Source organism: Pelobates fuscus, chromosome 3 (assembly GCF_036172605.1).
Source record: "Pelobates fuscus isolate aPelFus1 chromosome 3, aPelFus1.pri, whole genome shotgun sequence".
Taxonomy (NCBI): Eukaryota; Metazoa; Chordata; class Amphibia; order Anura; family Pelobatidae; genus Pelobates; species Pelobates fuscus.
The window spans coordinates 186,202,821-186,346,999 of record NC_086319.1 but is presented as its reverse complement, the minus strand read 5'-3'; the positions used below and the strand labels follow the sequence as shown (position 1 = coordinate 186,346,999).

General features: G+C 38.7%; 1 protein-coding gene across 6 annotated transcripts; it reads right to left on the bottom strand.

The window, feature by feature from the left end:
• Window positions 1–24,101: 24,101 nt before the first annotated feature.
• NTF3 (neurotrophin 3) lies at window positions 24,102–96,140 on the bottom strand. Of its 6 annotated transcripts, none has more exons than XM_063447811.1 (3): window positions 95,306–96,140; window positions 59,519–59,623; window positions 24,102–26,818 (listed from the first exon to the last, which is right to left on the bottom strand). In XM_063447811.1, exons 2-3 carry the CDS (start codon window positions 59,537–59,539, stop codon window positions 26,021–26,023), a joined length of 819 nt encoding a protein of 272 aa, XP_063303881.1. In that variant the 5' UTR covers window positions 59,540–59,623; window positions 95,306–96,140; the 3' UTR covers window positions 24,102–26,020. The 6 variants fall into 6 exon arrangements, with proteins under 6 accessions (XP_063303881.1, XP_063303884.1, XP_063303882.1 ...); XM_063447814.1 differs by lacking the exon at window positions 95,306–96,140 and adding an exon at window positions 95,156–95,298; XM_063447812.1 differs by lacking the exon at window positions 95,306–96,140 and adding an exon at window positions 94,293–94,505.
• Window positions 96,141–144,179: the final 48,039 nt, after the last annotated feature.

The following is a 144,179-nucleotide window of genomic DNA, read 5'->3' as shown; positions in this document are numbered from 1 at the left end:
TAAAGTACTCTAGAGTTTTAACATTAAAAAGATGTTTTAACATTAATAAGAACCATACTGTCTTAGATACTAATCATACCTTACTGAGAAATAAATAAAATTTTTATCCAAGAACTTACCGTACAAGTGCAATAGATATGTTTGAAAAAACAGTAACCAGTGATCTTGAAAAATTGGAAAATAAAAATTACAAAAGGTATTTTAACTTAAATTATAATGAAAAAACTGCTTTAGATGGATTGAGAAATAATAATAAGATCATTATTAAGCCAGCCGATAAAGGGGGGAGTATCGTCATTCAGGATACAGAGCAATATCTACAAGAATGTTATAGACAACTTGAAGATAAGAATGTGTATACAATATTATCAAAAGACCCCACGGAAGATATAAAGCAGTCACTTTATGCACTTTTGGAAAAGGGAAAAGATTTGGATATATTAAATGATAATGAATATAAGTAATTTTAAAAAATGAGTTTCCCCGTATACCCACCTTTTATGTTTTACCAAAGGTACACAAGGATATTCACAACCCGCCGGGTAGGCCCATAGTCTCCGGCATAGGCTCTCCGGCATAGGCTCTATCAATTTGTCCAAATTTGTGGATATTTATTTACAAGAATTTGCTAAGATTATGCCCTCATACATTAAACACAGATAATTAATGCACATGGGAAGCGAAGGCTATTTAATGTTGTGGTTGATCAGTGTACATTAAATTGCTTTGTTATGATATGTTTATATGCTAACTTTGCATCCCTTGCTTAAAATATATGTGATGCTAATATTTTTTCAATCAAAAAGTAACAAGACAGTAACAAATCATTTTTGAAAATAAGGTGATAGGAAAGTTTTTTTTAAGATTAATGGAAAATATTCCATTTAGTACAGCCTGCGTGACATTTCAGAATGATCAAACTCTTCATACGACATGTGAATGAACAACAGTGCCTACAGCATTTAAGATATTATTGAGTGGTATCCGGACTGATTATAGTACACCTCGGGCTTATCAGGGTGTGACATCCTGTAAAAAGAAACAGAAGTGTAAATATATTTTTATAATATAATATATTCATTCAAACTACAGGTGGTAGTACAAACCAGGTGATCAGTAAAGACTTTTTTGGAAAATATAAATTTTTTAGATATTTGGGGAATTTTGATTTGCTTTGCATTTGATAAGGGAGGGAAATCTATTAGATGAGGACCCCAAACTTATATTGTGCACCAGGAGGAGTTTGAAATAGTGAAGAGCAGATGTGTCTTGGATATACATTATATTGCATTAATGTACTTAATTTTTCATTTTAAGATAAGATTCATGTTTTTTATTTTCATACCATAAAAAGGGTAATGTGTTTCACATGTATTATTTTCCATAGACCATTAACTAGAAAGTTGTTCTGCTTTTAACTGAGCTTGTGTTCATTATGTATCCGACTTTGCCATACTGGCTGTGAAGTGGAGTTTTTCTTAATATTGTATTTATTCTATGAATTTTAAAGATCCCATGCATGTGATTAACCCCTTAAGGACACATGACATGTGTGACATGTCATGATTCCCTTTTATTACAGAAGTTTGGTCCTTAAGTTAAAGGAGTCTTAATATTTTAACTGGAGTCCCCCAATGTTCTGTAGGTTGTGAGTTATTTTGATGGTGTTGCAGAGCCTTGGTGGGGGGTGGGCATTTTTATTATTATTATTTTTTTAATTATTCTTTTTTTTTTGTTAAATTATTATTTTGTATTTTATTATTATTATTTTATTTTATTATTATTTATATTTTTTTTTCGTCTCCCCTCCCTGCTTGATACATGGCAGGGAGGGGGGCTCTCACTCCCTGGTGGTCCAGTGGAATTGGCAGTTCAGTGGAGGGGGCTGGCAGAAAGCATTTACTTACCTTTCCTGCAGCTCCTGTCAGCTCCCTTCTCCTCCGCACCGGTCCGGTCAGTAAACGCTCTCTGCCAGCCCCCTCCTACACAGCTCCATTGTCTGTATTATGGCAATGTAAGTTGCCATAATAAAGACATTGACTCGAGTATAAGTCGAGTTGGGGTTTTTCTGCGCAAAAAATGTGCTGAAAAACTCGACTTATACTCGAATATATACGGTAAACGTTTTCCCTTATTCTCAAATTTGGCCATACAAAGCCTAACATTGAAAAAAACTCTAAACTCTAAACTCTAAAAACTCTAAAACCGAACTAAAAAATGCTAAAAGTTACCAAACTGTTACTTTTAACCATACTCTTAACCTAAACCCAATAATCCTAAAAACTACTTAAGCCACATCTTGGACTCCCCTCAAGCTTTTAATACTCTTAACACTAAACACCCTATGTAAAACACTCTCTGACCTTTCCCCCCTTTACCCTAACCACTAAAATTTTCTTTAACCCTTCATTAGTGATGTCGCGAACATGAAATTTTCTGATTTACATATATTACTAATATGTTTCTGAACATATATATTATATTATTCACTCACTCACTCACTCTCTGGGCCGGCCTAAGACATCATGCTGCCTAGGTCCAACGATAAATGACTATGGGGGATAATGTATAATAAACACAGGTTACTGGCTATGGGGAGGATAATGTATTATGAACTCAGGTTACTGGATATGGAGGATAATGTATAATAAACACAAACACAAAAAAATAATAAAAAAAAATAAAAAAAAATGAAGGCAGCTTCAGAATTAATCTAAATTGTATGCTGTCTAGGAGGTGGGCGGGTCTGGGAGGGAGGGTCTGATGCTGATTGGCTGGAATGTGTCTGCTGACTGTGAGCTACAGGGTCAAAGTTTACTCAATGATGACGAATAGGGGGCGGACCGAACATCACATATGTTCGCCAGGAACTATTCGCCAGCGAACCTTTCGGGACATCACTACCCTTCATTCTATTACCCAGCTACATTCACTCACTATATGCAATCACACACACAGTTATCATAAACATGTAAAGGCAGTATACCTAGAATTGTGGGAGGAGTTTTGTGAAGCCTATATCTACCCCCTCCCAGCTACCTCCTGATATTTTGCCGACTATTGGAACCTGGTTTCTAAGTTACCACACAAAACTTACAGTTTGCGGGCTTCCCAACTTAGGAATGTGTTCCAGAATTGGTAGAGGTGAATCTGTTCCGTGAGTAGGGAATCTGACCCCAGTTCTCTTCTCTATGGCATTGTACATTCAGCCTACATTCAGGTGCGCTAAATATTCGCTTTGTTACTTGAGCCCCAATATTACTACACAGCAAAATATTACTACCAATAATAATACTATAAAAAAATATATTTGTTTTCATCCCTCCTGAGTGATATGTTTATTCCTTATTCTCGAGTCCTTTACCAGAAGCCTGGGAGTCCAAGGGCTCGGCACAATATCTTAGCTGTTCCTAGAACTGCACTCTTCTGGGCAGCAATCTCAGATGTCCCATCTAGAATCTGTTGAAGCCACTCCCCTAAATTAGTAGTCACAATCCCAAGTGCTCCTATTACAACTGGGACTACTACTGCCTTCACTTTCCACATCCGTTCTAGCTCTTCTTTCAGTCCTTGTTATTTGTCCACCTTCTCATGTTCATTCTCCCTGATGTTATAGTCACTGGGTATTGCCACATCCACCACGACTGCAGTCTTCCGATCCATGTCTACTACTACAATGTCGGGTTGGTTGGCCAGCACTTGCTTGTCTGTCTGGATCTTAAAATCCCACAGGATTCTAGCTCTGTTGTTCTCAACTACCCTTTGTGGTATCTCTAATCTGGATTTAAGTCCAATCCATATTCTGTGCAGATGTTTTGGTACACAATCCCAGCAACTTGGTTGTATCTCTCCATGTATGCTGTTCCTGCTAACATTTTGCATCCGACTACTAGGTGCTGAACTGTCTCAGAGGCCTCTTTGCACAGTCTGCACCTTACCTGGTGTGGTAAACTCCAGCTTCTATTGATCTGGTGCTGAGTGCCTGACCCTGTGCTGCTAGGATAAGTGCCTCAGTGCTGTCTTTCAGTCCTGTTTCTTCTAACCATATTCATGATGTACTTGTGGATGCTCGGTGATTCATCCAGGACTGTGACCTTGACACTCATCAGGCCCGATCTCCTTCCTTCGGCCTGGTGTACAGTCTCTGGGTGGTAAATAAATATATATTTATGTGTGTGTGGGTGTCTAATTTTGGAGATAAATATAAAGTAAACATTTACTTTAGCTTTATCTCCCGAATCAGACAGTATACTTGGCCAGTATGATATATATTGTATTATTATTGGTCTTAATAGTATACTGTTCTATGCCAATGATTTTATGACACCTTATCGGTACACAGTACTATGTAGTACTATAAAGGGATGGTTTGCGTTTAGTAAAATATACTATTACTGTTTTGTTAGAAGTAAGGGTGTTATGGAAACCCCCTTCATCCACAGTAATGTGTACACTTAAAGTTTCTACTATTCAATTTGTTATGTTTATTTGAAGTGGCAGCATAGATTGCTTAGGGGTATGAAGTATGCACACCTTACTACTTAACCAGTATATCAGGTTTTGTTTGGGGCATGTCATTCACTCCTTAATATGATGTTATATGATGTTAAATGTTAAATTCAGTCACTCCACACATCCTCACTGTTTTGTTTTATACTATGCCTCACTGTGACAATGCCAAGTTGCTCCAAACATGTGTCTGGTTATCAACAAGCCAATATTTTGTGTTATGTACCCTTATTGGTGCATAAGTTACAGGGTTCATGATATTCATGTATACTGGCCAACTACTCACTTCATCAGCTTTCCAGTTCTATATCTATTTAGGCAAATTAAGTTTTCCTTTTTTTTTTCATTCACATTGTTCAGGTCACTATGCAAGTGACTCGGTTTCCCAATTCTACCTTCCTCCTTACAGCAGTAACTTGATCTACAGGACTTTACATTTAGTTTGGTCGGGCTGTTAGGATACCTTAGTTGGCCCTAGGTAGTATTTTGGCTTCTGGTGCCACTAGTTAGTTGTCCTGCGAGGCCAACACGCATCCGCAACTACAGAGGTATTTCGCTCCTGGCCTATATCTTTCCCCACTCCCAGCTACCTCGTGACGTTCTGCCAACCATTGCAACCCCACACACCTCTCCCTATAATACTTTTTCAGTTGGTGGGCCCTTTTTTTTCAGGCCTCCCTGTTCGGCGGTCACACTACAACCATATTTCACTTAGAATGTTTTATGCCTGCAATTTCCAGTGAATATGTTTGTGAAAAAGGGACTCTGTGCCGCATAGCACAAGAGGCAGTGCCTCTCTCCTCCAGCTGGGACCAAAAAGATATTGTGATACAGACTGTCATGCTCAGATATCTGCCCGGCTGATTTAGAGAGCTATTTGTTGTCAGAGTGGATATGCACAAAGGGGGAAGGGTACTGGAACAAAAAATATAGTTGTATATTGTGTTGTGAGTGTTTAAAAATCCTGGTTTCTATAAAATAAAGCCAGTTGCTATTGTTTGCACCAAGAAGGAGCTTGTTTTTCTCTTTCTTGAGGTCTCACAGGTATATTGCTATTTATTGTCCTCTTTAGAGTACTCATAGAGTATTGCCAGATAGATAGAATATCCTGTAGTAACTGGAGATATTAGGGCAGTATATCCTGCATTGCAGGAAGATAAAGCGACTCAAAGACCGAGTCATAGCACTTAATATAGTGATCAACTGTAGAGATGCCCCGAATAGTTCGCTGGGGAACAGTTCCCGGCGAACATAGCTTGTTCGCGTTCGTCACGGCGGGCGAACATATGCGATGTTCGGTCCGCCCCCTATTCGTCATCATTGAGTAAACTTTGACCCTGTACCTCACAGTCAGCAGACCCATTCTAGCCAATCAGCAGCAGACCCTCCCTCCCAGACTCTCCCACCTCCTGGACAGCATCCATTTTAGATTCATTCGGAAGCTGCATTCTTAGTGAGAGGAGGGACAGTGTAGCTGCTGCTGATTTAATAGGGAAATCGATAGCTAGGCTAGTGTATTCAGTGTCCACTACAGTCCTGAAGGACTCATCTGATCTCTGCTGTAAGGACAGCACCCCAAAAAGCCCTTTTTAGGGCTAGAACATCAGTCTGCTTTTTTTATTTCCTGTGTAATCTAATTGCAGTTGCCTGCCTGCCAGCATGTGTGTCAGGCTCACAGCGTATACTGTGCCCACTTGCCCAGTGCCACCACTCATATCTGGTGTCACAATAGCTTGCATTTAAAAAAAGCTAAACTTTTTTGACTGTAATATAATAGCAGTCAGTTTCCTTCACACGTGTGCATTTCAGGGGGCTTTTTGTCACCTTTCGGGGACCTTGGGTGTTATACGTGGCTGGGTGGAGGAAGAGACCTTCAATGACATCAGTGAGGACAAGGAACGGGACATGGCTAGCTTGGTATCCAACCTTGTGCAAATGGGGAGTTTGCGGTTGTGGAAATGGACTGTTTAATGGTTGTGCAAATGGACTGTTTGCGGTTGTTTGCGGTGCGTTAAGAAGGGAGTTTGGTCTGTCACTGTGAAGCGGGCGTAACCCTTACACTACCTGATCGATACAACATCATACCTGATGTTTTAAAGCACATTATTCCAAACAATTTAGGAATGTTAGGTGATTTATGCCCTTTATGGATTAAAACCAGACTCTGCATCAACTATGTAATTTTCCATGGGAGTTTTGCCATGGATCCCCCTCTGGCATGCCACAGTCCAGGTGTTAGTCCCCTTGAAACAACTTTTCCATCACTATTGTGGCCAGAAAGAGTCCCTGTGGGTTTTAAAATTTGCCTGCCTATTGAAGTCTATGGCTGTTCGCCGGGTTCGCCCGTTCGCGAACATTTGCGGAACTTTGCGTTCGCGAACAGAAAATTTCATGTTCGCAACATCACTAATGAAGGGTTAAAGAAAATGTTAGTGAAATAAATTTGACTGTGAAATAATAGCAGTCAGTTTCCTTCACACGTGTGCGTTTCAGGGCCTGCCAGGGCACAGTGTCACACCAGTGCAACACATATCTGGTGTAACAGTAGTGTACATTTAAAAAAAAAACAACACTTTTTTGACTGTGAAATAATAGCAGTCAGTTTCCTTCACACGTGTGCGTTTCAGGGCCTGCCAGGGCACAGTGTCACACCAGTGCAACTCATATCTGGTGTAACAGTAGTGTACATTTAAAAAAAACAACACTTTTTTGACTGTGAAATAATAGCAGACAGTCTCCTTCACGCGTGTGCGTTTCAGGGCCTGCCAGGGCACAGTGTCACACCAGTGCAACTCATATCTGGTGTAACAGTAGTGTACATAAAAAAAAAATAAAAAAATAGAAATTTGACTGTGAAATAATAGCAGTCAGTTTCCTTCACACGTGTGCGTTTCAGGGCCTGCCAGGGCACAGTGTCACACCAGTGCAACTCATATCTGGTGTAACAGTAGTGTACATTTAAAAAAACAACACTTTTTTGACTGTGAAATAATAGCAGACAGTCTCCTTCACGCGTGTGCGTTTCAGGGCCTGCCAGGGCACAGTGTCACACCAGTGCAACTCATATCTGGTGTAACAGTAGTGTACATAAAAAAAAAAAAAAAACTAGAAATTTGACTTTGAAATAATAGCAGTCAGTTTCCTTCACACGTGTGCGTTTCAGGGCCTGCCACAGTAGTGTACATTAGTGAACATTTTTAAAAAAAAATAAAATTTTGACCGTAATAGATTGAATAGCAGTTAGTTGTCTGCAAGCGTGTGTGTCAGGCCTACAGCGTCTACTCTGCCAACTTCTGCCAGTGCACAGTGCCACTCATATCTGTTGTCACAGTAGCTTGCATGCATAGTACCACTAATCGAAAAAAAAATTCAGGCAGAGGCAGGCCACCCCGCAGGGGCCGTTGTGGTCGTGGTGCTGTGATTCCCTTTGGCCCTAGAATAATGCCCAGTGTTCAGAGGCCACGTACCCTGAACTCGAAAAGTTCTGAGGACATAGTTGACTGGCTAACACAGGACACCCAATCTTCTACAGCTTCCGCTCGGAACCTTGACGCACCATCCTCCTCCAGCTTAGCTGCGGGCACCTCTCAAGTTACCACTCGCCCGCATGCCGCCACCACCAACACTAGCACCACAGCCGCTTCACTTGATCTGTCAGAGGAGTTATTTCCACATCAGTTGGAAGAAATGAGTGATGCGCAACCATTATTGCCAGAGGATGTAGATAACAGGGATATGTCTCAGGCAGGCAGCATTACACACATGGACGTACGGTGTAATGATGATGATGTTGTACCCGCTGCTGCTTCCTTTGCTGAGTTGTCAGATACAAGTGAAGCAGTTGATGATGACGATGCGTCCGTGGATGTCACGTGGGTGCCCGCTAGAAGAAAAGAAGAACATGGGGAAAGTTCAGATGGGGAGACAGAGAGGAGGAGGAGACAAGTTGGAAGCAGGGGGAGGTCGTCGCAAGGAGCTAGTGGCACAGTCAGACAGCATGCATCGGCACCCGGGGTCAGCCAGACAGCACGCCAATCAACGCATGCTGTTGCCACCACCAGAATGCCGTCATTGCAGAGATCAGCAGTGTGGCATATTTTTTGTGTCTGCCTCTGACAACAGTGATGCCATTTGCAACCTGTGCCAAAAGAAACTGAGTCGCGGGAAGTCCAACCCCCACCTAGGTACAACTGCTTTGCGAAGGCACATGATCGCACATCACAAACACCTATGGGATCCACACATGAGTACAAGCAGCACACAAACTCAAAGCCACCATCCTCCTCCTGGTCCAGCATCTTCAGCCACGTCAACCACTGCTGTCCTCCTTGCCCCCTCAACCCTCCGCCACTCCGTCTCTCGCCTTGAGCAGTTCCTGCTCATCTGCCCACAGTCAGGTGTCTGTCAAGGACATGTTTGAGCGTAAGACGCCAATGTCACAAAGTCACCCCCTTGCCCTGCATCTGACAGCTGGTTTGGCTGAACTCTTAGCCCGCCAGCTTTTACCATACAAGCTGGTGGAGTCTGAGGCGTTCCAAAAATTTGTAGCTATTGGGACACCGCAGTGGAAGGTACCCGGCCAAAATTTCTTTGCACAAAAGGCAATCCCCAACCTTACTCGATTGTGCAAAAGGAAGTAATGGCATGTCTGGCACACAGTGTTGGGGCAAGGGTCCATCTGACCACTGATACCTGGTCTGCAAAGCATGGTCAGGGCAGGTATATCACCTACACTGCACATTGGGTAAACCTGCTGATGGCTGCCAAGCATGGAATGCGTGGCTCTGCAGAGGAGTTGGTGACACCGCCACGACTTGCAGGCAGGCCTGCTGCCACCTCCTCTCCTCCTTCTACTCCATCCTCTTCCATAACCTCCTCGGCTGAGTCCTCTTCTGCTGCTGCATCTTGCTCCACATCAACGGCACCTCCCCAGGTCCCCAGGTACTATTCCACATCCCGGATACGGCAGTGTCACGCCGTCTTGGGGTTGACTTGCCTGAAAGCAGAGAGTCACACCGGACCAGCACTCCTGTCCACCCTGAATACACTGGTGGATCAGTGGCTGACTCCGCACCAACTGGAGATCGGCAAAGTTGTTTGTGACAACGGAAGAAATTTGTTGGTGGCATTGAATTTGGGCAAGTTGACACATGTGCCGTGCATGGCACATGTGTGTAATCTGATCATACAACGCTTTGTGCATAAGTACCCAGGCTTACAGGACGTCCTAAAGCAGGCCAGGAAGGTGTGTGGCCATTTCAGGCGTTCCTACATGGCCATGGCGCACTTTTCAGATATCCAGCGGCGAAACAACATGCCAGTGAGGCGCTTGATTTGCGACAGCCCGACACGTTGGAATTCAACACTCCTAATGTTCGACCGCCTGCTCCACCAAGAAAAAGCCGTTAACTACTAATTGTATGACCGGGGTGCTAGGACAGCCTCTGCGGAGCTGGGAATTTTTTTGCCACGTTACTGGACGCTCATGCGCAATGCCTGTAGGCTCATGCGTCCTTTTGAGGAGGTGACAAACCTATTCAGTCGCACCGAAGGCACCATCAGCGACATCATACCATTTGTTTTCTTCCTGGAGCGTGCCCTGCGAAGAGTGCTGGATCAGGCCGTAGATGAGCGTGAAGAGGAAGAGGAAGAGTTGTGGTCACCATCACCACCAGAAGCAGCCTTATCAGCATTGCTTGCTGGACCTGCGACAACGCTGGAAGAGGATTGTGAGGAAGAGGAGTCAGAGGAGGAATGTGGCTTTGAGGAGGAGGAGGAAGACCAACCACAACAGGCATTCCAGGGTGCTCGTTGACACCTATCTGGTACCTGTGGTGTTGTACGTGGCTGGGGGGAAGAACAAACCTTCAGTGAGATCACTGAGAACGAGGAATGGGACATGAGTAGCTCGGCATCCAACCTTGTGCAAATGGGGTCTTTCATGCTGTTGTGCCTGTTGAGGGACCCTTGTATAAAAAGGCTGAAGGAGAACAACCTGTACTGCGTGTCCACGCTACCAGACCCCCGGTAAAAGTAGAAAGTGCCTGAAATGTTAAAATTTACTGCAAGTCGGAAAGGATGCAGCAGTTCCAAAATAAATTAAAAAGTATGCTTTACACAGCGTATACACAGCACTACCGGAATCTAACAGGGGAAGAGGTGAAAGTAATCCTCCTCCTCCCATGACCACGCCGGCAAGGACAGGACGCTTTATTGAAGTGTTGTTGATGGAGGACATGCAAAGCTTTTTAAGTCCTACGCATCGCCACAGCCCTCTGGGGTCCACCCTCAGAGAACGACTCGACCGACAGGTAGCAGACTGCCTTGCCTTAACTGCAGATATCGACACTCTGAGGAGCGATGAACCCCTTGACTACTGGGTGTGCAGGCTTGACCTGTGGCCTGAGTTATCCCAATTTGCGATAGAACTTCTGGCCTTCCCCGCTTCAAGTGTCCTGTCAGAAAGGACCTTCAGTGCAGCAGGAGGTATTGTCACTGAGAATAGAAGTCTCCTTGGTCCAAAAAGTCTAGATTACCTCACCTTTATTAAGATGAATGAGGGATGGATCCCGAAGGGACTGACAGTGGGCGATACATTCGACTAAAAAAGGCCTGATGAGGGGGACGTAACAGGGATTAAACTGGTAAGAATAGTACTACTTAACACACCACTCCTATCTGGTGGCACATTAGAGTACACGTGCAGTGCCCCAAATTTGAAGTAGGAGGACCAACCAAGCATCTTTTTCCATCTCCCGATTCCTAAAATCAATGCCATATACACGTCCCCTGATAGCAGGGATTAAACTGATAAGAATAGTACTACTTAACACACCACTCCTATCTGGTGGCACATTAGATTACACGTGCAGTGCCCCAAATTTGAAGTAGGAGGACCAACCAAGCACCTTTTTCCATCTCCCGGTTCCTAAAATCGATGCCATATACACGTCCCCTGATAGGGGACATAACAGGGATTAAACTGATAAGAATAGTACTACTTAACACACCACTCCTATCTGGTGGCAAATTAGATTGCACGCGCAGTGCCCCAAATTTGAAGTAGAAGGACCGACCAAGCATCTTTTTCCATCTCCCGGTGGCTAAAATCGATGCCATATACACGTCCCCTGCAAATGGACTGTTTGCGGTTGTTTGCGGTGCGTTAAACGGGGAGTTTGTTCTGTCACTGTGAAGCGGGCGTAACCCTTACACTACCTGATCGATACAACATCATACCTGATGTTTTAAAGCATGTTATTCCAAACAATTTAGGAATGTTAGGTGATTTATGCCCTTTATGGATTAAAACCAAACTCTGCATCAACTATGTAATTTTCCATGGGAGTTTTGCCATGGATCCCCCTCCGGCATGCCACAGTCCCGGTGTTAGTCCCCTTGAAACAACTTTTCCATCACTATTGTGGCCAGAAAGAGTCCCTGTGGGTTTTAAAATTTGCCTGCCTATTGAAGTCTATGGCGGTTCACCCAGTTCGCCCGTTCGCAAACATTTGCGGAAATTCGTGTTCGCCGTTCGCGAACGGAAAATTTTATGTTCGCGACATCTCTAATCGGCTGTGCATATTAACGCAAGTACCCACGGACTTATTAAGTCTGAACTGTTGCACCTTTGGTAACAGAGACGCCAGTGTCATATCGTCACAAAGTTCATTATTCTCATTTTATCTATATTTTAATTTTCAGGCCCTGCACACATCCACTTGTAAAATCATACTCACCATACATGCTCATCATAGTCTGGCAGCCTGGTAAACACCAAATATTGCAATTTCAGACATATTCAAGAGGAACAGTCCAGGCTAAGAAAGCCTTGAGATCCTGGGCCACTATCCAAAGAACAAGCCCACAGAGAACTGTACAAATCCTGCCTGCTGCCTCACTCCTACAGTGCCAACCAACATCACAACTCACATCCTATTGCTTTTAATCAGCAGAAGAACAATGATGTGAATCTGCAGCCCGTAAACCCTCTATGTTGAAGGCCAAAGAGGAAATTGCCCCACTGTAAGCCTTTATCAATCTGTACACATCTTTAAAACATATGTCTTGAGTGTCAGATGGTTACAGTGGACGGTTCTCTCCTTGTAGGATAACAGAGTAGCAGTTTAAATCCTAGTATGTTAACTTAACATTTCCTACTTTCCTAAGGTCAATAAAACAAGTATCATTGTATTAGATAATATCTAGACCCCAACACAATCAAAGAAACTAGCAAAGTCTCAATGTGTATATCTTGGTATTCTAAAATCTGTGTACTGAAAAGAAAGCATGCAAATAAGGTCACAACACATGATGCACATCTGGATGACATTTCAGGACAAAGAAAACTTGGAATCATAATTAAAGCATTAATAACAGGATAATTAACTTGGAAGTATATTATGATTTCCCTCATAATAAACTTGGCCAACAAGTAGATTATATATTTTTTTCTCAATCTAGTTGTTGCCAATCAGGAAAGCTTAGTTTTTCATTGACTGATTTTTGTGGTGGTGACAGAAATTAATGTATAAGAATTTGTGATGCATTTTTTCAATAATTAGGTCAAATTGCAACCTTTCTCTGTTTTAAACCTATTTTGATGGCATGTCAACAACTGATCTAAGTGCTGAATACTGTAACAGCACAGGTGGAAAGAGCAATGTGTTTTTTGCAAATGACCTTTAAGAGATATTCCTACAGGCTACTTGCATTCTTAAACTCACTAATCATTGAAAAAAAAAATGTTGACATCTCAAACTAAACAGAAGAAATTGTTAAATGCTTAATTCCCTGCCTGCTATTTACCATTAACTCACAGTTCAATTTTGTCTCCCAGTGTCAGTTTGGCATATTCAATAACACACACCAGGGATGTCCTCTCTCCCCATATTTGTTTGCCCTGTCTATCAAGCTGTTCCCTTCCACTTTTCCAACTGCATCTCAAAATAAAAGGCATAACACAATTCACAGAGTTGTCTATGCAGATGACATGCCCTTAACTATAGCAAACTATTTAAATAATTGGCATTTTTATTTGGCCTTATCCATGAATATTTAACCAAACCAGGATATTAAATTATTTTGAGTAAATCACTTCCATTCCTGGTCCACATATCCCCTCTGCTTTCAAAATTTTCCATATTAATGTTCAGTTACTTATATCTAATAAACCACCAGCATAGTTTTATAAAAGTCACCTTCACTCTCCTTTACTGCAGGCTCAATGATTGCAAAGACTCGCTATTTTCCTGGAAAGGGGTTTTTCATTTTGTCTATATCTTTAATGTATGCCTCCATTTTATTATGTTTTTTTTTTTTTTTTTTTACAATATTATAAAATGTTATAATATAACAACAATATGCTATCTGATGCTCTAACTTCGTATTTGTCTTCCAAGAGCATTGCACCTCAGATAATGGACTAAGTCGTGAGATCATTAATTTATTTTGGTTTTAATTTGACATTTATTTATTTCTAAAGTCTCCCTGAATTTGATCACATTACCTATGATACATTTCCCCTAATCTAGCTTTCCCTGCAGGTATGTTCTTACATTTAAGTTGTTACTTTTAAACTCAGTAATTTTTCTCCAAAATATATCAGTATGCTTCACTCATATGTAACTTTTGAATTTAAACTCTAATTAGGTGGTATCCTACACATCTACACCTATGCTAAATGGAAATTATCCCATCAAATAAATGCTGTGCCGGTGCAATAAGACTGCCTCCTATTTTCCCTGTTTCATATTAATATCTCCATTTAAAAAAAAAAAAAAATGCCTTTAAGGCTTTCTCTAGCTTTTGCTACCATTCACCATTCACACCCCTACAATTAAAATGTCCCCTTTGTTCATTTGAAATGTTGTGAGGTGTGTAACTCTATAAAAGGTAGCTCAAATAATTTTACTAAAGGACAAATATTAACATATATCTTTACATTGTTAGTATTATTAAAAGCAATGTAGCAAGGTAGCAATACCTGAGAAGTCCCCCAATTGCAGATGATTGCTGGTTCTTTGGGTAACTGTCTCCTTGGGTGGCATGGAGTGGCATTAATTATTGACCCTTCTTACCTGATGCCAATCATTAACTTTCCATAATTCACAAACGGAGGATACCGCACTCACACTTGGGAATCCAGGTGATCAGGGCCAGGGTTGGCAAAACCCAGTGTAGTAGATAAAATAAATTAGGTCCAGGCACTCAGGATTGCTGAGTGCAGCAATAGCCCCATAGTCACATGCACCACATACATTCAGGTGTATGTAACTATGGGACTATTGCTGCACTTATCCTTATTTAGCTATATTGATTATTTTCCTTTTTTCTTTTCTTGTTTCTTTCTCATGAATTAACTTTTTAATGTATTAAAAAGTAATAATGTAATAAAATGTAATAATTATAAATGCACTGTTTTTACACTGGAATATGTATATTTATGAATTTGATATATAATTGACTGACTGAATTGATTAATTTTGCACATATTTTGTTAATTGTGGTTATGGTTGACGTCCTTTAAATAGGGTACTGTGACACTGAGGTGATAGTTTGATAAAGGCCTCTGTGTAGGCCAAAACGTTGCACTTTTTGTTCCAATAAAACTGCCTTCCTGCAGCAATCCTGAGTGCCTGGACCTAATTTATTTAATCATTAACTTTCCAGCATGACTTTGATTGTTTCTTGATTCAGATCAAAAGTCTGTAGGACTGCCCAATTTATCTCAACATCACTGTTTATTTGCACACTTAGAAAGGTGTCCACACTTGGAAAGTTGTCCCGGTTATTGACCTACCTGTTTACTCAGGTATGAGACTGCAGTGAGAAATGCTTAGTTATTTCATATGACGTCCTTGCAAACCATATTGACAGATAGAACATTGGTTATGCAAGTTTTAAGGGTTGTTTGCCGTAAAGCATATACTAGCATATATTGTCATGTTTCTTGTTTTAATACCCATTATTCAGTGTCCCAGATGTTTGAGATGAGGGAAAGTAGATCTGTGAAATTTAAAATGGGTCTATTGATTTATGTCTTGTGTTGAACATGCAATAAATGTGTGCACTTATTGGGATTTTCCATGAAGACTTTGTAAGCATGAGCTTGCTCAAGGTGCAGATTATCACCATGTGCTTTAATATTGTGTACTGTGAAGTATGTGATGCCAAACAAAAATATTTGAGATGATATCACTACATGTTCTGCAGGGGGTGTAATTTTTTTTGTTTATTCTATATAGAATTGTCCATTAAATGCTGGACTGTCCACCTTAGAATCAGCTGTTTGAGAGAGAGAGAGAGAGAGAGAGAGAGCGTATATCCAAATTTCCTCCTATTGTTACTACTGGTAATCACAGCAATTTTTATTTTATAGTTAAACTCCATTCATGGTTAAACAGCACTGCATGTAACATATAGGTAACACATACCAAAGCTTAATTCCTGCAGTCAAAGGATATCTGGTGAAAAATGGAGGTCATTTGTCTGAGGCACCTGGTTTCTTAAGGGTTAATGATACCCTTCATACTTTTCGTAATATAATACCAGGAACAAAAAGGAGACTGGAGTCTGACAAAAGATTGTTGGAAACCAATAATACCACATTGCCTTCCTATAAACAGTTCTAACAAAGCCTAGTGCTTGCCATCTGTTTTGTATCATTCGGATTAATGTTTGCAATTCATATAAGAACAATGGTCTTTCTAAACTACACGCTTTGTAGTTTTTTTTTGCCATCAGAGACTTGTAAAAATTGACATTGTTTGGAAAAATGTTTGAGACTATTATTGTAAACATCACACAGATTTTCTTTTATTTTTCCAATTGAACAATCATAAGGATTTCATACTGCATATCAGCATTTAGCTCTGCAGGGAAAGCTGGATGACATTAGTGGCGCAAATATAAAATGATTTAAAAAAAACGAGAAAAGGTAACAAACAACATTAATATAATTTAACAAAACAAGCCTTTTTCGATCTGTGGTTGCATTTTTATTAAGAAATGTCTGTGATGTGACCCAGATGGTCATGAACTGCAAAAAAAAAAAAAAAAATGTGACTGCTCAAATTATGTTGTCACTCGATAATACGAGTCAAAGAAAATTAAGAAGGAACCATTTTTATATTTTTGTTATATTTTACATTTTTGTTGTTGTTGTTGTTTTACCAGTGGGCAAATAGTTTCAATTAAATTGCACTTCTTCACAACAAAAACACAATGTCTCCAAGCACGCTGCGTAGAAAATTATAAACATATAATGATCTGGAGTTTATTTGAGAACTTCTTTTCGGTAAATTCAGCTAAACCAGAAATGTTTCAAACTTGGAAACGTATTGTTGATATAATTACAGTGAATGCATGATCTTGCCTTAAAATGGTCCTGCTGTGGAAAGATAGATTTTACATTCCACTAAAAATTAAGATTAGAAGAACTAAAACTGCAACTGCACACAATGTGTTCTACACTCTGCTAACAAAGAGGCTGCAGTAAAAAAAAATCTCCTTTCCATTCCCAAACCCACACACTATTTTAAGGCACTGTCTAACGCATGACAAATGGTAACTTTAAAACAAAGGTCTATTGTATAACTTGAGCATCACTTGTTGCATTTGTGACCTTTTTGTGAAAGTGTGGTACCAATTACATACACATCATTGAGATTGAGAAACGTATGGATGACATTTCCAATACTGTGCATTGAATGCAGCTACTGTTTATTTAAAAGACATTTAACATATTGCACTTGTTTTCCGTACACCCTCAAATTTCAAGATGTTTAACACAATATATTTATTTAGGAAGCTGTTAAATCGTTTTATGTTCCACAGTTAAAATAATATGCTAAATTATACGCAAGAAATAATTCTCAGGTAGAGCATAAAAGACAAGACCAAGCGGTTTAAGTGCCTTCTGTTCTCACGTAGAAGCAGCGGATATTAGAATAAACTTTTGACATGGAATACAACTTATGTAAAAATGAATACAGTCTAATTCAGATAACGAGTAGCACAAAAATGTTAACTGGACCAAGAATAACATCCATGATGATGCTTCTCTTGGAATTACTTTTAAAATATCACATGTAAGTATGGAAGCGTCAAGCACACAAGGCTAGCAGCCTGTCTCGCCGGCCCCCAACCTACAGGACCATGCAGACAGCGGGGCTGAATTCACTCTCTGCATGGTCCTAGTGCCTGTTCACAGCGCAAGCATGCCTAATGGTGCGCCCATGCTGTGCTCCCCGAGGATATCAACTAAATTGGGGAGGCAGGACAGACCCCAGAACCGGGCTTGGAAATATAATTTATAATTACGTACTTCATTATTACTGTACCTACCTGGTGCTATAATGGCCTAGACTACAGAAGTGTACCTTGTGATACAGTTTTAGGAACAGGTTGTGTATTTAGGGTGGCTCTGTGTTATAAGGACTTACCTGAAGGTGTCGTGCACTGTAACAGCCACCTTGAACCTTTATTACTGCAGATAGACAGACAGATTTGCAAACAGAAGTTGAGAAATGCAAGCCAACTTTAGGTAGTGTCTGTAATTTCAGCAGTCTAGCCATGTGCTTTGTGTTTTTCAAAGTAAAAGCCACAAGATTAAGGCCCAGACCAAGTTGCAAGTTATGCAAACAGTTAATATTTTTCTCCTCAGACACCCTCCCCTCCCCCTCATCACAAACCAAGTGTGCCTAGGCATAAACAGCTGCATTGTTCCTATAGCTTGGCAGAAATGTAACCAAATATAGGCTTTTATGATACTTAATGCATCAGTCAGTTCTTTTTTATGCTATGCAGTAAATATACTGTGATAAATACACATAAAGTACAGTTTTCATTTTAACAACTTGAAAATAGCAATACACAATGTTTCATTAAAGGAATAAACAAGAAACATAACCAATGAATAACCAGCAGATTCTAACTCTTTAAAGAATTTTTATAAATATATATATATTTTTTAATGCTGGTGTGTTAGTCAATCCCCTGCCTGCACCCCTCCTCCCCCCCCCCCCCCCACCCCCCTTCTTCCTTGCAAAAACTGTTAAATAAATGGTTACTTTACATCTAATCCATTAGTGAGAATGTCCCACACTGCAGCTCCACTCTGCCAGCCAGGAGATCATAGCTATTTATCATCTTCTGACCAGTAGAATGCCTCTCATAGAGAGGTTTTGGGAGACAGGTAATCGCCATGCTCTGTCGGCAGTGCTTCTCATTAAATCCATCGCTTGCCTGTGAGAAGCATATTTTATCGGCACAGAGCACTGAGAAAAAGCAGCCTCCCAGCTGTTACAAAAACAGTTTTTTCAAACTTGGTGTTGGAAGGGTTAAAATGGTATTCTAAAACCTATAACCACTGCAGCCTTTAATCTGATAATTTGGAGCTGAATTTTGGGCATAGGGAAGAATAAGGGTGCAAGGAGAGCACATTGTTTCTAAAACTACTTGAAAATGATTTGACAGAGAATGGGAAAATGACTCCCCAAAGTATGATGAGCTGTAGAGTTTATAGTGCTTAGAGAGCCAAATAACTCCTGGAAACTGGAACCTTAACCCTTACCATAGCCCTTTAACTTCTGGAACCATGCCTAGTTTAAACTGAGGTGGTACATTTTTTTATATTTCACAACCTTTAAAATATAACATACGGTACTAATAAATCAATAAGCAGTCATTGGAAACTATTTCAGCAATGTTGGTTTGAGGGAACACTCCAGCCTTTATTTATAATGCTGTAGTGTTGGTGAATCTCCTGGCTTCCCTATTGTCCACCTTTCCTTTAAAGAAAATAATGGTTAATTTACATCTAATCCAGTGGTGAGAGGGTCCCTTGCCACAGCTGCTGGGATATCACCAGTAGTGATCATATCCTGGCCAATTCAAAGTTTTTCATAGAGAAGCACTAGGAGACAGAGCTCATGCATGACAATTACCACACTGCTCTTACAATGATTCTCATGGAATCATTCATCATTCTCATGGAATCATTGACAGCTGGTAGAGTACAACTGAGCTTCTTTATAAAAGTACTGATTTATCTCAAAATTGTCAGTTTTACAAAGAGTGAAAAGGGAACACACAGTTAACTCCTAAGGCTCTTCAGCATCAGCAAGCTGAAGTGCACTAAGATTATGGTGGTTCTAATAATACTTCCAAGACTAAAGTTAGGTAGTTCACTATGATGATAGTCCTGCTGCTACAATTAAACCAAAACATTAAAACATTTATTTTATCCTTTTGTATAATTATTATGGAGAAATTAAGAACTAAGGGCTGGAACATATAAATGTACCATAATGATTAACATTAAGCATAAATAAAACTCAGTTTTTCAAGCACTTTTAAAAGTATGAAATGTTTAAGAATGATGGCACATTTACTTTAGAGTATTACCAAAAAATATAAAATATCAGTCACATTACCATTTTGAAATGTTTCAAATTGTGGTTACCTTTCTGTTCTAGAAGGATGGTATACACCAGGCATAGTCAAGCCTCGGCACTCCAGGTGTTTTGGACTACACCTTACATGTTTTGCCAGCATTATGTGTATAAGAGTATTATGGGGGGTGTAGTCCACAACATCTAGAGTGCCAAAGATTGCCTATCCCTGGTATAGACAATCAATCAAGAAGATTTTACTGCACTTCTCTTGCTGGTGAGAAGAATCTCTTGACCACAAGAAACCCATTCTAGTTGGTGGGATGGATTGCTAGCCTGAGAGATAGAACATCTGCATGCCGTAAAAAACTCGGCACTAACTTTCTTACTAGAAAGCACTTTCACAGTGTCAACAATGGGAAGTACATATTGTTCTGTTATGTTTATTATTGTTTTGTGCACTTTAATTGGTTGTTTTAAGGCAATTTAATTGGCTATTTAACATTTGTCCTCAATATAAATGTAATATTGCATAACTATCTAGTTTATGTTTATATGGAACAGCATAATTTCAGAAAAGTCAGAGGAGCATATGTATGAAGTACTAAAATAGACTGTGCGTCTTCATTAAAATAAAAAAAATATGTGATTTGATGTTCATGCACCCATTACACATTTCAATAAGTCAGCCTGTGACTTGAATGGCTACAGTGTTAGATGTACTCAGGTGTTCTACTCGATGTCACTGTGGTTATTCAAAGACCTCTTCCATTGAGAGTTCTGATCACCAGAGGTGTAGATTTTTTAGGTATCTTACAATTAATTGGAATAGTTTCAGCTGTACCGTTGGTAATGCCTTTTATTATGCTTTCTTAATTTTAAATTAATAGAAAATGTAATTAATTGTTCAGGAAAGGCTGAATAAATCTAACATGAGTTTAATATATTTTTATACAAAGCTTGTTCAGTGCATTACATATACTAAGCAGCATGTACAAAAAAATTCCTCTCAAAATCATGTGTACCTGTGCTAGTGTGTTCTGTACAAAAGCACACTCAGTCCTTAAAGACCAAATTATCTTCTCCTATGCTTCAAAGCAGGTTTAAACCCTAAAAAAAGGAAATGTTCTGCCTTGGCTCGAGTTGTTTCCTCTACATCTCTGCAAATAAACTTTAAATGGCAACCCCTTCCTCCTTTCACTCTCTACAGAAATTTTGTAGGTCAAACTTCATTGCTCTACTCTGTCAGCATGGGATCTTTTAAAAACACACTGAATGCACTGCAGGAATTAATGCACGCTCCTACACAGGCATGCAGAGACCCATATAGGATGCTAAATGCTGAGCAATGGCAATAATAATCCTTTCAAATGTTCCTGAGGAGCATATTGGACCATTTTTAAATACCGTTTTTTATACTTACCTAAAGTGTATTTAAGAAAATATGTATGTAAAATTGTATTCTTTTTTTTTAACGATAAAATATTTAGAAAGTTTTGGAAATATTGTAAGATCAGATGTAGCACAAATCAAAAACATTTACTTCATTTCATATAAAAAAAGTATGCTAGAAAAATTGAAACATAAATATACTTCTGACCAAATGCATACAAACGGAAGCATGATGAATTTATTGCCATGACTGTAACTTACTATACAACCAGATTAATTTTCATAGCCTTACCAAATTTCTCATCAGTTAAATATGGAGAAGACGATGACATAGCTACATACCTACTCTGGATACACAAATTCTGTTTCATTACAATATTCTCAACCTGTTTGAATACAATAGGTATCTGAACTAGATAAACATACAGACTACGTCACGTGAACAGTTACAGGTTTACTACTAAAGTGTGAAAATGTTCTTCCAGTTCAGCTACTTTGGCCTGAAATTCCCTAAACCCCCTCAGCCACTTACCTTAATCCAGCGCCGGGCTCCCTCGGCGCTGGTGACCTCACCTCCCACGCCAACGTCAGCTCTCGAGTGGAGCGAAATGCGCATGCGCGTCAAGAGCCGCGCGCACATTCAATCTGTCAATGCTTTCTTATGGACGTTCTGCACGCTGGATGCGAATTTCGCATCCAGCGTTGCAGAAGCGCCTCTAGCTGCTATGTTTACATCTGAAGGGTTAAAACCTGGGGGATTCGGCACCCAAACCACTTCATTGAGCTGAAGTAGTCTGGGTGACTATAGTGTCCCTTTAACACCATAATACATGTCTAATCTAAATATAGAATGTATTTCTGAGGAAATAGAAGACTGTAGAGAAATCTGTTGGTTTACCAAAGACCATTCACTAAATATTATTGCAATCAAACAGATCTGCAGCTATGCTTCAAATTTTTAGAGCCAAATAAGAAGAATCAAAAATATCCAGGTTACAATTATCAGGTTATGTAAAGTAAAATATTTATGGCTAATACATTATTATAGGGGTGTGAAGTCCCCTTTATTGGACAAATTAGTTTACATACCTTTAATTTATATTATTTATTAAACATGTTTGATATTCTAGAAGTGTTACTGGGATGTGTTTACTAAAATATTGACTATACTGAATTTACAGGAGAATTCCATAATATGTCAAACAAAATAGCCAAATTGGGAGTATAGCAAACGTCAAATATAATAAGTTAATTTTTCCCCAAATTTTGAAGATTTGGTTTTCAACAAACGACAATGCACTGTTTAAATATTACCCACCTTGTGTTGCATTACAAATCTTTGATGCTTTTATTTATTCTGAAGGATATATTAACTAAAAGGGTACAGTGGTTACCGAGAACTGACAAAGTTTAACAATGAGCTGAGGTCACATTTCAAAATGTATTCTGTACCAGTTCTCTTATTTTGGCCTACTTTACATTTAATTTCTTTGATCAGAACAATTTACTGTTAATGAAGAGATGTAAATGTATAACAAATAGACACGAACATTTGTTTCTGCAAGATTGGGAATAAAGTGATGGGTGAGACTTTAAGAAAGTACATAAACGATTAATATTGACTCTTGTATTGTAATTATTTTGTGTTAAAAAAAATAGATTCAGTGTGTTTTGTGCATTTTAAACACAGCTGACCGGCGATTGATTTATGCACAATAGTTCATATAACCCATTGGTGTAGCATTGTAAGCTATCACAACACACATTTATTTCATACAGACTGTAATGCAAAACATATTGTATAAAGCTACTTAAAGGACCTATCAAGTTTTTCTTCAGCTCTGAACTGCTGTGTACCATCTGTCAAAAGAAACAAAACTGTAAATCATAATAGTTCTGTATTATGTTCACGCTGTTTTCCAACAGCCAATTTGGAGTAAACATTTGATACATTCCTCTCCCATCTAAAATGTGTTGTAAAGATTTTCAACACTATACCCTTTTTAAACAATTTTGTAAATAACCATTAAAATAGGACTGTAATTTTATTTTCTTGTAATTTATTTATCTATCAGCATAATAGGTATGGAATATGCACAGAACTGCCCTCCGGAAAAAGCATGTTCTATGCTATTTTTCACCTTCAGAAAGAAACCTCACGTAATATTAGATTTTATTTTTCTCTCACTGCAAAATAAAGTTAGGTCAAGAAAATGAAAAAAAAAAAAAAAAAACACCCTGATTTCTTTATACTTAAGCCCAAAATCTAGAGTTACCAGATCCACCATGTTTTCAGGGACACATATCATGTATACATATTGATGGGCAGCACGTAGAGTGTGTTAGAAGAAGTAATTAGGAAATTAAGAATCCTGCAGACTATGCATTATACATTATGCAGAGCAACCTTTTTCATGCATTTTTATAAATATGACAAAATGGCGTCCCCTTGAAAACATGGTGGATCTGGTAACTTCTATCTAAAGCCAAGCTGGAAAAAAACTCTAACTCATCTATTTTCCCAGCTCAGCTACTTTGGCTTAAATTTGTAATTCCTTCGTCAATTCTCAACAGCTCCCTCCAAGTTTATACCTTAACTGTAGACTGTTGTTTTTGTTTTTTTTTGCTTTTTAAACGCGTTAATAAAACATCTAGAGTGTTATAGTTAGTCTTACATAAAAAAATCATATGGGTCTAGATATTCATAAAATTAAATAAAAAACAACTAGATAAATATTTTATTTGGGTCTGAAATGTTTATAATACTTTGTAGACGAGCTGAATAATTTGAGATCAAATGTGAAATACAACAAACAGATTTTATTCAGCAACTGACATTGATAAACTTGAGGAAACTGATATTATTTGAAAATGTATGCTTAATTTGTAAGTAAACAGCAGGTGGCAAATTCAGGCCTAATATATTCTGAATATCTAGGGGTCTATTCACTAAAATTTTAAAGAAATGTGATTAAAAAATATTGTTTTGGGTTGAATCATGATAGATATTTGAAAGAGCTTTATAAGTGCCCCATTCATAAAAATGTAATTACATTAAAAACAATTATTACCCACTTATGCAGACATATGGTATCTTGAAGCCAACTCTATTGATTATGATTGACTGTTCAATATTGTTCATTGTTAGATAACTTTTAAAAAAATTCTGTTATTCAGGTTAGGACATCATTGGCTGAACAACTAATCTATTTTTCTGGTAATACAACAAATTGGCTACTATTCAAGCCATACCCATCCAAACATACCCAGGCAGTGTCAGTTGCACTATATGACTTTGCTCGCCATACCTCTAGTAAATAGCCAACTTGGAAACTTTTGAAACAGGCTATTTAATCCATAATTTCAAATGTAGTGCAAAGTCAGTGCTAAACAACCTTTGGTGAATAGACCCCTAAAATAAAAATGTAAACTACATAAGATTAAGATTAAACAGTTACCTTTGTTGCACGCAATTCAAAACCATCTACTTGAATTATGCCCTTTGTTAGGTTGTTCTCACATACAAGGTGTGCCTCAAGTCTACAGTGTTGCAGTGTCTGATAAGTATCATTAATGGAAACCTTGATGAGTTTGTGATCTGAAGTCCTTTCTAAAATCTTTAGGCTGATGATCACAGTCATATTTTAATGTCTGGGCTAAGAAATGTGGGTCTGATTTAGATTGATATTGGATTAAAAAGTACAGTTAGAGCTACAAAGACTTTAAACATCTAGCAAACATTAGACCAGCACAAAGGTCCAGGAAAACAGTATCGTGCTCAGATCTTCATGGTAATGTTTGAGAGCTTCCAAGTATACTAATTTCTAGCTGTACAACCACTGAGTGAAGATGAATTACAGCTGCCTAATCTACAAAGTTGCATGATGTACTTTAGTTGCCAATGTTTTGCTGAAATTCGAGAACCTTTTCTTATTTTGTTTAGGTTTTAAAAATGTAAGAAATGTGTGTTTTGCTTTTACTATTACAGTAGGTAAACCGATGTTGGTAGTAATACAACCAATTGCAAAGCAATTTTGTTTAAAAATCATTTCTAATCTAAAACCACTGGACCAATAAAAAAGTGCTTTAGAAAACACTGAGATAAAAAGCTATGTTGATAAAACTAATCTTATATATACAAAAGAAAAAATGTATAACATCATTGGGATCTTATATTTTAACATTTGTTTGCAACTGAACATTTTGTTTTTAATATTGCTATTTTAATTATTGAGGTAAAATATATTGAAGTTGAATATAATGTGCATACAATTTATACATCTCTCCTATAATCAGATTTAATAGACTTAGTTAAAACCAGTCACTGGCATGAAAAACACTGAAAGAGAAATACTGACACACATAAATTTGGTTTCATGGTGAAGGTTATGCATATTGCTCAATCCTGGGGCAAAAGTCTAAAATTAAGTAATCATCATTATAATGAACAATGAAATATTCCTGTCAATTGCAGCAGGTTTAGATATTTTCCCCAGATCGTTTCTTGATATATATATATAACCTCCATTGTTTGAAATTTGTAAATGCCCAACAGAAGGCACAGATTTCTTCTTATCTTTATTTGGTTGGGGGATAAAGCTTATATACGTGTGCTGAATTTTAATAAATAAGAACATCTTATTATATATAAAACAATATAAACATTTATATGCTACATGCATATCATTTAACTTAATAATAATTTATATATTGAAAAGACACAGTTATGATCTTCCTATTTTTCTTGATAATGCACACACACATGATGTGTCTATCCTTATCCATCGCCAGCCCACCAACTTATTGTTTTCTGAAGTCAATGCTCTCACGTGAGTTTGGGATGTTTTACATTGGGAGTTCCAGTGTTTATCATCAATGCCACGGCAACCATTTTTTACAGGTCTTGCTTCCTTGCATCTCGTTTCATAAAAATATTGTTTCACAAGAGAATTACCTGTCTTAATTTCCCCTAGCACAGTTACTTGATGGCCCCGAATGTCAATTGCATTCGATTTGTCTGTGACCCACAAACTTTCACTGTCACAAACAGAATATTCCCCTCTGTGGCCTTTGTGTTCTGCAAATCTTTTTCTCCTTGATGTTCTGTTTACCACCGCTGTATGCCCAACATAATCATCCATTAAGTACAGAGGTGGAGGTTCCAATGGAAGACTATCACTCAAAAGGACACGTGGTGAGTTGTAACGTCTCTGCTTCTGTTGCTTAATGAGTTCAGCTTCTAATGAGATGATTGGTTGGAAGTCTGATTTCACATTATCGACCACATCCAAGTCGAGAAATATTTCGGCTTTTGGTATTGTACTTTGCTGACTTTCTTTTGTATCCACTTGATTGGAAATTTTATTTTTCATAAGGTCTTTTTGCATCAGTTTAATAAAGAGAGAATTCATTGAGTTTTCCGGTAAATTCCTTTTATCCATGCTGGTAGCGTGAATGCCACAAAGATAAGGAAGAAACATCAGACAAAACAGGATGGACATTACCCTATTCACCTGTAAGATCTAGAGAGGAAAAAAAAAGAGACACAAGTTAAAAGTAGATATTAACAAATTGAAAACTATTCATAGTAGTTGTGAACAGATACAAACATTTTTTACCGTATATTTTCTATTGCTATATCCAATTATAATCCATATATAAATTCTGTCAGCTTCTAGATTGTAACTATAGACAATACTATATAATTGTTGATTATAATTATCTAAAAACTACTGACTACTTTTTCTTTTTGATCTGGATTGTGTAAACCTTTAATGTCAGCAATTATTTGTGTATAGAGTCTTTCCACTGCATAATATAGTTTGTGATAAGGTGGAAGTTTATATATCAACTATTAAAAATATCAGTTGATGGGTTTCTTGGCTTCATGCAGCAAATCTATTATTTTTCTGCCGTTTAAGTGATGTCATGCTATGGTAAATGAAACCATCTTTGGCATTAGCTTTAAAGTATGTGATATGTAAAAGTAAGTTTTTCATCCAATAAATTATGAATTCTGTTATCAGACATGTTCAGGTATTTCTTATTTTTTTATTTTTATTGAGGATTACTTAAAGTTCTCCAAATAAAAGTTGAGTTATCACAAAACGCACTTGGGTTACCACTATTTCCTGCATTGTCCTGCCCTATATCTTACTATCTTTTTCATTTTCTACACAGTCTGAAACAACACATTTAATCTGTTTTCAGCATACTCATTCTGCTAATTCTTCTCCAATTACATTGATTGTACTTCTTATTGCAAATGATTATGATTACATAACACTTCCATCATTTTATCCTTGTTACCTAACTGGCTAAATTTAGTTAGTCTAAAATGAACACAACCTATCATTGAATTGATTTTTTCAATGTTTTCTATCCACTACTTCACTCCCAGAGTGGAGTGTAAACATTTTTACTTTCATGTACTCTGCTGATTCAAGTTTAGTACATGAAATGCTAACTTACCCTCGTTTATATTTAAAGGAATGATTAAGGAATGATTACCAGCCTGTAGAGGAATGAATTTCTCTACCAGAAGCCACTGGTCATTGATTTATTGTGTGCAAGTGTGCTGTAAATGTCTGTTCACCTCCTGCTTTCAAACAATAAAGGGAGTTTAAATGGATCATATAATTCCTACAGACATGGAAGGGTAGAGCGAAAGGACTCCTCGCTAGCATTAACATTTAGCATTCCAGAGATTGATGAGAATTGAAATACAGTACTTATATTTTAGAAATATGTGATTTAACTGCATATACTGCATAAAGGCATTTTACTCAAATCAAGTATTATTTTTACATTTTGTTGCCATTTTCAATAAGCTGTACCACAAGTAATTACATTAGGGCTCTTACAAATGTTTACAATGTAGTAACAATATTCATATTTTCTGGTATAATATGTCTGACAACAGGTAGGTAGGTTGAGCATTTTTAATCAATTTTGTCACACTCACTGTATGTAAGAAACATTTTATTTTTGCTTTTATGCTACCATTTCAGAGCCTCTGTCAAATATTGCAAGATTAAAGGGACGCTATAGTCACCAGAACAACTACAGCTTATTGCATTAGTTCTGGTGAGTAGAATCATTAAAATGCAGTGTTTACATTACATTGTTTCTGTTTATTTACATTACAGCCTAGTGAAAAACTTCACTGGCCACTCCTCAGATGGCTATTAGAGATCCTTCCTGTGTCATGGCTGCCTAAAATGCATCCAAACATTCAGTGTCTCCTCCCTCTGCATGCAGACACTGAACTATCCTCATAGAGATTCATTGATTCAATTCATCTCTATGAGGAGATGCTGATTGGCCAGGGTTGTGTTTGAATCATGCTGGCTCTGCCCCTGATCTGCCTCTTTGTCAGTCTCAGCCAATGCTATGGGGAAGCACTGTGATTGGATCAGGCTACCACTTCTGATGATGTCAGCAGACTGCTTGTTTTTTTTTAGGCAAACAGCATGCAGAGTTACAGCTTCTGGCTTGAATACAGTAAGATTTCGCTATATTTATGGAGGCATGAGGGGCCCAGGGGGGGCTAGATGGTGGTTTTAACACTATAGGGTCAGGAATACATGTTTGTGTTCCTGACCCTATAGTGATCCTTTAAGAACACTGTACACTGTCTAAAGCTTTTAATTTCCCAAATATATTTATAAAGGATAAACAAAAAAGTGAAAAATACATTTTTCCAAATGTACATCATTTTAATTTTGGCTGAAAGTTTACATGCTAGCTATGTATCCCTTGCTGCAAATAATTGTTTTGCTAATATTGTTTTAAGTCAATAAACACACTGTCTGTCTATAATTGTTCTAAACAATATGAAATAAGGATTACGATTCACAGGAGCAATAGACATTCTGTACAATGTACAAACGTCCTACCCCACATGTTTTTAAAGAATAGGGACACCATACTGTAATACCCCACCATTTGACAGAGGATCTAAAGAACATGCACATATATATTTAGAAACTCATCTAATCACTAATCATTAACCCTTACACCACGGCATTGGTGTTTAGTCTTTTATTAGTACTTCCAAATAAATAGACATATGACTCCATTAATGAATATATAAACAAACACATCTCTCTCTCTCTCTCTCTCTATATATATATATATATATACATCAAAATATATATATACACACACACACACACACACAGCATATATATGCACAAGCACACACGTACACACATCAAAATACTCATGGGTAACAGTTCACAGCCACAAAATACAAGCTGTAAATGAAAAAAAAAATGTATCACTATCTTTTAAATGTATTTAGGTTGATGACCCCTCCCCCATGCACAGCTTTCCTATTAGAGGTAGCCAAAGAAGACTATAAATGGACAGAGCTCTCCATATTTGTAAAGCAGGAAGGATTTAAGTCTCATGAGAGTAATACAGATTAAGCGCTTGATCTCCAGTGTAAACAATAAATCTAGGTTACAACCTGACAAAAGTAAGGTATTCTAATGCAGTGACATGCTGAGTGATATGACCAGATCATTTAATTAAACTATTTTTTCCTCAACTTAGGTGTGGGTTTTAATGCAACTTTTACATTATCTACAGTTTGTGTTATGTGGAAATGTGCGTTGTACATGCTTAAATGTCATTTCAGGAGAACAGTATATCAACAAATGGTCTGCATTAAGAAAATAATTAAAATAAATATCTCTATCTGCCTTTCTATCTATCAATATATACAGTACACTAAGGCAACACGTGGATGTTTTGATACCAAGCAACAGAATAAATTTCTGAAAAGCTACCATGTAGTCCTTATTAGAGGTATACAAAAGGTTCCCATATAACCTCAGCATTACTTTTGCCCAATATCCTATCCTTAACTGGAGAAAACCAAGCAAAAGCCATGTAAGACTTGGGCACAACAGAAATTATTGGTTCGTGTGCAAATAAATTTAAATTCATCTGAACCAAATGTTGTCTATTTGGCTTTTTGGTTCAAATAAAATTCAGACAATATTTTCAGATTTGAATTCCATTCGGACTACTACAGTTCCATGATCAATGGCTGCATCATGCAACTGTTAACCCCTTAAGGACAGAGCTTCAGAAGCTTGACTTACGCTTAATGACACAAGCAATTTTTGCATTTTCTTGCTGTTTGCGTTCAACTGCAATTTGCATCTCTCTCATTTATTGCACCGACACATATTATATACTGTTTTTTAAAGGACAGAAAGGGCTTTAATTTGATATAACATATAAATATATAAATGCTTACTTATTATAAAAAAAATACAGAAAAATGCAAAAAAAATGAAAAATATTGTTTTTTTTTACAGTTTTTGCAATCATAATGTGTGCATAATTAGTGCAGGTTAAGGAAAGTAATTAAAAATAAATTCATTTATTTGTTCTGATTTACAGAATATATAATGTGTCTGGGATTTTAAGTTTTTTTTGGTAGTTACAGGTCACAAAGCACAAGGAGTAAAATAAAATTTTAATATGGAGCGATTTTAGAATTTGGTATGTTTGTCTTGTAAGCCTAATAGCCATAAAATAAAACAAAATTGCCACACAAAAGTATATATTTATATAAAGTAGACATCACAGGCTATTTACCTAAGGTTGTTTTGACACTTTCTACGTAGCCATTTTACCGCCAACCTCTGCTAAATATTGGAGTAAAATTCTGTTTCTGGGGGGTTTTCGCACACAAACGTATAACAAAGAACTTCTCATGTGTATTTTGTAAAGTTGTTGTGTGCTATTCCTGTACAAAGTTTTATTATGTGTTCAGTTACTTCTGCTGAGTACAACGGTACCCCCATTGTATGTCTTTGGCACTATTTTGTGAAGCTACAGTGCCATATAGGAGACCTGTCCTTTTCAGTATTCACAGTAGAATTTTGAGAGACGGATATAATGAGCCTATGCTTCCATTTGGGGTATTATAACAGTTTGACTGTTCAAAAACCCCCACAAAGGCCTACCATTTGTAAAAGTAGACACTCCAGGGTATCTCATAAGGTGCATATTGTGCCTTAACATGCCCCCATTTTTTTACCATTACATGCCAAAGTATGTGGTAAAAAATAATTGTGTGCATTTTTTACATACGGATTGCATTTTTGCTGGGCATTTTGTATATTTCATATGTGCCACTAAGTTCAAACCCCCCAAATTATGCTCAGCTAAGTCTTCTGAGTAAAAGGACACCCCCATTGTATGTCTATGGCACTATTTCGTGAAGCTACAGTGCCATACAGGAGACCTGTCCTTTTCAGTATTCACAGTAGAATTTTGAGAGACGGATTTAATGAGCCTATGCTTCCATTTGGGGTATTATAACAGTTTGACTGTTCAAAAACCCCCACAAAGGCCTACCATTTGTAAAAGTAGACACTCCAGGGTATCTCATAAGGTGCATATTGTGCCTTAACATGCCCCCATTTTTTTACCATTACATGCCAAAGTATGTGGTAAAAAATAATTTTGTGCATTTTTTACATACGGATTGCATTTTTGCTGGGCATTTTGTATATTTCATATGTGCCACTAAGTTCAAACCCCCCAAATTATGCTCAGCTAAGTCTTCTGAGTAAAAGGACACCCCCATTGTATGTCTATGGCACTATTTCGTGAAGCTACAGTGCCATACAGGAGACCTGTCCTTTTCAGTATTCACAGTTGAATTTTGAGAGACGGATTTAATGAGCCTATGCTTCCATTTGGGGTATTATAACAGTTTGACTGTTCAAAAAAAAAACCACAAAGGCCTACCATTTGTAAAAGTAGACACTCCAGGGTATATCATAAGGTGCATATTGTGCCTTAGCATGCCCCCATTTATTCACCAATATATGCCAAAGTATGTGGTAAAAAATAATTTTGTGCATTTTTTGACATACGGATTGCATTTTTGCTGGGCATTTTGTATATTTCATATGTGCCACTAAGTTCAAAACCTTCAAATTATGCTCAGCTAAGTCTTCTGAGTAAAAAGACATCCCCAATGAATGTCTTTGGCACTATTTTGTGAAGCTACAGTGGCATATTGGAGACCAAGCCATATCAGTTTTTACAGAACTTTGAATTTTGACGCTGGACCTATGTGCAATTTCCAAGCATCTTCGTAAGTTTTAAATTCAAACTACCCCACAAAGGCCTACCATTTCTTAAAGTAGACACCCCAGGGTATTTCAAAAGGCATATTTTGAACCTTAGCGTGGGATAATTTTTCCGCTAGCTTGTACCAGGTGTAGTGGTAATAAGCGTTTTTTCTGCCTTTTTGACACACAAAGTGAGTTTGCACAGTATATTTTGCAAACCTTATGTGTACCACCACTCTATAATACTTTATATGTTGCTCAGCTATGTCGGCTGAGTACAAAAATACCCCCGTATGTACCTTTGCCAGGTATATGTGGACATCGGAGGGGCACATTTGGGACACAGCCATTCCATTTTTTTTCAAACTTTACATTTTTACGCTGTGCCCATGTCCCATTTTAGAGTATTTTACCAGGCTATATAATCCAAATACTCCATAAAGCCATACCATTTCTTAAAGAAGACATCCCAGGGTATTTCAAAAGGCATATTTTGAAAATTAGTGTGGGATAATTTTTCCGCTAGCTTGTACCAGGTGTAGTGGTAATAAGCGTTTTTTCTGCCTTTTTGACACACAAAGTGAGTTTGCACAGTATATTTTGCAAACATTTTGTGTACCACCACTCTATAATACTTTATATGTTGCTCAGCTATGTCGGCTGAGTACAAAAATACCCCCGTATGTACCTTTGCCAGGTATATGTGGACATCGGAGGGGCACATTTGGGACACAGCCATTCCATTTTTTTCAAACTTTACATTTTTACGCTGTGCCCATGTCCCATTTTAGAGTATTTTACCAGGCTATATAATCCAAATACCCCATAAAGCCATACCATTTCTTAAAGAAGACATCCCAGGGTATTTCAAAAGGCATATTTTGAACCTTAGCGTGGGATCATTTTTCCGCTAGCTTGTACCAGGTGTAGTGGTAATGAGCGTTATTAAATGTATTTTTTTACTTTTTAAAACTTTTTTTACTTTTTAAAACTATTTTTTAAACTTTTGTTTTGCTTATTCATTTTTTTAAAGTTTCCTAAACTTTCGTAAAACTTTTTTTTACAGATTTAACATTTTTCTAAGCTTTTTCTTTTACCGTTAACCCCTAACTAGCAGTAAGCAGCACTAACAGTAAATTCCCCATTTTCCCATAACTCCCACCCACCCCAGCTAGCAAAATATTTAATTATACAATATTTAAATTAGTTAATTAAATTAATTTAACCCCTGAGGGTTAAAAAATAAATAAAAGTTAATCGTCAGGGGTTAAAAAAAAATTAGATCACAGTATAATACTGTGATCTGCATTTTGATCACTGTAGGCAGTGATAGACTGGCAGGCAAGGGGTTAATTTTTATTTGGACTGGGTAAAGGGTTTTTTTTTTTTACTTAAACGTTATTAAAACTTTTTTTTTACTTAATTTTTTAACTTTTTAAAGCTTATTTTAAAACTTTTTTTAACGTTAACCCCTAGTTAGCCTAACACTAAATCCCCCAATTCCCCACTAACTTCCACCCTCCCCAGCTAGCTAAATTTATAATTTTAAAATATTTAAATTAATTAATAAAATAAATTTAACCCCTGAGGGTTAAAAAAAAAAAGAATTAACCCTCAGGGGTTAAAAAAAAATCAGATCATATTAAAATGTAATCCCTGCCAATTGATCACTGTAGTCAGTGATCAATTGGCAGGGAAGGGGTTAATTTTTTATTAATATGGGTAAAGGGGGGGTGGGATTTTAATTTAACTTTTTTTTTTAACACCAGGGGGCAGGATCACTGCAGATCCGGCTCCCTGCACTTCACACTGAACCCGGAAGTGCAGGGAGGCGGAGGTGAGTATAGAGAGCACATGTGCCCGCTCTGGCATGCTGTCAGAGCGGGCACATGTACTCTGACAGCCCGATCCGGTGCTCCCGGTCTGCCTCTAATGCAGAGGCAGACCGGAGCACCATTAACCCCGCGATCGCCGCGATTGCGGCGATCTGGGGTTAATTTTACCGCGTGACGGACGAGGTCCGTCACCCGTCGTTAAGGCCATCCCCAGGATGACGGACCTCGTCCGTCACCCGTCGTGAAGGGGTTAAGAAAATTACTGCCTAAATTGGTACCCTTATGTTGGATTGCCATAATTAAGAATACCAAATAAGAGAGCTGTTTAGCAAATAGCTTTCTTATTTGGTATTCTTATGACAATCCCATCAAATTAGAAAGCAGCTCGGCAGCAATAACCAGACACTGGCTGTTTGCTGTTTAGTAGAATAGCCCCTAGCCATGACATGGCAGGTGAGGACAAGAGATAGGATTTAAATATTTTTTATATGGAAGGAAGCAGGAAGCTGCTTTTATTTTTAGTTAATAAAATTGCAAAAAGGGAGCTCCTTGCAATTAAGCAAATGTGTGAATGAAATTTTGTCTAACAAGAAATTTGTTGTGATGTGCCATTCATCTAAAGAACCGCACATCCAGGACCCTAGACCCCCAAGTCCCACCATAAATGCCTATGCTATTGCTACATAGTTAAAGAAACACTATAGGGCCAGAAATACAAATGTATATCCCTGGCCCTATAATGTTAAAAACACTATTTATGTGCCAGCCCCCCTTTGCCTCCATTAAATAGAGAAAAAAACTCACATTTATTCCGGTACCGCCCTGGTCTACAGGTGCTGGCTTTGCCCCAACCTCCTTGGCTGAGATCATCAGGATTGACAATCTCACCAAATCCAATACCTTCCTGGAAAAGCATTGGATTGGCTGAGATTGTCTTCCGAGTGCTGGTACCAGAATTGTCCACGCAAGACCTCCTGCTCGATAGAATCCACCAACTTCCAAGGCCAAGAAATCTACCCACATCTCTCCCACGTGATGTAATAACAAAGTGCTACCTCCAAGGAAAAAAATATGAAAGCCTCTAGACTCCTAAAGACCTTTCCAGACAAATTCTTAGAGATCAAGATATATGCTGACCTCTCCGAAATTGAAGCACTGAGAAAGAAAAAGTCATTCAGGACCTACCCAAACAAAAAGCACCAGGCCCAGATAGCTTCACTAGCATTTATTACCAGACCTATGTGAGCACCCTCTCACCTTATCTGACACCTATACAACTCATGCTACACCACGGGACAGATGCCAAGCGACATGCTCCTAGCACATATATTGACCTTACCCAAACCAGGCAAACCCCTGACACAATGTCAAAACGTTTAACCAATTTCCCTTTGAAATCTTGATGTAAAAATGTACGCCAAACTCCTAGCCAACAGACTCTCTATGATCTTACCAAGACTGATCCATAACAACTAATCTGAGTTCATCAAGGGTAGACAAGGCTCGGACAATACCCGGAAAATCTTGAACATATTGACGCATGTGCACACGACACAAACCCAAGGCCTTCTCCTTGCCTTAGATGCAGAGAAGGCCTTTGACAGACTCAACTGGAATTACATGACACAAATACTCCACAAATTTGGCTTCCCCAACCATCTCATCTCGGGAATCATGACCCTCTACAATGATCCACAACGAGAGTATCCAGATTCCTCTCCAGATCATTCCACATCACAAACAGTACCAGGCAGGGATGCCCCCTGTCTCCACTACTGTTCATTTTGTCACTGGAGCCGCTAGCACACAAAGTAAGACAACACTAAACTATCTCGGGTATCACCATAGGGAAACAACAGTTTTGCCTTTCCATGTTTGCAGACGACATTCTGCTCTCAATGAGAGACCCAGCTGTTTCAATACCGACTCTGTTAATACTGCTAAATCAATACAGACATATCTCTTATTATAAGTTCAATCAAAGCAAAACAAAGCCTTGCCAATAAATCTGCCTACTCAATTCAAATGACAATTTGAATGACAAGACTATAATTTTGACTGGAGAACATCAGACATCACATACTTAGGTGTCAATATAGGATCCTTACCCGTCGCCGCATTCGATCATAACTTTAAACCACTCATACAAATGTGCAAAACACACACCCAACAATGGAAAATGGTGAAAATCTCTTGCTCGGCAGACTAAACACTGTTAAAATTATACTTCTCCCAAAAATCCTCTTTAAAATTAGAATGATGCTGATCTATCTTAAACCAGTGTTTCACAACCACCTTCAATCTACCCTCACATCCTTTATATGGGAATCCTGTAGACCATGACTCTCCCTTGCACTTCTCCAGAGGCACACTGACCAAGGCAGGGTAGGATTATCTAACATACTGACTTATTATAAAACCTCTCTACTTGAAGCAACAATAAAATGACATGCACACAGTGAAATCTTCCAATGGGTGGACATGGTGCATGCTTGCTGCCTGCCTTATTGACACCCAAACCACTCAGGTCAGACATGTCCAATCTTTTTCCCACTACTACCCTAACAATATACCACTGGGACGAACTACACCAAAACCAGAACAAACACAACAAATTTCACCCTCATGCCTCTCTATTCGCTCTGACCACACTTTCCCCATGGTTAACTTGAAAGACCTGGACAAAATGGGGCATCTCCTGTATTACAGATGCATTCCACCAACACCAAATTTTACCCTTTCCAGACCTCCAGACCACAAATGGCCTACCTAACTCCTCTGTTTTCCAATATCTCCAAGTAAAAAGCATCATATATACAAGAGTACTAAAGCAAACAGAAATTGCTAATTATGATTCATGACAGATTCATGACAGATAGACCCTATCTCTGAACCCCAAATCACTATCTCTATGTTATCGCTCCCTTCTAAGCAACAAACCTGAAAAAACATTTCCCTTTTGAACTCTGTTTTCCAATATCTCCAAGTAAAAAGCATCATATATACAAGAGTACTAAAGCAAACAGAAATTGCTAATTATGATTCATGACAGATTCATGACAGATAGACCCTATCTCTGAACCCCAAATCACTATCTCTATGTTATCGCTCCCTTCTAAGCAACAAACCTGAAAAAACATTTCCCTTTTGAACAACAATGGCAATTGTAATACAGCTCCTCCCCCTCTGGGCAAACCTGGCTACTCTCGATCACTGCTCTTCGGGGCATCATGTTGCAAGAGTCATTAGTACAGAGACGCGGCCGCTGGGCGCAAATACCGCAAGGTGAGGAATATGTTACAATACCAGACATAAGGTTTACTGTTTATGTTACGCTTCCCCCCCTTCTTTGAATTCCAACTCCTTCCCTCATCCCTCCCTGCTCCCACATGCAAGAGCCTAATACGGAAGCCCATACCATACAGGCTGATGTTAGTACACTCTGATGTTGGGTACTTGGACCGTAGACCTGATGTCCGCCCAAATTTCCCTCTGCCAATGGTCTGCGTTCCTACCCGACAGAAATGTGTGGTTTTGTCACCATAAAGGATCCGGGTCGACAAAGTCAGGATTAGGGAATTAAACACATTTTGTATTAATCACCCTGACAAAATTGTATAAGTTTCATGCACAATTAATGTAAACTATTTTAGATGTATGGATGCCTATAATGACTTTAATGTCCCCATACCCTTTCCCTCCCCTTTTTTTATTTCTGTATCCCAATACCGTTATTTTAGAAAACATATCAATAAAACATTAAGTATAAAAAAAAATACACAGTATAGGTAAGAGTCTGGTTACACATTTTAAATAAAATTAATTTCATATACAACAGTGATACATTTGCAACATTATCGGGTCAGTTCCCCACATTTTAATGGAGAAGAAAAAGTCACATCTTTACAATGCATTGGTAGCTTTCAAAAACACTTACTTTTAAAAGTTTTCACAATACATTAGCATTGCACTTTTTTTGGAATTGTGTGTCTCAATAGTTTAGTTACCCTAATAGTTGCTAAATTGATATTTAATAGTACTTGTAGTGAGTATATACATTCCCTTACAGCTAACGTTTCTTTTTATTGGTGATATTTTCTTTACCTTATACAACCTTTGTTAGAAATAATGTATTTGTTTTTGTAAATCACATAGTAATCTCTCTATAGGAGCCACATCTGATCACCAAGAATCTAACTACAAATATTTGTAGTTAGATTTCTTAAGTCCTTCAACCAGAGTCGTAACTAGAAACCACGGGGCCCCAGTGCGAAAATGGTCCTGCCCCCCCCCCATATGTCCCTGCTACCCCCTCTACATGCAGACAAACAGATACACATGCACACACACACATATAGGCAGGAACACACATACATACAGACAGACACACACATACATACACACATATATACAAACACATACATAGACACACATACAGTACACACAGACATATACATAGAGACTAATACATAAAGACACACACATACACACATACACAAATGCATACACACATGCAGAGCAACATACAGACACACACAGATACATACAAACACACACACATATATAGAGACACATAAATACAGACAAACATACACTAACACACACACATGCAAAATGTTTTATTCATCCTCCTGTTTCCTACCTTTAAAGTGCAGAAGGGTGACTTTCCCTGGGGCCCAGTAGCTCAGGGTGGTGGAAATCAGAGTTCCCACTCTGACTCCCTCCTCTTTTCTCCCGCACGACTCTCTGTGATTGCTGGGAGAAGGTGACCGAGGAAGTCACTTCCTCCCAGCGTCTGACATCATCAAAGTGGGCCCGCAGCACTGCCCAGGCCCCCGGGAAATTCATTTCCATCAGGTGGCCCTAGCAGCATGGACCCCCCAATGGGCCCCTGAATGCGAGGCCCCGGCGGTTTTACCGCACGGGCCAGGGCCGCCTTACTTATCCAGCGGACACCTCGGTCACAGGGGTCCACGGGCCCGGTGGCAGCTGCGACCCCTGCAACCACGGTAGTTCAACCACTGCCTTCAACATTTTATACATATAAACCTACAGAACATAATGCTCAGAGAGATGTAGGTCTATTTTCAAGAAAAAATTATGAATAATAATTTAATTTTACGAAATCAAGTCTAATTCTCATCACATCGAGGAAGCCTCGATTCAGAAGTATCTCACAATTAGCTCTTATGTTGTAGAGAGAAATTCTAGCTGTGAGAGATAGGTACAGTATGTTAAAACTCTGCTTCATGCCACAATTGGGAAGTCAGTCACTAGAGTGCAGACCCCTCAACATTTGTGTCATGGAATATAAACTTAATATCCCCCCCCATAATAAAAAATGTTCTCAACACACCTATTACTAATAGAAACATATGTGTAAATGTGTTTGTTTATCAACATTTAAGCACACTAAACAATGTACAGAACAGCTAAGAATATATCTGTGTATATTCCTTATCGAATAATAAGAATAATAAGTACATCAGAATAACAACAATTATGTCTAAAAGTAATCTGCATTACTCAATTCGACAGAGATTATTATTATTATGAGATTAACAGATTTTGATGGTAGATATGCGGTGGTAACTGACATTGCACAAAATAATCCTTTGTTTTCATGTCATAATTATATATTCCTAATGGTTCTAGACAGATATTTCTTAAAAATGCATATCAAGTTATTAAATAGTTTAAGAATCATGAAATTGCCCCTTGGTGAAATGAACGTTTGTTTTCAAGAACTTCAAAGTTCAACAGCCCCGGTAAAACTAATTATTTGAATTTGCCATCCAACAACAGACTGCAGTGGTTGTGATGGTTGGAATAACCCTTTACATTTAACAGACCAAGTAAATCTGTTGAAAATTGTGGCTTTGTCTCCATGACTTTATATAATGCAGATCCAAACATTCTCAGAGTGGATCTGACATGATTTAATAGATGTTCATGGTAAAATGTCAATCATAACTTTCCTTTAACTCACACAGAAGCATACTGGTATTATTATTTATAAAGTGGCAACACAGTCCACAATTATGTATAATAGGTGGACTAACAGACAAGTATTTGCCATAAGACAAGTTGGATGCAAACAGAAACAGAGGGTGTTTAGGGCTATGCTACATTCGACCAATAATGTTATACAAGCGATCTCATTGCCAATGCCATTCTAGATTTTTTTGTGGAAGAATATCAACCACACATTTATGTATTTGGGATATACATGATATACAGAAGAACAGAATGGGGAAAATAAATGGTAATTGTAAGCAGCTGTGGGCAGCATTTTTATTATTGGAATAATTTTAATATGGTTTAGAATCATATTTATTTGAATATATTTTCAATGTCATTTAATATCAAGACATGAGAACCCAAATGAAAATATCAAGACGTCACTGCTTATTTTGCGGGTGCAAGAAAATAATTTTTACTTGCTGGAATAGTACTGATTAAAATCAGAATGCAAAAGAATTGTCCTTAAAACAAGCATATTCTATAAAAAAAATAATCTGTGAAGCAGACAAGTATGAGATGTTTGAAGGAGCTGCCATGAACTGCAACTAGTTTTTTTTAGCAATAATTTCTCAGCTTTATGGAGATGCAAAACTTCCACCCTCTAAGTAAAAGGGTGCACATCTGTCGAATCCATGGTTCTCATGTCTACCATGTGTTGGCAAGTGCAAAAAAGTAATGTTATGCAAAAACAAACGCACTTAAACTGCTAAAATGTGAATATTTGTTTCCTCCCACTGAGCAGGCTCAGCAATGAAAGCCACTACTCACTAATGCTGCTGGCAAGCCACCTGAATGCTCGTTGTTGCTTTCCAATCCGTGCTATTTATTTAATTGGTTTGTTAAGACAAAGATGACCACAATTCTGAAAAAGAACATTAAAAATCTGCAGGAAAGCATCATGCTATGTAGCAGCAGATGCCCTACAATTTTCTTTAAAATCTATTATAGAATGCACAGAATTCAGTGTGTAGAAAAACTCACAGCATTGTGAATGTATTTTTTTTCTCTCTCCCTGTAGTTAGGTACACATTATATAGGCACACACCTGGGACTTTAGCCTAATCATCTAACCAATATATTAAAGGACCACTATAGTGCCAGGAAAACATACTCGTTTTCCTGGCACTATAGGTTCTCTAGGTCCCCCCCACCCTTAGGGTCCCCCTCCCGCCGGGCTCTAGGGGGAGGAAGGGGTTAAACACTCACATTTCTCCACCGCCAGGCTCCCTCGGTGGTGAGGACTCTCTGCCTCCTTTCCCCGTCATCGGGTGAATGCGCATGCACAGCACAAGCCACGCGCGCATTCAGCCAGTCTCATAGGAAAGCATTCTCAGTGCTTTCCTATGGATGCTGGAGTCTTCTTACAGTGAGAAGCGCGGAAGCGCCTCTAGCGGCTGTCAATGAGACAGCCACTAGAGGCTGGATTAACCGATAGGTAAGCATGTTTACAGCAGAAAGGGTTAATCCTAGATGGACCTGGCACCCAGACCACTTCATTAAGCTGAAGTGGTCTGGGTGCCTATAGTGGTCCTGTAAACAAATGGCTTGATGAAGAATGTTGGATTAGTTGGTTTAAATAATACCAACAAACATTTATTAACCTTTTTCAGGCCGGAGTCAATAGTGCACGTTCTGATCAAAACAAAACATAAACAAAAACTGGAATTTGCGCTATATGTCTGTTCAACCGTAATTCACTGCTGTCACATTAAGTGCACCCACACTTATTATATATCATTTTGTTCAAGAGAAACAGGGCTTTAATTTATCATTAACTATTCATATATGGAACATAATTTATTATGAATAAAATTAAAAAAAATGTGAGAAAATACGATTATTTTTTTACATTTGTATTTCCATCTGACATTTTAGCTGTGAATGTCATAATACTGTACTTTTACTTTTACTGCAAAAAAATGAACAAATTTGTAATCAGCGATGTCTCACAAGTACAACAGTACCCCCCATTTACAGGTTTTATGGTGTTTTGGAAAGTTACAGGGTCAAATATAGTACGTTCCATTTTCAAATTGAAATTTGCCAGATTAGTAATGTTACCTTTGAGACGGTGTGGTAGCCCAGGAATGAGAATTAACCCCATGATGGCATACCATTTGAAAAAGTAGACAACCCAAGGTATTGAAAGTGGGTTATGTTTAGTCTTTTTTAGTAGCCACTTAGTCACAAACACTGGCCAAAGTTAGCGTTCATATTTGTTTTTGTGTGAAAAAAGCAAAAAACTAATATTTGGCCAGCATTTGTGACTAAGTGGCTACTAAGAAAGACTGGACATACCCCACTTGCAATACCTTGGGTTGTCTACTTTTGCGAATGGTATGCCATCATGGGGGTAATTCTCATTCCTGGGCTACCATATGCTCTCAAAGGCAACATAACCAATCTGGCAAATTCCAATGTCAAAAAAATGAAATGCAAGCCTTATATGTGACTCTCTAACTTTCCAAAACACCATAAAACCTGTACATGGGGGGTACTGTAATTCTCAGGAGACTTCACTAAACACAAATATTAGTGTTTTAAAACAGTAAAACATATTACAACAATAATATAGTCCATAAAAATGCTGTTAGTTTGTAATAAATGCGAAAAACGTAACTTTTACTTACAATATCATCGTTGTAATACAATTTATCATTTTGAAACACTAATATTTGAGTTCAGCGAAGTCTCCCGAGTAAAACAGTACCCCCTATGTACATTTTTTATGGTGTCTTGGAGAGTTACAGGGTCAAATATAGTGCTTGCAAATAAAATTCTGTGCACTTTCTCCCTGTGTTGTCAGGCATGTCAATCAAATTTTAATTAATCAAATCGCATAATTATGTTAAAAGATTACTTAAATATACATGTAGAATTTTAATATATATGCATTTATAGGTATTTAAATTCTACGTGTATACTAATGTAATCTTTTATGTTTTTATATGTATTTATCTATATATATATACATATATATATATATATATATATATATTTGTGGTTATTTGCATTTTATATATAGATAGATATATATAGAATGGCATTCTAAGTGCATTTTGTTACCAATATATATATTAAGTACAAAATAAAGTTAGAATGAAATTACATATGAATATATAATTTATATTACATTTTGTTTCAATATTTTTATTTATTTTATTATTTTATTTATTTATTATTGTAATTATACGTATATATAATATATGTGTATATATCTATTATATATATATATATATAATATATATATGTATATATATATATTATATATATGTAACGTCATTCTAAGTGTATTTTAATACTAATATATATACTTATATTAATATTAAAATACACTTTGTATGACGTTACATATATATAATATGTTTACCGTATATACTCGAGTATAAGCCGACCCGAATATAAGCCGAGGCCCCTAATTTTACCCCAAAAAACTGGGTAAACTTATTGACTCGAGTATAAGACTAGGGTGAGAAATGCAGCAGCTACTGGTAAATTTCTAAATAAAATTAGATCCTAAAAAAAATATATTAATTGAATATTTATTTACAGTGTGTGTATAATGAATGCAGTGTGTGTGTATGAATGCAGTGTGTGTGTATGAATGCAGTGTGTGTATGAGTGCAGCGTGTGTATGAATGCAGCGTGTGTGTATGAATGCAGTGTGTGTGTATGAATGCAGTGTGTGTATGAGTGCAGTGTGTGTATGAGTGCAGTGTGAGTGTATGAATGCAGTGTGAGTGTATGAATGCAGTGTGAGTGTATGAATGCAGTGTGTGTATGAATGCAGTGTGTGTGTATGAATGCAGTCTGTGTGTATGAGTGTAGTGTGTGTGTGTGTGTGTGTGTGTGTGTGTGTGTTGCAGAGCCTTGCTGGGGGGATGGGCATTTTTTTTATTATTTTAATTTTTTTTATTATTATTTATTATTTTTATTCATTTCATTTAATTATTATTATTATTGTATTATTATTTATTTATTATTATTTTTTTATTATTACTAATTATTATTTTTTTGTCCCCCCTCCCTGCTTGCTACATGGCAGGGAGGGGGGCTCCTTCCCTGGTGGTCCAGCATTGGTAGTTCAGTGGGGGGGGAGAGGGGGCTGGCAGAGCTGTAACTTACCTCTCCTGCAGCTCCTGTCAGCTCTCTCCTCCTCCGCGCCGTCCGTTCAGCTCCCTCTGTCAGCTCACACTGTAAGTCTCGCGAGAGCCGCGGCTCTCGCGAGACTTACACTGGGAGCTGACCGAGGTGCTGAACGGACGGCGCGGAGGAGGAAAGAGCTGACAGGAGCTGCAGGAGAGGTAAGTAACATCTCTGCAGCCCCCAGTCTGTATTATGGCAATGCAAATTGCCATAATACAGACTCTGACTCGAGTATAAGCCGAGTTAGGGTTTTTTAGCACAAAAAATGTGCTAAAAAACTCGGCTTATACTCGAGTATATACGGTATATATTATATATATATAGATATAATAGATATACATATAGCATATATATATATATATATAAATATATTTATTTTATTTTACACATGTTTAAATTTTTTTTTTTTACACTACCCACCAGCAGACAGCCCCCCTGCTGGCAGATCCACAGCCAGCTATAGGGGGCCATGTGATCGCTCTTTGAGAGCGATCACATGGCCCCCGGGAGCTTATTTTGCCGTGGGAGGGCTGCCTGGACTTTGAGGCAATCCTCCCGAAGGGGAGCGCCGGTAAGGTGAGTATCCCGGGCGCTCCAGGGCTCAAAGCCGTTACGGCGTTCTATGCCGCCACAACGGCTTTAAAGCCCAATTATAGAATGCCGTAATGGCGTTAAGGGGTTAAGCTTTCAATTTTTTGATTCATGAAAGGATAAATCATACATCCTTACAAAATGCATCAGCCAAGTAAATCTAATATAGTATATTATATTGCATCTTTATGTAGTTATTGACTGTACAGTAATAGTGGTGACTTACAGGTGTCTTGAGCAATTTTGATGTCTGTGAAATAACAGCTCTGTCTCAGGTATATCAGTGTTGGGCCGTAAAGCTTGAGACACATACCTAAAAAAAATCCCCTCTTCTACTCATGTAAAGTCATGGAGGAGGCATGGCCTGCTCCAGCGATGGTCCAATCCAATGCTGCTATGGGTGTGTTTATCCAAGCTTCTCCATAGGGAAGGATTGAATCAGTGCTTTCCTATTGGGGCTTTTGCATCACATGGTCAGTGCCATGGAAATGCCTCTAGTTACTGCCAGGAAGACAACCTCTAGACATGGATTTAACCCTGCAATGTTTTACATTACCATTGCACCCAGACCACTTCAATAAGAAAACATGGCCTTGGTGACTCTGCAGAGGATTTTCATAGATGCCACTTAGAATATAGTGAGGATACTTCACTATCAGGTGAGTGACATGGGCGATTTGGCTTACCTCATGTCTTAAAGTGTTATTGCATGTATTGTTGTACTATTTCTGCACAAGTAATAACCAAATGATATTTTATTGTTTGTTGGAGAAAATTAACTACAAAAAGAAATGGCTGTCTTCCATGATGGTCTGGATGACCCATTAGAGCCAAAACTATATTTGACACCTTACCCATAACACTCCTCTGTGTACATAGGGATTAAGGAGAGAGCGCAGGTTTTTTCTTTGGTTTTTACTATATGTATTAGCTGATGTGTACTGTAGGTGTTGCTGCCGCCCAGGAGTGATGGGAGTGAGCGCAGGATTTTTCTTTTTGTATTTCCATAACAATTCAAGACAGAGGGTCAGTATTTCTTGAGATTTCTCTTTACTAGTTACTGTTTTCTACAACAATGTATTTTACATACAAAAAAAGAAAGTGGAAAAGAGACCAAAAGCTATTAAACCTAAGAGTGGAGCATTAAATAATTTGGATTAGACACCTACTCTAAATGGGGATTTACCAGTCTCAATGAATATACAAAAGAAAAAACGGGGGGAACACATAGAATAAATCTGTGGTATTGAAATATAATGTGAAGAAACGTTGAAGTGTCAACTCACATGCCTATCCTCTTTTGCATGTGAGTTGATACTTCAAAGTTTCTTCACATTATATTTCAATACCACAGATTTATTCTGTGTTCCCCCCTTCTTTTTTCTTTTGTATATGCATTGAGATCAACTGGACTACATTACTATCCCAATTCTATGATAAGACCGGTAGTTCCCCATTTAGGGTAAGTGTCTAATCCAAATTATTTAGTGCTCCACTCTTGAGGTTAATAGCTTTTGGGCTCTTTTCCACTTTCTTTTTTGCATGTATTTGGTGGGTGAGAGGGATCCCCACTAGAGTGTTACAGCAAAACTTTATTTGATACTATTAACATTTGAAGCACCTCTATCACACAGACTTTTCTATGTATTTTTAGAAAAGGTATTTAACATAGCTGAGGTTTTCCTAAGCTAAGAATAAAGCTTCACAAATCTCAGGTCACATCATCCAGAAAGCATTCTAAGGATTTACAAGCTCTAAGCAATGTAGATCATTTTGAGGCTTGGTTAGTACAGTAGTATTCATATTATTAACAATACATATTTTGGGAAATACACCTGAATCGCCTATTTTATACAAGCCTATATTGAATGAGTCACACTATATGAAGTCTATATACTTTAATACTTCCTGTCAGGCCCCCTACCCGTTTGCCGCTCATGGCGGCTTTCGGTGCTGTGGATCCCACCGAAAGACTTTATGACGCTGCACACTTGTGTGCAGCGTGCTTAAATATGCGCTTAAGCCAGCCACCTGACACAATGCATACGGATGACCTCAGGGGTCAAAGTGGAAGTGTCAAATAGATTCAACGTGTAGTGGTTAATTCCAAAGGGAAATTATCCAATCAGAAATGAATCATGCCTATTTAAGCATCTTTTGTTTCCTTGTTGTGATCTTTTGATAGCCCAATAGCGCATTTTGCTCTATCTTATTGTTAGTTACCGAATTTTGGCTTTGTCTCATCATTTATCCTGTTTTCCCTGATCCTTGACCTTGGCTTGTTTCATCGATTTTTCATATCTCTATACTACTCTGACAACGGCTTGTACTCTGACCACTCTCTATTTGCATAGCCCAGCCACGCTAAGGACCGGTATTGCAATTCCTTCACCCGTGATCTGTCAGTGTGTTTGGTTCCGGAGACTGTGACACTTTCTATGAAGCATTTGCTATGTTTATTTAAATTACCATATTCAAAAAGTTAGATTGCTCATCTCCTCTTAACAACCAATATTCTTTTTGAACAAAAAAACAAAAACCTTGCTTTAAATGAACACTATAGCATAAGGAATACAAACCTAAATTTGCAAAGGAAAATATGAAATAACACTAAAAATAACAAATTGCAAGAAACAAATGAATAAAGGTGATTAAATGTTTTGTTAACATGTTTCTTTCAAAGCTGCTTTTTGTTATTTTTGACCTCTATTATTTTTTATAAACGGTAATTCCAAACTCAGACTGACATGCATGGCTCATCACTAAATTTAATGCTGATACATAAACTTTAGAATTTATGTTTTTTATTATCACTGCTAACTCATTTCTAATGCAAATGTTCCTTTTTAATGAATGCCTTGACCTATTCCATTTATAACTCTTACAGTTTTCTGGATGATTAACAAAAACACAAATCAACATTACTGGAAATTGCACTTGAATAAGTGGCTCACTCAAAGGCAGTAAAATCTTACCTTTATAAGGAAAAAAAAGACAAGTTTTAAACTTCCAAGAAGAAAAACACAGGCAGCACTCCGGGATATAGAAGGTGAATTTATTCGTTGGGTTCACCACCTCACCAAAATAAGTGCGACGTTTCGGCTCCTAAGAGCCTTAATCATGCATAAGGGATACAGCATAACAGGAGTGTTTAAATAACCCCAAAACCAATTAAGTTAATTAACGATTGCAATCACATGTTAAAACATAAGTATCAGTGACATTTAAAAACATGGAATCTACTCAAGTATAGGCCCATCCATATTAAGCTCCATATTTGCGCTGTAATTGCGCGTTAACTTCCAGTTCCGGTCTATGCTACCGGTGCCAAGTTCTAAACTTCCATCCATCCATCTATCCACTATATAGTTTAGAGGAGTAGCATGCAAATGGTCATAAGGATTGGATAATCCCTATTAAAACAAAGAACTTTGATAATAGTTATTAAATCAAACAAAAAAGGCAATTGTATTCCAATGTACAATGTCCAATGACATTGAGGCCACCTTCAGTGGAGTTCCTCTAAGTTATTACCCTAATTTTCCATGCATCTTATTAGTGAGCATGAAGACGAATCCAAGAATTTAAACCTTGATTTAATATGTGTGGAGAAACTTTTAAAATGATTTTTTTTAAATATTCTGCACAAAGATATGTAATTTTTATTTATAAATATATTCATATATATAAATAAATGAATATATTAAAAAATCCAAAATGTTTAAATATTTTTCAAAATATTAAAGTGGCTCTGTCACAGGGAATTTGTATTTATTTATTTTTTATATAATATTCCAAACCTGTTTGTCCTCCTATTCCCCAAACAATTTTTTTTTGCACAGGCACTACATTTAGAAACCAGGCAGTGACTAGTCCCTATTTTGTTTTATATATTTTAAGTGAAAAAGTAAAAACATTAAGAAAATAAGAAGATATTCAGAGGAAGAAAAATTGGAGAACGGTAAGTTTAGTGTGACAAAGCCACCTAAAATCCTTTCAAAAGTTTATCCAAAAAGATTAAATAATTTGAAAAGCTTATTGAAAAATATTAAATGGAGGCCTAAGTTCGGAGGAAATATAGGACAATTAATTGTTTTGCTTTTACTAATATTTTTCTCTATTATTAATTAGGACATTCTGCCCATCTGCCCATACCCCACCTGAACCTTAAAGTTGCCCTGAAAATAATCATAAACAATATATTTACTTTTACATTTGTGGATTTGAAAATCAATGATTTTTTTGTATCAACGGGGTGTTGTTATCTTGCAGAATTCTCATAATCTTATTGTTGATAAATATTTTTAAATGGTGCCTTTAAATTTATTCCCAAAGTTCACTTCTCACCTTGAACCACATTTTATTTTTAGTCCAAATGACTGAAAGAATATTGGCAGACACTTCACTTGGAAGCTAGATTGTACATGTTTAAAATGATGTCATTACTGAGTGATTGTGCTCTCAGGAAGCGATTAGAGATGAAATGTATGAAACATTTACAGATAAAGCAGAAATGAAGTCAAAACTTAGAGATCTGGATTAAGTTGCTGCCTAAAAGAACCATGTCTTTTCAAAGCTGGTGACGTGTAGCTTTTTACATGAATAGTTTGATTTTTTTGCCCATCATTCCTACGAGATAGGTCTTACTACTTGTGGCAATGGTGCCAATAAAATTAAAGTAAGCACCTGGAGCAAACTAGAGAAAGCAAATTGTGTATTCTATTTGCAGGAAGTCTTCTTACTTTTATGAATTTGATTCTTAGAATTACAGAGTGGTAAGACCTTCTCGCAAGACAAAACCTTTGTTATATACAGTATATATAAGGAATGCACTGTCTGGAATGCTGTTAGAATTACTTAAAAGAACACTTTAACTTTAAAAATAAATATATCTCTAATGTTAGTGTTCCTATGGTTTTTATTGTTGTCCTGTTCCGCGTAAAACAAAGAAAAAAGTAGCATTCTTACTCACTAGTAATCTAGCACTATGCAGTCTCCGATGGGCAGCTGCTTCTCCTCTTCTGAGGTCATATATTACCTCTCGTTCAACCCAACGATTCCAATGCATTGGGGACCTACAGGCCATGCATTGAAAGCACCACATTTAGCCAATCAGATGTAACTCTAAAAAGAAACACTGAATCCAGTGCTTCTTTATGAGAAGCATTGAAAGTGTTTAGTGATGATGAATGTAAAGACTTTCAAGTCTTCATGAGAAAGTGCTTTGATTGACAGCCACTAGAAGCATTCTGAATGACAAGTGTTAACATTGCGCTTTCTCAAAAGACATGTTTACATTTGTCAGTCTTCAGGGACAGGGTGTATGCAACAAAACTACTACATTAAAATATAGTGGTTTTGGTGTTTAGATTGTCCCTTTAAAGTACACCAACCCAAAACCACCTTTGTTTATGCTTTTAGTGATAGGAAAGTCATTTTCTTCTGATACCACATTGCTTAAAATTGTTAAGTAAATATAACATATATTTCATTATTATAAGACATCATGTACCCTAGAAAGACCTAATGACACCAGAACACCACCACCACCCCAAACTCCAAAAACAAAGATATTGCTCAAGGGACACAACAATTAATTGTGATACCTTGAGCTCCCAGATTTGCATAGGATGACTAATGTAAAATAGCATCCCTAAAATCGTAGAACAAATCACAAATCCAAGTTTTTATATATATATATATATATATATATATATACACACACACATGATTAAGGCTTGAGGCCAAAATGTTGTATATATGATTTTGTTCTTCTGATCCCAATCACCTTCATTGCACCACACCGTGATGCCTTTGGATTATTGATTTTGATCATTCCAATTCAGTTAAAGGTAAGTGTCTATGTGAGATATTTTTGTAATTTGTTATAATAAAATCATGTATGTCTAGTTTACTCTTCATAATTTTTAGGACATCTCATGTTAAAATCTTTTTTTCCTAACCCTAGGCATGAATAGGTTAAACATAGTCAGTAAAACTGAATCCCAGAAGTACTCAGTATATTCTTGGCTGAATAACTTTTTTCCAGAATGATTGTATATTGTTCTAAGTGCTATAATCCCATGAAGTGGTTTACATAGAATTACCACTGTTTTGTAAACTAATACAACTATGAGAATATCCGTATAAATTATAATAAAGTTACGATTTTTAGGTTGATTTAACTTAGAACTTTCTCATTTATATATGCATTATGTATGTTATTTATTAAAGAAAACAATTTATAAAATGAATTAACTAATATATGATATGTAAGTGGATGAGAAGCTTATTTGTATATATAAATAATAGTTGAGAAACAGATCTATATTTCCAACCAGGGCCTCAACTTCAAAAAACTTTCCAAATTATTCAAAACTGTTAGGGATGTATTCAAGTGACTTATCTACAGAAGTCACTATTGAAGTATATGGTCATTTTGGAAAATATATATACAAAAAAAGTCCTCTCAGACTGAAACGTTGATATACGTTTTGTGCTGACTAAAAGCATTTTTAGTGGGAGACACAGCTGGGGTAAGTGCTTTAAGGGACACTGTAGACACTATACCCATTTAAGCTCAATGAATTGGTTGTAGCGCCTAGGCCAGACATAGGCAACCTTCGGCACTCCAGATTTTGTGGACTAAATCCCCATAATGCTCTTACATCCATAATGCTGGCAAAGCATTATGGGAAGTGTAGTCCAAAACATCTGGAGTGACGAAGGTTGCCTACGTCTGGCCTAGAGTTCCTTTCACTGCCCCTCCATCCAGTGTTAAACATTTTTCACGCAGTTTAACACTGAATGAGGGTCTCTGTCCATCCACTGCCCCACCCCCACTGGAGGATGACTAATTATTCATACCTACACTCAGCTGGCACTCTAAGCCAATCGCAGCAACCCATTGCTACTCGACCCAATGCGTCCTAATTATTTAAAGCAGGACAAATGATGTACTGCTGACTGCTGAGCACTATGAATAAAAATGGTTTAATGCTGAATGGAAAGACATTTGCAGGGGACTCCTGGCACTTTAACCACTGCAATAAGATGAAGCAGTTATAGGTCCTACAGTATCACTTTAAATATAATTCAGGATGATTTTTGTTCGACTCTTGACTAGTTGCAAATTTTACAACTATAGAACATGAGTTACTCTGTAAAAGCACACACCAACATTATAAATACATATATGTAACATTAGAGTGTTCACGCTGCTTTTAGATATAGGACCCCCTATAGAAAGCTAAAAACAAATTATTAAAATTCACCACAGCCTATGTGACAATATCAGGAAAAATATGCACTAACACCTATGCCTTCTGCTCCCTCTATGCACCCCCCACACCTGACCCCCCATTCTGGAAAACTTTCTTCCTGCACCTAGCAATGCTACGCAACACCAGACTGATACTAGGAGGCGATTGCAACGCGATCCACTCCCCAACACTAGACAGAACCACCACAACTCAAGGTCAGCCACGACCCTTCAAAAACGATGCCCTCTTCACACAGTTCCTCACATCACACAACCTCATCGACATCTGGAAAGCCCAGCACCCCTCCATGAAAGATTTCTTTTTTTATTCCCACCCACATACGACATATTCACGGATAGACCAGTTCTGAATCTCCCCCAACGTCATGTCACAGGTCTCAAAGACCAAAATCGGCTTAACAGCGTGGTCGGATCACGCGGACGTAATGCTAACCTTAACCATTTAAAGCCTCACGCGACAGTGGACATGGAAGCTGAACCCCCTATTGCTACACAACACGGAAGTGGTCAACAATCACCAAAAACCTAAAGGAGTATCTTATTTATTCAGCTTAGCTATTTTAGCTCTCAATTTGCTATACCCTGTCTTATTTGAACAACTCTAAATGAGGTTTTCTCGTGAGATCCTATGGAAGGAGAGCAGTGACAATTTTGTCCTGTTCTTATGATGGGTAAGAGATTTTGCCACCCTCAAAAAAATCAATATGCGTTGTCCACAAATTACACCTTTTATGATTCAACTAGGATTCAATATGAACAAAAAAGCAATATTAATAAAAACATAATGAGCTAATGAAGCATTTTGCAACATAAACCATGTTAAATTTAAGTGTAGAAAATTACAATATTTTTTAATATCAGGCATTATGCAAATTAAAGATTGCCAATGACTCCTAGGTTTAAACTATATAATTGAATTACTACCTTTTTTAAAAAATCTATTTGTATTTACAACATGTTCTGACTTAAAAATATGCATTGTCGTAGAATTCTACCAAATATACTGATTCCATATTACAACACAAATTAAAGGAACATTAAGCTTTTTTAAAATACATTCTCTACTTTTTCTCTATTATATTTTACACATTGAGTGCAGGACGATCTTCCAAATATGAAAATGATTTACCAGAATGGACAATAAATTGTATGCTATGTGTGTGATTGCAAGACGCCAAACATCCTTAAAGTTCCCTTGTGTGCTGAAACTTGGCTAACATCTTCCACTAAAAAAGGCACATTGAACTGAAAGAGCTACTATCTGTGCTGAAAGTTTTCTGTTTGCAACACATGGTAGAACAATACATCACACATTACAGCAAGTGACAGTTTGTAGAGAATACCTTTAATAACATAGTAAAAACTTAGTTCACAGTTCAGCAAGAATTTTCTGGTAATTCTATTCGTTTGCGGAAATTAGAGAAATAATGAACCTGTGTTACAGCCTGCCAACTATAGAAATTATTTGACTGCAGATTTATGGCTTGTCAGGGTCACATATGTCCAAGCTACAGACACCTTCCTGGAGGTCAGCTAAAAACACACTAATAGAGATAAAATGCAGAACTTTCTCAAATCTTGTTTTTATTTCTATTGGAAACAAAGTTGAACTCTTATTGAGGTAAACAGATATATTTGGGGGGGGGGGGGTAATTATTCCACTACATGTCATTAGATAGACGTATCCAACATATCAAAGGTAGTTAAAGTTAAAGAAACTTGTATTCCTAACTCTATAGTGTTATACTAACTAATTAGATATAAGAGCCTCCCAGAAGTAGTAACAAAAGCAGTTTTAACTTACTTTATTTCCCCTGTCATGCCTCACTCGATGCAGCCTCCCACTTCTCTGGCTGAGATCCCCAATCCTGATGATCTCAGCTAATCCAATGCATCCCTACAGGGAAGCACTGGTAGGCTAGTGCACATTTTTGGCAAACTGCCATACTACACCATACAGCATCTTCTCATTGAGTTGCACGGACTCAAAGCATACCTATGGAGAGTGTTCAGCATGTCCATGGAAAGCGTGGAGACACTGTATCTTTGGTTGGAGTAATCCTTTAACTACTTTGCAGGACCAAAACCAGGAAGTATATCTATTAGCTGTCCAAGTGACAGCCACTAGTTGCGGGCCTTAGCAGCAGTGTAAACTCTGTCTCAGAAAAGTTAGTGTTTACACTACTGAGACTTTAGGGGCAGGCTGTTTGCCCCAGCACCACTATGTTAAGCTGTAGTAGTTCTGTTGCCTATAATATCGCTTTAAAGTGGTTATGAAGAAAAACACAGGGTAAGCTTATAGTTAAACAGCACATTGTCAGTTGCTAATCTTCTATTTATGTTCCTGTATTACCTGCCTGTTATACTCACAAATGACACCCATAAGACCTCCAAAATTATATAAATAACCTACAATAAGAAGCACATACAAATGTATCATTGTATCATGGGACATTGGTATATGAGGTCTTAGTGGTAGAGTGATAAAAGGACTTCTCCAACTAAAAGCCAGTGTTTAATAAAACACTGTTTTTTATTATGGTAATCCTTGAGCTGACCCCCCCCAACCAAAAACCAAATAAAGAATAAAGATAAAACTGAAATCAATCAACCTTCCTGCAGGGGGATGATGGTCAGGGAGGGTTTGCTAAGGTGAGGACATACCGCTATTGGCTGCCTAGTATTAGCATGCACAATATGTCAAATTTGCACATGATTTATGTTAGCTACCTGGAACTCTTGTTCCAGACTGGCAAATGACACCCCTATCATGTAGCCATAGGTGAAGTTACACCTTTGGGCAGCACAGGAGCACTAAACTCTGCATGTGCAGTGTTTGACACATAAAGACTTTAAACACCATGACCACTTCAAATCAGTGAAGCAGTCAAGCACTTAAGTAAGTATGCTTTTTTTTGTTTTTGTTTGCTTTTTTTTTTATTTGTTTTACCTGTGCTTGTGTTTATATAAACTACATTGTGTACCAAAGAAATTAACAGTGAGGTAAATTTTTAATGCTTTTAGAGTAAAAAAAACATGTAAGAATAAAATATATTTCTGAAAGCTTAACAAAGCAATAATTACAGTATACTGAAATTACTTGAACATATGATTTTAAATTAGTTTAGAGGATTGTGAATTATTTGAAATGTGAAAACCAGTCTTTGTAGAGTCCATTGTCTGAGAGAACTGTATGAATAATTACAAGGCTTTGGGAGTTGAATAGGAGTTTAGAAGACATTAAGTAGGAAGAAAAGCACTTTTAAGCCAGATACTGTAAGCTATTAGAGATGTAAACCCATTGTGCTGTTATATCTTGGTTAGAAACCATCAGTTATTTAATGGGTTTCAACCTTGCTGTGGTTGTCAGTGGAAATTTAAATAAATAGAATTTTGCCTGTGCTGAGGCAAAATGCTCCCTGCCTCCAGATCCTCCATGGCTGAGTGAGGACAGGGAAGGAGGCTGAGGGGAGGACATGAGCAGCATAGAGGCGGGGGTATGATACCATTGGCTTTCTAGCACCAGCATGCTATATGCAGTATTCTCATTAGCCTCCCTGAGCTAATGTGGCCATAATGACAACGTTGGAAGTGGAGTTACACCTCCAAAAAAACAGAGGGTTAAACTCTGAATCGCTGCACATACTCACTCTAGGCACCATGATCACTTCAAATAACTGAATAGGTCATGGTGCTCGGAGTAACCCTTTAACGCTTGTGAAACTGTTATTTGTATTCTAATTTGTATTATGAGAAGTTCATAAATAGACAGATTAACCCCTTAAGGAACAAACTTCTGAAATAAAAGGGAATCATGACATGTCACACATGTCATGTGTCCTTAAGGGGTTAATATAAATGCCTTTACCTATTCCACACTTATTAGTAGGGCATAATTGGAGATTTGATGCTGAATTTGGTTTGTTAGATACTACACAGTAAGGGTTAATTTAAAATCTTGCTGCTATTTGTTACTGGTCAATCACTACTTTCCGAAAATACCTGTCCCTACATTTAGAGAGTAGCTGTTGCTTACTGACTTACAGATTTCAGAAGTAGCGACAGGAATCTCTGGCTGCCACTACTGGAAGTCACTAAGTAGCAGCCAATGGCTAATTTTGTTCTCTGTGGGAGCCTCTACACTCTACTTAACATCCCCCCCCCACGCTCAGGGCCCTCCTCCCGCTGGGCTAAAGGGGTTAAAACCCCTTTGGCCACTTACCTTTCTCCATCGCCGGGCTCCCTCTGTGCTGGAGAAATCTCTACCCCCTGCCGACATCAGATCTGAATGCACATGCGCAGCAAGAGCCGCGCGCGCATTCAAACAGCCCATATAAAAGCATTACTCAATGCTTTCCTATGGACGTCCAGCGTCTTCTAACTTATTATTATTATTATCAGTGAGACAGCCACTAGGGGCTGGATTAACCCTCAGTGAAAAATAGCAGTTTCTCTGAAACTGGCCAGACATTACTTTACTGGCCGGTCATTACTTTCAACATTGAATGAAATATGCATGGTAATGTGTGCCATTATTAGCGACAGGCTACAAAAATTTTGCCAAGAGCTTGGAAAGCTGGTAGTAATTTACTGCCACTACAAGCTACCTTCTGTTGTTTATGTAAAATGATATTCTCGGGATGAGAATATAATTTTGCCTCTTTATAAGTCACTGGTAAGACCACGTCTTGAATATGTTGTGCACTTTTGGGCACCTGTTCTAAAGAAGGATATTATGGCACTAGAAAAAAATGCAGAAGCGGGCTACAAGATTAATAAAAAGAAAAGAAAGGTTAACAAATTTAAACCTATTTAGTTTAGAAAAACATTGCCCTTAGAGGGGATATGATAACATTATACAAATATATCCGGGGCCAATACAAACCATGGTCTGGAAATCTATTCACAAACCGGACTTTACATAGGATACGAGGTCATGCGTTTAGACTGGAAGAAAGGAGATTTTGCCTAAGACAAAGAAAAGTGTTTTTTTTTTTACAGTAAGAACAATAAGGATGTGGAATTCTCTGCTTGAAGAAGTGGTTTTATAAGAGTCCGTACAGATGTTTAAACAGAAACTAGATGCATACTTACATAAGAAGAATATTAAATTATATAATTTTTCGACTCTAGGGTAATAGCTTCTTGATCCAAGGATAAATCTGACTGCCATTCTGGGGTCAAGGGGGAATTTTTGTCCTAGTGTGTTGCAAGATTGGAACTGCTTTAATTTTTCTTTTTTTTTTTTTTTGCTTTCTTTTGGATCAACAGCAAAAAACTAATGTGAGGAAAGCTGAACATGATGGACACATGTCTCTTTTCATGTAACTATATCACTATGTAACAGCTTGCAATTGTTATTTACCAACAAGATTGTATATAGGCCCAGTGTATGCTTCATGAACTTTATTACAATAAGAGAAAAAGAAGGGGCGTACAATCACTGATGAAGAAGAACATAGCATACAGTTTTAGTTCTAATAGAACTATGGACTTTCATAAACCTGAGAGAACATCCAATCATGAGAAGCATCTTACATCGTGTTATATTAGTTGCTACTTTATAAACAACCATTCTCAGACTGCATTTTCAAGCAAATTACTAGACATTGGAATGTTTTGTGTCCTACACCATTATGGATACATAAGTCATAGTTAAAATAAATAGTAAATGTTTCCCCGAATGGAAGATAGTATATAATTATACTGTTTTAATTGCAGCATAGCACTGCAGTAAATCATGCGTGTGCAGCCACGTATCCAATTACACAATAGTGTCTGGTAATATTGAGCAGCAATTTGTTGTTTGGATAACAATTATATTTTTGACATTTAACAATGTTATCAGTCCTGTTCGAGTCCTGTTTGTGACAGAGGGAAAGTATAAATCATAATTTATTATTATATATATATATTTTTTTTAAACATGTTTTGAAGGTTGAAATGCTTGTAGGTGAAATCAATTATCATTAGATAATCTCTTATAAGCTGCCAAAACTTTTATTAGGCATAATTTAATTATCATCAATGATGAGTGACATAATCATATAACTCGGGAAATACCTCTATATTGAAGTGCACTCAAATGGCCATTGTTTCTGCTGGGTAAAAGGTCCAGACCAGCAGAAATACTAATATATTTGTTGAATGTAATACGCAGCTCTTATTGAGATCCAGGTTAAAATTCACATCACAGGACTAAACATTCGTGGTGAAGTGTCAGTGGGCAGAATCCAAAGGGCCTAATGTGTTTTGCTCCTGAAATGGTGCTAATTAGTTTTCGGTCATATATCTCTAATATTACAGATAATTAATATAAGTGTTTAATGTAGAAATTTAATAAACATCAGGCAGGTTGCAGCTACACATCTTTATGCAAATACAATAAAATTAGAATAATAATGAATTTTTCAAGAAAAAAAAATTGCAATAAAAAAGGAAATGTTTTCAGTAAGGTATGATCCTTTCTTCTCTCATTTACTCCTCATATGGTCTGGTCTACAGGCAAACTCAGAAGTGTTTACCAGGAAGGATGAATGAAAATAAAAAGTATGCCCTAGGCTATATATTATTTGATTTTATGAATCACCCAACTGTGAAGGTTTGTGTTGACTCTGCCTGGAACCAAAGTGACTCTGAGGACTGAGTAGGTAATTCAATTAGAGAAATAGCAAATATAGCTATTCAATCCCTTTGTTGTACAACTGAAACACTGATCGAGTCTCAGCATTCTCTCGTAAAACACACAATGGAATTCATGTTTTTATGACCAATTCCAGTCAAATAATATATCATCTTTACTTCACTGGTGTGATTAAAATAGTTTTTAAATGACTGACTTACAAAACATTTTTACTTAATTCTATTTGTCCTGCTTTTCATTTTCCCTTTTATAAGTTTGCATCTAAAGTTTTAAGCTAAACTAAGGAATCAAGAAAAAAACATGTTCTTATTTTAGAGGAGAAATAAATTCTTAAGAGTGTTATAAAACCTTTTGCTAAAACTATAGTAACGTTGTACCTACAATTCTTACCAGTAGACAGTTTGGGGTCTATTTAGTAAACAACAAGCTGTTGTCACTCGACTCAAGCCATTACAAAACACTATTCGGTGAATATTTTTAACTAAAAAAAATACATGATTGAGTGAAAGTTCCCCATGCTCTTTTATAAATGACATTGTATTTTGTTCTATGAATTGTTATGTGTAACGATGATTTATAAATGTGTCTTGCCTCACCACAGATTCTTCTTTTCCCATGAGAATAAATGCCTGTCTTCAGATTTTCTTCAAAAACATGGGTTCATTCTTTACTCCAGACCCTGATTTTCCTCCAGGAATAACCTGCAAATGTACAATATAGTCCTAGTAATTTGTTTAGAAATGTTGGCTAGCCTTAGAAAAGATTTATTTATTTTATTTCATCCAAGACATTGCTCTAAGCATTTGTTTGGCGGGGTGTTACAATTATTCTGATACTTCCCTTAAATTTTAATAACGGCTGCTGTCAACATATTACATGTAGGGCGCACCCAAGTCAAAACTAATATATTTATGTATTTTTTTAAAAAACACCATTTTATTTTTGTAAAGTATATATACCGCTAAAATATTGAACTGCACATGTATAGCTTTTAGAAATATAGTTGTTTATAAATGCACTAATTTGTATATAATGTGTACATCACTTTAATCTCAAATGTTCTATTATTTTCAGTATTAGAGTTTGTTTTCCCAAGGACCATTGCCAAGTTCCTACAGATGCATTATATCTTATCACAGTTAATTGTTCTAATACACTCTCATTGTTATTTACAAAAGTGAGAATTTAAAGTGGATTTAAAGTGAATTTCAAACTTAAAGGCAGAGTAGCTTAACCCCTTAAGGACCAAACTTCTGGAATAAAAGGGAATCATGACATGTCACACATGTCATGTGTCCTTAAGGGGTTAAGTTAAAGCATATTTGACTTAAATAATGTTTCCTTTTCAGCTATTTTGACTTTGAAATTGAAATTCACATGAATTGTCACTTAAAGGGAATCTCCAGTGCCAGGAAAACAATCTGCTATGCCAGTCACTAAGTACCTTTTGTTGGGCTATAAATTAATTTTAAAATAGGAGACAAATATGCTGTTTTGCATTGCTCAAATTAGTGCGTTATGTAACCTTCCTAAAAATACATGTCTTAAAGGACATTAAGCTGCACTAACATTAAACCCTATACTTCCAGTAACCCTTACCCAAACACTATATGTAGCCCTAATCTTCTCATTACTACTACTCTTAACACATATTAAGATTAGATTGGCAGTATTAGGTTATTATTTTTTTTAGTAATTGTTTTATTGGACTAGCATAAAAAGACAAGCTTTCAAGAGTTTTCCCTCTCACCTCACGTCTCAAGCAATACTATAATACATGATTAGATGGATAGATAGATAGATAGATAGATAGATAGAATGATGGATTCTTAGTCAGTCATCCACAGGCAAATCAGTCTCTCATTAAAGCAGAACATGCCATTTTAAGAAAAAAATAACATGGACATATACTAGAGTCTAAAAAGTGCATATTGCATCAAGGCAGTCATTAATTCTCTAAGTGCAGGTAGACATGTGAAATAATGTATAAAGTATGCATTGAATTCTTTATTGACACCTTGTGTGTGTTTGTTTATGCTACAAAAAAACTCTATTCTTTTACAAAATGAATACCTGCAAGTATTTCATTCTTTAACAAGTTAGTAATAAGTATTATATGAAATTTATATGAAAAATCCAGAGAATCACTGCGAGATTAGAATCCATCCTTGGTCTTATATGGCAGACTAATTTTACGAAACACCCATTATTAGCCACCTTTAACAATTATTGCAACTTATATACAATGCAATTCTATTTGGCAAAGATGTGTGTTCATACCAAGGTGTGAATACAGAAACATCTGAAATTTTCCTGCAATTTGCTTGGATTCAGTGGTTTTGAAGAACCCTTACTGAAATCAACTGTCCACAAATTAAAAAGCCAATCTAGGCATCTTCCTTCTCATGAGGTTCCTCATACAAGCAATCGTGTGAGCACTCTTGCTTCTCGGTAATAAACAGCCATGTAACTCTAGTTGGTTTGGTTGCTGGTGCAGTGTGCAAATAGAAGCTGTTAATTGTAGGGCCTTTTCTTTAAATGCCACAATGGGTTTATCCTATGATTTCCCCTGCCCCTCCTGCATATGTTTTGTGGATGCCCATAAACACAGCATGTTATTTTATATGCTGCCTGCTCTACAGAAACTCTGAACATTTAGTACAACACATCTTGCATAGTTACCAAGAGTTCTGTTTTTGACAGAACAGTCCCATGTTTTGGGGTCAGTTACAGCAAAAGTGGGCTCTGGTATGGTTACCACAATCTGTGCCTGGGTCCCTGCCAGCTTGCCGCTCCCCCTACACAAAAATACACACTTGCTATCACACACACATACTCAATATGACATTCAAACATACAGAAGCTACACACAAATACACTCCAGCATAAGAACGCCAACACTACACTCAAATACACCCCTGCATTCAAACAGCAACTCTACACACAAATACATCCCTGCATTCACACACACCTATGCCATAACAAAAAAAGTTCTCATATTCAAATGGACAGAGCACCATATACAGCTCTGCAAAAGGTGGGCAAATGGTAGATCCCCACCTGACAGTGCATCATGGGAGTTGACCAGCTATTGAAGAATCTACCTTTTAGTTACTCCTGCTTTGTAGAGGGGCCCCAAAACAGGCATTGCACTACTCTTCATTAGTTCTGCCACTAAATATATATGAATAATGAATTGTTGCAGTTAAGATATGGCCCTATCTACTGTAAACCCTACAGCCAGAAGTACAAATTAGCAGAGTGGAATGTATTGGGGGACAGAAAGTGGTTGTGGGAAGGGATGTTTTGGAGAGGTGTCGGAAAGACTGATACATGTGTAGTGCTGGCAAAAAAATGAAATGGAATATAGTCAAAAATTACACTCAGGGCACAAAATAAGAAACAGATGAAAATCCTGAAACTCGAAATTTGATAAATTGTGCCAAATATTCAACAGATTTCCCAAAAATTGGATGGAAAGTTTCAAAATCTATATTGGCAACTATGGACTTGTTATGCCAAAGACAAGCCCACTTCCATGGAATGGTGAATACCTATGATTCTGTGTGTAGAGGAGGATGAAATACACAGTTTACTGTCAAGACATTAATAGTATCAAAATAAATTAGGTCCAGGCACTCAGAATTGCTGCAGAATGGCAGGTTTATTGGAACAAAAAGTTCGACCTACACAAGCTTGATAAAGGCCTCTGTGTCGGCTGAAATATTGCAATCACACTATTTGTTCCAATAAACCTGCCATTTTGCAGCAATGCTGAGTGCCTGGACCTAATTTATTTCATATACTAAACTGGGTTTTGCCAACCCTGGCACTGATAAGCACCTGGATTCCTAAGTGTGAGTGTGGTATCCTCCGTTTGTGAATTACTACAATTAATAGTATCAAAAGCATTTTACAGACCCTGGAATAGTATAATCAATTCATGCACACTCTTGTTTCCTTATTATTTTTTCACAATGGGACCTAGTTTTTTTTTTTTATTATTTAGGAGCAATAGCTCTAATTTGATCTACTTTATATAGTGTTTATTTAGGCTGATGTAGTAAGGCATCTAAATTCTTGGTTTTTACAAATGTAGTAATGAAAAAGTGGTCTGGGCACACCTGGAGGTTTCTTTGATAGGCAGTCTTTATTTGGAGTGCAGAAAAAATACAACAAGTTTTGGCTCCCCTGAGTTGACAAAGGTTCAGGGTAGTTGAAACGTATTTTATTCTGCACTCCAAATAAATGGAGTACACTCTAAATTAATTTGGAGTGCAGAATAAAATACAACTGTTCGACTCCCTTGAGCTTTTGTGGACTCAGGGGAGCCGAATCAATTTTATTCTGCACTCCAAAAATAGACTGCCTATCAAAGAAACCTCCAGGTATGCCCAGACCACTTTTTCACTACTATGTTCTGTATGGGATAGTCCACCCTGTTTGGAGCACCATGCTGGAAGTATTCTCAGGATAATTGATGTGTGCAATATTCTCTAAATCTTTACAAAATATAGTTTTTACTGTTGTGACATAGTCATTTTCTATTAAAAGGGGTCTTCAACCCAGGCCTCAGTATATATTACAGTTTCAGACTTACATTTTACCTTAAAATGAGTGTGCTCTTTATAAGGCATATAGAGTATGCATACATTGCATAGAGTAGATAACTGTACACGCAGGCACTATCGGTAGCACATGGTATAGAATGCATAATGACATCTTGTACTGGAATAAAGCCAAGATATGCTTTATTGAAGTGGTTCCAGTTCCACTGCAACAGAATCAGACACCATACACTTTATTTATTACAGTTTCACTAGCATGTGGGTCTCTCAGTGCAAAGTAATTTTCCATAGAGCTCAGTTTGTCCTAAGTCTATTTCATAATAGCTTTCTATGTTGAGCTTATGTGCTCTTATCTGTGTATCTCAATGCTGATTTATATTCAGGTTTTAGAGGTGGCTCAAGAAAGAGGAAGGGCAACTCATTTTCCGTAATTAAAAATCTAAATCAGCTTTCCACTCAAGACAAGATTCAAATTACACTAATATGTAAAATATCTATACAAACAAAATATTCCAGATTAGATTTCCCTAGCTGACTAGTATGACAATGACTGTTTTTTGTCTGATTTCTACGTTGTCCTTATCTATATTATCCATTGTTCATTTCTATGTAGGTCTCTTCTTGTCCTTCTCTGCAAATCCGTTTGTGACTTTCCATGTGGCTCTCAAAGCACACTTCTCTACATAACTCATTGTGACTTTCTTTATGGATCTCAACATGACCTTCACTATACTTCTGGCCATGGCTTCCTATGGTGGGCCTCATTGTACCCTTCACTACCTATGTCCATATAGCTTCCTGTGGATCGCGTGGCTCTCCCCATGGCTTGTGATTTGAGTCTCAATGTCTCCTTCTACGTCTACTCATTATGGCTTTCTAGCAGGTTCCCACCATGTCCGTCTCTGTATATTTCATTATAGTTTTATATGTAGGCTTAATTATATTGTCTATAAATTGAATTACAGTTTTCTAAGTTGCCTTATATGTTTATGTGTATCTCATTACAGCTTTATACATGAAGCAGAGTGTGTTCCTCTCTGTGCATCCCATTATGGCTTTCTACATAGGTTTCACCATGTCATTTTGTAATTGGGCCTTGCTATTTATTTCTCTGTATATCTCATTATGGCTTTGTATGTGGACCTTAATAATGTTATTTTCTGTGTTACTCGTTATGGTTTGTGGATCTCACTATGTCCCTTTCTGTGTACATAATTATGACTTTCTGTGTGGCGATTGCCCTGTCAGTCTCTGTATTTTTCACGATGGAAGTCTATGTGGGCCTCAATGTCTCTTTCTCTGAATATCTCAGTATGACGTTGAGTGTGGAACTCAGCACGTCCTTTTCTATATAACCCATTATATCTTCCTAGATGGCTTTCAGTGGGATCTTCTACATATATGTTCATTGGGGGTTTCTCTTTGTGAATTTTGCCTGTTTTTCAGTCTATAACAACTAACAATCATATGGTCAGGACATGGCTGTCATTGTGTTCTTATGACCTCCTTTAAGTGCACCCAATAGGTAGGCAGTAAGATACCTGGTATTAAGGGCCAATATTTAATTTACTATAACATTATGTTCCTACTGCAGTACTTTATATAAAACCACTTCTTATTTACTTAACTTGATATTCAGAGATACGTACAAGAAAGCATGTTGCTTTATTTCCCACAGAATCAAACTGAGACTATTGTAGCCAAATTAAAGGCATTGTGGTTTTGTGATATGATCAATGTATCTAAAGACCAGAGTTGAGACCATTAAAAAGCATTTTAATATGACATTGTCAGATTTGGTGTACTTTATATCTAATCTCAAACTGACAGTTCTATAAAGCAGCACAGCTATGCTATTCATTTATCTGGCTCAAGAACACATTCACATTAGAAAATACTTGAAAATGATGTCTTGCACATGAAACATGAGTACTAACACTGCACCAAGAGCTATAACAGCATTTGACATGCTAAACATATTTGACCTTTTCTGAAGCAGGGACTGTGATTAGCTTGGTTTCTCATGGGAACCTGCATGAATGTCCTCTTCTAGATCGTGACTCAGCTTGTCAACACCAAATAATACAACTAATTCGTAATTACTTACAGCCCTGACTGTTACTAATGTCAAACTATTTTAATAGCAGTAAAAAGAAAAAAGAGAAAAATCAACATTTTATAACTTCACACATCAATGGAAAACTAATGTTAACTAGCGACCCATTAATCATTGTAACCCTTATCTGGCCAATTATTCAAGTGCATATTTTTTCAGACCTTGATTTATTGATAAACCATCACTTCAATTAGCCATGTGAATGTAAAGTAAGACAAATACATAAGACAAATGTGTTTTCTGTTGTTTTTATGTCATTTCAGCAACACTAGCTTAGTATAGTGCAGTATTAAAGGTATACTCCAAGCACCATAATATGTATGCTCATTGCATAGGTCATCAGATGAGTAGTTCCCTTGTGCCTATCTCCATTTTTTTCTGTACAGTATAACTGCTGTAATTGCAAATATTGCTGCAACTATGAGCCAACACTCAACCAATTGACATCACTCAACCTCTCCTGAAACTGTGATCAAAACAAAACACTAAGCCCTTAATGATTACTATCCTAGCAACCTACTTTTCTACCCTACCCTTACATTTTGGGACACTATACCCCACTCCCTCTAGCATGTAAGCTCATTGAGCAGTGTACGTTCAGTGTATGAACGTGTATGTTAGTCCACCCATTGTACAGCGCTACGGAACTTGTTGGCACTTTATAAATAATAATAATAATAATAATATTCACAGGTGAAGTTATTCTTCGCCCAGCCATACAGCTATGTGGACTCTCATGGCTTTATATGAGAGAGTCTGTACTGTGCATTAGTATTTTAATGCTTTATTTACACAATTCTGCAGATTAGCATTATTAGGCCTTGCTTGTTTTATTAAGCAGGGTAAGTTAACAGTTTTAAAAACATATATAAAAATAAATTATCAGCAGTCAAATGCACAACATTTTATAAAATGTGATTACATTTCAACTGAAAGATGTACAATACCTTTACAGACACTTTATAAAGTGGTACCAATAAAATGGAATTTAAGAAATGTGTCCAATTCTTTCAAGACACATTATACATTTTATTATTTTTAATTGTGTTTTTAAAATGTCTGTCTTGGGATGCAGTGAAAACAAAAGGGTGGATTGGATTATTATTTGGTAAACACTGCAGACATTTGGGGTATGCTAGAGATTTGTTTAATAATTCCAGGCACTCTATGTTGGCCCTATGACTAAAGTTTTAGTACCAATTCACACCATCCTCAACGGTAACAGGACAAGACAAGACAAGATAGGGGGAGTTCTCTATCACACATCAAGTGATCCACACTCATCAAGATATGTCAAGAGTGAAGGTTTGTGTAAATGTAAGATCAAATGCAGATGATATTCTGCTCACAATGTCTGCCTCCACCTTCCATGAATGTATACTCTCCTAAATACTCTTCATTATTTATTCTTCATAACAATATTACTTTACAGTAAATATAATGTTTCCAGGTTTGGTAGGATTTTTTATTTAGTTAAAATGCATACATTGACAACATTATTTATTTCACACTATCCCTGTTCCTCTAGGTCTGGGTTGCTCAAAAGGTAGATCTCCAGATATTGTAACACTACAACTCCCATGATGCTTTGCATGCCTTCAAAATTCTTTAGAATTACAATGCATCATGGAAGTTATAGTTTTAAAACATCTATGGATCTACCTTTTGGGCACCCCTGTCATACAATATTTCTGATAAAAGTCGTTTGATATTACAAACAGTTAGTTTTAAATTTATTTTGCGAGGAAAAAGTGCCCAGGTTTACAAATTACTCCTACATCATGCAAGACAATGAATTCTTTATTATAGATCAGCACAATGACTCAAATTACATGGCCCACAGTTGAACATATTATTTTTTACAAATGCACTCTCCCAGTGGTATTTAGACACATGTAGACTACTGCACATATTTTGGATGTGGATAACCAGGGTCTTATATGCATGTTTGGTGGACATGTACAATGAAAGTGACGCATACCATGTGGTTAAACATTTTTTGAGCCAATACATTTTGCTTTGCGCCCAATCCTTAAGCCAGACCCTTGGATTGCATTACTTTGCTGACCAGGAACATATAATAATGCATCATGCAGCTGTAAGTTATCAAATTCGCACAGAGGTCAGTATTTGTATGTCAAAGGCATGGAAGGGACCATTTACGACCATGCACCACATCCTCAATAAGATGTAGTATATATGTACAATCAAATAGGTTTCTACTGCTTTACATGATAATATGTAAGGCTGAATAAAGATATGGGATACATGTTACCAAAAGTACCCAGAAATTTCAACTAACCAGTTTATAGATCTTGTGAGCTCTTCAATCACTTTTTCTCTCTTGTATATCATTCTAATTGTTATTTTTTTTAATTTGATTTCCTTTATTTTAATGTAAAAATGGATGTGTCTTTTTATGCTTGTCTATACATGTGACCAATTTATTATCAGACTAAGTGAATATATGGTATTCTTTGGATATGGTTGTCATAGAATCTTTAGATGGCCATGAATCACTATTCGATTTACTTATTTTAAAGCACCAACATTAAATAGTATAGTAAACAAAATATTTAGTGAATTTACACTTACAGGGTTATTTACTAACGTGAGAATTCAAAGTACATTTTGAATTTAAGGCCAAAGTTGTCAATTTGGAAGAATAACTGACATTGGGAATGTTTTCATTTTGGCTATTTTTACCTTGTATTTTAAATTCACGTTGAATTCTCATGTTAATGAATACTCCCGTTAAACAATCCAGTGTGAATAGGCAAAAGGGCTTTTTGTTCCTACAGAGATGTCAGTTCTCCCTCATTTTAGGATTGCTGAGGCGTGTATATTCCTAGAAGACGTCATCAAAAACAGAGAATTGTGAGATATGTAGTGTAAAAGAAAGCTTGAATTCCCTAGATAGATAGATTGGTATATTGCAAAAAAGAAAGTTTTGTTGTTATAGCAAATATATTCTAAAAATTGCCATGTTATAACAGAGATAGTCGGATAAAAATGGACCTTACAATAATGGATAACCCCCAATATATGTCATTATATATATATATATATATATATATATATATATATATATATATATATATAATCCTTTAAAATAACTCTCCAAGGACCATCACCTATTACAAGTATCACTTGTATCACAAGTATCACTTGTTAGCTTGGCAAAGGCTTCTGTGAAGGTCGAAACGTTGCACATTCAGTTTTCTATATATCTGCCTTTTTGAAGAAACCTTGAGTGCCTGGACCTACTTTCTACTAATATCTACTAAATTGAGTTCTGCCAACCCGGTCTTTGATGCACCTGTTTTTTACTGTGAGAGTGCGGTATCCTTTATCTTTAAATCAACATGGTCTATTTACATAGACCAATAGTGTAGTCCTTTTAGTTGGTCCAATACACACCATAGAAATGTCCAGTTTAATCAATAAACCATGGCAGAGAACTCCTATCTGCATAACACTATTTTAGAAATCTTAAGCTTGGTCAATCCTTCACTGCATGCATTTCCTGTCTGACCCAACACCCTCCCAGACAGCCCATCTAATTTTATCTATATTTTTTTCAAAAATATTATCTAATCCATTCCCACTGCAAAAAATCTTGTCTATCCCTTAACTCATTGCATCCTCTGTGCTTCAAAACTCAATAAAACCTCCTGTTTGGTCCATAACCCATTTGAAGAAACCTTTCAGAACCATCACCCATTGTGGTCAACGCCTTGTCTGGACCATTATGTATTTTAAGAACTACCTATTTTGTTGATCACCCTTTACAGAAATCTTGTGTGTCCTTCATTATGCATTTCAGGAATCTTATGTTGAGACTATCATGCACTGGGAAAATTTCCTGCCTGCCTGCCTGCATGCTCCATCTATCAATGAGGAAACCTCTAAATGTGTTTTAGCATTTATTACAGTAACCTCCCTCCATTATTGTCATTTGGCATTGTAGAAACGTATGCAATCCACCACTCATAGAGGGCATTTTAAAAGTGATATACTTTGAAGCTCTGATTAATTTTTATTCCCCTCTCTTCGTCTTCACCTATTCAGAGCATCTTAAACTTTGTATATCCAACTTGATGTTTTATGTCTGTGTTTCTTTTTGTGTGTTTTATCATAATTTATCTTCTGTCATATGTTTGACCCACTCTGTCTATCTTATGTGCCTGGTACTATTATTTCGCCATCTGATAGATTTAATTATTTCATATATATCTATGGATTTATGTAGAGCATAAACAGAGCAAGCACCTGCAAGCATTAAACACCATAGTCTGCTTTCTAATGTTTACTTCAGACTGAATTTACGTATTTCCATAGCAACTGGGCATGCAGATGCTTTGCCGTAGCTGCACTTTGGTCTTGATGGTGGCCATGAAGATAGCATGTGGCAATGTTATCAAGGAAAAACTAACATAATCATGTGGTAAAGTTCTCAAATTGAAGCAAATCATCACAGAACACTTTCATACATACACAATTTCCGATGAAAGGTATGAACATAGCGTGGAAAGGAAATCAAGTGAGTTGTATGTGTAAAAGCTGACTTGTTCCTGGAAAAAAACAATGCATGTTTTTTCAAGTGTAAGTATTAATGAATGAAAGAAAACATGAATGAATCATGCTACAACAGATATGTAATAAAATTCTGAGCATTGTCTAGCCTTCTAAGTACAAACAGTCTGCAAACTCCTGGCACTCATGTAGATAACCATTCATTTGTGTTTATTTCTGGAAATTATGTTAATAGAGATTTTTACAGCTCTATGTCTGTTTTGAAGCTCTGTTTATGGCAACCGTAGGCCCTCACCATCTTTCCTAATAGCATTCAAATAGAAAAATGCAACTTGTGTGGATGGGAAGGAAATGTAACAAACATAAAACTTGCTATAATCCCTTAAGAAAGTGTTAATAGCTACATCTCTCTCTTTTTATTTCTCTTTAAACTACCATAATTTATTTATGCTAATACCCCCTTTGTCTCCAATCAGTTGCACATTGCCTCAGCCTTCAGCATATTTGAAGCCTCAGGATTGTCAAGAAACATAATGCATGGAAACTAATATTATTGCTTATTTTCAATATCACCTTAAAATAAAAGTCTGCTTCAGCAAATTCCAATATAATCTTCACAAGGCTCATCTGCTATGACACAAAATAGTTAGGGTATCCTAAACTATAAAATAACTGATATGATCATCACTAATAATTCAAATGAATGATACCTCAACAATTCACTAGAGTATTAATCCATATGGGAAATAGTTGCTGAATAACCTTTAGGCAACAGTGATCTAGCATATCATAAAAAGTGTGTCTGACCTGTTCATTAACAAGACCTATAGCTGATGAAAGGGTTATTTAGACTAAGAGAAAAAATATATATACAAACTTCTCTGCCAAGATAAAATAGTTTGTTATCAACCTCAGCAGCAGTTATTTAAACAGTCTGACTGTTTTTTTTGTTTTTTTTTTTAGCAAAATAGAATACAGCTTGTTGATCTAAGGAGAAATGCAATTAATTCTTTGGAGTCAAGAAAGATTTGGCCCTTTTTTGGGGCAATGGTGAAACATTCTCTAAGCAATGTTTTTTCGTGCCTTTTTTGAATTGGTAAAAGGTTGAACTTAGTAGGCTTGTGTTTCTTTTTTTAAGCCTATACCGTACAATGTGCATACATTATTGTTAAAAAAAAAAAGTAAACAATTGAGACAGTTCAGTTGTGATATTCTCTTTTAGAATTCGGGATATAATAGGTAAAGCACTGACAGTTTAATTAATTCCTCATCTCTGTCCAAATATGTCAGATATAGGTACTACCCTAGTAGGTACCATACCATCCTAAATCCCCCTTGTCATCTAATCAGAAAATCAAAGTCCAATCATCTATATTGAAGTATTAAACTCTAGGCAGAAAATTATCTCTTCCAAAAATCTCAAACTAGGATATCTAATCTGATAATTGGTGGGGATACTTGATTTCATATCTAACATGAATAGTGAACTATAAAATGTAGCATTTGCGAAAGGGATAGGTCCAATGTAAAATATTCTAACATTCAAACAAAACTAATCTAAATTTTTATTTACAAGTTACTTTTGCCAAATAGCTAGTGCAGGAATGGCTGGTGTTTGGACTATGAATATCCCATGATGCTCAGCTAGCCCAAAAAGTTGTTTCATCGTGATGAAAAATGTAATTTCCAATCCTCTGTAATGTCAAGTTGAGTCACTGCTACGACAGTACAGCATAACTGTCACCAATTATGTTGTATACAGCAGTTTATTGTATGTCTAGCATTAAAGAAAGACTCATAGCGCTATAATCACAGTGCCCAGTCGTTTTTCCATAATGCAAGTACAATTTTGTTTCCACTCCATCAGGTTCCTACCACTGCAATGCCAAATCCTCTTCACAGGAACCACAGATTAGAAAGCCCAGTATGTAGTGACATATATAGGTTGTAGCCACCTGATTAATAGAGCTACTCAAAGCCTTATTCATTAAAGAATAGTCATGCATCATGATCCTTTGCTGCTCTGTATAGGGTTTATGAGAGAATGGTAGGATGGCTATTAAGAGCGATGGCATGTCCAAGATTGGCTCAGTTGTATACTAAATGATGTTTGTTTATTATCTCTGATGCATGAGTAAAACTTAGATATTTTTATATAAGAGGTATTAAAAGATCGTAATTTATTAGTGATGTCGCGAACATAAAATTTTCGGTTCGCAAACGGCGAACGCGAATATCCGCAAATGTTTGCGAACGGGCGAACCCGACGAACCGCCATAGACTTCAATAGGCAGGCAAATTTTAAAACCCACAGGGACTCTTTCTGGCCACAATAGTGATGGAAAAGTTGTTTCAAGGGGACTAACACCTGGACTGTGGCATGTATCTCTGTATTACACACAGTATCTCTATATTACACTCAGCATCGCTGTATTACACACAGTATCCCTGTATTACACTCAGTATCTATATATAACACACATTATCCCTGTATTACACTCAGTATCTCTGTATTACACACTGTATCCCTGTATTACACACTGTATCCCTGTATTACACTCAGTATCTCTATATTACACACAGTATCCCTGTATTACACACAGTATCCCTGTATTACACTCAGTATCCCTGTATTACACTCAGTATCTCTGTATTACACACAGTATCCCTGTATTACACTCAGTATCTCTGTATTACACACAGTATCCCTGTATTACACTCAGTATCTCTGTATTACACACTTTATCCCTGTATTACACTCAGTATCTCTATATTACACACTGTATCCCTGTATTACACTCAGTATCTCTATATTACACACAGTATCCCTGTATTACACTCAGTATCTCATATTACACACAATATCCCTGTATTACACTCAGTATCTCTGTATTACACACTGTATTACACTCAGTATCTCTGTATTACACACAGTATCTCTATATTACACACAGTATCCATGTATTACACTCAGTATCTCTATATTACACACAGTATCCCTGTATTACACTCAGTATCTCTATATTACACACAATATCTCTATATTACACTCAGTACCTCTATATTACACACAGTATCCCTGTATTACACTCAGTATCTCTATATTACACACAGTATCCCTGTATTACACTCAGTATCTCTATATTACACACAGTATCCCTGTATTACACTCAGTATATCTATATTACACACAGTATCCCTGTATTACACTCAGTATCTCTATATTACACACAGTATCCCTGTATTACACTCAGTATCTCTATATTACACACAGTATCCCTGTATTACACTCAGTATCTCTGTATTGCACACAGTATCCCTGTATTACACTCAGTATCTCTGTATTACACACTGTATCCTTGTATTACACACTGTATCCCTGTATTACACTCAGTATCTCTGTATTACACACAGTATCTCTATATTACACACCGTATCCCTGTATTACACTCAGTATATCTGTATTACACACTGTATCCCTGTATTACACACTGTATCCCTGTATTACACTCAGTATCTCTATATTACACACAGCATCCCTGTATTACACTCAGTATCTCTATATTACACACAGTATCCCTGTATTACACTCAGTATCTCTGTATTGCACACAGTATCCCTGTATTACACTCAGTATCTCTGTATTACACACTGTATCCCTGTATTACACACTGTATCCCTGTATTACACTCAGTATCTCTGTATTACACAGTATCTCTATATTACACACAGTATCCCTGTATTACACTCAGTATATCTGTATTACACACTGTATCCCTGTATTACACACTGTATCCCTGTATTACACTCAGTATCTCTATATTACACACAGCATCCCTGTATTATACTTAGTATCTCTATATTACACACAGTATCCCTGTATTACACTATGTCCTCCCCCCTGGCCCCCACCCCTGAGCGGCGGGTGGGGGCCCTAAATACTAAAAAGAGGGGGGGGACCTAAGGTCCTTCTCCCTGACCCCCACCCATGAGCAGTGGGTGGGGGCCCTAAATACTAATAAGGGGGGGGACCTAATGTCCTCCCCCCGGCCAGGGCCGTCTTTAACGCGGGCAAACGGGGCCCTGGGGGGCCCAAGACAGCTGCTCCGTTTGCCCTGGCTCGCAAACTATGGGGGCCCTTCGGGTGGCCCATGCACTTAGGGCCACCCGGTGGGCCTGTGTCAGCAGGGGCCCGGTCGGGCGCTGTGGCGCTTTAACAGCACGACCGGGCCCTTGCTTTTCGGTAGCCGTCTGGGAGGAAGTGACCACCGCGCGACACTTCCTCCCACAGAAACCGGAACCGCGCGGGAGGAAGGAGGACCAGCTGCTCAGAAGGGGGCCAGGCCGGGAGAGAGCGAGAGCTTAACTCCCAGCCACCCCAGCCAGCCCACTGGACCCCAGGGAATCCACCCTCCAGGAAAAGGTAAGAAACTGGTGGTTATCAAATTTTGCATGAATGTCTGAGTGTGTGTGTGTCAGTATATATGTATGTCTATCTGTGTGTATGTGTGTTTCAGTATGTCTGTCTGTGTGTATGTGTGCCAGAATGTCTGTCAGTGTGTCAGTATGTCTGTGTGTGCATGAGTCTGTCAGTGTCCCTGTGGTTCTGTATGTCTGTGTGTTTCAGTATGGCTGTCTGTGAGTGTCAAAATGTCTGTATGTGTGTATGTCTGTCAGTGTCTGTGTGTATGTGTGTTTCAGTATGTCTGTCTGTCTGTGTGTATGTGTACCAGAATGTCTTTCAGTGTGTCAGTATGTCTGTGTGTGTGTGTGTGTGTGTGACAGAATGTCTATGTGTGAGTCTGTCAATGTCCGTGTGGTTCTGTATGTCCGTGTTTGTCAATATGTCTGTCAGTGTATGTGTGTTTCAGTATGTCCATCTGTCTGTGTGTATATGTGCCAGTATGTCTGTCAGTGTATCTGTATGTCTGTGTGGTTCAGTATGTCTTTGTGTATGTGTGTTTCAGTATGGCTGTCTGTGTCAGTACGTCTGTCAGAATGTGTCTCTGTATCTGTATGTTGTCCATTTGCGTTTGTGTGTGTATCTGTATGTGTCAGTGTTTGTATCTGTATATCTGCATGTGTGTCTGAATGTGTGTCAGTGTGCGTGTACCTTTTGTATCTGCATGTATGTCAGTGTTTGTATCTGTGTGTGTGTCTATGTGTGTGTCAGTGTCTGTGTGTATCTGTATGGTCTTGTGTGTATCTATATGCGGTCAGTGTGTATCTGCATGTGTGTCAGGTAGTGTATTTGTGTGTATCTATATGTAGTCAGGGGGGCCCAAGTAAATGCTTGCCCAGGGTCCAATAAGGGGGGGGACCTAATGTCCTCCCCCCTGGCCCTCACCCCTGAGCGGCGGGTGGGGGCCCTAAAAAAAATGTCCCCCCTCCCAGGTGACTAGGGGTCCCCAAACCCCTAGTCACCCCCTCCCCCCCCAAAAAAAAGTATCCCCCTACCTACCCCCCTCACCTTAAAAATATTGAGGGGCCTTTAACTAAGAACCTGTAAAGAAAAAGAAAAAAAAAACTTACCAATGGATGTTTTCTTTCTTCTAAAATCTTCTTTTTTCAGCCCCCAAAAAGGGCAAATAAAAATCCATAATAACCGACGTTATTAAAAAAAAAATCCATCATCACCCATGGAGGGCTCTGCGCAGACTGAGCTCTGCAGGGCGGGGGAAGGCTTATAAAGCCTTGCCCCGCCCTGCAATTAGGTTTAGAGCACTCTAATTGGTGGGTTTAAGCCATCCAATCAGAGTGCTCTGACAGGTAAATGATGAGACTGACAGGTAAGTCTCTACATTTACCTTTCACAGCACTCTGATTGGTTGGTTTGAAATCCACCAATCAGAGTGCTCTGTGCCATTTTACACAGCGTGGGAAAGTTCTTTGGAATTTTCCCACGCTGTGTAATTTGACTCATAACACTCTGATTGATGGATTAAGTAACCAATCAGAGTGTTATGAGTCAAATTACACAGCGTGGGAAAATGTCAAAGAACTTTCCCATGCTGTGTAAAATGGCACAGAGCACTCTGATTGGTGGATTTCAAACCAACCAATCAGAGTGCTGTGACAGGTAAATGTGCTGTGCTAGGGGTTTGGGGCCCCCCAGTCACCTGGGGGGACATTTTTTTAGGGCCCCCACCCGCCGCTCAGGGGTGGGGGCCAGGGGGGAGGACATTAGGTCCCCCCCTTTATTTTTGTTTAGGGCCCCCACCCACCGCTAAGGGGTGGGGGCCAGGGAGGAGGACATTAGGCCCCCCCAATTTGTGTTTAGCGCCCCCACCCACCGCTTTTGTTTAGGGCCCCCACCCACCGTTCAGGGGTGGGGGCCAGGGTGGAGGACATTAGGTCTTCCCCCCTTACTTTTGTTTAGGGCCCCCACCCACTGCTCAGGGGTGGGGGCCAGGGGGGACATTAGGTCCTCCCCCCCTTACTTTTGGTTAGGGCCCCCACCCACCGCTCAGGGGTGGGGGCCAGGGGAGAGGACATTAGGTTATCCCCCCCTTACTTTTGTTTATGGCCCCCACCCACTGCTCAGGGGTGGGGGCCAGGGGGAGGACATTAGGTCCCCCCCCAATTTGTATTTAGGGCCCCCACCCACCGCTCAGGGGTGGGGGCCAGGGGGGAGGACATTAGGTCCTGCCCCCCTTACTTTTGTTTAGGGCCCCCACCCACCGCTCAGGGGTGGGGGCCAGGGGGGAGGACATTAGGTCCCCCCCATTTGTGTTTAGGGCCCCCACCCACCGCTCAGGGGTGGGGGCCAGGGGGGAGGACATTAGGTCCTCCCCCCTTTCTTTTGTTTAGGGCCCCCACCCACCACACAGGGATGGGGGCCGGGGGGGGAGGACATTAGGTGCCCCCCCAAACACAGATTACTGGCTATGGGGGGATAATTTATAATAAACACAGGTTACTGGCTATGGGGGGATAATGTATAATAAACACAGGTTATTGGCTATGGGGGATAATGTATAATAAACACAGGTTACTGGCTATGGAGGATAATGTATAATAAAAAAAATGTATGCATCTTCCGAATTAATCTAAATTGTATGCTGTCTAGGAGGTGGGAGGGTCTGGGAGGGAGGGTCTGCTGCTGATTGGTTAGAATGTGTCTGCTGACTGTGAGGTACAGGGTCAAAGTTTACTCAATGATGACGAATAGGGGCGGACCGAACATCGCATATGTTCGCCATCCATGGCAAACGCGAACACGCTATGTTCGCCAGGAACTATTCGCCAGCGAACTGTTCGGGACATCACTATAATTTATTACTGTAAATTTTCATGTATTATATATATATATATATATATATATATATATACTAACTTTGTTAATTACTTATGCATTTGTTTAGTGCTAGTTAATGTATTGTGTGTAAAATACATTATGATATGTAGCATGTCCATCGTATTCCTTTATCCTCTTCCTTTGTAAGCCTAGGTTTAGTGACACCCACTCTCTGTCTCCTTGGATTATCTGTTCTTTAATTCCATCCTTAGCAACCCATTACTTCCCATTGTAACCACTCATGCATGTTCTTATTCAGCACTGTCAGGATATGATAACCATTTTACTGAAAGCTCAGAGCTTCTGATTTCCTCCCTGCTATTTTTGTGTGTGGCTTTTTCAGTGGGAATATAGAATACGTTGCCATGCACAATGACTTAAAAGCATATAAATAGATCATTTAACAATCTATGAAAACATGAAGGATTCAGGATTATTCTACAATATAATAACAAACGGACACAGGCATAAAACAAGCCTGGTATAGGGTAGCATTACTCTACCTGTAGAGTTTTTTTACAAGGGCAAATTTGTTACCCTTTTCTATAGGGCATCTACTTCATTAACTCATTATAGGCAGAGGTAAGCAATATTTTACGTACCCTCCTGTCTTCCATAGAATTAAAATCATGACCAATCTGTATAAAGGAACATAGTGGCTTACACTCTCCAACTTTTTCATTTGTAGTGATCCATTCAACCTAGCATTACTTTACTTATGTAAGTGATCACCACTTTAGCCAATGTTCCCTCGAAAAACAATTTTTGTGCAATACTGTAATCATAAGGAAATGAATGTTCACAACAGCACCACCCAGTTTGCATTAGGTGCTATAACCTTGCAATATTATAATAATTCTTATTAACAGTTCTAGATGATGTGCAGAATTCTGCATTTAGGGACCACAGATACAAATGTCTTTAAATTGTATACCAGGCAACCAAAGTGTGGATTAATATTATCAGTCACAAACCTCCAACAACTGAAGCTGAAGTTTGTTTATCCCTGGTGTAAGTTATTGGGTAATAGTGTGTATTCATCAGTATGTATTTGTCCCTGCAATTGTGATTTTGTGCTGTTGTGTCCGTACAGAAGACATTATTACAGAGAAATATGGGAAGGGGATTTTGGTATCATGCCTTGTACTGGGATTTTGGTATCATGCCTGCTGTACAAATTCTGCTTGTGTGGGCATGTCAGACAGTTTTCTGGGTAGGAAAAAAAACTTTTTCTTGAGTGTTTCCTTTTATAGTCTTGTTATGACTTATAAAATGCTAAATATGATTGAGTACAAAAAAGAAACAGATTTCATTCTGATGCATTAGCTTTTGTTTCGTTTACATATTCAGTTTCAGAAAAGCAGAGATTAAAATAGCCTAGACATTTTCTAATGTGTTTATATGCAGTCTTAGCAGTTAATGCTGAAATCTAATTTTTTTTTTCAAAAAAAAATTTTATCATCAGCACTTCAGATATCACACTCTACTCCCCCATCCATTAGGAAAGGTAAAACAATAAATATTAAAATTAAAACAAAACAAGAAATTAAAAGGCCCATATAAAATAGCCTCAGTCAGTGGACACATAAATGCACGAATACTCATTATTACCATCTAGAACGATATGTCAAGAGAGAAAGGTAAACTGTCTTTTGTTGAAAAGAGCTCTCACTCAGTGTTTATTATAGGCTCTGGGAAATGACAAACTAAGGTCACAAGGTATGATGTCATATTCAAACACCCTCAATCACAATTACAGAAAAGCCAGCTAAAAAGTGTGATCTGTGCTGTTAAATAGCCACTACGGACTACTTCTCAGATACTGTACTGAATTCTAAGGTGAAACCACCAGCAAATATAATTAAAGAAGCAATAAAGAGCCTAACTAGATACCAAAATAGAAGAATTAAAACCTACTTTTCTTACCATTAATGCATTACTAAAACAATGTAGTTAAGCTTTAGCTGATATTGTATTCAAGAAAGTTAGTTCTGATATGAAAAACTTTGCTGAGGGCCACCGGATGTCCTGAGGAGACTCAACATTAAGAGTGGTGTACATTAATGCTTAGCCAACCGTAACTTATAGCTAGAGTCCATTTGATTGTATTCATTTTTGAACTGCTGTATTCTGAATCCTATGTTATACTCCAACATTGCATTAGAACATGAACCCAGAGTTGCCCTGTTGAACAGAAATCCTACAAACCTAAGCCTCTTTCGAAACATGAAAAAACGAACACAAGATTTTTACAACCGCCCGTATTTGCATTGCAAAAAATTGGAGTTCCCTACATCCCTTACTCAATCAGTTGCTCAGAAAGGTAAGTTATGTTAGCTCCATGGAAGAACTAACAACTACACTTCAACATTCACTCTATAAATATGACAAAATATAGAAGCTCTGGCATGCGTATCTATTCAAAACTGCCTATGGACAAGCCTCTAAAACGACCCTCTCTGTTTAATCCCCTCACCCACTCCTCCTTTGTTTTCCCCTTGTTTTTTTGTTTTTTGTTTTCTTCTTTATATCTGTTCCAGTCAGGCTTCTTTTGTATTCATCCATCTCTTTTGCAAACTCTAATTTTCTAAAACGTAATTGAAAAACATTTGGAGTCTTTGTTTACAGGTTACTATACAGCGTAGGATTTTATAATGTTAAGATGTGCTTTTTATACATGAATCCAATTCCACACCTGTATTTTCTGTCTACGTGCTTTGCTGTATAAATGCAATTTGACACCACTGCAAAGTCATTTTTTTCTGTACTGCTATTGACCTTCAATAAAAATAGTTTAAACTAAAAAAAAACAAAAAAAACAGCTGGATAGATGTATGGTAAAATGAGTAGAAATTAGCAATTTGCTTTCTTTGTAATCATACTTTCTATTAATTATGTTTGTATTAATCCTAACCCATTGACGATCAATAGGAAAGTTGTTTTGCTTTTTCAGAAAATTGGTGCAAAATTTCTGTTCTGTGCATGGCGCCATTGATTGATGATTGGGGGACAGCCACTAAATGTTGATTTTATTCACAAATAAGAAGTAACCAAAAGAGGAAAAAATGGAGGAGTAGAATTTTTTTTTTTAATTCATATATTACATATTCAATTATCATATTCAGCAACTTTAAGTGCTCCTTCACAATTCCTGTGCTTAGTGAAAAAGTCAGAGCCCTGCCACAGGTAATCATGCAAACTATCTGACTCACTATATGAGTGCCAGGCTGAAACAGCTATTGGTGAGGTCTGCATCCTCTGGTCATGCAGACCACAAGCTCTTACACTGGATCACTAGAGATAATATCAGTACCACAGGGGCCGCCAGGGAATATACCCCACCCTGCAATAAGGTAAACATTAAAGTGGTAAAAAATGCATGTTTAGGATAATATTACCAACACACCAACACTCAGACAACTCCACATACAAGCACATTCAGCAAAGCCCACATACAATCACACTCAGCCAAATACACAATCACAGTGAGACAACCTCTCACTCATTCTCACTAAGCCAGCCCTCACACACAATCATATTCAGCCAGCCACCCTCACACACATAATCACACTCAGCCAACTTCACACACAATCTAATAAAAAAAAGATGTATTGAATAATCATATCAAGGTTTTGGTGTTCTTTGTGAGGCTACACATAAGAGATATCTAATTTATTGGATATTGATTTAAGGCTGATAGTCACTTTGGTTATTTATAAAACTCCACAAACAATCCCACTCAGCCAAACCTCACACACAATCATTCTCAGACAGCCCTCACACACAATCTCACTCAGTCGGCGCTCACATACACATATCACATTCGGAAAACCACCTCAATCACACTCAGACACCACACATCCTACTCATGTCTATTGAATAGTGGGGAACAGCAAAGGGAGCCTTTTTTTTTTTTTTTTTTTTGCACATGGGCTCCACAAACCAATCAGTCTTGGCACAGCATGGGCATGCATTATATTGGAGTAGGAGAAACAGAAGCCATGTTCTTTTTTTCTCCTCGTATCTCAATGCTGAATGACAGGTGCAGAAGGCAGGACTTATAACAATGTTTAACAAGGAGCGATGGTTTACTTTAACATCTTTCAAACAAGGGGAGTTTGGAAAATAAGCCACATTCAAATAAAACCAGACAATTTCTATCAGAGCCTCTTGCTGAGTTTTCATGAAATCTGTTCCTAAACATATAAGTTTCTATTAATATTCTTCACTTTCCCTTCTGTTGATTTGGCTATTTAAATGAGAGGATGCACCTACAAAGCAGTTCATTGAAGCAAAGCATGTTACAGTTATGTTGATAAATGGTATTTCCTCATTCTATAGTTTTATCCCATACAGCAGCTTTATAAACAAATGTAAAAATAACATACAGACACCCACTGATAAAGGCAATAACAGAGATAATATATAGTCTTTTGTGAATAGTCTGTGGTAGAAATATTTTGAAAAGGAGTAAGAATAAAGATAATATTGGAAATATGTCTATTTTTTTTGTGAAAATATTATGTCTGTTGCCAAATTATTAAAGCTGTCCTGGGGGATAACTTAAAGGAACTGTATAAGCTTTCATTTATTATGCAAACTTTTTAAGGTTGTGTTTCATGTCTTCACTTGTTTTTTTGTTACAATCAAAACCGCAAACCTCAACCTGCCCTGAACACAGATCTACGGCCTCCATGCGAAAATACATCAAGACCCTGAAGGCCCCCACAGTCTCAATCGACATACTCCAATATTGCGCCCAGCCCTAGCATTACCTCCTCCAGCAACATGAACCATTCTAAACTGCCTAAACTGTCCGACAGGAGAGGAGTGGGGCGACTGGACTGGGGCGTAATTATAAACTCATTATCCATTAAAGATGATGTCTCCAGGATATTGGAACACATCTTGTGCATTATCCATAAAGAAATTGCTAGAGTACGAATATTGCGGCCTTGGACACACGAGTGTCGCAGACCGAACAATACATTCTGCTTCTACAACAGCCTGTGAAGCTAAAGATGTTACCGCATCACATGCCACCACCTTAATCCATCTTTTTACATGGGTGGGAGACTTGGACAACAGGGCAGGTGCTGAACCTTGAGAGTGCAAGGCATCCCAGAAAAACATGTACCTGTTTAGTAAGGGTTTGCTTGGGGACACAATGCACACATTGTATACTATATATGCACTTAACACTTCCCAGTTCCTCTTCTAACAACAGGCCATATAACAGAGAGTACATTTGTTCTCAGAGGGGATTTCAACGTGCATCCTCATCCTCATCAGAATACCTCTGGACACACACGTCAAATCGACATGGCAGGGTGGTATCTCTGCTGCATAAATATCAAGTGGTGGACTCTGGAGAGCTCTCCATCCTGATGACTGTGATTACACTTTCTACTTCACTGCCTACGCATCATGCAAATTTATAGATTTTTTTATATGTTGCTATGACCTTCATCAGACATGTACTCCATGACTTGGTCAGATCATTGCTTGCAGAGTATCAGAATAACCTCTCCGCTGTTCCACCTGCTGCAATGCTCTTCATGTCTTAATGAATCAATCTTGGTGGAACAGCTTTCTGCCTGAAGAAGCAGCAATTGGAGCATAGCAAAGTTATATACATTCATAGCCAGACTGGAGAGACTACATAAGGTGATGTAATCTCCACAGGCCCTAGCAGACCTCCACTTCTGGCATTGTCTGAATGAACATAGGAACATGTGTGGGAGGCAATTGGCAAGGCTTCTACATTAAGAGAGGGCTTGATTGTACATACCAAAGGTGAGTGATGTGATTGGACATATGTATCTCGCAAGAGATAGCAGGATCATTCCGGGACTATTACCATAACCTATGTAACCTTGCCACAAATACCCTGATGTGTTGACAAACCTCGATGGCGGTACATATTAGACAATATCTTTAATCGGCAGGCATACCAACATTTATGAAGGACCCAGTGCTGCACAGTCTGCAGCACTGATGTTCAGCGTCTTCACACTCTTCGTTGTGATGCTGAACACTCCCCATATAGATACATTGATCCAGTGCATTTCTATGAGGAGATGCTGATTGACACAGTGCAGCGTTTGACCATGCATGTACAATAGCCTCCGCATTGTATTGCTTGAGATCATCAAATTTGATGATCTCAGCCAAGGAGGCAAAGTGGGGCAGAGCCAGCCACTACGCGACAAGAGGGGCCAGTTCTGTATAGTCAGCTTTGTTTCTAGTTTGGTTACTTTGGCCTTAAAGTTATAATTCACTTACAATTCACTTTGAATTCTTACTTAGCAAATAACCTTAAGGATATTTTTTTAATATGTTAGAATTAAATTGGAAATCCAATGCAATTAAAACAAATCAGAGGACAAAAAGGGAATTACTTGTAGCAAACGACGGAGCTTAACACAGCTTTTGCAACCACATGTTGCTATTCCCCCTCAGTTATCACTCACTGTAGCTGGCGGGGACAAGTATCTTCTCATACAATGTGCAACAGAGGAGAGGAGATAAGACAGCTAAGGAACAGGTACGTAGCTGGGTAGCAGTGGGGCGAGGTAGCAGGGGGCGTGGGAAGAGGAAAGGGCAAACTAGTGCTGACTTTTTTTTTTTTTTTAGAGAGTACTTTTAGAGCACTGGGTTGATTTTGCAGGTGTGTAAAAGCTTTATAGCCATGATGAATTGCACTTAAACGGGAGAGGGGCTGCAGTGCTGGAGGACAGTATGGCTAGAACGTTGGAGGAGATTTTAAATTAGTGGTGGGGGGGCGGGTCATAGTTATCTAGATAATTGAGAAAGGACAGAAAAGAAATGGTCTTTAGATCAGTACACGGGGGAGGAGATGGGGAGGGGCAAATTCAGAACAGAGGAGGTATGTAATATTAATAAAAATTCACAAAAAGTACAAGTGACTCATGATAATATTAAATGTATGCGTACTAATGCAAGGAGCTTAAATAACAAAATGGGGTAACTAGAGGCAATAGCATACACTAAACAATATGACTTAATAGGCATAACTGAAGCATTGTGGGATGAGACACATGACTAGGCAGTTAACTTAAATGGCTACACACTATTTAAGAAGGATATAAAAAACAGGAAAGGTGGTGGGGTATGTTTGTATGTCAACCATGAGTTAAAGCCAAATCTCAAGCAAGTGGAATGTGATGAGAAAAATGCAGAAGCTTTATGGGTAGATATCTGCTTGGGGCAAGGGAATAAGGGAAATAAATTATTTGTTGGGATATGTTATAAACCACCTAACGTTAATATTGACGAGGAACAACACATGTTTGAGCAAATTAAGAAAGCTGCAAATTTCAGCAAGTCAATGGCAGCTTTACAATATATTGACTGGCATAAACTCTTTAGTGAAAATAACAATGAGGACAAATTGACTTTCTTTAAATAAAATATTAGAAAGGTACATTTCTCAGTATGTACCATTGGGTAATACATATAAAAGAAACAAATTGAAACCAATGTGGCCTAATGGGAAAGTGAATCAAGAAATTAAAAATAAGAAGCCTTCAAATCGTACAAATCAGAGGCATCCTATAAAAGATATAAGGAAGACAATAATGTGTGCAAAAAGGCGATTAAATTCAGTAAACTACAAAATAAGAAAGTGATAGTCAAAGAGAGTAAAACCAAACACAAAGCATTTTTTTAAGTACATACATTCTAAAAAAAGTTAATGAAGACCAGGAAAAGGCAGACATTTTAAATAACTATTTCTCCTTAGTATATATTAAGGAAAAACCTATGGCAATGGATAGGCAAATGATTGCTAAAAAAAAAATGCAGAAAAATTATAATTGGATGACTCAAGGTGATGCAGCAACTAAAGAAAGTTAATATAAACAAAGCTTGACGGTATTCATCTATGAGTACTAAGTGTGGAAATAAGTGAATCTCTGTTTTTAAGGTTCTTTTATTTCAGGAAATGTACCGGAGAATTGGAGGAAGGCAGTTGTGGTTCCTATATTTAAAAAGGGTTTAAAATCCTTGCCTAGATATTATAGACTTGTGAGTTTAACTTCTGTAGCTGTGAAAGTATTTGAAAGGGATGACATTTATGAAGCATAGGTCATGTCAAACTAACTTGATTGCATTCTACAAAGAACGAAGTAGAAGTATAGATTAGGGTGTTGTAGTGGATGTAATCTATTTGGATTTTGCCAAGGTGTGTGATACCATTCCCCGCAATAGATTAGTGTTCAAACTCAAGGAAATTGGTCTAGATGAAAATTCTTGTTCTTGGGTAGAACATTGGCTTAAAAATAGACTACAGAGAGTTGTCATTAATGGTAAGTTTTCAAGATGGACAGAGGTGGTAAGTGGTGCCCTCAGGGTTCTGTTCTGCTACACCTTCTATTTAACAGGTTTATAAATTATCTTGAAAATAACATTGAAAGTCGTGTTTCAGTGTTTGCAGATGACACTAAACTCTGTAAAGTAATACAATGTGAGCAAGATATTACCTTGCTACAGATAAATTTAGATAGACTGGGGGACTGGGCACTCAAATGGCAAGTGAAATGTAATGCAAAGCTATGAACTTCAGCGTAAGGAATGGACAAGCAACTTATACCCTAAATGGAAGTGAATTAGGGATAACTACACACAAGAAGGATTTGGGAATTGTTATAGACAACAAACTATGCAACAATGTGCAATGTCAATCAGCAGTGGCTAAGGCCAGTAAGATATTGTCATGCATGAAAAACTGCATTAATTCTCGGGATGAGAATATTATTTTGCCCCTTTATAAATCATTGGTAAGACCACATCTTGACTATGCTGTGCAATTTTGGGCACCTGTTCTGAAGAAGGATATTATGGCATTTGAAAAAGTACATAGGCGGGCTACAAAATTAATAAAAGGAATGGAACATTTTAGCTATAAAGAAAGGTTAACAAATTTAAACCTCTTTAGTTTAGAAAAACGGCGCCTCAGAGGGGATATGATAACATTATAAAATATATTCGGGGCCAGTACAAACCATTGTCTGGAAATCTATTCACAAACAGGACTTTACATAGGACACAATGTCATGTGTTTAGACGGGAAGAAAGAAGATTTAGTCTAAGGCAAAGGAAAGTTTTTTTTACCGTAAGAACAATAAGGATGTGGAATTCTCTGCCTGAAGAAGTAGTTTTATCAGAATCTGTACAGATGTTTAAACAGCAACTAGATGCACACTTGCAAAAACAGAATATTCAATGATATAATTTTTCAACTGTAGGGTAATAGCTTCTTGATCCAAGGGTAAATCTTACTGACATTCTGGGGTCAAGAGGGATTTTTTTTCCTAGTTTGATGCAAAATTGGAAGTGCTTCAAACTGTTGGTTTTTTTTGCCTTCATTTGGATCAATAGCAAATGTGAGGAAGGCTGAACTTGATGGACACATGTCTCTTTTCAGCCTTTGTAACTATGTAACACAATCTAAAGATACGTGGAATTTCATTTTCACAGATCCTTCATAGACACCTGTTATGTACATTTGCACATGGCAATGGCTGATTATTGCCCTGTGCAGGAAGATAGAGGTTCCAAGGATAAAGAGAGTCAGTTAGGTATTTATCTCTTCCCCACTTCCCCAGGCAAACCCATTGCAAGTGGATATGTTACCCTGAGGGTGGGATAAAGTTCCTACAGTGCCAAGTTTAAAATGTCCTTCTATTGTATCGGTTTCACACAATGCCAGACATACACTGGCAAATTTTTTTTTTCCTTCATTGTATTGGTGTAAAACAGTATAAGGTTTGCACTGACAGTTGCATATCCCCTTGAAATACTGGATTCTTCTAATATCTATGATATCTATGTATTGCTTATATCAGAGGACTTGAACATGGGTTTTACACTAACTAGCTCAACAGAAAACTGTACAATGTTCCCAAACTTTCGTCTTTGAAACCATAGGTTGTTCTGGTATACAAACAGCTTAAATTGCTTGTTATAGTCCTCTTTATATAGGTTTGCAATCGATGTTGCATCCTATCTCCAACCGATCTCTGGCCAATCATGCTCTTATTTGTATTGGAACATGATTACCCCTGTTTCAATTGTAGTGCATGCCACTCCATGATTCAGGGTTAGACATATTATGACCCTCATAATGGGAAATGACACTCCATTAATCACTTTGTGACAGGCAACACGTTTTTTGTATACATTTTGAAGTGTCCCTGTGGTCTGTTGTATGTGGAACAGACAACACAGACATTTAAAGACAAATTTTTAGAACATAAATCTACCATCCAGACAGGCTTGACAGAATTACCAATTACCAATACAACAGAAATTCAGACATAATACTTCCCAGAGACAACCAGGAGTGGTGATAGCAGTAAAAGATTATTACTAAAGGAGGCTTTCTGAATCAAGGAATTTGATACTCTTTTCCTATAGGTTTGAATGTTAAATATGAATATTCAACTTTACTCTCAATAGTTTTGTTTTTAGTTATATCTGTAATAAAACATTTTTTTTACAAAATTAATTTATTTTATTGCTTTTATCGTTACAGATATTCTTAGATTATTTCTGGTGCTGGCTTACGTCTACACCTGGACTAAATTCCTTTCTTAAAGGTTATTCACTAAAGTGAGAATTGTTGGGAATTAAAAATTAATTCAAAATTTTAGACCAAAATAGCTGAACTAGAAGCATAGCTCACATGGAGAACTTTTCAAGATCAGCTATATTGGCCTTAAATTTGAAATCAATTCCCACTTTAGTGAATAACTCTGATTGAACCATTTCTTATTAAGACATATTGCTTTGTGCCATAATGGCTAAATATTGCGATTATATGAACTCAAATAAAACATTGCTCATCCAAAATATGGTGTTTTCAAGCATTGTAGGTTTTTACTGAATCCACCACTTTGAAAGAAAAAGTTTCAATTGCATAAGTATCCTATCTGCTTATTGGTCATATCCAACAGGATCATAAAGTTAATTGATTACTAATCATAGTTTGTTGTTTGTAAATTACATTTGTACACAACAATCTGCAGTACAACAATTAACCATGGTAGATCCATTTTGATCCTTTATCTAAAAACATCTGCTTTAATACATTAATTAAAATTATTTTACTACATATTCATAAGTGGTGTGAACAATTATCACAACCTGCAGCATTTTTTTTATATGATTTTCTTAACACTATGACGTGCTACATTGTTTTTAATATATCATATGTCATTTTACCTTCAAACTAAATAGCACTTTTTTTTTTCATTCTGGTGTTTATCATACATAACTTATATTGTAAAAGTAAAATATCCAAAAATATGTTTATAGGTACAATAATAGATTAAATGTTGTTTCCCTTTACCATGTTAGATATTGTCTTTCCATATCATGTCAAAAGAACACCTGCTGGATTTAGCAATAAACTAAAAATCTACAAGTCAGTTCTTTAGACGTGTACACATTACGCATTAACACAATCCGTAATCATCCAACGTAAAAGAACACTTTGCGTTAGGAATAAAAAATGTAATACTAATGCTATAGTACCCTAACCGGGTCAGGGTTAAAGAAGTTAGTTAACTCACCCTTTTTCCCTTGCTGTGTTGGTCTCCTCACTGAAGCTCCGCCTCTTAAATTGAGATCATCAAGATCATCAAGCAAAACACAGCGCGGCTCCAATCAGATGGTCTCGCTGACAGCATCTGATTAAAATAGCAGTTTTACGGAAGTGCCTCTAGTGGCAGTCATACTGAATTGCAGAAGGGCAATGTTTTCAATAACATGTTTAAGGTGGGGCACATTGCACCTAGACCACTTCGGGCCGACTGGACGCCAGATAGAAGGGCATCCATAACCGAGTAATTAGCCAGACACATGTCTTTAATTGTTTTTCTTAGGGACATGAATGTTGGAACGTTATATCAGAATACTCTGGTCATGTGTTAGTTTTAAGCTTAGACATGTGCATCCCTGCAAAGTTTATGTATGTTTATATGATCTGATCAATTCGCCTCTGCGCAGGTGACAATCTGAATTTATTCTTATATACCGATACTTAAGCCTCTGCGTAGGCGACTTTTCTCTTTAATGAAAATCTGTTTGATGTAAGAATTCAAGACATGATACCAATAAACATATTTAAAAAAAAATTTAGTTACCCTCAGTATAGCTATGGATGTACCCAGAACCCACTGAGAACCTTGCAGAAGCCATCTTGTCCTTGGCTCTTGTGTTTTGCACATGGGATATGGCAGTCCTGGATTCCTGGTAATGCTAGTGACAAGTAAATGCCCAAGTATCTATTTGTATAGCCGGGATTAGTAAAATGAATGGTTGGATCAATGATCTCCCCTATCTGTCTATTCGTTGAAGAGCTTGAGTTTCAGAGTAATAATAATAGTAATGGTAGAGGGGTCCTTAATACCCTGGCATAAAGCAATTTGCACTTATTATGTCATCGAAAATAAAGTAGAACAATCCTCTTGCCCAACATGTGCCATACACTTTCACTTGGAAAAAATGAGGGAATACCCAATCCTTTTTCTAAGATAATTATTTAGTGACTGTCACTGAGAGTAATTTACAAGTAACTGCAGCCCATCTTTATCTCAGCAACTTATTCCATCCAAAAATGGAAAATAAAGAATACTTTCTTTTTTTCCAGTTAATAACTGGAACGGTGGCATAATGTTCAAAAATGTATAATAGTACTGATTAACTAGCATTGTCAGATGGTTTTTTTTTTTTTTAAATCAATTTTTAGCCATATAATGCACAATAATGCCACAAACACAAACATATAATTCTACTTATCTGGTGACTGGAGGAAAATTGGGTCTGGGTTCACAGATATATTTAAATGCTGCTTGCTGTATTGTCAAGTTGGCACATGCATTTGTTGGACCATCCCTGGTACTATAACAACCTGGGGAACCACATTAATGGAAGGCAACTTTTGTACGATTGAGCAGTTGATAGATAAAAAGGGAAGTTATCGTGGATTTACTCTAGTTTTAACAGGGTTTCATTTTATTCCTCTGAGAAGGGGGAACCTGTAGACAACTACCTGGTTTAGCCTTTCTTGTATCACTAATTGCCCAAGTGTAAACAGTCCCATTGATGTGATTAATTGAATGCACAATAAAGACTGTATAACAAATGCCAGTTATGTTTGCCAAACCAAATTATTGCTACCAACAATGGCCTATGTTAGCCTAGAATGGTTTGGTAACCTTTGGCACTCCCGATGCTGTGGACTACATGTCCCATAATGCTCTTACAGCCATGAGGCTGGCAAAGCATTGGGAGAGATGTAGTTCACAGCATCTGGAGTGTCAATGGTCTTCATTATAACATATTCACCTCTTCCTAGTGATGATATCTGTGAACCAGAACCGATTTCAGAAGTTTTGACTTATTGGCTTTGTTTTTTTACATTTGGAGAGGATAAAAAAATACCAGACAATAAGATACCTAAAGGGTATAAAACTAAACACTATGTTTCATTCTAATAGTCACTAATCACTTATAGACTCAATGGCATCTCTTCAATTTGTTTAGTTCACCAGTGGGTGTGGCTGGAATTTGGATTGTATTAGGAACAGACATAAAAGAGGTCGGGCTACTTGCTGAGACATGTGCTTTCAGCTCAAATATCTTTAGCTACGTCAAAAAGAACAAGAGATCCATGTGAGGCCAAATACAACCAATTTTAATCAAAACCCTAGTTGTGATGGCAAAAAAAAATTTCAAAATGTAAAAGCAAATAAATGGTGAGTTATAGAATAACTGTGTATATATAATAAAACTAAACCACAAAGTCCCCATCATTCTTAGCAATCATAAGAAGAACTTTGGGAACATATTCATATTCATAAAGTTTTTTTAGAAGGGCACTTAATAACTAAATTGTAGACATGCCTCAATAACAGGTTTATTTTGGAGATGCATTTTAAAATTTGAAATATAAACATAGACATGTTCGGCTACACTTCCATCCCTTTAAGGCATCTTCTCAGTATACCAGAGTCAAGAACATTTTTGGCACAGTAGAGTCTTTTCTATACATTCCTAAAACTTAACCCTAAGTAATTTGTGTCATTTGGTCTTTTGGATAAAAAGGAACATGTACAGTGGGGCTGCATTTTGCTTATGTTGGCAAGTGATAAAGAACATGTTTTGGAAACCTGGGTTTAGAATCAATTTTAGATTGAGCAAAAGCAATATATGTCCAATATAAGTATACCTTGTCAAGAAATGCTGATTTATCTTAATTTAGAGGGCAGGTCACTGGGATAACACTGAGTTTACAAACCCCATGCTTTAATGGGCCTTGTCAATAAGTCAGGCACTTATGGATAGCAATAAATAGTAATATGGGTCTTGAACCATGTTGTTGTAATGCAGTGCACCATGCTATATGGAAAGCAGAGTCACTGTTCTCAAGTTAATATGAATAAAAAGGAATGGCTTCATTGGCTACTATTTTCACTCAGTTGTTAATGGATCCAGGCAAAAATCTCTTATTTCAGATATGTCTGTGCAGTACATTGGTTATGTACATGCAGTCTCGGTATACAGGACACACCCTTGAAAATGGGATGATGTTTCTAAACTAATTATATATATTTTAAAGCCTAAAAACACTGTGATATATATATATAAAACGTGGAACTCTCTATTATGTCTACATTTTCACCTTATAAATACTAAGTCAAAAGAAGTTAATGGCATACTTAATTCATAATGACTTATCTATTCTGCTCAATAATGTCTGACAAATTACATGGCCAATAGATAATTCAATATCCATAAAGAACAGTTAAAGGCCTACCAGTGTACATAGACTGGCCAAATGCATTTAGGCATGCACCAAAACACATTGAAACATCTCTGAATCCAGTAGATGCCAGAGATAATACCATTTTTTGCATATATTTTATCTTTATTATAGATTTACACCTAGATAGTTCCAGTCTGAGACACACACACATACAGGCATACTTGTCTTGTATGTAATGCAGTAAAAGTGCTTGCCTTTATTTTAGTAATTTAATCATAACAGAACAGCATTATATTGGTACAATAGTTTATCTTGTTTAACATCTAATCTCTCTTTCTTCTCTCTCTCTCTCTCTCTCTCTCACTCTTTCCTCTCTCTCTCTCTCTCTCCCTCTCTCTCTCTCTCTCTCTCTCTCTCTCTCTCTCTCTCTCTCTCTATATATATATATATATATATATAATAAGTAGGCCTATTTTAAAAAAAAAATCTTAAATGTAATACAATCAAACTATTTAATCTGTGGGAAATGTCATAACCCTATGTAAAGTAATCAACAAATGATTGACAACAAACAAACAAGCAAACAGGCAAACATGGGAGAAAATTCCATACAGCGGTGAGTAAGGAAAGGTAAGAAATACCCAATCTGGCAACATAATCCTATTAGTGGCGCATTATTAACTGAGCTCTGAATACACTATTTACAGCATTTATTGCTAAAAGATATTGAAAGAAATGAGCAAGGAAAACAAGTTAAAGCAATTAGAACTATGGAGCAAAGCATTACACACAGTGTTGCAAAATCATAGATAAATATCTCAAAACAGCTCATTTTCATGCCAGCAAGGTAATTAATTGACACCATTCATCTTTATAGCACCCCTAGACTCCCAGCCATCTACTATGTCCATGCGTTCAAGAACAACAGCTTATGATATTGCATGTCAAACATTTTCACACTTGCAATATTTTTGTAAACCGACCATACGGTGGTGAAACTGAGAGCGTTATATTTACCACTAAACGGTGATGACATTAGTTATAGATCTAATCAAGTGTTAACTGATTCTACAGAAGCATATCTAGAATGGATCTAGATTTTAAGCAACACACTGTACAACACAGACAAAGTGTATCTTAAGTCTAAAACATTAAAAACAGCAATTTTCCATAATTACATTTCACACAACCTGAGAATTTCTAAAACAAATCACAGTTCTAACTTATCCAGGGATCACTGATTCAAGTTAAGTATCTGAATCTTGACCACTGATCAAATATTTTCTGTGCTTAAAACACAAAATAATTAGTCTTTAACCTCTCCTATGCTGTTCACTATACTGAGAAAAAAAAAAGGTGTTATAAAAACAGCCTGACTTATTTCAAGGAAGTTAAAGTTATTTTTGGCTTGTACACGCTATTAAACAACTTTTCATGCGTACATAGAATGTAGAACACTCTAGAGATGACTGCAATAGTAAATAATTCTATCAGCGTAGCCTATAAGTACACTTACAGTATCCAACACATGAGGCACTTTGCTTTATAAAAACACACACAATGGCTGGGAATATTAAGCTAAGCAGGCAGCTTAAGTGCATTACCTGTACAGGAAAGGAGAAGGGAAAAGGGAATTTTGATTATGTTTGTAAATTGATAGAACTTGCCTTCGGGGTAAATGAGGTCTATTGGATCTACTTTGACATCCCCTCTCGTGACCTAGTGAGTTTTTGTTTGTTTGTTTGTTTGTTTTTTAAGATCTGCATGATATTTTTTAGACATGCGTGACAAAGGAATTAGCCTCTTAACTCTATCTAACACCATGCTCTGAAGCAAACATATGTGCTGTTATAATTCTAAATTAGGAACAAGCAATGGGATACCCCTCCCTTTATTGTCAGAATAGTGGAAGATCATTCCATTCATCTTTTCTACAATTAACATTTCCAGACACTTTAAGTATTAATTTTATCCCAAACCCCTTTATAACAATGCCTCCATCTGCCTCTTTAAAAACCCTCTCATACATCTGCAGAACATATAGGATAATTTGCCTTACCGTGGGGGTAGTGTTAAGCATGGCATCCGTGTAGATGTTTTAAGAGTAGCCGACATGAAGCTATAACAAGCTGAAAGTATTTTCATTCAGATTTTAAAGTTGGTTTTGTGAGCCTTCTTACAAAGATCTCAGAGTTCCTGTACGGGTGAGGATTCTTAAACTCTGAGTCTTGTGAGCATAATCTACTCGATTATAACAAACCAGTCAAGCCAGATGGCTCTGTGCTCTGCAGATTAACCCTTTAAGTGCCAGCCATAGGAGCCACACAATAAAGAATATTGATTGATAAATGTGTTTCAATGTAACAGAAAGCATATTTATCTTGTACAAATGAGAGTAATATAAATAAACATGCATATGAAATGCAGAAAGTAATCACACTGATTATTTTCATTATTTTAGTTCTGCAATGAGAGTAGTGTCTAGTTTCATTTTAAAGGCTATGAGGATGGGAAGTGGAGGGGGGTGAATTGCTTTTTTGCACTGAGAGTACGAGTATTTATAGGTAGATAAAATATTTTAGAAAGTATATTTTAAAATCTTATTTCCTAAATACAGACATTATCCTAAGTGTAATTTATTGCTTATTCATCCTTATTTTAATAGGTAATGGGTACGTACTTATTAGTGCAAAATGCAAATATTATTTCAAATATTTAATGTCTTTTTTTTTAATGTGGCACACAGACCCCAGATTGTTGTTTGAGACATTATCTTACTTTTATTCTCATAAATGTTTTTGATGTGTCTAAATATTTTTTAGGACATTTTAGGACATTACGGTTATATAATGTGACATAAGGTTAATTCTGGCTTCACTATGCATGTACATCACTGCAGTTAATGATGGGCCTTTAAAATACCTTTTGCTGCCTGAAAGCATTGAGTTACATTGACTTTAGCAGTCATTCCTTTTATTCCACTTTCCCAAAACTTCTCTTGTTCCTCTGTATATATCCATCTCCAATTTCCCCTTTGCATCTTCAAATATCTTTTGGCATATTGACCCCTACCTGTGCCCTCTTTTCAGGAAATCCTACACCCTCTTCTGGGTCTAGGATTCTCAGTAGGGTAAATTTCACTTAGGATATGTAGAGTTTCCTCAATCTGATGAATTAGACAAAGCAGCTTGGACAAATTCTGGGCTATACAAATTGCCCCTCTCCGATCATCTCTCAGTGCTGTACTTGACAAAGTTGGAGATTCACAATGAGACAGAATAGAGCTTTTAGGAAAATGTCCCTTGTTGGAAAATTGCTGAAAATACTCCTTCTTGATAGATATTAATGTCAATGTTCTGAGCATTTTTCTAAGTGCTCAAAGTAAAAAGAAAAAAATTGCAAACACTGCAAAGTTTTTCCGTTGCTGTTAGATTGACTCTTCCACATGAGTTCTAACAATCGATGAGGGAGTTCGGACGAGCCAAAGCAAATGAACTGTAGCGAGAGTTGTCGTTGGCAAATGTCAGAATATCTTTTCCCATTAGACTGTACCACTCCTTGGGCAGAGAGTAAAAGAACAAGCCATCCAGCTGAGGATCTGATAGTGGTAGAGCTTCATGTTGCAGCAGGGTAATTGAGAGAGAAAAAAAATAGATTTAAAAAATGTAAAAGTGCATATAATGGATAAACGAAGGGTTAAAAACAGCCGAAGATAAGGTAGTGTTATATGAACTTGTTATATTCCACAAAGCCCTATGAAAATCTGGCTACGATTAGCATTATGAACGCTGCTCACAACTATTATTGCCTGCTCTAAAAGGACGTGGACGAAAGCCTATTATGTATAGTGTAACAATTGCTAGGGGAGTGGGGGGAGAAAAAAAAATCACGAGCGTGTGTCTGTATGTGTATGTGTGTTGGGAGAAAGAGTGTGTGTACTGTATACATTTGCATGCAAACAACACGCCTTGTAATTTGAGATCTGACAGCTTAATCTTGCCAAATATGTGTAGCGAAAAAAAGTATTTAAAACAGAACAGTATGCAGGAGGGTAGAAATATTTCAGCATTAAACGTGTTTCATGTTTGTCAAGGGTTTCGAAACATTATGCGTCTTTGATCTTATTAAAAGTATGTGTTATCATGCACATATGGCGGAACGATGTCTTTGGAAACATCCATTCTGTGTTTTATTATGTTGTTTCAAAACTTTATTTGTATCTTGAACGGATTGGTATCAAGGCTAATTGGGGGAAATGGTTTACTGAACACTTGCTTGTTAAACCACCAGCAAATGTTCTACAGCATGGCTGTTCTATATAAACTTGACAAGAAGACCAAACTGATGTGTGATGAAGATCACCAAGACTTGTCATAATCCAGATTAGATTTTCTTAGCCTGTTCAACTGGGAATTAAGTGTATTATATATTTAGCTCACTTACACTAACTATATCACTGGAGAACAAAAAGAAAGCAGGCTATGTATTATGAACTACAATTCTGGAGAATTTCTAAAAGTGGAGCAGTCTGCAGGACTGTTCCTTTGGTTTCTATGGTGATTGCTCCACTTGTAATTTTGCCCCACAATTGTTTTTTTTTTTTTTTTTAATTTTCCATAAGCATAGATAAGTGTCACTGGATTACATCTGCATATGCAACATAAGCATGTGTTCTATAAATGTATCGTAACATTTTAAATAACAAAAATATTGCTACATTAAACAAACAAAAGAAAAAACTCACGTAACATCTGTTCCGTCTATAAGTGGGGTCAGTTTGTCCTTCCTTACAATTAAGTTAACACTTTCTCCAAAGGAAATTAGCACTCAAGCGTATTAAATCATGTTCGCATATTTAACAGTTTGTCTACTGCAACAGCACCACTAAGTGGCTGAAATATTTAACGCTACACAAGGCCATAGATTGCACACATTAACCCAATTGAGAGACATATGGTTTTGAAACAGCTATTGTATAGCACTGAATAATTGTTCTCAGGCTTGAACTTATTTTCCTTCCAAACAGATCAGTTAAATTATTTTTACAGGGGCATTCCAGGCATGTTTCAACTAGTCTTTTAAAGTGAACCTGTAATGAAAATGTTCACTTACCTGAAATTGTTCCCGTATACATTGGATACACCATATATCACAAAGATAAATGGTGGATTCAGTGTAAATATATTGATTTAGTCACCTTTCCTTTGTTCTTACTTGGTGGTTTGTTGCCCCTTGTATAACACCCATATCAGGGCCTTACTCCAATTCTCCTCCACTCCACTTGGTCTCTTCTTTGACGTGCCCTGTTTGGGATGTCTCCCCAGGCAGCGCTAATCTCATCATTGTTAGTTAGTTGCCAGCGTGCCAGCGTGCCAGCGTGCCGGCGACGAGACAGAGTGACCACACATAGCAACCACATTTCATGTGTCTTGGTTGTTAGGGGTGGAGAGCAGAGGAACCTCCTGTAGGAGGTCTTTCTTGCTTTCCCTTGTCAGGCAATACCTCGGCACACCAAGGCATTGACTAATAGCTGCAAGATAAACCTATTTTAAATAGGTTTTTCTCCTAATCTATACATTTGCTAAACTGCTAGCACAATGTATATATAGAATCTGATGCTTAATCTATTGAGCATAAGTTATTTAGGGCATGGCAGGTCCCATTTAAAACAAAATATGCTAATATAGATAATGTATACAAAATTGATCCTGCAGTCACGATTTTACTCCACCTCTAAAAAAGAATACTTTATATGACTAATGCATGAAGACATGACTGTCTGCTTTAACAAGCAACTGTCTGAAATATCTCAATATCAAGCGCAGACATTTCTTATTTAAGTTAGTGGGGCCCCTGTAAATATGCACTTCCTCCATGAACACTTCCCATATATGTGAAATAAGTGGACTAGACTCGTACTCACATCTCCCTTTAATTTCTTACTTTTTTTTTGCCAATCAAAAAGGCTATTGAGGCTCAAAGCATAGTGACAAAGATATACAGGACTGACAATACTACATAAACATAAAATTAGTATACAAGAGGCACAGTACAAGTACACAGTATGTCACATATGGAGCTCCCAGGCATCCTTTTAAATTAAAGAAAACAAGAAATTAAAATACACAGTGTGATGAAGTTAAAATGAAAAAGTCAGATTAAGGTAAAGCATGACAGTTGCACTGGTGATGAGTAAGCATAGAAAAGGCTAATAAAGATAATATTACTGGGTACTAACTGTAGAAAAAAGAGCAATGCAATACTAAACAGCTGACTGCTATAAACTGAAAGAGTAAGTCGCTGATCATTAGGCAGCTTATGCCATGAAGAGACCATAGTAGAGAGTCCATTCCTGTACCAGTCATGCTAACCCCTTCAGTGCACTCCAGCATAGGCAGAACATTGCGTAGGTGAGTTTAGTCTAGATCCACTAGAGTTCCAGTACTTTGAGAGCTCCCCAGGAATTTTGAAGGAGGGGGGAGGTAACTCCAAGTGGGCTCCCAGCCAAGAAGAAGAGCAGTGAGTTGAGGTAGCGCTCAGGGTCAGCACATCTCTGGTGACTGTAGGGGTGTAAGTACGGAAGTTAATGCGATGCCTTGAGCCTTCAGATCAGACGCTTCTCACAGACACCGGGCTGCCAATCACACTAGGCCGTAGAACCAAGCAAAGTAAGTACCCTTCAGGACAAAGCAATCTGGGCATGAAAGGTTGCATGGTGTGGATTTTGATGGTTAGCTGCCATCAAGAGACTATTTCTGAGGAGTTTTTAGGTTAAATCAGCTCAGATATAGAGGAGCTATAGAAAAATACATCCAGCCATCTTGAGTGTCAATCCCTGTCCCCCTACATTTTTTTTAATGATTGGCTACCTTGAGAGTTTGAGCATTACCACGCTCTGTGATTGAATTTAGGGAGGTTAGATAAGTTTAGAGAGCAACTAATATCACTTAGTTATCATTAAAGTGGTACTTTAAATACCCCAAACACTTCAGCTTAGTTTAGTATATTTGGACACTCCCTGCTGATACTGCACAGTACAACATTAAAAGAAAATGTCTTATGCTTAAAGGGACACTATAGTCACCTGAACAACTTTAGCTTAATTAAGCAGTTTTGGTGTATAGAACATGCCCCTGCAGCCTCACTGCTCAATCCTCTGCCATTTAGGAGTTAAATCCCTTTGTTTATGAACCCTAGTCACACCTCCCTGCATGTGACTTGCACAGCCTTCCATAAACACTTCCTGTAAAGAGAGCCCTATTTAGGCTTTCTTTATTGCAAGTTCTGTTTAATTAAGATTTTCTTATTCCCTGCTATGTTAATTGCTTGCTAGACCCTGCAAGAGCCTCCTGTATGTGATTAAAGTTTGATTTAGAGATTGAGATACAATTATTTAAGGTAAATTACATCTGTTTTAAAGTGAAACCAGTTTTTTTTTTTCATGCAGGCTTTGTCAGTCATAGCCAGGGGAGGTGTGGCTAGGGCTGCATAAACAGAAACAAAGTGATTTAACTCCTAAATGACAGTGAATTGAGCAGTGAAATTGCAGGGGCGTGTTCTATAAACTAAAACTGCTTTATTTAGCTTAATTTAGGTGACTATAGTGTTCCTTTAACCCCTTAAGGACCAAGCTTTTGAAATAAAAGGGAATCATGACATGTCACACATGTCATGTGTCCTTAAGGGGTTAAGTAAGACTTTATAGCATAATGAATACGAGTTCTCGATCTGTCCTGTCTCTTTTTTGCTATACCACCCAAGCTGACATCAACATTTTTGGTGGTGGCTTGATGAGAGAAGTAAGGGAGATATATTTATTATATGTTCTCTGTAATTGCTGCTGCCATCTTTACGTTGCTTTGGTTCTTCAACTTATGTCAACATTTACTACTGATGTTTTAGAGTACAAAAGGTGTCTGTTAAAGCATAATAATCACAAGTTTACGCATAGTCATTGCACAAGAAGATTTATCCAAAAATGCTTATATACATATAGTGATTCCAGCCTGCGCCTCATATTGGAAGAGTTGAAGAAACTGATACAAAGTGTTCATAACCCAGTCAAAAGGTTGGCAGAGAGATACTATTATTACTTAATATTAAATGACCCCATGCACTGGTCTAATCACATTAGGACACTGCAAGGGAGAGGAAGTGTTTCACTAATCAAGTTCTGTCTTGTAAGAGATGATGATCCTTAAAAGTGTTTTATGTTGGGTTACCTCATGACGCTGGGTAGTTACTTTTGTGATGGTGTGGTACCTCCCATTGTTAAAGGGACACTATAGGCACCCAGACAGCTTTTTGAAGTGATCTGGGTGCAGTGTCCCTATTGCACTGGGTGCTGCAATGTTAAAAATTGCATATTCAGAGAAACTAAGTCTGCCTCCAGTGGCTATCTCTTAGACAGCAACTGGCGGTGCTTTCTGGATCCTAACAGAACATTGGTCCAATAACTGATGCTCTGCATGAGGACATCCAGCATCAGATTTTTTTCCCATAAGAAAACAATAACGCCCGCTCATCGCAGGACATCTGAGGGACATTTGCGCAGGGATAAGGTAAGTAAATAAATAATTTTCAACACTTTATTTACCAATTGGGGGGTCGGAAGGGGGGGGATGGGGGTTCGAGGGAGGGCAAAGGCAGAGGGAGCTATAGTGCCAGGAATACAGCTATGTATTCCTGGCACTTATAGTATCCCTTAAACAAGAGTGCAAAATTGCAACATGAAGAAGTCTGGAATATATGTTCTACTAGTAAGGCCATTGCATTGTATTTGTACCTCTGTGAATAAAATGCTGTGGGATTGAAATCTATAATTTGTGCCAGAATAATTATGGACATTATCTACACACCAATGAAAATGAATTGGTGAAATAAAGGTTGATTCTACTGGTCATGAATGTACTGTTTTTGTGTGTGTTTTTTACCAATTACTTGAACAAAAAAGTGCAAGTATTATAATAATGGGTTTATTCAGAAGCATTTTGCTGACCTAAAATAGTATAGCTATATTAAATTACAACCTTATGATATAGGAGTAACACTTAATAAAGCTGAAAAGTTATTAGGTGAAATGATTGATTCAGCAGAGGAAAAAAGTGCCAACAATTCAAATGGGATACTTTTGTGTATGTAAAATCTGTCAATTATCCCTTTTCTTTTGTCTCACATTTTCGGAAAAAGTAATACCGACACACTCTCGTCACATTAAAATATTGTTTATTCCTTAAGGGAAAAAAATACAAGACGATTGCCGGGACAAAAGTTGAATTCGTAAGAAAAAAAAACAGGCAATTTTTAACATTCCCAGACGTCTTGTAATAGTATTTGGAATAAATAAGAACACATTCATCATATTTGATTTTAGAGAAATATTTGTACCAAGCATAGAGCCCCAAAATATCAAGCTTTCAAATGATACACGTACCAAGAACTTTTGGCAGAAGTTAATTTTATCTTAAAAAATGAGCCATGTTTACCTTTATCAAATGTTTGTTTTTGACCGACTCCCAGTGTAAAATAATGAATGCCCTATATGAGCAGCCATTTTGCATTGTTCGAAAATTATGAGGGCAAAGGTTCATACAGAAGGAGCAAATGTTTAATTTCTGGACTGTATTTGTGATGGGCTTTTGATGTTTCCTCAGAAATGTTAACTAAAACTCATATACGTTTATTTACTAAAATGTGAATTATCGGGAATTCAAAATAGACAGTTTAGAGATTTATATATATATATATATATATATATATATATATATATATATATATATATATATAAAAAATCAATCATAAGTTTAAATGTCAAGCTCTTATTTAACTTTTAATAATATGAACTTAAATTCAATAGACTGAAAATGACTGCCTAAGGACACATATAAATCAATTAATCCTTTTGTAGCATATGTGGTATAGTGCTTTATAAAATAAAGTTAGAGCAATAATGATGTAATACTACTGCAAAAAACAATAAACAGAATATGTTAGGAACCAAATATTATTAGCTAATATAAAATGTAATATTTTCTCCAAAAGTCGTGAATTTATTTTTGAGTTAGACCCTTCTGTATTGCCTTGAGTTAGTCCCTTGAGTCATGTGACATGATCACTACACAATGCGTAGTCAGCATATCAGTGGCACCCCTGTTCAAGGATTCCTGTTTGAAGTCTCAGGCTGAAACAGAAGTATGGGGGCAAAGCTGACTAGCATTAAACTGAAGACTTTGAGGTTTAACCATTTTTTTTATGCTTAAACCACCAAAGGCATGCCAATGCCAGGAACTGCCTGGCACCCTAACATCTTAATTCCAGTGAAGTTGTTATGGTTCTCTGAGTGTTCCTTTAATAATGTTAAAATGACCCCTATTGCCTTATAACATGGGAGGCAATGTAAACATAAAACACCTGTAGATGGGATGGGAACGTTTTTTGTAAACCTTATACAAATTTACATAAAAAAGGCTAAGTTTCATAACTTGTGCCACTTAAAAAAGTAAAGTGATCATCACCCACATTATCACTAGATTTAAGAGATTTCTTGGTGGTAAAAGTATTTAGGGATACATTGTTACAGATAGTTCTAACAGTAGCAAACATACACAGCAGTGGCAGTATTTTTTTTTTTTTCATTTCTTGAATGTGTATTCAAGTATTTGCATTCAGTCTATTTTTACTTGAAAATATTATTTTAGTATTTTATCCCTATGAGAATTTCTTGGAGTAAGTTTCTCAAAGTAATTACGCCCCAAATGCCAAATGTCATAAAATCCTGTGGAAAGAGGATTTAAAGGCCCACACAACCAGACTGTGCAATTTTATAAGCAGCGTAAAACTTTTGCAGATTGTATCTATCAGGTATAATATTAAAAGGGAATTCTTTGGCCAAAAATGCATATGTTAATACATATAAGTAATCATTGCAAAAAAGATGCATTTGGTAAGATTTGTATAAAGATTTCATACAGTGGCCCCCACCCTCCCCCTAGATTCTCCCCTGCCGGCTAATGCAGGGCTGGCATTGTCCAAGTGCCAGCCCTGCAATGTGCCTGCGGACCGGGGAAGGAGATCAGTGATCTCCCTCCCCGGTCCCCAGGCACTGTGCTGGCAGCCAGCAGGGGAGGGAGGGAGGGAGAGAGGACCCGGGAGCTCTTACCTGCAGCTCCTCCGGGTCCTACTCTCATGAGCATGGAGCATTGCCGCGGTTACCACGGCAACACTCCAAATCTCGCGAGAGTGAACTCTAGCCCTGGAGCGCGGGCTAGAGTTTACTGTAACCACTGGGACCACCAGGGAATCCCCACCGGACCACCAGGGACTAAGAAATGTCCCCCCCTCCCTTCTTACCTTTACTGGGAGGAAGGGGGACATTTCTTAGTCCCTGGTGGTCCGGTGGGGATTCCCTGGTGGTCCCAGTGGTTACAGTGAACTCTAGCCCACGCTCCAGGGCTGGAGTTCACTCTCGCGAGATTTGGAGCGTTGCCGTGGTCATGTATATATTTATTTTAATTTTTTTCTTTTTTAAAAAGCCTCCCTACCCTCCTTCCCCACCATACAAACACTGCCCCCATACACACACTACACACACTGTCCCCATACACAAACTACACACACTGCCCCACAAACACTGCCCCCATGCACACACTACACACACTGCCTCACAAACACTGCCCCCCATACACACACTACACACACTGCCGCACAAACACTGCCCCACAAACACTGCCCCCATACACACACTACACACACTGCCCCACAAACACTGCCCCCATACATACACACACTACACACACTGCCCCACAAACACTGCCCCATACATACACACACTACACACACTGCCCCACAAACACTGCCCCCAGACATACACACACTACACACACTGCCCCACAAACACTGCCCCATGCACACACTACACACACTGCCCCACAAACACACACACTACACACACTGCCCCACAAACACTGCCCCCATACACACACTGCCCCACAAACACACACACTGCCCCACAAACACACACTCTGCCCCACAAACACTGTCCCATACATACACACACTACACACACTGCCCCACAAACACTGCCCCATACACACACTGCCCCACAAACACACATACTACACACACTGCCCCACAAACACTGCCCCATGCACACACTGCCCCACAAACACTGCCACCATACACACACACTACACACACTGCCCCACAAACACACATACTACACACACTTCCCCACAAACACTGCCCCATGCACACACTGCCCCACAAACACTGCCCCCATACACACACTGCCCCACAAACACACACACACTGTCCCACAAACACTGCCCCATACATACACACTACACACACTGCCCCACAAACACTGCCCCCATACACACACTGCCCCACAAACACACATACTACACACACTGCCCCACAAACACTGCCCCATGCACACACTGCCCCACAAACACTGCCACCATACACACACACTACACACACTGCCCCACAAACACACATACTACACACACTTCCCCACAAACACTGCCCCATGCACACACTACACACACTGCCCCACAAACACTGCCCCATACATACACACACTACACACACTGCCCCACAAACACTGCCCCATACACTGCCCCACAAACACACACACTACACACACTGACCCACAAACACTGCCCCCATACACACACTACACACACTGCCCCACAAACACTGCCCCCATACATACACACACTACACACACTGCCCCACAAACACTGCCCCATACATACACACACTACACACACTGCCCCACAAACACTGCCCCCAGACATACACACACTACACACACTGCCCCACAAACACTGCCCCCATGCACACACTACACACACTGCCCCACAAACACACACACTACACACACTGCCCCACAAACACTGCCCCCATACACACACTGCCCCACAAACACACACTCTGCCCCACAAACACTGTCCCATACATACACACACTACACACACTGCCCCACAAACACTGCCCCATACACACACTGCCCCACAAACACACATACTACACACACTGCACCACAAAACTGCCCCATGCACACACTGCCCCACAAACACTGCTCCCATACACACACTACACACACTGCCCCACAAACACTGCCCCATACATACACACACTACACACACTGCCCCACAAACACTGCCCCATACACTGCCCCACAAACACACACACTGCACACACTGCCCCACAAACACTGCCCCCATTAACACACTACACACACTGCCCCACAAACACTGCCCCCATGCACACACTACACACACTGCCCCACAAACACTGCCCCCATACATACACACACTACACACACTGCCCCACAAACACTGCCCCCATACACCCATACACTACACACACTGCCCCTCAAACACTGCCCCATGCACACACTACACACACTGCCCCACAAACACTGCCCCCGTTCATACACACACTACACACACTGCCCCACAAACACTTCCCCACGAACACGGCCCCCTATACACACACTGCCCCACATACACACACACTGCACACACTGCCCCACAAACACTGCCCCCATAAACACACTGCACACACTGCCCCACAAACACTGCCCCCATGCACACACTGCACACACTGCCCCACAAACACTGCCCCCATACACACACTGCCCCACAAACACTGCCCCACAAACACACACACTACACACACTGCCCCACAAACACTGCCCCATACATACAAACACTACACACACTGCCCCACAAACACTGCCCCCATACACACACTGCCCCACAAACACACATACTACACACACTGCCCCACAAACACTGCCCCATGCACACACTGCCCCACAAACACTGCCACCATACACACACACTACACACACTGCCCCACAAACACACATACTACACACACTTCCCCACAAACACTGCCCCATGCACACACTGCCCCACAAACACTGCCCCCATACACACACTGCCCCACAAACACTGCCCCACAAACACACACACTACACACACTGTCCCACAAACACTGCCCCATACATACACACTACACACACTGCCCCACAAACACTGCCCCCATACACACACTGCCCCACAAACACACATACTACACACACTGCCCCACAAACACTGCCCCATGCACACACTGCCCCACAAACACTGCCACCATACACACACACTACACACACTGCCCCACAAACACACATACTACACACACTTCCCCACAAACACTGCCCCATGCACACACTGCCCCACAAACACTGCCCCATACACACACTACACACACTGCCCCACAAACACTGCCCCATACATACACACACTACACACACTGCCCCACAAACACTGTCCCATACACTGCCCCACAAACACACACACTACACACACTGACCCACAAACACTGCCCCATACACACACTACACACACTGCCCCACAAACACTGCCCCCATACATACACACACTACACACACTACCCCACAAACACTGCCCCCATACACACACTGCCCCACAAACACACATACTACACACACTGCCCCACAAACACTGCCCCATGCACACACTGCCCCACAAACACTGCCACCATACACACACACTACACACACTGCCCCACAAACACACATACTACACACACTTCCCCACAAACACTGCCCCATGCACACACTGCCCCACAAACACTGCCCCATACACACACTACACACACTGCCCCACAAACACTGCCCCATACATACACACACTACACACACTGCCCCACAAACACTGTCCCATACACTGCCCCACAAACACACACACTACACACACTGACCCACAAACACTGCCCCATACACACACTACACACACTGCCCCACAAACACTGCCCCCATACATACACACACTACACACACTACCCCACAAACACTGCCCCCATACAAACACACACTATACACACTGCCCCACAAACACTGCCCCACAAACACTGCCCCCATACACACACTACACACACTGCCCCACAAACACTGCCCCATACATACACACACTACACACACTGCCCCACAAACACTGCCCCATACACTGCCCCACAAACACACACACTACACACACTGCCCCACAAACACTGCCCCCATACACACACTATACACAATGCCCCACAAACACTGCCCCCATACAAACACACACTACACACACTGCCCCACAAACACTGCCCCATGCACACACTACACACACTGTCCCACAAACACTGCCTTCCATTCTCGTAATGCTAAGCACTAGACAATTATTGGATCAGTGGGCACCTCTGTTATCCATAACTGTACCTGAGGTTAGGGGAGGGACAGCCCTACCCATCCACTTTCCACGGACCGCTGGTCTAACCCACAGTTGACAAGGGCCCTATACCGTCACGCTGTAACAAGTACCAACACAGACAAGCAAACATACATAAGAAACAAACAAGGGGAGGGAGGGTGGGAAGCTGTTACCAACTGATAATTAAGATGGCTGCTATCCTGTAAGCTGCCTACCTATTTTTACTAACCCACCCCCTTTACCCCTTAATACTCCTCCCACCTTTCAATGACCTCCCTCTCATTATATCTATACACTCCCCCTCACACTTACATGTCCCTGTTCTGTCTAGCACTTGCCTGGCTCCTCAGGGTCTTGGGCATGGGCAGAGGGTCAATTTTTATGGGCATAACCTTTACCCACCAATAAACCCCAACCACTTATTTGCCTGAAATAAACAAACCACAGACTTGCTTGGATAAAATAGGCTACAGCTTTATTAAAATATAAATATATAAATCTTTAAACTTCAACTTTATAACATAAAACATTCTATATTCATAATTTACTCAGTAAATAAATATCCGTCACTGAGTACCACCTTGCCAACCAAAACATTCACTTGGGCAGCTGCCGTCCCCCCTCTTTCCAACCAGCACAAGGCCTTTTCCTGGCCCTTACATTCTCGCAATGCCAACCACTAGTCGATTATTGACTCAGTGGGCATGTTTGTTATCCATAACTGTACCTGAGGTTAGAGGAGGGACAGCCCTACCAATCCACTTTCTACGGACCGCTGGTCCAACCCACGTTGACAAGGACCATATACCGCCACAAGACCCGCTGGTTCACCCCCTAAATCAATGGGGCAGCCCCAACACCAAAGTCATGGCCTCCTCCAATGCATCCTGCAATGCCAAATTAAACAAATCAAGTCCCACCTCTGTAAGATGGACCCCATCACCCCTAAAATGCATCGCTGCATTTTGCTCAAAGATGTGGTGATGCACTGTGAGCCCCCCCCATTCCCTTCATAAATTTAGAAACACGCTTGTTAAGCTTGATCCTGCTCCGTTCAAGAGCCCTCGGGTGCCTTGCCCACCTTCAATAATTTTAGGACAGCACCTCGGACCAAATGATACAAAGTCTCGGGAACTTGAGCCATAACTTGGCCAAATCCTTCTAGATCGTTTCACCCCGAATGAATCAAGAGCACATCAGGAACACCGAGTAAGCAAGCCAACTGGACCATTTCAAGCAACAGGTGCTCCTACCGCATACACCGGGAACCAAACCAACGGACTTCTGCCACCGACGGTGACAGACCAAGTTGTAGTCCCCTGGGACGAACTTTAGCCAGCTGTTATGCCCAATAAATGTATGAATAGTCGATGACCCATACTCACCTTCCGGCACCTACGGAGACAAAAGGGGAAATGGAATCAGTCCAGCTGGACGAACATAAGAACAGAACCTCCTATATTCCCACCTCACGATCAGTTGGATAACTTCCTCAGGCAACCCCAGGCATGATGCCTCATTGGCAGCCTCTATCCAAAAGGTGTGCCCCCCAAACTCTGCAGGAGGTAGCCCAAGGCCTCCAATGCCATGTGGAGAACCCTGATATATTGGAATTGCGATGAAAATCTGGCTTCCCCGTAAACCAACAAAGGACCCGTGCCCGCCAGGCTTCGCAGAAAGCATGAAAACATGCCATGGGACAAACCATCGAACCCAAGTGCCCCGGCCAAGAACATCCATTTTGGACTTATGAAGCAAAAAACGCACCGCCCCAACCTCACTGAAGACATCTCCAAACAACAATCTTTCAGGGACTGCCTTGGATGGGCTAACAAGCTCCCCTACCTGCATTGGCCCAAAAAAGGAAAAAGCAAATGCTACCCGAAACAGCACCACCTTGAACGCAGAAGAACAAACCTGTGGCAGAATGCTAAACAGGCCCACCTTCCCCACTATAGGGAAAAGCTCTAAGAAGGTCAAATTCCTTGTTAACCCCACAGCATGCCCGGACTCAGGCCAGGAGTCCGCACACCATTGGGCACCAAAGATGGCATTGGAAACCTCATGCACCTGACAATAGGAACAACCATTAAAACCTTCCAAGGGACAAAACTGCCATGTCCCTGCACAGGGGGCAAGTGATCCGCACATAATGATGAGGATGCTCTACCCCAGAGGTTGCCACCGCCATGCGACGAGTAAACATCATCCCAATGGGGAAAATTCGGCATGCGAATTGCTGCTTGCCCAAGAGCGATTGCAGCTGCTGCAATTGAATCTTCTTGAGCAGCCGAAACCAGGCAGCGCAAATTCAATGCCTTACCCTCTGGCAAACAACACCCCCACAGTGACTGAATCAATCTCAATCCCCAAGAAACTCAAACAAGTGGAAGGACCCACCATCTTATCAGGGGCCAGAGGGGCCCCCGAAAACCGCAAGACCAAGTCCAGGATCCGAAATAGGTGTGAACACACGTCCGAACCTGCGGTACCGACACAGAGGAAATCATCCAAGTAGTGTAGCAGTGAGTGACATGCCATTTCCTCCCGCTCCACGCACTCCAGGAACGAACTGAAACATTCAAAATAGAAACAGGAGATCGAGCAACCCATGGGCACAAGTCCACATAATAACCTTCCTGGAAAAAACAGCTGAGCAGATGGTGGCAGTGCGGGTGCACCAGATGTAGCCGGAAGGCCGCGTCAACATCAGCTTTCACCATAAGAGCCCGCAACCCAGACAATCTGAACCGCTGTGTCCAAAACTTGCCCGACTCTTTCTTGGGCACCACACCCAAAGGGAAAACCCAAAGGTTGTGAATTGGCGGAACTGAGAACGGGCCTGCCATACGCCCCACTGACTTTCACCACGTCTGGGTGGTCCTAAACCGACTTGAGGTTCTGACAGACCACAGGTGATTCCATAGCCCAATGGGGAATCCAAAACCCATTACAGAAAACCCCAAGCAGTTCCGCTGCCTTGCAGTACATTTACCGGCTTAGCCACGGGAAATCACAGTATCCTCCCAGTCACCGGCTTTTCCCCGCTTGAAGCAGCGGGCTGCAAAGTGGGAACCCCAACACCTGGAGCATTCATGCTTAAACTTGAATCCAGCACCCCCCACTTGCAATGGCTTTCGTTGAACACCCCAAGAAAGGACGACATACCCCCTTGATGCGAGGACGGGCAAATCATAATCGTCAACCACAAGCCAATATCCATATGATTCCAACCAATGGATGGGCAAACCACCAACCTCTGGAGAAACTGCTCATCGTAGCGCCACCAGCTCAACACCCCATACACCAGACATGCATTCCACACCATATCCTGGTAACCTTGTAACACAATAACAGAGCACTTATCCAACGCGTTATCCCCAATAACACTTGCCAGGATCGAGAAGGCCCTGAGCCAATTACCAAACGTTTTGGGGATCTTCCGAAACAGGAACTTGTCCTTAACCTTGTCAGAGTCCTTAGACTCCTTATCAGGAGGGGCAAGTCTTCTAACGGGAGCAGTGAGATTTCCACAAACTCCCCTTTCCAGATTTGTCCAGGACCTTCTGACGCAAATGCAACCCTACCAACACATATAGGCTGAGTCATGGGCAAGTGGCACAACCTCCACGCTTGGTGGACCCGCTGGTGGCCCCATCACTCTCATCGCGGAGGAGGGAGATTCAGGGACCACTGATGCAGGGGCCATCGACGTCCCCATCCTCGGGAAGGGGAAGGAGACAGCTGCCTCACAGTACTCCCAGCCATCCCCCCACCTTGGGAGGGGAAACCTCTGCCCCCCGGCAAACACCCTGCTGCCTACTCACCTGACTGAAGGCCCGTCCACCCAAACTGCACAGGAGCGGCATCAGTCTGCGTAGCCACGGAGCAGCCGACCCGGGAGGTAGGGCTTTGGCTACTGCTCCGAGGGGCTGGAGAGGAAGACTGGAAACGGGCGCGGACTGCAGCCGATCGCCCTGCCCCGCTGCCTGGATAGTAACAGGAGCCCGCGGGGAAGGTGAAACAAGCCTTGTGACCGCAGACCAACAGATCTGCTAGACAAGCCTGTGCTCCTGAACCCAGGAGAGCCCGTAGCCTCCCCAGGAGAGTTGATATGTTCAGGTGGCCGAGCTCGTCTCTGGGAACCCCTGCAACCGCCAGGCAATCACCGTGGAGGCCTGCAGACAAGCCAGCAGAGCCTGCAGGTGCAGTCCCCCATCTTGTAAGGCCTCAGCCCTGAGGGCAGAAAGGACAGCCTCGACGTCCATACTGAGACCCTGGCCAAAAACAGCACTTGGCAAGCAGGTACACAAGGAGCAACTACCACGAAATTACCAAGCTGTTATCAACTGATAATTAAGATGGCTGCTATCCTGTAAGCTGCCTACCTATTTTTACTAACCCACCCCCTTTGACCCTTAATACTCCTCCCATCATTCAATGACTCCTTCCCATTCTATCTACACTCCCCCCACACTCACATGTCCCTGTTCTGACTAGGCCTTTCCTGACTCCTCAAGGTCTAGTTAGAGCATGGCTCTCAGGCAATCAATGTAATCAGGTTGTATGAAATTAAAATTGATAATGTGCAAGTGTTCCTGCAAATCAGGAAGAAAACAATTTGGTACTAAAGTGTAGTGTAGCAACAGGGCATTTACATTATCATATTTACTACAGACATCTGAGATATCCAGATTTTTGTTTATGAATTAGAGTGCACGTGGTATTTAGTCTGACTTGTAACTTTCTGGACATCATGGAATATGTAAAAACATCTGCAGCATTAAGTTTAGATTTCAGTGGCCTACTCCAAATAATGAAGCAAAGTAAAACTAGTTAAATAAACTTTCCTGTTGTTCTTATTGCTGTCATTGTTAATTCTCAACACTTTTCAGTTGGTAAGTGATAATTCCAGGATCAATTTTGCACAGGGTGGCAGCAGTTTTGAGGATATTAATGCTTGGAACAGAATCTCAAAACTACTCAAGTAAAAAAAAAAAAAGAGTTTGTTAATTCTATTTTTAATTATTGCTTGATTATTATTGCTTGATTTAGCAATGCTTTCTCTGGGGGAAAATGATGCACCTTTAATTTCCGGTTTACTGTACTAATTCCTCGCTGTCTCATGCGCCAAGAGGTACATGGAAAAGTTTTGCAAAAAACAATCCATATGCACAGAATTAGAATAGCCTCTTTCCATAATAATTACTGACTATTAATAATGTAATATTGTTTTGCTGGATTTTCTTTCCTAGTTTAAACCTTTTACTAGCAAGGCCTTTAAAATATGTTTTTTTTTTTTCATGTTTCAAAGTGAGCGCTGCATAGAGACCTTTAAGTGGGATTTAAATCCCTTGATGCTACAACTTGGTGTGATCAGGGTTAAATCTCTACTCATACCAAGGAGACCCAGGTGTAAATACATGGTGCTTCTCTCTGTCAGCTAGGGTTATATTCAGTATCCCCAGGTTGACAGGTAAGCTGTATGGGGCGTATCATTTCAAAATGATCCAGAGCTACAGCAATACAGGTTGATAGATCATGCTGAAAACAGGAAGTTGATGGTGGTCACAGACCACATTACTCTTTTAGCTTAAGAATCTCTTTGCTATTAGCAGTATGGATATTAGCAGAGGGGAACCCATAGTTTTTAGAATAAGATTTTGGATCAAGAATACATTTAAGATTACTATTACATTTTGGAATTGGTTTAGAATTAGATTTAGAATTAGGGTTCGGAAAAGGGCTTGGTTTTGTTGTGCGGATTAGGTCCAACAAGAGAATCCCTCTGCTGAAATTAGCAGTGGGATTTCTTTGATGATATCAGCAGAGGGAATCCTTCTAATAGTATTGCTAGGCTTTCTATTACTATTACTATTGCTCCTTACTATTACTATTAGGATTACGATTAGGTTTATGAGTAGGGTGAGGCATAGTATTAAGATTCGGATTAATGTTAGGATTAGGGTTTGGATTAGGATTTGGTTTAAAATTAGGGTTCATATTAGCATGAGGATTCAACTGTATTTTATACCAATGCTGATAAATGAGTCAACTGCTCAAGAAATATGTCTGATAAATTAACCACAATAATGGGCCTTTTATTTTTTATTAACTAGTGCTGTTAGTCATTAATAAACAAATTAAACAAACTCCTATAAGAGTAAATTTGACACCTTTTTTTAGAAGAGGGGATGTTTGATACATACCTATGCCCTCACTCATCATGCCATGCATGGGGCATGCCCGAGTAACAGCGAGCAGCCAGCCACAGGCCCATCCTGGGCGGATGCACTGCGTCCAGGTGCCTGGAGGTGTGGAGGGGGGGCGCCGCGAGTCAGATGGAGTGTGGCCACCTAAGGGCACCCCTGGAGCTGTGCTTACTCAGTTAAAGCAGAGTAGGCACCGGCTTGACCCACACTGCAGGTTTCTACTTTGCTGAAATTTACCAGGCTGAGGGGAGAGAAAGCAGGAAGCTCCCTCTGTTGTGATGCTGGACTCCGGAATATGACGTAATTCCGGCCCTTCTTCACTAAACTGCCCGCATGAGGTAGCTGTGAGGAGCAGGAAGGGAGACATCCAGAGAGAAGATCTCCGCTGGACCCTAGGGAGAGGACAAACAACAGCTCTCCCAAAGGTAGGAAGGCAGGGTGGTCCTCAAAAAAGGAAATCAGCAATAAATAAAATTAATTTATAAGTGTATATGTGTGTGTCAGTGTGTTTTTGTGTGTCAGTGTGTTTGTGTCTGTCAGTGTGTGTTTTTGAGCCTGTCAGTGTGTGTCTGCCAGTGAGTGTCAGCCAGTGTGTGTCGGTCAGTGAATGTCTGTCAGTGAGTATCGGTCATTGTCTGTCAATGAGTGTGTCTGTCATTGTGTGTGTCTGTCAGTGAGTGTTTCAAATAAGTAAGATTGTGTCTGTCATTGAGAGTGTGTATCAGTGTGTGACTGTCAGTGAGTGTGTGTGTCTGTCAGTCAGAGTGTGTGACTGTCAGTGAGTGTGTCTGATTACAAAAAGGAGGCAGGGCATAAGTGTGGAGAGGTGGAGTCGCTAACTTAAAATCATGCTTATCTGGACTGGATATTTGCCAAGTCCAGACATGCATGCACCAGGCATCTGTGACCCTGAGAGCAGCCCTGGCCAGCTATGGTAGGGCTATAATATAAAAAATAAAATGGGAAGGACATAGTGTCCCCCTTTCTCGTCATGCCCCCACCCATGTCCAGTTGGTGGGGAATCTAATTATAATATATCGGGGGAGCTAATGCCCCCTCCATAATAAGGTGGATAGTGTGGGAAAACCCTTACAGGTCCATGCAGAGTCCTCTATGGGCAAAATTGGATTCTTTTTTTGGTGTTGTTTCCTTTGTTTGTTTTTTTTTTTTGCTATATAAACCTTTTTTTTTATTTCACAGTTACATCGGTTTCTTAATGTTTTTTTTTTTTGGGGGGGGGGAGGGGAAGACATCTAATGGCAAGTATGAAAAGTTGTTGTTTTTTGCAGGTTTTAGATAGTCACCTCCACTCTTATTAGGGTGAGGGAGGTAGAGTTTATTTTATTGAGGGGTGGCTAGGGGTCTTGAAGAAAATTTGATGGGGGTGGAAAATGTTATCAACCCCCTTTGTATATTTAATTAGAGTGCCCACCCACTGAAAATTATTGGGGTTATTGGGGACATTAAAACTTAGTGTTCCCGAGTTGGCATACAGTAGACCAACATATAAATTATTATTTATAGATTGTAAGCTTTTTCCAGGGCATCTCAATTCTATTAAATTGTGAAGTGATGCAGAATATGTTGGCGCTATATAATTGCTAATAACAACGATGGCAATAATAGTACACAGATCCATCAGTGGCTAAACCCTTCCATTCACTGCAAATAACTAAATCAACAAAAAAGGTAACACGAGTCCTCAAGATTCCATTATTATCTGAATTGGCTTCTAATTGTTTCCCCATTTCCCTTAATAATACAGAAGTCAAAATGCTTAACATATCCTCTTTCTTGCTGTATGTTCAGTGGGATTACTACACCGGAGAACCGCCACTCACCAGTGCTGTGGCATAATATATAATGAGTATCCATGATCTCCCCAAGTTCCCTAGTCTCCATACTGTGACAACCCAAAGGATCATTGGACCACCTGATCTCAATTTACTAATTCTAAGCACCTAACTCTATACACTAGTAAATGATGGACTGAGGATGTGTGCATTCCTTCCCTATGTAGCTTGTAGAAAAACATTGCACAAGACTTATCAATTAGGTGTAAAACATATCAAGATAACTTTACTAAGTGAAAAGATATGCTGTGCATCTGTTATTTACACAGGGAAGATAAACATAAAATACTATATGCCATATTAATCAACAGAACACTTGAGCAATTCTGCTGCGGCAAAGTCTTACATTTGGAGTAATCGTTATGGATGCTAGAAAAATAGTTCAACTGATTGCTCTAATGCAGAGTAGATACAAAAAAAAGCATTCCATGTATTTCCCCACATTACTTGTTAGATAAATCACTAGGGCACATTTAAATCAGTCCAACTATCATAATCACTAATGGAGGGGCACATAAAGGGGAATTCTTTAGTTTTACAACTTGTGCAGTCACCATAGAAACAACAGAATGTTTTTTTTCACTTTTAGAACTATGCTCTAGAATTGCATTTTATACAGAACACCTACTATGTATGTGTTGAATTATGTATCAAATAATATAGTAATGATAGCTAATAGACATATACATAATGGAGAAATTTGGTTCAGCTAAATCAATTAGTCTGACATTTTTTCTGATATTCATGTATATGGGCAGTTTGGCTCGTCCAAATATAGTCTGTGCAAAATTTTGGGAAAGTGATTTAGACTTACCAAAGATGTGCAAAAATGGACCAATCAGTATATCGTAAATCATAAATATTATGTATTTTGCAGTAAACCTATAATTTTTGTACTCTTTGGTTTACAGATCAAGACAGGACAAGTAGCCAATAGAGGAGGAGGAGCAGTAAAAACAGAATTTAGACAATTGCCCAAAATTCAGATAATTCCCCATTGATTTGAAATTTAATGCAGAAGTCTAATATCTAACTTGGTATTCCAGTGGAATTTTTGAGAGCTACATATCCCATGATTTCACACTAATGTCTTCCTTTTATCCAATTCACTACCCCTAGTGCAAATATATAGTTATTTCATACAATAGATAAGGGTATATTAGTGAAGGAGGCCCTTGTCACATGGAACGCACAAGTTTCTAGATTATAAAATATATGGTTAATTAATCGGTATGTAATTTATGTTCATAAATGCACATTTCACAATTAAATTAAAGCAGTAAATATATTAATATTATGTTGCATTTTACTGCTGCATCAAAATGATTAGAGGTCCTTGTTACGGCAAGAAGCACTTACATATTTTACAGTGTACTACGTCACATTTTCCTCTATTTAATATTCAAATCAAATTTATTTTATTACCTTTATCATGTAACGTCCTTCCTTCCAAGCATGCCCTCTATTAAGTTTGCATAGACGTTTTTATCAACTGTTGCCATCAGTTGGGGCGAAGGCCTTTGTAACTTACATTTCACCAGAGCACAAAATTCCCTCCTTCCAGATTAGTGCACTTGAAATATGAATGTGTTGAATGTAGTAAAGTAGAGACGCAAGCATCTGTAGCCAAGGAAAGGAAATCCCAAGCTTTTCGTCATAACAACAAAATCCGCTTTCATTCAGTCTTTCGTTCATCTACCCCGTGCTATTTTCTTTCTTTATTTTATCTTAACTTGTAATTATTTTCCATTGTATTTTTGTCTTTCTGATGCAAGAGATTTTGTTTCCAAGAGACAGCTGCAAGGTAAGACATGTACACTGTGAGTACCAGGGGAAAAGTTACCCTGAGACCAGTCAGCACAGGAAATCTTTTAATAGGAAATTATTGCCATGTTTTTGTATTTTAATGAATCCTGTACAAAAAGTCCTAAGATATATATATATATATATATATATATATATATATATAAAAAGAATTTAAATTATATATATATATATATATATATATATATATAATTTAAATTCTTTTTATTAAATATATTTTTGGAGGAAGACCATAAAGGTTTTTACGCTTTATGGGATGTACTTAAACAGAAGAATGTATTGAAATAAAAATAATTTCAATAAAAATAATTTCAATAACTTACCATTCGATGTTTTCTTTTTTCTAAAATCTTCTTTCTTCAGCCCCCAAAAAGGCCAAATAAAAAAACATAATAACCGACACAATAAAAAAAAAACCCAAAAAAACCCGGATGTTTTGAAATCCATCCAATCACAGTGCTCTGTGTCATTTTACACAGCGTGGGAAAGTTCAATTTTCCCACACTGTGTAAAATGACACAGAGCACTGTGATTGGATGGATTTCAAGCCATCCAATCACAGTGCTCTGTGTCATTTTACACAGCGTGGGAAAGTTCTTTGGAATTTTCCCACGCTGTGTAAAATGACAAAGAGCACTCTTTTAAACCAGCCAATCAGAGTGTTCTTAGCCTAATTGCAGGGTGTGGCAAGGCTTTATAAGCCTTCCCCCGCCCTGCAGAGCTCAGTCTGCGCGGAGCCCTCCATGGGTGAACATGGATTTTTTTTTTTTTGCTCGTTTTTCTTTTTTAGTTTTTTAATTGCGTCGGTTATTATGGCTTTTTATTTGGCCTTTTTTGGGGGGCTGAAGAAAGAAGATTTTAGAAGAAAGAAAACATCGAATGGTAAGTTGTTTTTTTTTTTTACAAGTTTTTAGTTAAAGGTCCCCCCCTAATTATTTTTAGGTTGAGGGGGGTAGGTAGGGAGATAAAAAAAATTTTGGGGGGAGGGGTGACTAGGGTCCAACTATTGAGGTGCCGGCTTGTAAGATATTGCACTCACATCATTCAGTTCTGAATCCACTATGAAATGGGTTGAATTTGGAAGAGACAACTAGCAATGCCTGCTGGACAAAAGAGGAACACCAAAATAATTTTATTATAGAAAAAAATTGTATATGTTACATATAATAGTTATATATAATAGTTTCATAGAAAAAAATTGAAAAAAACGATGATCTCTACGAACAAAGATGTAGAAAAATGTGTCTTAAACTCTTCAAATAGGCTCAGCCCAATTAGGAATGATCCTATTAATTGCTCTGTCCACTGAAGTGGAATGACTTTCACAATAACAAGCGGTTTTCCCATCGTTGGTCGTGGAGGAATTAGAGCATTTGTAAAACATTTTGAAGACAGATAGCTATGTAGTTTATAATATATTGTAGGCCAGTAATCCATCAGTTGCTGTACCTGCTCAAGTATCATACTCAACATAAGGAACTCAGCCTTTTATCCTTCCATGGTCAATAAAACAAATACTATTCAGGTGATAATAATAATAACAATAAACATTATAATATGTAAAAATTGAAACATGCATGTAAATGGGGGATGATTTACACATCCATTGTAAGATATTTGTATTTTTTAAAATTGAAATAGAATTTTGAATTAGTGAAATAAATCATTTTAAAATTCAGAGATGTTAAATTGATTCCAATATATGAACTATGTAGGCTATACAAATGATAAAAATTATAAAAATGAATACTCATGGTCAGACAGAGGGAGCTTGCCAGCATTCCAGATCAGAACTGTCCTTTTGCGTGGGATCAGTGTTGGTATGCAAATAATATGGGTTCTCTTTGAAATGAAACAAGTGAGTTTAACCCCTTAAGGACCAAACTTCTGGAATAAAAGGGAATCATGACATGGCACACATGTCATGTGTCCTTAAGGGGTTAAACTAGCTAAGACCTGACCTGCATGTGACAAGCCACAGGGTAAGCAATATGAGTTACCTCATTGGAAAACAAAATAGAGGTGCTCAGATTTTGAGATTTGGCACAAGGGAGAAATGATAATAAATATAAATAACGGCAAGTGACAAGAAAGGGAATATAGAGGGCATACAGAAAGGAAAAGCATGAAAAAAACTGTGTGACAGGGTCAATTTAACTCCAGAAAAGTCACACTGGAAAAAAAACTCCAACTGTGCTCCCAGTTCAGCTACTTTGGCATCTCCTGCAGCAATAGGAATAAGGTGCACGTGGCCAAAGTAATATAGGAGCCACAGAGGCCAAGCAAATATAACCCCCCAAAGTTTATAACAAATGTTTAGAGAGAATTGCTATCATTTTCATAGCAACATTTTTAAATCTTTCAGGGTTATGTCTAATAGAATTTTATTTATGTTTTTTTTTTCTTTTTGGTTGAAATCAAATTGAATTCAGTTGGAAATTTGCATGGTAGCCATTCCTAAAATTTTCAAACTCACTCACTGGAAATTAAGAGCTCAGGGGGCTGGGGAATAGGGGGGTAATCTATTTGGGCAATGTGTCCTTGGGGATCCTGACATACACAATAGTTATATATTTTGTCTTTAAACAAGATGGCATCTAAAATTGTGTCCATGAATGTTAGGGACTTAATTTCCCCACATAAAAAGAGGCTTCTGTGGGATGAGGCAAAAAGTTATTTATATCAAAGTTAGTTATAGTCTAAGATGCATTGTATGATCCAGAGAATTAGAGCAATTCAGTAAGTGTTTATTAACCTATTGGAATGTCCAGGTTATTGTGTCATTGGATAAGAACAAAAGACCTCTGGGGATATTGAGCTCAACCTAATTTACATCCGTCAGTCAAGGATCGGGTCTTCCACCACAGGTGGGTACTGAAACGTAAAGCACTTTTGACTCTCTATCTGTATGTATCTGCTAACCTCATCCCAGTTCGTATTCTCATTGGTGTAAATAACTGTAAATACATTTCTTGTGTGTGCTGTGGTCTTTAAGAAAAGCGTGGTACTTCAAAATAAAGTGATTCAACAAGCTGCCAGTAAGAAGAGTAAGTCGTATGTCGTGCTGATTCATTTAAGAACCATAGTCATTGAAATGTATTGCCAGTGGAACAAGCTAGTTAGTATACTATGTAACAGTCAGAACAGTCGGTATTGACTTTCCAGCTGGGTTCTTCTTCCCCAAGATTTCATAGATAGCATATCAATAAACAAAGGCTTAGGGGTAATGGTAAAATCGTTATGGCAAGAACACAAAGCCATTACAAAATTAATTCCACCCTGAAGTCTATGTCACTATTCAAATCCCCTGGGCCTGGTGGCTTTACAAACTTATATTACAAAAATTTGGCCACATTCGTATAGCCTATCTCAAGGCATTATTTAAAGCATGTATGTAGGAAGACCCTATTCCATCTGATGTGCTATCACATACATACTAACATTACCAAACCCTGGTAAAGCTCTGATTAGATACGCAAATCTGAGATCAGTTTTCCTATAGAATATCAATTATAAGCTATATACTATATTAAAAGCACTATGCATAGCTCCACTGCTGCCTGATGCAATAGGTATGGAGCAAGTAGGATTTGTGAGAGGGCGACAAGCTAAGGATGCATCAAGGAAGGTCATTCATATTATATATGTTGGGGAGAGAGATTCAGTCAGATGCCTTCGTCTGTCCTTGCACATGGAGAAGGCATTCGACTGACTACACTGGTTGTTATTTAAAAGAATGCTCATATCCTTTGGACTCAAAGAGTGCTTCATAGGGGCCACATTGGGCCTATACACTGAACCAAAGGCTTTTGTTTTGGTGGAGGGCAGTATTTCAGAGGCCTTCAATATATCTAATGGCACACATCAGAGATGTCCTTTATCACATTGCTGTATGTATTGTCATTGGAGCATAAAAGTGGCCCACACAGTCAGCACTTTTTGCTGGAGACATCTTATTGCTTATATGAGAGCCCCTACAATGTCTCCCAGCGTTGTTTAAGATACTTACTGAATACGCAAAGGTTTCCGACCATAAGGTATATTGCACAAAATCCAAAGCAAGGGGGGGGGGGGGGGTGGTGATATTTAAAGGAGGATGCATTAAGGAAGTTTTGCAATTAGACTGGAAAAGGGACACTATACATTTTCTGGGTGTTGAACTTTAGGTTAATTTAAGATCTATTTCTGCACATAATCTATCCATGGTTTGGAAGGTAACCCACTAATCCGTGTTACAATGGAAACATTATGAAATCTCTTTGGTAGGTCATAGCATGGCTATTAAAATGATGATCCTGGGAGATATACAAACTAATTTTAATATATTTTTCAACATAGATAAGAAGCACCAAATCAGAGCATCCACTATGTATATACATCAAAAGAAGGTGTGGTTAGGAGTACCGAACATTATACTCTACTACTATTGAATTGCTTTAGCCCAAGCTTTACTATTACTACATGGAGGATTTGTGGCTGCAGGCTAATCCACTAGCGCAGGTACAGGCAACCTTTGGAACTCCAGATGTTTTGGACTACATCTCCCATGGTGCTTTGTCAGCATTATGGGTGTAAGGGCATTATAGGGTTGTAGTCCACAACATCTGGTGTGCCGAAGGTTGCCTATCCTTGTACTAGCTTATCACTTATTGTCAAAAGTCCCACTACAACTAGAAAATGTACTTAGCTCTACTAAACACTCCCTTTTGGTGTGGCATAAATATACAAAAAACATTCTTCACATTTATCAGCTGTCAAAGGTTCTTTTCAGACCCTGCGCCATTTAAATCCCTCTCTGACATCAACTGGGCAGAGAAGGGTATTCTCAAAGTGGGCAACATGTACAATAAATCTTCGTTGTCATCATTGAAACCCAATGTAAAGAACTGTATATTCCAAATAGGAATTTTTTTTATAAATATCTACAGATGAGGCACTTCATTAGAACCACAAGGAAGGTATTCCTTATGGCAAACTGGGCAGGCATTTTCTAATGTCCGTTGATATAAATGTTTAAATCTAAATTGGTAACTTGTTCTCTGTTGAAATCTGTGGATAGTAAAATGCCTTCATTATTGTCATTCAAAAAATAAAATAAAGAGCACTTGAAAATGTTATAACACTTTTAGAAGCTACCTACTCCGTACTCAACAAATAGGAAAGGTTTGAAGGGAAATCTGGGAAGAGAGCTTTTGGACACAGAATGGAAAAGTATTATGGAGAACTAATTGGTACATGACTCCCTTTGGAATCTCACATATCTTTCTGCGCTCTTCATCCAATTGCTGGAGGAAGTATGGATATACCCTATTGCACATTTGGTGGGATTGATACAAAGCAGCCCTGGAAAAAAAAAATCTATGCCAGCCCCATAAGTCATTGCGCCCATATATTGTCGCAATATATATATATATATATATATATATATATATATATTGCTTTTTCTAATATAATATATTGGTCCTTTCAGAGTAAAACATTTAATTATACAGTAAGCATACTCACATGCAGACACAGACAATCTCACTGACACACACAAGCTCATTGATACACAGCCTCATAGACAAACAATTTCACTAATATACATAAGCTCATTGACATAAAAACACAAGCTCACTCACTAGCAGGCACACACACACACACATACACATGCAAACAAGCTCACTAGCAGGCACACACACACACACAGCTTAATGTAGTGGTTCTGGTGTCTATAGCCTGTCCCTGCAGGCTTTTGAATGTAAACACTGACTTTGCAGAGAAAAGGCAGTGTTTACATTGCTTCCTAGTGACACCTCTAGTGACAGACACTCAGACGGTCACTAGAGGCGCTTCCTGTGTCAGTGCGGATTGGCTGAGATCATCAAGCTTGATGATCTCAGTCATAGAGGCAGAGACCAGCACGACGTTGGAAAAAAAAAGGTGAGTAAAACACTATTTTTAAAAACACACACAGACACCATGACTGACACACACACACACACACACCACGACTGACACACACACACACACACCATGACAGACAAAGACACACACACACCATGACAGACACACACACATACCATGACAGACACACACACCATGATACAGACACACCATGACACAGACGACACAGACAGACACACAGCATGACACATACAGACACACACACAGCGTAACACAGACAGACACACACACAGCATGACACAGACAGACACACAGCATGACACAGACAGACACACAAACACAGCATGACACAGACAGACACACACACACAGCATGACACAGACAGACACACACACACTGCATGACACAGACAGACACACAGCATGACACAGACACACCGCATGACACAGACAGACACACACACACCGCATGACACAGACACACACACACAGCATGACACAGACAGACACACACACACCATGACAGACACACACACACACACACACACCATGACAGACACACACCATGACAGACACACACCATGATACAGACACAGCATGACACAGACAGACACACAGCATGATACAGACACACACACACAGCATGACACAGACAGATACACAGCATGACACAGACATACACACAGCATGATACAGACACACACACAGCATGACACAGACAGATACACAGCATGACACAGACAGACACACAGCATGATACAGACACACACACAGCATGACACAGACACACACACACAGCATGACGCAGACACACACAGCATGACACAGACAGACAGACAGACAGACACACACACACAGCATGATACAGACACACACACACACACAGCATGACACAGACACATACACACACCATGACAGACAGACACACACACACAGCATGGAACACACACACACACACACACACACACACAGCATGACACACACACACACACTCCCACTGACATACATATTTTTTAGTACCTGTGGGTGGGCAGACTGGTAGCTGTGCTGGTGGCCGCAGGGAGAACTTCAAAGGCGGCCGCAGGGGAAGCTCTTCATGAGGCCGGGAGCAGGCTCTTCTGGGGGAGCAGGCTGTTCTGTCTCTGCTCCCCCTCCCTCGCGCGCAGCTTAATGAGACCGGAGCCGGAATATGACGTCATAGTGAAAAAAGCTGAAGATCCTGAACTTCCTTTACTCCCAGGAGTGTCCCTTTTGATCTTAAATCCTACTACCATACCAACAAGGCACACTAAGTTGGTGACAATAATATTTTTAGCACTTAAAACAATAATTGCTAGACAATGAAATCAGATAAACATTTCCACTATAAGTCAAGTGACTGCACTTTGGATTAGATTAAGGTATTAGAAAAATGGGTCTACTCAGCAGCAGATTCTCTAGCTGTATTTAATAGACTGTAGGAACCGTACATTAACATGCCAGCAACAAACTTACCAGAACTGGGAGAGGGGTGACGGATAATCAAAAGGGCAAAAGACATATAGATAGATAATAGCCAACTAATTGCTAGATTACAATGCAACCACTTAGGTTTTTGATCATTATTGCTTATTTTTTTTTATTTTGATGTTCCCCTATTTCTTTTAATTCTAAATGTTAAAGTTTTACACGATGGGAAGGTTAATGTTGAACCCTTCTGCAGGTAACAATGCCTGGATGTACATCTTGATAAAGGTTATTATCATCAAGATATGTTAATATTGCATAATGTGGACTGCGTAATGTGCTATGTTGGAATTTTTGAGATTGTGTACACATGCTGTTCAGTACATCTGTGTGACATTGAAAAAGAATAAACAAATGGTTGGGGGGGGGGGGGATGAAATTTACTTTGGATTCCCAACAATTCTCTCTTTAGTTAGTTTTTCTTTTCTTGCATTCTGTCATTTAAAAAAAAAATATATATATATATATATATATATATATATATATATATATATATATATATATATACAGATTTTTCATTATTAATATGAATGCAGGAAACATTTAAACAGGACCTTGGTTTAGATGAAATTCTCATCAGTGCCATTAACATTTTTATCTGGAGTTATTCCTCCACTGTTAAATGTTCCCAGATGACTACCCAAAATATCTCTGTAGTATTTATAAAGGTTTTAGTCATAATTTCTTTGGCACATGGAAATCTCAATAGTTTATCTTTGAGAGACCTCCAAATGTTAATTCAAGATGGAGATTAAATATCCCACACTACAGTATTCGAACATCTATTTTAAAGGCCACAATCTATCATTTATATTGCATTTTTAAGCATAAACTCTGCTTATGTTGGCATAGTCTGTTTGTTCCCAACCTTTTTTTATTAATATTTTCTTAAAAAGTGCTTCTAAACTGTTGAATAACTGCCGAAGGTATGTGATCTTCCATAATGAAAGGTATAAAATGGAAAAAAGTTTTAAGAAAATAATTTTACGTTTCATGATAACGATATATTAATGTATATGAAAGTATGAATCTGTTATTCAGTCAGTTGATGTTATTTAAAAACTGTTTATGATTTTATTGTATTTATTGACACTGGGAGCATATGAAACAAAGTGTTATGATTTCAATTCCGGTGCTTCTTTTCTGGACATCTTAGGTAGACCTGTAATAGAGTGTTAGTTTTAGATCTAGTTAGACCGTTTGGCAAATGCTGACCCTGACTACCAAATAATTATAAATGGTAGAATCTTATGAAATCCAACCCACATGGGAGCATAATGTGTCATGACAACACGTGATAATGGAATAAAGATAGCTCTTACCGATAACACACCTAGAAATCTATCTATATCCCAGTATAACTTAACAGTGAGATAAAAGGAACAGCGTCTATGGTGAGTTGTTATACGGGTTTATCCTTATGTCAGTGTATTTTGTTGCAGAATAGTTAAAAAAATTCACAATGAATCAACTTACATAGGTTTACTGACTATTTGAGAAATGACTAAGAAATTAAGCAAATCTTAAATTGAATTAATTTTTTTTTTTTCAAAATGGCCAAGCGCATAAAATAGCTGAGTGAGCTAACATTTTTAATTAATTTGTTAATTCTCTGCCTTTCTGGGATTACTGAAAAACTCAAAAAGCTAAAACCAATTGCATGATTGCATGATTGCATCAAATTGGAAAAGAAATCATCCTGAAAGCCATCCATCTGTCACGTTATTCCACCAAAATCTCTTTATTATTTTCACATAAATTTACATGTATGCTTATACTTTAATCAATTTATAGCTAACGCTGTCTTAAAATGATCTATTGTACCATGGCATGTCATATTTATTTTTTTCAATTTCCATAGTAAAAACATAAAATAATGATATAGAAAGGTTTACTAATTAAAAAAAAAAAAAAAAAATCACCATGTTCAACCTTTTTATGCACACATATTACTATTAGTGTCCATATGAAAAACTCGGCAAAAATTACAAAAAATACCTTTAACTAATTTACAAGTTAGCTCCAAGTTTGCCCTTGATTTAATATTTTTGGATTAAGCTTTTCAAATACCTTTACAAATATTTTATTATTATTATAATTTTTTATATGTATTATATGAATATATGTACATTATATGTATATATTTCTATACATGTTTATATATCATATTTTTTATATATATTTTCCTATTTTTTAAAAAAGTGTACCTGTCAAGTTTAAAAATGTAGTAAGAGGGGGGAATACCTGTTCACTGTATATATCAGTGTCAGTCTAATATAGCACACCAGATTTTTTTCTTTTTTTAACTAATGTTTGAAGGTTAGGTGAGCATAATTTGGGGGAAAAACATAAATATGTTGGATCCAAAGGTTACATACTTATTTTGAAAGCATATAAACGATTTCATTTCTTTAAAAAGGACAAAACCATGTTTTGTACGTTTGCAGTTTGAACATGAAATATTAGATTGCAGAGCATTTATGTAGTCGGATGGATCAAAGGAGAAGAAAGGAAGTTTAACATTCTCTTTAGAGTACAGAATGTTATTATTTTCATGACAGTGGTAAAATAAAGTTTAAACAAAAATAGAGATGTGTTGGTAACAGTCATTTTTCATCAATGAATTGACTAATCTCATCAAACAAACTCATCATCAGAGGCAGCTGCATGCAAGGCCACGGTATAAAGAGATTATGAGTGACACAACTGGAAAGTCAGATGTATTTTGATGGCCCATATGGGAGAATTATGTTACCAATCTAAATACAAAGATGTTTAAAAATATGACAGATGAGATCTTTTCATACTCATGCGCCAAAGCAAAATTGAAACATTGAAATATTTTTTTATATAGTTTTTATTTTTAGATATAATACAATTTTATGAAAACATTTCTAATCTGTAGAGTTTAAGAGAATTATATGTACATGTTGGGGTTTAGCCACAGTTAGTTAGTTAGGTGATTTACTAATTGACCTGCATAGTTAAAGGGATACTATAGATAGCAAACTATTTTATTTAATGAATTAAAGCTTAATTAATTCGTTTTGGCATGTAGATCATGCCCCAGCTGCCTTACTGTTCAATTATCTGCCATTTAGGAGTTATTAAATCAGTTTGTTTATGCAGTCCTAGCCATAACTCCTACATCTTGAGTTATTTCTTTGCATTTCAGATTTACACCCCCCCCCCCCCCCCCCCCCCCGTCTTCAGAAGCTAGAATAAAGAAGATTACTCATATATCATACTTCTCTATGCTGGTCTTGCCATGATCGCCACTCTGATGCTTAGATCATCACAAAGAAGCATAAGCATCCCCTCACGTCCATTCATTATTCCGTTGTATTGTGGTTTCTCCATGCAGAGCATCAGCCGTGCAAGTGTTGCAGGTCCCTAATATAAAGCACCTCTAGTCGCTGTCTGAATTACAGACAATGGAAGTGTCCATAGGGAAAAAATGTAAACATTGCCTTTTTTCTGACCAGCACAGAAAGGAAGTAAGGAGAAAGTTTATCTTTGCCTCAGCTTCCAGCTTCCAGATGGTTTACCAACCAATCCGTTACTTTTCATAGAGAAGATTAGGAGGCAGTACACGTGCACTGTAATTGCAACGCTGAGCTTGCAATGGCTCTCACAGATAAGCTTTGCAATCAATGCTTCTCTATTAAAAGTCTTACAGCAAGTATTCAAAGTTAGTGAGGAAGAACTCTCTCCCAGGTGTCTGATAGACAGCCAGGCAAGTGCAATCCAATATCTTTATAAAAGTGACAATTTTAAAAGAGATTTGCACTTTTATCAAGTAAGAAAGATGCTAAACTCTGTTAACCCCTCAATCACTCCAATTTGGAGTGTTCCATTATACATGTTTAAATATGTTTACAATGTAAAAAATGCATGCATAGTTACAATGTAAAATAAAGATTCTGGATAGAGTGTCGTTACAACCTTGATACAAATAGTGAAGTTATTAATGATAATATAATATACTTGTGTATGTCAGGGAATGCAAAATCAAAATGAGGATTTCATTTAATAATGCATATTATCCCATTTACAAAAATGTATCAAGCATATTAAACCTTTTTTTTCCAGCCCTTTGAATCTCCATGTATCTACTTTTATTTTACTTTTGCTTAGCAAAGGTAAACTATTTTTCTTTTCTTTTTTTTTTATGAATTTGTTTGCATTATTAGCTTATTTATGTAATGGATTTGTTAATATCAAACACTGTTCCTATCCAGACACAGTCCAGTCACACGTTCTTTGATAATGCTGATATCTCAACCAGGACTGCTCAGGCACCGATCATGAAGGGGAAGGGGTAATTGCATTTTTCTGCAGAGTAAAGTAGCAGGGCTTGAATTAGGATGTCTGATGACAGAGTACTGTAGGAGTTAGGTAGTAAGCATAATTTGTGCAGATCCCTTGCTGGTAGCCCTGCACTCTGTGGGCCCTCCATCTTCTTAGACCCTCCATCTCTCCAAGCCTGGGTAATGCACCACTGGTGTATTACACTGCGGACTACTGTATCTGGGGCTGACCAGTTTGCTAGACTATGATGAGTATGTATAATGTTCCTGGAGGGTTTTACAAATACCACAAGGTGAGATGAGACAGTGCTTGTGCTGTTTATAACACTCCCATGTTGTCATTGGTAGCAATGAAGTCATACGAGACATAGTCTGTGTCTCTTAGGAATGCCAGACCAGGTCATACAACAGAGATATTTGATATTGCACCTGTCAACTCCACCAGCCTCCATCTGTAAAAAATATATTGTATGTTCTGTTGATGTAAACTCTTTTGATTCTGTGCACTGGCTATTGCTGATAGGTTTTGTTACACCTAAACATTATAGGTGCCATTGTATATATAATGACTACAGGCATCCAGGAGAAAAATAAAACATGTTTCTTCAATATACTTTGTTTTCATGGGTAACTTGTACATTATAGTATAGTTCTGCAGTACTCAATTATTTCTTGTTCAGAGCATGTTGACTTCCATCACTTGAAAAATTGTGGGACCTACCAGGTGTCTCCACAACATTCTTAGGAGATGTTGCACACACATCCTTCACAACTTCAGATGATATTAGTCATATAAAATCTTGCCTTGCTAGGCTGTCTCAACTGGAGGCATGGCCACCTACCCACAAAAAACAACTATGAAAAGGCAAAATCCCAGCAAAGAGCTTGTTCATACAGCTTCTTCAACATACTTTTTTGTATTACTAGTCATTTATTGTTGTACTTTCTTATCTCGATTTGATGCTTTGAAGAATAAAACTGTTTTGTGGCATGTAAATATCTTTATTTTACAATGCGTCATTTTTGTTTGTTTATGCGTTTTTTCTTTTTTTTTAACAGAGTACCTAAGGTGCATCTATTACAAGTTGGGAGAAATAACATACGCGAACCTGGCACCAGCCATTTATGTAATGCTTTGGACTGTCAAACGGGTTTCTGCCCACGGGTTTCCGCCCAGACTTCAAATCAGAAAATAGATTGTCTACACTCGCATTATTTAAAAGGCAGCATAGTAGGTTTCCTTTCTCTTCAGATTAATTTACTACTAAACTGATCCTATCATAGGCTGTGCTGTAAGTGATCTGGTAGCATTGCTATGTGAAATGCTGCACAGATCTCGGAGAACAATGTACTGTTTCCAGAAATAAAATAAAATGGGCATGGCTGTTCTTATATAAATTGTGTTGAAGAAAAAAATAATGATAAATAAATAAATAAAGAATATATATATATATATATATATATATATATATATATGAACATCATTGGCTTGCAATGAATTTTTCTAGAATATTTTTACAACATCTGTAAGTAACAATATGTAGCATGCTTGGGAAAAAAATATTCATATGGCTTTTCTGGGAAAATGAGTTCCAATATTTTAACGTGTTTTAAATTGTATTTTTCCTACTTCATAAAATACCAAAATAGCATGTAACAATTGATGACTATCTGGCAGAATGTTCTATGGAATGATCCAGGAAAGCATGTGAAAGTATTTATTTTCTGTCATTTACCATCAGTAATAATATTCCATTGTATCCCAGTGTTTTTTCTGTGTTTATCAGTAACAGTATTCCACTGTATCCCGATCCTGATTTTGTGTTTATGGTAAAAACTATTTTTTTTCCAATAGATTTATGATTATAATTGCAAACACAAGCATGCAGGAAACATATTGCGATTAGTGATGTCCCGAACGGTTAGCTGGCGAACAGTTCCTGGCGAACATCGCTTGTTCGCGTTCGCCACGGATGGCGAACATATGCGCTGTTCGGTCCGCCCCCTATTCGTCATCATTGAGTAAACTTTGACCCTGTACCTCACAGTCAGCAGACACATTCCAGTCAATCAGCAGCAGACCCTCCCTCCCAGACCCTCCCACCTCCTGGACAGCATCCATTTTACATTCATTGTGAAGCTGCATTCTTAGTGAGAGGAGGGACAGTGTAGCTGCTGCTGATTTGATAGGGAAATTGATAGCTAGGCTAGTGTATTCAGTGTCCACTACAGTCCTGAAGGACTCATCTGATCTCTACTGTAAGGACAGCACCCCAAAAAGACCTTTTTAGGGCTAGAACATCAGTCTGCTTTTTTTTTTCTGTGTAATGTAATTGCAGTTGCCTGCCTGCCAGCCTGTGTGTCAGGCTCACAGCATATACTGTGCCCACTTGCCCAGTGCCACCACTCACTCACTGGTGTCACAATAGCTTGAGTTTAAAAAAAACTAAACTTTTTTGACTGTAATATAATAGCAGTCAGTTTCCTTCACTAGTGTGCGTTTCAGGGCCTGCCCAGTGCCACCACTCACTCACTGGTGTCACAATAGCTTGCATTTAAAAAAAAAAAAAAAAAAGATTTTGGACTGTAATATAATAGCAGTCAGTTTCCTTCACACGTGTGCGCTTCAGGGCCTGCCAGGGCACAGTGTCACACCAGTGCAACTCATATCTGGTGTAACAGAAGTGTACATTTAAAAAAAAAATTTTTTTGACTGTAATAGATTGAATAGCAGTTAGTTGTCTGCCAGCGTGTGTCTCAGGCTCACAGCGAATACTGTGCCCACTTGCCCAGTGCCACCACTCATATCTGGGGTCACAATAGCTTGCATTTAACAAAAAACAAAACTTTTTTGACTGTAATATAATAGCAGTCAGTTTCCTTCACGCGTGTGCGTTTCAGGGCCTGCCAGAGCACAGTGTCACACCAGTGCAACTCATATCTGGTGTAACAGTAGTGTAAATTTAAAAAAAATAAAAATTTTTTGACTGTAATAGATTGAATAGCAGTTAGTTGTCTGCCAGCGTGTGTGTCAGGCTCACAGCGTATACTGTGCCCACTTGCCCAGTGCCACCACTCATATCTGGTGTCCCAATAGCTTGCATTTAAAAAAAACTAAACTTTTTTGACTGTAATATAATAGCAGTCAGTTTCCTTCACGAGTGTGCGTTTCAGGGCCTGCCCAGTGCCACCACTCACTCACTGGTGTCCCAATAGCTTGCATTTAAAAAAAACAAAAAACTTTTTGGACTGTAATACAATAGCAGCCAGTTTCCTTCACGAGTGTGCGTTTTAGGGCCTGCCCAGTGCCACCACTCACTCACTGGTGTACCAACACCCACCTAGGTACAACTGCTTTGCGAAGGCACATGATCGCACATCACAAACGCCTATGGGATCAACACATGAGTACAAGCAGCACACAAACTCAAAGCCGCCATCCTCCTCCTGGTCCAGCATCTTCAGCCACGTTAACCACTGCTGTCCTCCTTGCCCCCTCCATCTCTCGCCTTGAGCAGTTTCTGCTCATCTGCCCACAGTCAGGTGTCTGTCAAGGACATGTTTGAGCGTAAGAAGCCAATGTCACAAAGTCACCCCCTTGCCCGGCGTCTGACAGCTAGCTTGACTGAACTCTTAGCCCGCCAGCTTTTACCATACAAGCTGGTGGAGTCTGAGGCGTTCACAAAATTTGTAGCTATTGGGACACCGCAGTGGAAGGTACCCAGCCGAAATTTCTTTGCACAAAAGGCAATCCCCAACCTGTACTCGATTGTGAAAAAAGGAAGTAATGGCATGTCTGGCACACAGTGTTGGGGCAAGGGTCCACCTGACCACTGATACCTGGTCTGCAAAGCATGGTCAGGGCAGGTATATCACCTACTCTGCGCATTGGGTAAACCTGCTGATGGCTGCCAAGCACGGAATGCGTGGCTCTGCAGAGGAGTTGGTGACACCGCCACGACTTGCAGGCAGGCCTGCTGCCACCTCCTCTACTCCTCCTACTCCATCCTTTTCCATAACCTCCTCGGCTGAGTCCTCTTCTGCTGCTGTGTCTTGCTCTACATCAACGGCACCCCCCAGCTCTCCAGGTACTGTTCCACATCCCGGATACGGCAGTGTCACGCCGTCTTGGGGTTGACTTGCCTGAAAGCGCAGAGTCACACCGGACCAGCACTCCTTTTTGCCCTGAATGCACAGGTGGTTCAGTGGCTGACTCTGCACCAACTGGAGATCGGCAAAGTGGTTTGTGACAACGGAAGAAATTTGTTGGCGGCATTGCATTTGGGCAAGTTGACACATGTGCCGTGCATGGCACATGTGTGTAATCTGATCGTACAACGCTTTGTGCATAAGTACCCAGGCTTACAGGACGTCCTTAAGCAGGCCAGGAAGGTGTGTGGCCATTTCAGGCGTTCCTACACGGCCATGGCGCACTTTTCCGATATCCAGCAGCGAAAAAACATGCCAGTGAGGCGCTTGATTTGCGACAGCCCAACACGTTGGAATTCAACACTCCTAATGTTCAACCACCTGCTCCAACCAAAAAAAAATTAACGACTAATTGTATGACCGGGGTGGGTGCTAGGACAGCCTCTGCGGAGCTGGGAATTTTTTTGCCACGTTACTGGAGGCTCATGCGCCATGCCTGTAGGCTTATGCGTCCTTTTGAGGAGGTGAGAAACCTAGTCAGTCGCACCGAAGGCACCATCAGCGACATCATACCATTTGTTTTCTTCCTGGAGCGTGCCCTGCGAAGAGTGCAGGATCAGGCCGTAGATGAGCGTGAAGAGGAAGAATTGTGGTCACCATAACCACCAGAAACAGCCTTATCAGCATCGCTTGCTGGACCTGCGACAACGCTGGAAGAGGATTGTGAGGAAGAGGAGTCAGAGGAGGAATGTGGGTTTGAGGAGGAGGAGGAAGACCAACCACAACAGGCACCTATCTGGTACCCGTGGTGTTGTACGTGGCTGGGGGGAAGAACATACCTTCAGTGAGATCACTGAGGACGAGGAACAGGACATGAGTAGCTCGGCATCCAACCTTGTGCAAATGGGGTCTTTCATGCTGTTGTGCTCGTATAAAAATGCTGAAGGAGAACGACCTGTAGTGGGTGTCCACGCTACTAGACCCCCGGTATAAGCAGAAAGTGCCTGAAATGTTACCGAATTACGGCAAGTCGGAAAGGATGCAGCAGTTCCAAAATCAATTAAAAAGTATGCTTTACACAGCGTATAAGGATGATGTCACAGCACAACGGGAATCTAACAGGGGAAGAGGTGAAAGTAATCCTCCTCCTCCCACGACCACGCCGGCAAGGACAGGACGCTTTACAGACGTGTTGTTGATGGAGGACATGCAGAGCTTTTTAAGTCCTACGCATCGCCACAGCCCTTCGGGGTCCACCCTCAGAGAACGACTCGACCGATAGGTAGCCGACTACCTCGCCTTAACTGCAGATATCGACACTCTGAGGAGCGATGAACCCCTTGACTACTGGGTGTGCAGGCTGGACCTGTGGCCTGAGCTATCCCAATTTGCGATAGAACTTCTGGCCTGCCCTGCTTCAAGTGTCCTGTCAGAAAGGACCTTCAGTGCAGCAGGAGGTATTGTCACTGAGAAGAGAAGTCGCCTAGGTCAAAAAAGTCTAGATTACCTCACCTTTATTAAGATGAATGAGGGATGGATCCCGAAGGGACTGACAGTGGGCGATACATTCGACTAAAAAAGACCTTATAAGGGGGACGTAACAGGGTGTCGCGGCTGCCGGCCCGCCGCGTGATATTTAAATCCCTAGCTCACCCCAGTACCTTGCCCTGTCGTGGTTTCCTGTTCCTGGTTTCCTGAGAGTGCTTTATCATTGTGAATTTGATTTCCTGGTATCCCGATCTTGGCTTTTCCCTGGTTATTCTGAATTCTGGTTTCCCTGACTTGGCTTGTGTAAACGGTATTGTGTATTTTCTGGCTTCCTTGACCTCGGCTTTCCTTTTGACCATTCTCTGTCTCTAGCATATTAGTCCGGCCATTCTAAGGTCCGGTTTAAACTCTGTCCTTTTACTTTCCTTTTCTTGCCTATGTATATGTTTATGGACTGTTTGCGGTTGTTTGCGGTGCGTTAAACGGGGAGTTTGGTCTGTCACTGTGAAGCGGGCGTAACCCTTACACTACCTGATCGATACAACATCATACCTGATGTTTTAAAGCATGTTATTCCAGACAATTTAGGAATGTTAGGTGATTTATGCCCTTTATGGATTAAAACCAGACTCTGCATCAACTACGTAATTTTCCATGGGAGTTTTGCCATGGATCCCCCTCCGGCATGCCACAGTCCAGGTGTTAGTCCCCTTGAAACAACTTTTCCATCACTATTGTGGCCAGAAAGAGTCCCTGTGGGTTTTAAAATTTGCCTGCCCATTGAAGTCTATTTCGGTTCGCCCGGTTCGCCCGTTCGCGAACATTTGCGGAAGTTCGCGTTCGCCGTTTGCGAACCGAAAATGTTATGTTCGCGACCTCACTAATTGCGATAAAAAAATTTTATTCTACCTTGGTCACTGGTAAAGTAGTAATTTTAAAAATTAAGGACATTTTCCTTCCCCATTTGTAAAGATGTCCCTTCCTACTGTTAGTCACTCCACCACTGAACTAAACCCACAAAGCCAGTGTAAAAACTGTAATATCACATATCTTCCACAATTTTACAAATTGGACAAAAAGGGACTTTTTTTTTTTTTTTTAGGGGTAAGAGCTGGTGTAACCAGGGGGTGAGAAATTTTAGGTGACTTACTGATAACAATTTATGCAACAAAAATGTAATTTAGAACTAGAACAAAGTATCTTATCTGAACATATTTTTGTTTTTAAATATTTTATTTTTATTTTGTATTCTAAAATAAAGTATTTTATTAATATGTTATATATATATATATAAATGTATATATATATATATATATATATATATATATATATATATATATATATATATATATATATATGTATATATATATATATATATAATTTTATTATAAGTTCATTTTGATATTAATATATTAATTTAAAAGTACAGTAAAATAAAATTATATATACTGTATATGTATAATATATTAATAAAATACTTTATTTCAGAATGTATTATACATATTCATGATACTGCCTCGCTGGTCTAGGTAAGTGCAAAGCAACAAGGCGGGCAGCAGAAGGTTTGACATGCTATGCCGCCCGGCGGCATTTAGGACCGCCTCCTTAAGAATGGCATAGCACGCCGGCTGTTTCCTAAGGGGTTAAGTGGCTGGACAATTTGGATGGAAACACAAGGCAGTTTGCAATTCGATCAGAATTCAGATTTCACCAATATATTTTTCTACTGATAAAACCAACTGTCAACTGCATAGCTTGAAAAATAGGATTCATGAGTTTACTGACAAAAAAACTGGTGCCTTTTCAGGTGTTTATATTGGATCATTGGTTGAAGGTTATAGTCAGCCAAGTGCACTGATGATGCAAATACTTGACAGATGTATAATTTACATTTTATGTTCCATATGGACTTTGTAGTGTGTTTGTTTCTATAAGGTGTTAAATATGAATGTATTTATTACATTTGATCTCGGGATTTTATATTTTAGTTACAAAACTTTTTTGTCCTTTATTTGATCTAAGTAAGTGTTTGTACACGTCATCACGTCAGGTGTTTGTGGTGTGCGGTCTGCTCATGTGCCAACACAAATATTTTGAATTATTGGTTGTTTGTCAGAATACAATTTTCAAGTTAATTTCTTGTAGAGTGCTGGCCTATATCATTGATCCATCCATCAATGGGAAAAGTAATGTAATATTGTAATGGCAGAAATGTGATCAATTCAACACAGTTAAATGGTCTTTGGTGTCTGTTAATGTCAGATGTGAAATTATAATTGTATTAATTATTCACTAAACCACAAACCTTGTAAGCTAAAATTATGTTAAAGACACAACTTAAAAGCTACTGAACCACGCCTTTCCGGCATATGCGTAATAAACCCAAAAAACCCCCACAGATACTTAGACACCTTTATTTGGAAAAATGATCACAGCTTTATTAATATATAAATAAGTTAAAATAATTTAAGGTCATTGTCACATTAACATAACATATCCCCCCCAACTCCTTTAACAATACTATGCCCGACAATGACCCACCACACAATAAGTAAAACCATATTATAACATATAACCATTGCCACCGTGGGCATGACATAACCATTACCACTGAGGGCATGGTTACCAGCTTTCTTCCATGTAGGGGCATACCAAGATACACCCTACACACACCAGGTTCAGAGCTACCTACGAGCTCGAACCTACCAATACTCTTCAAAATCAAACTGTTCTTACCGAACCAAACTATTTTCCCTCAAGAGAAACAACCGAAGTCCCGAATTGCAGAAGTGACGAATTTCGGAAGTGCTGAACCGAACCGAATTGCCGAAGTGGCAAAGCAGGAAAGGGAGGGAAAATTAAGGAAATGATGACAGGAATCTAATCTGAACGCTATCCCTAACCCTACCCGTAAACAATACCCCTAACCCTACCCCTAACCCTAACAATACCCATAACCCTAACCTAAACTCTAACCTACCCCTAACCCTACCCCTAACCCCTAACCCCTAACCTACCCAGGCTTAGTGGTAGGGTTAGGGTTATGGGTAGGGGTAGGGGTAGAGTTAGGGGTAGGATCGGGGTTAGGGAATTGCCAAAGTGCTGAAGTACCGAAGTCCCGAAGTGCCAAATTGCTGAATTGCCGAAGTCCCGAACTTTAGAAGTGCCAAACCAAAACGAATTGCCGAAGTCCCGAATTTCGGAAGTGCCGAACCGAACCAAATTTGTGGCCCATGCACATCCCTAATTGTAACTTCAGCAGGAAAATAAGCGCATTTTCCAAAAATATCTGCAGGGTTGGATGAGAGTTTTCTTAAAAGATATATAATTTTGTATGCTTTTCTCATATTTGTTTTAAACTTTATCTATATGAAGCGTTAAAATATGTAACTTCCAGCCTGTAAAGCTCCTGTATGTCTTTTCATATACTCTTGCCATTGTTCAAAATGAAGGAACTTTGTGTGTTGTGTATTTTTAGAGAGGGGCTGGCACTTCTCTTCACTGGGAGATGCTCCATTTTCTTTTAATGCGAGTTCAGACAAAACAAAACAGGGTAACCATTGCAAACAAAGAGGAGAGATAGAAACATTTAATTTCTCTTCTTCCCAGTATAGTTTCTCTTTACTGACTGTTAAATGCAAAGGCCAGAGCTTCTCACAATGATTGACAGGGAACTAGGATGGAGGTTCCTATTTGCAGAATAAAGAGGTGTGGATGTCTACATTTAATTTTATTTTTCTACCACACAAACACATGTAAAATTACAGTTGAAAACTGCATTATTTGTGAATATTTCCTGTACCTGTGTACTACTTTACTTAACTGTAGCTTAGGGCAGATTTTTAGGGATATTATATTTTCTACATTACAGTTTTCAGAAATGTTTACAACTGAGTACTCCAGTGGCTTCTTTGGAGAGGACCCGAAATAGGTCCCCATCTAATCTTAATTTAATATTTACTGTGGTATGTTTCTCCAGAGCTATGGTGATTTTTTTTTAGAATATATACAAGGAACAGTCTAGTTGAGGTCTAGTTAAAATTTTGATATTGGGGGCGGGGCCTGACAGCCAAGATGTCTGTTTGTGCTCTCTGAGAGCTCCTGCACCAGCAGGCACATAAACGCGAATCCCATCAAAACTAATAATGCCAACAGCACACGATGCAGGACCACAAGAGGAACAGACAGATACCCGTCTGGCACCGATACGCACTGAAACCATCTGAACTGGCCACGTGGCCTACTCTGGAGCGGAGCCTGAAGCCTGGGGGAGGTGGCCGATCTCCTGGCACGGGACCCACTCACAAGCGATAAACTAACACAGCCCTGATACCTCCCTCTGGACCGGCGGGGGTCATCCCGGTCCTCGCTGGGGGCAATTACCCCCGCAACACAGCTTGAAACCCAGCGGTCTCGATGTGCCCCTGGGTCTGCTGCTATGACAGCACTCAAGCAACCCGGGGAGAGCACGGAGACAATGAACACAAGCCTTACCGACAAAGCTGACTACAAAGCACGGCTGGACGAAATCTTCGCAGCATTCTGGCTCAAGCTAGAAAGGCGCCTGCAACCACACGCAGAAATTAAACATGGCACCCCCTCACCACCACAGCCACGAGGAAGGCACAAAATGGCCGCTGCAAAACAATTGCGACGCACACAAGGCCAACGAAATCGCCCAACCCAGCATAACTGACAGCGATTCCACTTCCCCGCTCGGAACAACAATTCTCCTTCTGGGCAGGGAGGCATACCGGAACAAAATCCAACCCACTGTCCACACACCCAAAGGGGCTTCAGGAGAGCGAGGCTCAGGAGAGCCCATGGTCCCACCACGTATGGCATAGGGACCCGAGGACACAGGGAAGTGCTTCCCGCAACACCCCGGGCTGGAGGATCTGAGCGGGTGCAGCCCCAACGCAACAACCTCCCGGGACGCCGGCCAAGACGCGACCGACCAAAGAGCTCTGAAATAGACGGCGGATGCCACACGGCAATAACACCAGCATGGCCCGCAAGAGGGGTCGGTTAAACGAGGGTGAGATACACGGCCCATGGCATGAACAGGGCACAGGGACATTCCGTGTATTGCCAAACCGAGCAGCAGGACACAGCTTACAACGAGACAGGTCTCCGCAAGTGGTTCATCAATATGTGACTGTAATAATTATATGCCAGTGGTAACCAGACCAACCCGACATGAAACATATATGACTCACTGTCTAGCTGACATGTTCACCTGAATCAGCGTAGCATTCCCTCATAGAGGTTACATGCCTGAATTGCTTATTATTTTTTAAATGCTCGGTGGTGCAAGGTAGGCTAGCTGAAGAGTGACGCTTAAATATCTCGATTTAAGGCTGCAGACAAAAAGCCCATCAACACTAGCCTGACTGCTTGCCTAACAACACATACCTGTACTACTCAAGCTGTTATTAACTTAAAGCCTTATAGCCTGTTTATAGCTTAAACGTACAGCCACAGCCAAAGTTAGGCTGTAGGGTCCGCTTATAACATAAAAATGTACGACCGATACCTGTGTTATAGTGACTCACAAGACCTAGCCTGTAAACCACTTAAAATTAAAACGCACTTTTAAATAGCTACCGTTATATGTATGCAAACCCTGTGTTGTCCATTGACTAGTTTAAACAATGTTCAAGCATACTCACAGTTTAAAACTACTCTCACCAATTGAATACATGAGTAAATAATTATATACAAATGTGCCTGATAATCAATTGTCCCGCATGTTTAGTGAAGAAAATGCCTGAGGACTGCTTTTGGGGCACCTCATGCCTGCTTGTAACCCTTTATGCGCACTGCAAAATTATGATATTGATAATTATATAAAAATAAAAGAATGGGTAGCAAAGCTACTTTTCCAAATGTACAATGGGTCGTCAAACTAATAACATAATAACATATTTAGCATGTGTGACAATAAATTCCACAGGGCCAATTATCAAACATCCACCTTAGTAAGCCACCGTACTCATCTTTTTGCAAACTCCTGAAGACACGCCTCCATACCCAAGCATTTTCTGATACTCAATAACTCATTGTTAATGTTGGCTCCTCTGATTTTGCATGATCGGAACCCTTCCCAATATCCCTCTCCCTAGGTAGGCATATTTCATCCTGATCCTTATGTCTCCAGTCCACAAGCCAATCAGTTTTGTTGAGGGAAATATATACCATAGCGCAATGGAAATTTTTTTTGTTCTATATTTTTTTTCTATGCTCTCCTTGTATGTTCAGTAATTTACTGTAAAGGATAATATGATTTATCATCTAAGTATTATAGCTAACACAATTACAATGCACTGTCAAAATTTTATTTTCAGTCATTGCATAATTTGTTAATCTATGTAAAGTGCTCTGGATAAGGGCACTATATAAGAATTGTTAAATAAATAAATGTTAAGTATTGGTCTAAGTATGCACAATCCCGGGGGCTTCACAGTATTTACTTAATGTATCGGGTGTCTCCTGTTTTTCTATATGCTCCACAACCAATTGAGTTTTCTCCTTTTGCCAAAGGTTGTAAATGTTTTATTCGTTATTTTATAATTCACTTTGGTCTCACCTCGCTTTGTCTATATTTTCTGTTTTTAGTTTACAAAACCAGACTTCATAGACTTACACATACGTGTTACATATCAGTATGTAAAACAAAGAATCACTCATTTTAGATATTAACATATAACAGCAACTATGGAAACAAAACAATGCACGTGCCAGCAATGATCTCACAGATAGTATGGCTTACAGCTGTTTTGATTCATGGAATATTGATCTGAAATACGTTTCATCTAATTCTTTATCTACATTGCACAAATGTTATAGATTATGTAATCCTATTCATTTTATGACAATTCCCTTTGTTAACATTCAGTTTCTTCTAGACTGGCGTTGGATGGCAGATCTGTGCAGAATGCAGGAGATATTTTAGACCTATGATCGCCATAGGTAATACATACTGCTATTCAGAAATTAAAAGCAAATGTAAAGGGGATATACAATTTTGAGTAACGCACAACAAGCTTTCCACAAATATTGCACTCATATAAAAAAGGTATCACGGTATACCTTTATATGCTAAATATTGTACTGGCCAAACTTGTATTAAAGGTATATGTTTAAAGGAGCACTATAGTGTTAGCAATGGAATCTTGTATTCCTACCATTATAGTATTCTGTACTTTATTTAACGTTTGTGCCCCTCTAAATTTAAATAAAAGTGGGGGAAAAAAAGTTTTTATTTTCCATGTTTTCCAGTGCTGAGCACAAGTCCATGCGTGTACACATATGCCTCCTGCAACACAATACAGAAACTTCTAAAAGTCCAATTCAATGTGCCTCATAAAGGAGCAGTGGGGACTAAAAGTGTATGCGCTGCATCACTGCACTGCTATCGGAGGTTAGCTGTGAGAACTGAGAACTGAGTTTGACTTGGTTCCTACAGCAGAAGTGCCTCCAATGGCTGTCAGCTCGGCAGCCAGTAGAGGGACACTTACCCCTTAATGTAAGCATTGCCATATATACTAAATTGCAAAGCATCACATTGCAGGGTTAAAACTAAATGATCACTGCACACAGAATCACTTCATTGTATTGTATTGTGGGTTGTTTTTTTTGTGAATCAGTTTTTTCATTTTTTTCTGTTTTTATTAGTTGCATCGGGATTTATAGATTTTTATTTGGCCTTTTTTGGGGTTGAAAAAATAAAGAATTTGAACAAAGAAGACTTCAAATGATAAGTATATGTTTTACAGGTATTAATTTATTGACCCTCTCCTCACTTTGTTAGGCCTGGGGGTATGTAGGTTTCTATATTTTAAAGGTGGGCCGCTAGGCGATTGGTGTCCAACAGGGGATATGGGTGCAATACTGAGTTGAGGGGTAGACATGGCATTGTTTAATTATTTGGAGCCCCCAGCTGCCGCCCTTTGGTCAGAAACACTAGATATCACCCATATATATTATATTAGGTTCCCCATTTGCTGCCAATGGGTTGAGACTGTGGGAGAACACTAGGTTCACTCCCTGAATAATATAATTGGGGCCCCCACCCATCACCCATGGGTGTGGGCTGGGGGGACTAGGTTCTACCCCTTTCATTATAGAAGCCCCCACCTGCTGCCATGCTAAGGGCAGGGGAGAGTACTGTCAGCTGTCCATCTCCCATTTTTTATTTTAAAGTTCCTCACCTAATGCCCACAGGTGGGAGCAGGGGGGATTATATGCCCCCATTATTTAACAATGGCTGCTCAGTTGCTAGTTTTAAACTTTTAAAATTATAGTAATCTGGGGGTCTAATTGATGCCATAGACATTTTATTTATATACTTTCACTTTGTAGATGTGGAGGCTTGCTAGCAAGCACTGGCCAACTGCCACATAATAAACCTTGCACTGCCAAGGATTATTTCATTATTTTATCACTGGCTGCTAGTAAGGTCAGCAAGGAAATAGTACTTAAAATGATGGTACACTTGATTTTAGGCATTTTCTAGATGCATTTGTTTTATTTTTGAAACCGCGCTTTATGAATATTATAGTACTATACTTTGAATAGGACTCAAATGCAAAAGCAACTGTATTAATCCGGACACCGAATGCATCCAGCTGATTGCCACAGATTCGAGCTGGCTTTAGTAAATATGAGAATTACTACTGCTGTCGGAATTCAGTCATTATTACCAGATTCGTTTAGTGAATAACCCTGTATTAAAATTTTTGTAGATAAACAATTTGGAATTTTTTTTTTTTAACAGTATTGAATCATTTGGAAAGCTTATTAAATCAAGGCCACATATTCCAATAGTGGTTACAAACACAATGAAAGCAATAATGAAGCAATCAATATGAACATTGTCCTTTAAGGTACACTCCAAGCACTATGACAACTACACCGTGTCGCAGTGTTTATGGTACCAGGAGTGCCCTGGTGCTACCCCATTGTATGAAGTCAAATCATTTTGAATTGTTAGACCTATTAACTGGAGTCTACTGGGGATCACTCCGCACTCCCACTACTAACTCTTCAGAGATAAAACCTGCAGTGCAGGTCTTAGCTCATTGGTAGAGATGTCGCGAACATAAAATTTTCGGTTCGCGAACGGCGAATGCGAATTTCCGCAAATGTTCGCGAACGGGCGAACCGGGCGAACCGCCATAGACTTCAATGGGCAGGCGGATTTTAAAACCCACAGGGACTCTCTCTGGCCACAATAGTGATGGAAAAGTTGTTTCAAGGGGACTAACACCTGGACTGTGGCATGCCGGAGGGGGTTCCATGGCAAAACTCCCATGGAAAATTACATAGTTGATGCAGAGTCTGGTTTTAATCCATAAAGGGCATAAATCACCTAACATTCCTAAATTGTTTGGAATAACGTGCTTTAAAACATCAGGTATGATGTTGTATCGATCAGGTAGTGTAAGGGTTACGCCCGCT

Bases quoted from the DNA above. Each gene is read 5' to 3' on its own strand.
- NTF3 (XM_063447811.1), bottom strand. From the start codon at position 59,539: ATGGGAAAAGAAGAATCTGTG. The intron at 26,819-59,518 runs GTGAGGCAAGAC...TTTCCTCTCTAG, and splicing joins TGGGAAAAGAAGAATCTGTG to ATCTTACAGGTGAATAGGGT.